Consider the following 142,811-nt stretch of genomic DNA (forward strand, 5'->3'; position numbering starts at 1 on the left):
GTTGCTGTGGGGGAACCAGTCGCAATCTCTCCGGGTACTCATTGACTCTGGGGCCGATGAGAGCTTTATGGACGCTACCCTGGACATTAGAGCACTGGACGGGCGCTCTATAGGCCAGGTCACCCACAATTACCACCCATCAATCTACATGTATCAGGGAACCACAGCATGACGATCCAGCAACTGCTCTTTAAGTCTCCTAAGGTTCACGTGGTATTGGGATTCTCCTTGCTCCAGCGACACAATCCCTTATTCACTGGCCTGCCGGTGCTATCATGGGCTAGAGCCCGTTCTGCCACGCCTATTGCCTGAAGTTAGTGCAGCCTGCCCCGGGACATCTTCCTGGGGCCTCAGAAGTTGCCCCGGACCTCTCCACCATGCCCGTGGAGTACCAAGACCTCCGGGAGGTGTTCTGTAAGGTCCAGACCACTTCACTGCCGCCACACCAACCATATGACTACAGGATTGTTCTTCTTCCAGGCATCACTCCGCTACGGGGACAACTGTACTCTCTGTCGGGTCCAGAGACCAAGGCAATGGAGACCTACATAGAGGACTCCCTAGCTGCTGGGTTCATCCGTCCTTCTGCCGGTGCAGTGTTCTTCGTGGAGAAGGACAAATCGCTGCGCCCGTGCATCAACTACCAATGTCTCAACGACATCACGGTGAAGAATCGCTAACCGCTACCTCTCATCTCCTCGGCCTTCGAGCCGCTCCAGGGGGCCACTGTGTTATCCAAGCTGGGCCTACGGAACACCTACCACTTGGTGCGGATACGGAAAGGGGACGAGTGGAAGACTGCCTTCAACACAGCCAGCTGCTACTACGAGAACCTGGTCATGCCCTTTGGCCTTACCAACGGCACTGCTGTGTTCCAGGCTCTGGTTAATGATGTTCTCCGTGACATGTTGAACCGGTTCGTCTTCATCTACCTCGATGACACCCTCGTCTTCTCCCGCTCCACCCAAGAACATGCACTCCGACAGATTCTCCAATGCCTTCTGAAGAACCAGCTTTTTGTAAAAGCAGAGAAGTGCAAATTCCATCACTCCACCAACCGTTTTCTGGGTTACATCATCACTCCAGGGAGTGTACAGATGGATCCCGGGAAGGTAAGAGTGGTGGTGGATTGGCCCAAGCCTACGTCCAGAGTATAACTGCAGCGTTTCCTGGGTTTCGCCAACTTTTATCACTGCTTTATCTGGGGCTACAGCACACTGGCTTTTCCCTTGTCTGCACATACCTCTCCCAAGGTTCCGTTCATGTGGTCCCCAGCTGCTGACTGGGCGTTCCGGGATCTCAAACACCGCTTCACCACAGCTCTCATCTTGGTTCATCCTGACCCGTCCCGCCAGTTTGTAGTGGAGACCGATGCTTCGGGAGTCAGAGTGGGGGCTGTTCTGTCCCAGCGGTCTGCCCTGGACCTCAAGTTGCATCCCTGCACCTTCTTCTCCCACCGCCTCAACGCCACGGAGAGGAAATACGATGTGGGGAATCGTGAGCTTCTTGCGGTGAAGATGGCATTGGAGAAGTGGAGGAACTGGCTGGAGGGGGCAGAACATCCATTCATTGTGTGGACCGACCACAAGAACCTGGAATATCTCTGCACCACTAAGCGCCTCAATTCCAGGCAGGCTAGGTGGAACCTACTGTTCATCCGGTTCAACTTCTCCCTCTGGCGATGGCACTCAGCTGGGGAATAGGGAACCATGTTCGCGAGGCGCAACGTTCCCAGCCAAACTGGGGGGGGGGGGGGGTCCAGATAACCAGATGTCCGTGCCTGACGTGGGCCCACTCCTCTAGGCTAGCCTGCCACCCGGGCTGACGTTTCTGACGTCTCTGCATTTGTTGCCGCTTGCACGGCCTGTGCACAGAACAAGACTCCTCAGCAAGCTCGGCTGGATTCTTCCAACCTCTGCCTGTCCTTCACCATCCCTGGACTTTGTCACCGCCACCTTGACCGTTGTGGATCGGTTTTCCACTTCATTCCTCTTCCCAAGTTACCCTCTGCCAAAGTGATGGCCCAGCCCATGGTGCAGCACGTCTTCCGGATCCATGGACTGCCAGCCGACATGGTCTCCGACCGGGGTCCTTAGTTCTAGTCCCGGTTCTGGAAGGCGTTCTGCACCCTCATTGGGTCGTTGGCTAGCCTGTCCTCCGGGTTCCACCACCAATCCAATGGCCAGTCGGAGCGAGCCAACCAGGACCTTGAGACTACTCAATGTCTGCCATGACCCCCCAGGGGGCAAATCTGTGGTGGCTCTATAGCTAATTATCTGCCCTTCCGGGTGGAATCCCTCAAACTCTTCCCCTGTTTTACCGGCCCATTTCCCATCTCCAAAATCATTAGCCCCTCTGCTGTTCATCTTCTGTTGCCCCATACCCTTCATATACTTCCCACCTTTCATGTGTCCAGAGTTAAACTCATGTCCCACAGCCCTTTGTCTCCTGTTGGTTCAACCTTGGGGCAAGGGGGTTCCAGTACCTTGTTGACTGGGAGGGTTATGGCCCGGAGGAGATGTGCTGGGTCCCCACCAGAGACATTCTGGACCCAGGCCTCATTGCAGATTTCCAACACCGGCACCCCGGTCAACCAGGTATGCACCCAGGTAGGATGCCAGGTGGCGCCCCTAGGAGGGGTGGTACTGTCACACCCTGATCTGTTTCACCTGTCTTTGTGCTTGTCTCCACCCCCCTCCAGGTGTTGCCCATCTTCCCCGTTATCCCCTGTGTAATTATACCTGTGTTCTCTGTTTATCTGTTGCCAGTTCGTTTAGTGAAACCTTCCAGCGTTTGTCCCCATGCTCCTGTCTGTTTGTTGCTCCTGTTTCCTAGTCCTTCCCGGTTTTGACCCTTCTGCCTGCCCTGACCCCGAGACCGCCTGCCATTCTGGACCCTTTGCACCCTCTCTGGATTACTGCCCTCTGCCTGCCTTTGACCTGTCGCTTGCCTGCCCCTGTATTCAAAATAAACTTTTGTTTCTTTGACACTGTCTGCATCTGGGTCATACCTGAAACGTGATAATTGGACATGATTTGGAAAGGCACACACCTGTCTACATAAGGTCCCACAGTTGACAGTGCATGTCCGAGCAAAAACCAAGCAATGAGATTGAAGGAATTGTCTATGGAGCTCCGATACAGGATTGTGTTGAGGCACAGGTCTTGGGAATATTGAGTTTGGGTGGTGGACCATTCTTGATACACACGGGAATCTGTTGAGTGTGAAAAACCCAGCAGCTTGCAGTTCTTGACACAAAGCGGTGCACCTGGCACCTACTACCATACCCCGTTCAAAGACACTTAAATATTTTGTCTTGCCGATTCACCTTCTGAGTGGTACATGTACACAATCCATGTCTCAATAGTCTTAAGGCTTAAAAATATATTTTTTTTCCCTGTCTCCTTCCCTTTATCTACACTGATTGAAATGGATTTAACAAGTGACATCAATAAGGGATCACCTGGATTGACCTTGTTAGTCTGTCATGGAAAGAGCGGGTGATGTTAATGTTTTGTACACTCAGTGTACCAGTCAAAAGTTTGGACTCACCTACTCATTCAAGGGTTTTTCTTTATTTTTTACTATTTACTACATTGTAGAATAATAGTGAAGACATCAAAACTATGAAATAACATATATGGAATCATGTAGTAACCAAAAAAAGTGTTAAACAAACTAAATATATTTTAGATTCTTCAAAGTAGCCACCCTTTGCCTTGTCTTTGCACACTCTTGGCATTGTCTCAACCAGCTTCATGAGGAATTATTTTCTGCAGTGGGAACCACACATGCGTTCACCTACTCAGCGTCTCACAAAGACATGTCAGTTGGAACCAAACATTTCAAATTTGGACTCATCAGACGAAAGGACAGATTTCCATCAGTCTAATGTCCATTGCTTGTGTTTTTTGGCCCAAGCAATCTCTTATTATTATTGGTGTCCTTTAGTAGTGGTTTCTTTGCAGCAATTCGACCATGAAAGCCTGATTCACGCAGTCTCCTCTGAACAGTTTATGTTGAGATGTGTCTGTTACTTGAACTCTGTGAAGCATTTATTTTTGCTGCAATCTGAGGCTGGTAACTCTAATGAACTTATCCTCTGCAGCAGAGGTAACTCTGGGTCTTCCTTTCCTGTGGTGGTCCTCATGAGAGCCAGTTTCATTGTAGAGCGTAATGGTTTTTGTGACTGCACTTGAAGAAACTTTCAAAGTTCTTGAAATATTCTGTATTGACTGACCTTCTTGTCAGTAATGATGGACTGTCATTTCTCTTTGCTTATTTGAGCTGTTCTTGCCCTAATATGGACTTTGTCTTTTACCAAATAGGGCTATCTTCATATATACCAACCCTACCTTGTCACAACACAACTGATTGGCTCAAATGCATTAAGAAGAAAATAAATTCCACAAATTTACTTTTAACAAGGCACACCTGTTAACTGAAATGCATTCCAGGTGACTACCTCAGGAAGCTGGTTATTGGGGTCAAAGGCATTTTGTAACACGGCATCTACGGCCCCCAAGGGCCAAATCTGTGGTGGCGCCGTCTCTCCATTTTGCATACATCTACCTCTGTGCCAGATTTGACTATCTCAAAATAGTCCTTCTGAATTGTACAACTGTGTTAGCACCGGAGCAGCACCGGAGCAGCACCGGAGCAGCACTGGAGCAGCACCGAGCAGCACCGGAGCAGCAGCGGAGCAGCACAGGAGCCATCACGTCATCAAGAATCATGACAGAAATTGGATGAATATAAAATATGAATATCTGCAGTGTGAGTGATGGAGAAAAAAAATTGGCCTCGAAGACGAAAAGTGTAATTTTAGGACTTTTCTAAATGGACTTCTCTATGGGGCCATCTATGAGAAATGTATTTTTGGGTATGACTTTAGCTAAACTGCAATAACGAAATTGTCCTATGAGCACATTGAAAAGTGTACTTCTAGAACGGAACCCTGGGGTCCTAGCTACAGCCCCCAAGGGCGAAATCTGTGGTGGCTCCATAATGAAACCTTTCCAAGGTATATAAATGTGCCTCTCTGACAAACTTTTACTTTTATATAAAAATAGTCCTTCTGAATTGTAAAACCGTTTTACCGTTGGGGGCCATTTTGTAAAATGTCTGCCATGACCCCCCCAGGGGGCAAATCTGTGGTGGCTCTATAGCTAATTATTTTCAGGGTACATGAACCTACCTCCGGACCAAATGTAGGTGCTGTTATATCAAAACAGTCCTTCTGAATTGTAAAAGTGATACGTTTTTTATTGATGGATAGCCAGGGGCACGCTCCAACACTCAAACATAATTTACAAAAAATGTATTTGTGTTTCTCTTGATAAGTGTGTGAATTGGACCATTTTCCTGTCAAAATGTAACAAGCACTTTTGGGTGTCAGAGAAAATGAATGGAGTAAAAAGTACATCATTTTATTTAGGAATGTAGTGAAGTAAAAGTAAAAGTTGCCACAAATATAAATAGTAAAGTACAGATACCAAAAAAAAACTACTTAAGTAGTACTTTAAAGTATTTTTACACCACTGTATAACTCCGGTAAAGAAATATTCTGCCAGGTGCATAGTCTGTGATTATAGAGTAAAGACCCTAGAAGGACTGTCGATCTATAAACTTTAAAATTTTACTTTACAGTCAAACTGTCTTCTGCCTGAAACACTCAACAACATAGCACACCACCTCCCCCCTGTGGTACAGGACTGGAAATAGTGTGATAGAGAAAAAGTGTACTGCTTTTTATCACAGCAATAACTTGACTCTCCTCCGTAGCATCAATGGGAGTGTTGTTGTTGTTGTTTTACAACATTTACATTATTATGTACTAAGAATAAAAATACAAATGTGTTATAATAACTCTCTGTGTATATGTTTATGAATGTGGAAAATATACACGAAACTGTCTTCAACAAATTAGTGGTATAAATGTGTCTTAGATTACTTTGAAACTAAGAACAAACAATATGATTTGTATGTAATCAGGGGCGGACTGGGACCAGAAAACTGCACTGGCATTGCTAACACACCGGCCCATTTTTCCCTTCCCTTGAGGCCCCCACACCGGCCCATTTTTTCCCCCCTCAAGGCTCCAAAACCGGGCCATTTTTTTCTGGAGGCCCCCATTGCTAACCAGATAATTCAAATTTTGGACAGGCCCACTGGGCTAAAAATGGACCAGCCCACCAAAATGCCAGATAGCCAGTCCGCCCCGCCGCGGATGTAAATATATAATGCCGCATACTCTTCCTCCTATTGGCTTAAACCATGCATCATACCATCATTGCTGTGGAAAAAATAAACCATGCAAGCAAGCATAGCAAACAAGCCACGAGCTAACTCGGGTTACGGGAAGTCCCTGAAATACCAATCGGTGCCATCCTCCCGTTGTAGAGAAGTGGTGATTGGGTTAGAAAGGATTTGGGCGTTACACGTCGCCGTTAAATTCACAATTTACTTTTCATTATGAGTATTCAACGGTAAAACATAGCGACACATCACTCTCAGGGAACCGGACTGGATTTGCAACACATGGCTTCTTCACACCATCAAAACGACTTGTCCACCGGTTTCCACCCGCAGTTCAAATCTTTCGCAACAGAGGCGATCCACGTTGGGCAAGAACCGGAGCAATGGAAATCTATGGCCGTAGTGCCACCTATTTCTCTGTCCACCACGTTCAAGCAGTATAGACCTGGAGATCATGCTGTAAGTTGCCTGATGCAATAACCTTTATGTCTATTATCGAAGGCTGTTAGTTCCGTATGGGGTGTCTTTATACCAATCCGGTATACTGAACCGGTCCCGTTCAACGAATTTTCAGGGAAAATGTTGATGTTAATATTATTATGTATGAAAGTATGGTTGCTAGTCTTTCCCTGCCTAGCACATACGTTACCCATTTTATTACACAGTCAGAACGTTGTCTGCGCAACCTCTGACAGTGATGGGAAATTAGATTTTTTTGTGACGAATATCGAAAAGTGAAAGTGAACAATTTATTAGATTTTACCGAATCATTAATGACCAGGTGATCATCAGTACCAGCATCTGTTTATCCATAGAAGCTGTGGCAAATGTGTGCTCTCTACATGTATCTTCTCATCAGGGTTTTGAGTACAGTCGGAGTGGAAACCCGACCAGAAACTGCCTGGAGAAAGCTGTTGCTGCTCTGGATGGAGCAAAACACTGTATGTGTTCATGTTAGACACCATTACCTCGTGAATTTGTATCTAATCAAATTGAACAAGTTAGAGAATGTATAGTCTAAAAGGTCGAAAATAGACTTAACTAGCCTCGTGACGATAATGTGTTCTTTGAACTATCGTTAACTGAATTTCCTGTGTAGGTCTTGCTCTTGCCTCTGGGCTGGCTGCGACTATGACCATCTCTCACATGCTGAAAGCTGGAGATGGCATTGTCTGCATGAACGATGTGTATGGAGGTAAGACATGGCCAACAGTGTCTAGAACTGTCTAGATAACCACCGGAATGGTAGACAACGTTGTGGGTGAAAGACCACACACATCTAAGTTTTTATATTTGATGCATATGACCATGAAGCAGTAATATATTATGATTTTTCTCTCCAGGTACCAATCGTTATTTCCGAAAGATTGCTGCAGAAGTTGGCTTGGTTGTGTCCTTTGCTGATTGCACCAAAATCGAGTTGCTCCAGGCTGCTCTTAAGCCAAACACAAAAGTGAGTGGAATTCTAAGTCTACTTAATGACCTTATTTCACTATTTATTTTTTACCTAAATCAACCCAGGTTTCAGGTTTCTTATTTGTACAAGAATAGACGTCATCCAGCATCAGCGCTATTTTTTCCCCCCCCTTTTGTTCTTTATGTTAAGTGCTCCATCCTGAGCTTTGTCGTTAGTCATCGGACTCCATTTGAGAATTCAATAAGAGGCGCTTCACTCTCCCTGTGACTTGTCTCTCCAGTCCCTACATGACTATAGTTTATGACCTACATGTTATAGCTGAGAGTTTTTGGTTGGGAGCCAAACTATGAAACCCAAACACCTGTTGAACTTCTATTTAAACAAAAATGCTCTTTTATTTTCTCTTTATGTAGTTGGTATGGATCGAGACCCCCACCAACCCCACCATGAAAGTGGTGGATATCCAGGCCTGTGCAGATGTAGTCCACCAACACAACACTGATACCGTGGTGGTTGTGGACAACACTTTCATGTCAGCCTACTTCCAGGTTTGTTTTAAACAGTACCAGTCAAAAGTTGACACACTTACTCATTCCAGGGTTTTTCTTTATTTTGTACTATTTTTCTACATTGTATGACATTTTCTACAAAGTATGAAATAATACATGGAATCATGTAGTAACCAAAAAGGTGTTAAACAAAAATACGTTTTAGGTTCTTCAAAGTAGCCACCCTTTGCCTTGATGACAGCTTTGCACACTCTTTGAGGTATTCTCCTGGAATGCATTTCAGTTAAAAGGTGTGCCTTGTTAATTTGTGGAATTTATTTCCTTGATGCGTTTGAGCCAATCAGTTGTGTTGTGACAAGGTAGGGGTGGTAAGACTATATTATGGCAAGAACAGCTCAAATAAGCAATGAGAAACAATAGTCCATCATTACTTTAAGACACGAAGGTCAGTCAATCTGGAAAATTTCAAGAACTTTAAGTGTCTTCAAGTGCGGTCGCAAAAACCATCAAGCGCTATGATGAAGATGGAGCTCATGACGGCCGCCACAAGATTTGCAGCCCAAATAAATGCTTCCGAGTTCAAGTAACAGACACGTCTCAACATCAACTGTTCAGAGGAGACTGCGTGAAGCAGGCCTTCAGGGTGGAATTGTTGCAAATAAACCTCTACTAAAGGACATGAGACTTGCTTGAATCAAGAAACTCGAGCAATAGACAAACTGGTGTAATTCTGTCTAAATTTTTTATATTTGGTTTCCATGTCTTTTGTGAGACTGAGTAGTTGAGCGGATGATCTCCGCATGTGTGGTTCCCACTGTGAAGCATGGAGGTGGTGGTGTGGGGGTGCTTTGCTGGTGACACTGTCAGTTATTTATTTAGAATTCAACGCACACTAAACCAGCATGGCTACCACAGCATTCTGCAGCAAAACACCATCCCATCTGGTTTGTGCTTAGTGGGACTCATTTGTTTTACAACAGGACAATGACCCAACACACCTCCAGGCTGTGTAAGGGCTAATTGACCAAGAAGGAGAGTGATGGAGTTCTACATCAGATGACCTGGCCTCCACCCAATTAAGATGGTTTGGGATGAGTTGGACTGCAGAGTGAAGCAGCCAACAAGTGCTCAGCACATGTGGAAACTCCTTCAAGACTGTTGGAAAAGCATTACAGGTGAAGCTGGTTGAGAGAATGCCAAGAGTGTGCAAAGATGTCATCAAGGCAAAGGGTAGCTACTTTGAAGAATATAAAATATATTTTGACTTGTTTAACTTTTTTTTGGGGGGGGGGTTACTACATGATTCCATATGTGTGATTTAATAGTTTGTTACAATGTAGAAAATAGTAAAAATAAATAAAAACCCTTTAATGAGTGGATGTTTTCCAAACCTTTGACAGGTACTGTATTATGTTTGTTATGCATTGCTACATTCAGCCCAGTGGCCGTTGGAGATTAATTAAGCTTAATGATTTGAAGTGGATGTTCAGTCATTTCACGCTCTCTTAAGTTTCCTAACACACCCAGTCATTTCCTCTCCTCATAGACCGGCTCAAACCGAGTCATTGATTAACCCAAATGTACTCTGCTTGTCTCCTGCTCTTTAGCGCCCCTTGGCCCTCGGCGCGGACATATGCATGTATTCAGCTACTAAGTACATGAATGGTAGGTACACCGTTTGTACATTGATGTTGACTGAAGAGACTTCCCATTGGGTTTGATCAAATCTGAGTTTAAATATTTGATTGACAGGTCACAGTGACGTTGTAATGGGCCTGGTGTCTGTGAACCGTGAGGACCTGTATGACCGACTGAGGTTTCTACAGAATGGTGAGAGATGAATGAATAGCAACTGGCAAAAAGCCATGTATGTTTAGGTGATAAACCGTCACATTTTTACCCTACTATGATTTGAAGCACTCATCGACGCAGTTGCTCAACTCTTGTGACCTACTTTCGCTCATCAAACATCCGCACATGCTCGTGATGCCAGGGCTTTCCAATTCTAAACCGCCGATAAAGAAAGCTTTGTGTAGCACTCTTGTTGGTTGTTTGTCTGAGGGGCTGATTGGTAGGTTTTGTAAGACTTTGTTCTTCCTTATTGTGCCTTAATCCTGATCCTAAAGCCCTCGGAGCGGTACCGTCCCCCTTTGACTGCTACCTGTGTAACCGCGGCCTGAAAACCCTGCACCTGCGCATGAGGCAGCACTTCAAGAACGCCCTGGCAGTGGCCAAGTTCCTGGAGGCCGACCCCAGGGTGGACCGTGTCATCTTCCCAGGTGACGGGGGGTGGGGTCTCTGGATATCAAACTAGTATTTCTGTATGTTGTATAAAACACATGTAACATTTTGTCATGACCTGCTTTCTGGATGATATAAAAAAATATCAATGTAGTCACTCTGGTAATTCCCTGGGCCAGTATAAACACAGTTCATGCATCTCCAGTTACCGTCATATTCTCTGATTGAAATGGACCGAACCTTGGTCATTGAATCTAACAGTTGACCGATTGGTTTTCCTCTTATTCCCTCTCCACTCTACAGGCTTGCCCTCCCACCCCCAGCACGAGCTGATGAAGAAACAGTGCACAGGCTGCCCAGGGATGATCACCTTCTACATAAAGGGAAAACTGGAGAACGCCACCATGTTCCTCAGCAACTTAAAGGTAATTACAAAATTGAGACGCTCATGTGTGATTGACACGACAATGCCAAGACGAGCTGCACTGGGCTGATATGGTTATGCATACAACGTAGTTGCTGGAAGTGACTGCAAGGATCGGCTCTATAGTATGAATCGGGCATCATTGTATTTTACTACAGTATGTGTTGATTCAATCACAGATGGACACTGCAATAACATTTTGTGCCGTTTTTTTTATTTCAAGTTATTTGCACTTGCTGAGAGCCTCGGTGGTTATGAAAGCTTGGCAGAGCATCCGTAAGTATACCCAGATATCATCAATAAACCTTAACATTAAACTGCTACAATATTACGATTCATTCACTATTCCACTAGTCTTGTTAATTACAATGTTTCAGCTGAACCAATTAATATGCTGTGGTATGAAAATGTGCAGTATTTTAATTGCTTAACTTAACAAAATGCCATAAGGGGGCAGCAGTGGTTAAGATACTTGTATTTATTTTGAACCAACTTGAATCAGACAATACATTTAACCTGTTTTAATAGTGAAGAAATGGAGACCTGCACACTGTCAAAAATAAATGGATCCAAAACGGAGGCTTGAATGCAAAATAAAGATAGATGTTTAATGGAAACATCATGGTGCCCAAAGAACATCAATGCAAGAAAGGGAATAAATAAAAGGTGAAAACAAATGTTGTGGCCTCACGCCATCAGTGTAAATTGTTGGTGCACACACCTGCTTCTTAGATTGCATCCTACCTGGCAGGCCGCTCCTACCTGGTGACGTGGAGAAGATCTGTCTGCACCACGTACACTCATTACTGGTGTCCCCCAGGGCTTGGTTCTAGTCCCTCTTCTCTCGATAAACCAAGTCACTCAGGAGACCATGTGAGGATATGACGGAGCTATCATTGCTATACGGATGACACTCAAACATTCAACCTCCAGCTGCGTACCCCCTCTAGCACCAGGGTCAGCGCACTCAAATGTTTTTTTGCCATCATTGTTAGCCTGCCACACACACCGTATACAATACATTTTATTAAAACACAAGAATGAGTGAGTTATCACAACCTGGTTCGTGGGAAGTGACAAAGAGCTCTTACAGGACCAGGGCACGAATAATATAATATTCAATTATTTTGCCATCTTACATATTAAACTGTATGTGAATAACTCCCCACAGGTTAAGCCCAGTCCAAGCTCTTCTCTGTCCTGACACCCCAATAGTGGAACCAGCTCTCCCCCCCCCCCAAGCTAGGACAGCAGAGTCCTTATCCATCTTCTGAAAACATCAAACCCTACCTCTTCAAAAAGTATCTTAAATAATCCCCCTTCTAGCCCTCTCTACTGATGATAGCTACGATAGATGAATAATGTACTTTTTATGCCTGTGTAATGTGGTTGTCCCACCTGGCACTCTTAAGATGAATTCACTAAGTCGCTCTGGATAAGAGTGTCTCCTAAATGATGTAAATGTATTTGGCATTCAAGCCTCAGTTTTGTATCTATACCCTTTGACAGTGTGCGGGTCTCCTTCCAGTATTCTTATTTTGACTCCTATGCACCTGGAACAGACACTTTTCAGTAGTAAGGACCTTTTTAAAAGAGCGCCGACGGCCTCTGATCATACCTGTTCAATAGTCATGATAAAATGTCTAAGTGCTTTCAAGATACTCTGAGGCACAACATTACACACACCCCTGCATAACTTGGCCTTTAATCAGAAATGCACTTTTTTTTTTTGCTTGAATAGTGAGTTATTACCCTCTTCGTTCCCTCTCTCAGGGCGATAATGACCCATGCGTCTGTTCCTGAGAGTGATAGGGCGGCCCTTGGGATCAGTGACACAATGGTCCGTCTGTCTGTGGGGCTGGAGGACGAGCAGGACATCATCGAGGACCTGGAACAAGCCCTGAACGCCGCTGTAAGTACACTACACTCCCTAAAAACAGGTCTCAATTCAGCTAGCCTAACACCATAAACCACAGATGTCTGCCCAGCGCGAAGTACAGTATCTATGCCAAGTCCAGACAAATGGGTCCTGGTCAAGAAGTGATAATTATCCCTGGAATATTTTTGCCCCCCCACATCTGTAGCAGATCTACTGAATATCCTGACCACACACACAGTTGTTTCCATCTGTTGATTTATTCCCTCCTTATTTTGAGCAGCATCCAAAGAAGTAATATCTTCAGGACGTCCCATGACCAGAGGTGGTCTGTCGTCAGCGGGACGGAGCGACGCTTTAGCACAACGCACACAAACAATGATGAAATCATCATCAGGGAACAACCTGCTCTTTAAACACGACTCCTTAATTATTTAATTGATTCTTTGGATGCTGTTTTTATCAGGAGGACTTTAATCCATTTGGCTGCTTTTGCATTATTTTAATGTTATCTTTTGTTTGGAGGGTGTTGACAGGGCATTGTGAATTAGGTTCTTATTCAATCTAAACTGGTATCCGGGACACTAGAGTAAGGCAAAACATTTGAGTTACTTTCTGCTTCATTTAGTTAACTTGAGAACTAATGAACTATAAGGTCTTGCTCTGGAAATGTCTGGATATCAGTTTTGATTAAATATAACTGTCTGGCTCTATCAAATGTATGCCTAGTAAAGGGAGCGTGGGGAAGTTTGTCTTAAAGTTGGCCAGTGAAGGAGTGCCAGCTTGTCCTTGCCGAGCAGTTTTATATTTTTAATGGAATGACAAACTAGTGCTGTGGTAGGATTATTCTTTGAGCTATGTGGTGTTGCTGATCTCGACTCAGTTCACTAACGGGCTTGTCACTGTTTTGATCAGAGAACATCTGGGTTTTCTGAGGAGAACCTGTTGGAGCTCTCATCTGACGGTGTAATCACATACTGCATCTGCCTGCTACTCAATGAATGTGCTTTGTTTGGGAAAGACCTTGTTTGATCATGTGACCATTACCAAACTCAATAAAATCAGTTTGCAGTACATTAACCTGTGACTTTCACTTCCTGAAACATACTGTAGAATGTGGCCTAGCCGGCAACTTTGTCTTTTAATATAAACAACCTTGTTTTGGCAGCTACGCAACATCCGGGTCTAGCGTTAGCCACTAGCAGGACCAGGGTTGGTTACAACAAAAACCCACAGTAGGGTAGCTCACAACAAAAACCCACAGTTAGGTAGCTCTCCAGGACTGGTTACAACAAAACCCCACAGTAAGGTAGCTCTCCAGGTTTGGTTACAACAAAAACCCACAGTAAGGTAGCTCTCCAGGACTGGTTACAACAAAACCCCACAGTAAGGTAGCTCTCCAGGACTGGTTACAACAAAACCCCACAGTAAGGTAGCTCTCCAGGGTTGGTTACAACAAAAACCCACAGTAGGGTAGCTCACAACAAAAACCCACAGTAAGGTAGCTCTCCAGGACTGGTTACAACAAAACCCCACAGTAAGGTAGCTCTCCAGGACTGGTTACAACAAAACCCCACAGTAAGGTAGCTCTCCAGGACTGGTTACAACAAAAACCCACAGTAAGGTAGCTCTCCAGGACTGGTTACAACAAAAACCCACAGTAAGGTAGCTCTCCAGGACCCGGGTTGGTTACAACAAAAACCCACAGCAAACTAGCTCTCCAGGACTGGTTACAACAAAAACCCACAGTAAGGTAGCTCTCCAGGACTGGTTACAACAAAAACCCACAGTAAGGTAGCTCTCCAGGACTGGTTACAACAAAAACCCACAGTAAGGTAGCTCTCCAGGACCAGGGTTGGTTACAACAAAAACCCACAGTAAGGTAGCTCTCCAGGACCAGGGTTGGAGAGCCCTGCTCTAGTGCCACCTGTAAACTTACTCAGACTCAACACAAGGATAATCTTTTAGCCATAGTGTACTTACAGTGCCTTGCGAAAGTATTCGGCCCCCTTGAACTTTGCGACCTTTTGCCACATTTCAGGCTTAAAACAAAGATATAAAACTATTTTTTTTGTGAAGAATCAACAAGTGGGACACAATCATGAAGTGGAACGACATTTATTGGATATTTCAAACTTTTTTAACAAATCAAAAACTGAAAAATTGGGCGTGTAAGATTATTCAGCCCCCTTAAGTTAATACTTTGTAGCGCCACATTTTGCTGCGATTACAGCTGTAAGTCGCTTGGGGTATGTCTATCAGTTTTGCACATTGAGAGACTGAATTTTTTCCCATTCCTCCTTGCAAAACAGCTCGAGCTCAGTGAGGTTGGATGGAGAGCATTTGTGAACAGCAGTTTTCAGTTCTTTCCACAGATTCTCGATTGGATTCAGGTCTGGACTTTTGCTTGGCCATTCTAACACCTGGATATGTTTATTTTTTGACCATTTCATTGTAGATTTTGCTTTATGTTTTGGATCACTGTCTTGTTGGAAGACAAATCTCCGTCCCAGTCTCAGGTCTTTTGCAGACTCCATCAGGTTCTCTTCCAGAATGGTCCTGTATTTGGCTCCATCCATCTTCCCATCAATTTTAACCATCTTCCCTGTCCCTGCTGAAGAAAAGCAGGCCCAAACCATGATGCTGCCACCACCATGTTTGACAGTGGGGATGGTGTGTTCAGCTGTGTTGCTTTTACGCCAAACATAACGTTTTGCATTGTTGCCAAAAAGTTCAATTTTGGTTTCATCTGACCTGAGCACCTTCTTCCACATGTTTGGTGTGTCTCCCAGGTGGCTTGTGGCAAACTTTAAACAACACTTTTTATGGATATCTTTAAGAAATGGCTTTCTTCTTGCCACTCTTCCATAAAGGCCAGATTTGTGCAATATACGACTGATTGTTGTCCTATGGACAGAGTCTCCCACCTCAGCTGTAGATCTCTGCAGTTCATCCAGAGTGATCATGGGCCTCTTGGCTGCATCTCTGATCAGTCTTCTCCTTGTATGAGCTGAAAGTTTAGAGGGACGGCCAGGTCTTGGTAGATTTGCAGTGGTCTAATACTCCTTCCATTTCAATATTATCGCTTGCACAGTGCTCCTTGGGAGGTTTAAAGCTTGGGAAATCTTTTTGTATCCAAATCCGGCTTTAAACTTCTTCACAACAGTATCTCGGACCTGCCTGGTGTGTTCCTTGTTCTTCATGATGCTCTCTGCGCTTTTAACGGACCTCTGAGACTATCACAGTGCAGGTGCATTTATACGGAGACTTGATTACACACAGGTGGATTGTATTTATCATCATTAGTCATTTAGGTCAACATTGGATCATTCAGAGATCCTCACTGAACTTCTGGAGAGAGTTTGCTGCACTGAAAGTAAAGGGGCTGAATAATTTTGCACGCCCAATTTTTCAGTTTTTGATTTGTTAAAAAAGTTTGAAATATCCAATAAATGTCGTTCCACTTCATGATTGTGTCCCACTTGTTGATTCTTCACAAAAAAAATAGTTTTATATCTTTATGTTTGAAGCCTGAAATGTGGCAAAAGGTCGCAAAGTTCAAGGGGGCCGAATACTTTCGCATGGCACTGTATGTCACCTGATTTGTACATTTCTCAATACTACTGCATATGATTTTACAATTAAAGACCCTTGTAAAATCTGTATTCAAACATGGATTTGATACACATATCCCTCAAGCTTCTACAGTAGGGCTGTTTGATGCAACCCCCCCCTCCCCCTCCCTAGGTTTGGAGCACTTCCAAATACACACTGCTATCTGTCACATATTGACAGTGGTTCCCTGGCTCACTATTTGGTGAAACGCACTAATGGGTTTAAGGTTCAAAATGCCTGCCAGGGTGGATATCTTTCAGATCAAGACTGTCACACTGCTGTATGGTCTAAGTGTAGAAGTTGAGCTGTTAAGAAACAACGCTTTGACACCCTCTTTTTCAGATGTGCTCCACAATTCGAATTGTGACTTGTTTGAGTGGTGGCGGTAATGTCCTTTGGCACAATGCTGCCCACCACTGTCACTCCCCCAAGTCTGTTCCTTTGCTGCAGCAGATGAGACTATAGGTAAAAATCAAAGCACCCTCAATGTGTGCATGAATACATGTGCATATTTTTTGGGTCCTTGTCAGATCTTGTCCATGTGTTAGTACATTTTCTCTATATTCGAAGCCTAACAGCAGTTGGTACTTCTTACAGTGATCGCCAACCTTTGAGTCAAAAAGCAAGCCAAGATCTACATTTTTTTTTTTTTAACATGACTTAAATGTAACAATATAAACAGTTCTGTAGGAATGTTTGTGCAGTAGCCTAATACATTCACACCATTGGCTATATGCCTGGCATGCCAATATTGTTCTCAGACCGTATATTTCAAAACAAGCTTTGATAAAATAGGTCAGTTGGTGTAGCACTTGAGGCACAGCTGAGCATACATTTTAATAATTAGTCTTTATTTTACTGGCCTGATAATAACTGCATCTGATGGTCATGGTGCTTTCAAGACAAAAGTGAACTCCAAAAGAAACTGTCAAATGACGTCTGATCTTCAGGTCGGAAAGTTGGAGCTCTAGAAAGATGCCCGAGTTACGAACTTTGAATTCTGAGGTGGATGATCGTTCAAAACTATTTTTTTCCCAGTCAGATCTCGTTTTGTTTTTTTTAGCTCCCAGTTGTCTAGAACGCACTGAAGTCTGAGATCTCAGTTTTGAACACAGCATTAGTCTCAGTGGAGGGAGAGAGCAGCCTCTTTCTTTCCTCCAGAGGGGACACCTCTTTAACTAAAGTCGCACCGCTTCCACATCTGCCTCATGCACAAATGTTGTTCCTATGACCAGAGATTGAAATATTCCATGATATTAAAAAAAACAAGATGCTAATAAATAAAATGCAGGGCTATCGATACACTTGGCTATTCATTCATTGCAGCTGCAGCATGAGTGAAAGTAGGGAGAAGCGCATTGTTTAATAGTGTTGAATAAAAACTTATTTAAAAAAACAGCACTCTTGCTGGTCATGGTTTTATAATAGTGTTAAATAAACTTATTTACAAAAACAGCACTCTTGCTGGTCATGGTTTTATAATAGTGTTAAATAAACTTATTTACAAAAACAGCACTCTTGCTGGTCATGGTTTTATAATAGTGTTTTATAATAGTGTTGAATAAAAACTTATTTACAAAAACAGCACTCTTGCTGGTCATGGTTTTATAATAGTGTTAAATAAACTTATTTACAAAAACAGCACTCTTGCTGGTCATGGTTTTATAATAGTGTTTTATAATAGTGTTGAATAAAAACTTATTTACAAAAACAGCACTCTTGCTGGTCATGGTTTTATAATAGTGTTTTATAATAGTGTTGAATAAAAACTTATTTACAAAAACAGCACTCTTGCTGGTCATGGTTTTATAATAGTGTTAAATAAACTTATTTACAAAAACAGCACTCTTGCTGGTCATGGTTTTATAATAGTGTTAAATAAACTAAATTTACAAAAACAGCACTCTTGCTGGTCATGGTTTTATAATAGTGTTTTATAATAGTGTTGAATAAAAACTTATTTACAAAAACAGCACTCTTGCTGGTCATGGGTTTATAAAAGTTATGAAATCTCACGTACACTAGTATCAAAGTTTGCTGTGGCCAGTGTTGTGGAAACTATAGACAGCGCAATACGGGGAAAAGGGAGTGCAAGCCTTTATCGTTGGAGTAAATGATTAACAGGCCCTGTTGTCATCTTAGTTCACGTTGATAACTTCCTCATACTGTAAGGACAGACAAAAACAAAATGTGCAACAGTCTTGTGATACAAGATTCTGCTTTTAGTTTAGAGAGAATAATCACCAGTAGGATTCCTTACATACACTGGTATAAAAATCAGGAAGACCATACAGCACCTTTGCTTTTGAGTCACTTGTATTGGATGCTTAGATCATTAGCTGCCTCACTACATGGGCTGACCTCTCAATAATTAACATCCAGATTCACTACACTGGTCTCTTATTTTGTCTCCGGCTAGTGGTGAATCAATGGTAAATCCCCAAAATTAAAAGACCACAGCATGGGATACAAGCATGTACTGTATTGTCCTGTTAATATTCATTACAGCTCACATCATTCAATTCACACCATTCAATCCCAGACATTCCAAATTGGCATTCTCAGTATGCAGGCACAAACATCAAACAGCAGTCAGAAGGACAGTGTGATTCCTCACAAAACCCAGACATTTCCCCCCCCCCCACAAAATGTAATCCATTGGAAGAAGTATTACTGGGATATTTCTGACATTTTGTCTTTATTCCTTTAACACACCATAATGTTGAATCTGTAGATGCTACAAAGCAACAATTAGTGTCATATGAAGCTGTAACGCTTTGCTCTGGGGTCCTACTAATAACCCCAAACAGGTACCCACAATGATCACGTTAACAATGGCTTGGTCGATTGTGTTGGTTCTCCTCTACACGCTAGGAGGCATTTGATAATGCATTAGACTCATAATACAGGTCCCTCAAGCGTCTATTAGCTCAAGCAATAGCTCTAGCGATGCAAAAGGAGCTAGGCTATCATCCTGTGCTAACACATGGACTATTTCCTACCCAGAGCAATAGCTCAAAGGTCTAAAAAAAAACAGGTGTTAGGTGTTATGTCCGATAGAGCGGTGATTATTATGCAATGATAGATGAGAATCATTGCTATCGATACATATATTGTTGAACATAATATACTCTGCGGGCATATCAAAGTTCCAGACTGGGGTGTCTGCTACTTTTAGCGTTATGATCCAAATTTGTAAGCATTACCAACAGAGTGAAAGTGAAAATGGATTCCTGCTGGTGATTTTCAGGATGTGCAATGATACAAGTAAAAGGAGGGCTGTGATTGGCTACAATGCCTACTACGTCAATTGCTCTGGATAAAAACGGGCCATAACTTAAACTAGCAGAGATCCCACTCTTGAACTTTGATATGCATGTAGACTAAAGTATGTTCAACAATATATTGATAAATAGGCCAAATCAAAAAAATCTATTTTCAATATTCAATTTGTCAATATTCATCAATTAATGTAAAAAATGTCTTATTGAAATTAAAATACTACTCATATTACAGAGCAAGAGGTAGAGCTTCATATGACACCAATCTTTACTTTCGCATCTACAGATGAAACATCCTGGAGCTTTAAAAGGAGGCCTAGGTGAGGTCCAAAATGACATACATATGCCAACTTTGATTCATTATTTCTCAAATTATGCTTTTAGATACAAAATGTCAAATATATGACAATCCTTCCTCCAAAGGACTATTCCATAGATTACATTTCGTGAAAACCCCCCAAAAGCATGTTTTGTTTGTTGGTCTGGTTCCGTGAGGAATCACTCATTAGTATTACATGTCAAACAACTTTTGAAGAGGGGGTCCTCTGTAGTCGATAGTGATCCTGACCCTCCGATTGACATAGTGGCAGGTACAGTACAGTTGACTGAAGCCATATGTATGTAGCTGCAGAAACGTTACAGAAAGTAGAATCTAAAAAAGGTCCATTTATAAGACATGGCATGCAGACCTTGACAAGGGTTTAGCGGGTTTTCATCCAGGAGGAAAGTGGCTAGTGCTGCTCCCATTTCCCCTTTGACAAATGAAAGCAGTTCCTATACAGGGAGGAAATGGTGGGAGAGGGAAGAACGTGGCGTTAATCCATTTCCCACGAGAAGGCTGTTCAAGGCCCCATAACTGGATCACAAGTGTTTTGGTCCTCGTTCGAGCATGTCTCGAGTTGCTACAATTTCTTTGAACCAGCACAAGAGTATCATACAAAGATACATACACACACACCCCCCCTCATCGAATATTAAAAGTAGAAATTACCAACAAATTTGTACACTGACAATGTGCAAATCAAGGCACTATTGACTTTACATTGAGCAAACTGTTTGGGTCTTCTCATAAGGAGACCGTGGAATGGAAATGTGCAATTGCCTGCAGTTTTTCCTCATGAAAACTAAGTATTTAAAAAAGAAAACATTTGTCCATAGAGTCCATGCGGCCGCGCAAACTTGATTTAATTTGTCTCTTAAAAAACTACAACAATATATTAAGTGTAGAAAAAGTGCTTGGTGACACATCCTGTTATTACCAGGCATAAGTCACAAGTATATAAACACACATCCATGATCCGTGTCCATGGCAACAGCGACAATAACAGACTCCATACTGTATCCTCAAGACCGAGGGGGGCCCACCATAGATATCCAGTTCCTTATCGAGTTCTATTCTGTCTCCTGTCTGTGTCAAGCTGGGTCACTATAGGGGATGTCGGGGTCTGAGAAGCATCTGAGGGCCTTGCTGGTGGCCTGGAGACTTTGTGGTGTGGAGCTAGAGAGGGAGGAGATGGAGGAGGAGGTGGGAGAGGGGAACAGGCCTTTGTCTGGACTGATGTACAGGGACTGGGTGCCGTCTTTGCGTCGGGCGGGCTGTTTCTGCCTCTTGAGCAGGCTGAAGCCATGGCTGGCAGGAGGGGTTGAGGGCCGCAGCGGGGGGCTGCGTGTGGATGCCCGGCGACAGCTTTACCGTGCCGAGGATGATAGGGCGATGGTGTTGTGGCCGGGAGGTGGAGCCAGAGGAGACTAGGTTGCAGAGAGAGGAATGCCCCCTGGGGCCTTAGGTCTCTGGGCAAGGTCAACTTGGCCTAATTCAGCAGGAGAGAACGAGGATGAGAAAGTAAGTGTTAAGAGGGGAAAAAACAGCATCATCCACTCAGAGTTCGAGAGTAACAGCCATCCTGAAAGGGCTCAATATCACCACAAATAAACACCATGTTAGTTCGGTCAATATCTCTGCGTGCCACACAGACACTCATGCAAACACACAAAACGTTGCTTGTGAAACTGGGAGACCTCCGCCACCCTCTTTAAATGCACCACCAGTTTCTCCACAGCTTGTCTAGACCTACATCAGAGACAACATGGACAGACGGGGCCGGGTAGGCCGATGAGAAACACGTGTGTGAATAGGTAGGAAAGGGGGGGGGAGACAGTACCTTTAATACTGACCTTCAGGCTCAGAGTTGTGGCAGCGCTCGTCCAGCAGGCTCTCAGAGCTCACCGACGCCTCAGAATCCAGGTTCTCCTGGTCTGAACCAGGCTGCTCCAGCTCTGGCAGTCTGTAGGCTAGTTCCTCCCTGGAAAATAGGGGGGAGGGAGAGAGAACAGAGGGGTCACAAAAGTAACCAAGGGTTGGTGGATATCCGCAACCCAAAACTATATCAAATCAGATATAACCACTGTATATAAATACAACCAGTGTATAAATCACAGTATTAAAATGTGCTTAATTCAGTAGTGAATCTAGGCGTGACTCAGAGGCTCTGCTCGGTTCTTACTTCTCCTGTTTGATGGACTTGATGCGCGCCATCAGGTTCTTCTCAGCCTCCGTATCGGAGTCCAGCGGAACATCGTTCCCTGGGACCACAGTCAGGTCAGAGCACTCTTTCTCATGCACCTGGGAGAGAACACACAGTTATTCAGGACACCTCAACGATTGGGCTATCGCAATGGCAAGTCTACACCATACCGGTTAAGAGGATGAATGAATGAATGAATGAATGAGAATGGTGGTGGTGTGGGGGTTAGGGGGGGGGGGGGGGGGGGCTGTGTTATGTAATCATGCATAGTGTTGCATAAGGTACCAGGGAACCATGATACCCTAAGGCAGGCAGGAGGTTGTGTCACGATCAGTAGGGAGCAACAGGCACTATGTTATTCAACCACACAACATGTAGGAAAACGGTATCGGATGGGAAGGGTTTGATGCACTATTGAACGCAGCTTGAGACTGCAAATCTAAGAAGAAGTCATGTCAAATGATACAAGGTTATTTTACACTAGGAGAAAAAAGTATATCATCAAGACAGACAAGTCATTCCCATGTCAAGCATTCCCCATTTCCCTGAGTTCCAATGCTTGGTACTGGTGAACAGGAAGAATCCACAAACCATCCCTCTAAAACCGTGGTTGTGCTGTGTGGAATCATGTATGTTCCACAAAGCACAAGTGAGTTATGATCAAGAGTTAAATGTCACTAAATACTAGTCAACCATACAAAAGTCAAACCATACACAAAATCCTATGTAGAAAAGACCAACAACACCAACCCAACACCATCACCCTGAAGAACCTTCCCATCACAGACGCTGGGGACTGAAACAAATATGCAGTATCACAGGGGTCTAACAAGTTCCCGGAGAGCTACTAAGAGCAGGTAAGGTACGCAGGAATTTGCTACAGCGCAGCACTAACAACTCTACTGATTCTGGTCTTTACTTGGGTCCACCATTCGTTGACTTAGTTGTGTTAACGCTGGGCTGGAACAAAAGCCTGCATGCCCTGTAGTTCTCCGAAACCATAGTTGGGTGACCACTGCAATATTGTATACTACCAGTTAGTATGAAAAGGAGGGGAAGGGGGGGGCATCGACTACTACACGTCATGCACAGACGGGTGGACATGGCAAACTGCATCTAGCTACCAGGAGAACTGGAGCTAAGTGGATACGTACCACCACTCCTTTGTACGGAGCAGAAAACCTGAGGGGCAAATGCCAGTGCAGCTGAAGGGAGAACCACAAAACAATGAGCAGTAACCCATGGTGGACATGGGACAATAGAGAGTAGAACACTGCCCAACAGTACATCAAGTTCGTGACTATGGTTGGTTTGCCTAGTGAGTCTACGGGTCAATCCATTTCAACTCAGGAAGTAAACCGAAATTGAGAAAAACAAATTGAAATGTCAGTTAACTTCCTGAATTGACATGAGATTGAGCCCAACCCTGGGTATTGTTCAGACAGACCAAGGCATGTAGCATTGTGCGTACCGTGTTCTGCCTCTTGAGTTTGAGCTGGTTGACGGCCAGAGCCTCGGCATACTCCAGCTGTTCAATCTCTTCCATCTTCTCGTTGTAGCTTCGGATCTGCTCGTTGATCAGCATCTCCACACACCTGGGACACAGACATGACATGTTAGTCATCCAATTCTATTGTGTTAAAGGCACTGCATTGTACTTCATAGAGTGAGTGTCCTACCTAGTTGCCTGAACAAAATAATCGCTTGATAACAGCAAAGACTAGGGTTGAGATCAATCAAATTCATTCTAAAATGGACCATTTATCTTATTGTATTTCTTTCCCCCTTTTTTTTTATTTCACCTTTATTTAACTAGGTAGGCTAGTTGAGAACCAGGTAGGCTAGTTCATTTACAACTGCAACCTGGCCAAGATAAAGCAAAGCAGTGCGACACAAACAACAGAGTTACACATGGAATAAACAAACAGTCAATAATACAATAGAAAAAGTCTATATACAGTGTGTGCAAATGAGGTAGGATAAGGGAGGTACGGCAATTAATAGGCCATAGTGGCAAAATAATTACAATATAGCAATTAAACACTGTAGTGATAGATGTGCAGAAGATGAATGTGCAAGTAGAGATACTGGGGTGCAAAGGAGCAAAAATAAATAACAGGATGGGGATGAGGTAGTTGGGCGGGCGATTTACAGATGGGCTTTGTACAGTTACAGTGATCTTTGAGCTGCTCTGACAGCTGGTGCTTAAAGCTAGTGAGGGAGATATGAGTCTCCAGCTTCAGTTATTTTTGCAGTTTGTTCCAGTCATTGGCAGCAGAGAATTGGAAGGAAAGGCGGCTGAAGGAGGAAGTGGCTTTGGGGATGACCAGTGAAATATACCTGCTGGAGCGTGTGCTACGGGTGGGTGCTGCTATGGTGACCAGTGAGCTGAGATAAGGCGGAGCTTTACCCATCAAAGACTTATAGATGACCTGGAGCCAGTGGGTTTGGCAACGAATATGAAGCGAGGGCCAGCCAATGAGAACATACAGGGCACAGTGGTGGGTAGTATTTGGGGCTTTGGTGACAAAACGGATGGCACTGTGATAGACTGAATCCAATTTGCTGAGTAGTGTTGGAGGCTATTTTGTAAATGACATCAGAGTCAAGGATCGGTAGGATAGTCAGTTTTACGAGGGTACGTTTGGCAGCATGAGTGAAGGATGCTTTGTTGCGAAATAGGAAGCCAATTCTAGATTACATTTTGGATTGGAGATGCTTAACGTGGCATTTTAAATGATTTAAACATGTGTTCCAGATATATAAAGTAACAGTGGTTCCGGTCTATGCAGTGATCAGAGAGAGACTTACGTGGTGGTCTTGGCCACGTCCCTCATGCTCATGAGCGGGTCGGCGCTGTCTGGACAGCGGAGGATGCAGGGGGCAAACACGATGGCCAGGGAGTTGGGAGACATGCGGTTGTGAGACTCCTCCTTAGACACTCTGGGAGAGGAAATAAACGTTACTCATGTTTGAGGGGAAAAATGTGTCCTTTCAAATTGTATTCGTCCAGCATGGTGTTTTTTGTCATGAATCCTTTATTCAACCAATCGAGAGCCCCGGCCATGAGTATCGCACCTGACTAGATGGAAGACGAGCCTTTCCAAGGTGTTGAAGCATGCGGTGGGGAGTTGTTCCAACACTTTGTAGATGGCATGTAGCTGTTCTTGCTTTTCAGGATGTTCTGGAGGAGAAAAGTACCAACATTTTGGATCAACAACAAATGTAACGCAATGACACTCGACAATATTACACCACATTTCAACATGCAGTAGAATAGCTCAGTAGAATATACAAAGGAGAGCATAACCCACATGGGCTAATATAGGGGCTGAAGAAGAAAAGAGTAGCCATCTCTCTCAATCCTGGAGAAGAGCCATGGTCTTTAGCAGGGCAGAGTTTTGTCTAAACCTAGCGTTATAACAGGACTCACCTACGGCCCGAAGGAAGTCATTGTAATGAATGAAGGTCATGAGGGGGTCAGGCAGCTCCCTCAGCCACTGTTTGACCAGCCCCGTCACTGTGTGGATGGGGTAGTCCTCCAGGCACACAGCGTGGGGGTCTGCCACACAACATCAACCATTACACAAGTCATGGAATGGGAACATGAAGAGGCATTCTTACGTCATACATAAGATCTTTAGGCATTATGAAATAAAACAAACACGCTGGTGCTTACATGTTAAGTACGTCTTACGTAGAACCCTTCAAGTGTTAGCCTTCAATATCTTTGTAGCTCTCTTGAAAGCGCTGCTATACTGTTTATGCTATGGCTGGTCCTTACCAGTCTCCATTAGCTGGTGGAGCTCCTTCATGCGGTTGGCAGAGCCAGACTTGCGGTAGATCCCCTCCGTGTACAGGCCGTTCATCTCCACGTGCTCCAGCATTATCTCCAGCACCATGGGAACAGTGTTCTTGTCGCTGGTCAGGTGACAGACTCGCACCCCAAAGTGCAGGCCTCCAGACTCCTCATCACTCTGCATACAGACGTCAACCGTCAGTGGCAGGTTAGTCACATAGGAGTAACATAGGGACCAATCCTGACTTGACATCAGCCAACCTAAGTCATGGTCCAAGAATGAGGTTAAAAAGTTTACCTTTTTGACACAAAACGTGGAGCAGTCTGTGACAATTTTGCAGAGGCACTTCTTGTGGCACACCATCTTGCAATCTGGAGGAATACAAATATTATCTTAGCATTTGAGTTCACGGTGGGGCTCAGAAGAATGTAAAAACTATTCTCAACATTCACATCAATCATTTGGAGTGTCGTACTTAAATATTTTCAGAATATTTGTGTGTGTGTGGTACTCACAGCTACACATGCAGGCTTTCTCCATGCCCCAGATATAGGAGCTGCACTGGTCACAGGACTGCATGATGTTAACCTGGTACGTGCTGAACACATGGTCCAAAGGGTTCTCCATCTAAACCATAACCACAGGACCATTGATATAAATCTTTAGAGAGTCATTTCTTTGAATACATACCTACCTGAATAGGTAGCCGCCAAAAATAATGGAAACACTTGAGTAAATTAGCAGTTGCTTCCACACAGGTGTGGTTCCTGAGTTAATTAAGCAATTAACATCACGCTTAGGGTCATGTATAAAAATTCTGGGCAGGCCATTGTTTTGGCTACCATGGCAATGCCCCTATAGGATGACAATGCCCCCATCCACGGGGCCCGAATGGTCCCTGAATGGTTTGATGAGCATGAAAACAATGTAAACCATATGCCATGGCCATCTCAGTCACCAGATCTCCACCCAATTGAACACTTACGGGAGATTCTGAAGCGGTGCCTGAGACAGCGTTTTCCCGTCAACAAAACACCACATTTTAGATGGAAGAAGGGTGTCGCATCCCTCCAATAGAGTTCCAGACACTTGTAGAATCTATGCCAAGGTGCATTGAAGGTGTTCTGGCTCGTGGTGCCCTAACGCCCTATTGAGACACTATGTTGGTGTTTCCTTTATTTTGGCAGTTACCTGTTTCATGCCATATTGAGAACAGAGTGGAAAGAATTTAGGGCTGATCCTTTGTACTTACACTCTTGTATTTTTTGCGCCTCTTCTTCCGAGTTTTATCAGGCTGAAATACAGACAAACACATCAATACCCAATTTATTTAACCCATATATCTATCAATGCTGTGTTTATCATACAGTGAGGCACTGGTTTTACAAAAGCCTTAAATGGTTGTGATTTGGTTTTTCTATTTGAGCAAAAGAACACAGCATTAGCCATAGCAAAATGCAGGAAATTAGCTTTAAAACTGCAAAATGTTCTCTCCGCTCCATGGCAAAATGTGAAAAATTGCAGGAAATTGCCTTAAAAATGCCTACACCGTCAAGATGGTGGCCTTTAAAATGTTTAGCCGCGCTGATGGGTAGATTGCCACGCCCCCTATCACACCCACCACCTAAGTCAAGCCTCTTTTTGACACAGAAAAAAACATTGATAATAGCCCTATGACAAAATAAGCAAGTTCACCTTAGCTGGTTCTGCCTCCTCCTTCTTGATCTCTCCCCGTATGAAGCCGTCCAGGACAGACTGAAAGAGGTTGACCACCAGCTGCACCTCACCCTTCTGCTTGTCTCCGGCCAGGCTGATCACCTTGTTCTGGTAGCCACGCATCAGACCGTTGTAGCCAATGTGGGGTTTCTGTCCACCACAGGAGAGAAAGAGAGAGAGTCAGAAATGCATAAAGCATCACCCATTCATAATCCATAGTGTGTGAGTGTGTGTGTCCACATACTGGGAGAGAGTACATTCCCTTGATGGTCTCTCTGAACTGCATGGTGGCTGTGACGAAGATGTGCTCGGTTGCCGACAACTGCTTCCCCCTGGAGCGGAAGTCATTCACCTACCGAGAGATTAAACACGTGGTCAATTGAAAATATTGCGGAGCATACAATAAGTGTATTTTAGCTCTATGCATCTGGAAACTACACAAGGTGTGTCACGGAGAACAACCCTCATAACAGTTAGGCTTTAGCTGTATGAAGAAGCAGAAAAGCAGTCCGACCTGATTCCCCAGGAACTCATCCAGATGTCGGAGCTCGTTGGCGTTGGTAATCTCCCGGTCCAGTGAGGCGTTCCACTGCTCTGAGACCCGTGTGGCCCGGCTGATCTTGATGGTGGGGTTCCGGCTCACCGCCCGACCTCCACTAGCTGGGTCTGGGTGGGAGCGGGATGTGTGAGAGAGGTGGTGTTGTGTGGAAGAGAGAGAGAGAGCAGTGTTGTCAATATGTACAAATACCATAATACATTATTTGAAAACAAACAGTGCTTGGAATAAAGATATCTAACTTTGCTGTAGAATCTGACAGCCATCAAAGCTCTAAAACTAGGAAGTACAACAAGCTGTAAAATGTAGATTGATGGGACCTGGGCGCATTTAATATATAGTGAACAAAAATATAAATGCAACATGTAAGAATTTCAACAATTTCACTGAGTTACAGTGCCTTGCAAAAGTATTCATCCCCCTTGGCGTTTTTCCTATTTTGTTGCATTACAAACTGCAATTTAAATAGATTTTGATTTCATGTAATGGACATACAAAATAGTCCAAATTGGTGAAGTGAAATTTTTAAAAAAAAATAGTTTGTTAAAAAAAAGAAAAAAAAAAAGGGAAAAGTGGTGCGTGCATATGTATTCATCCCTTTGCTATGAAGTCCCTAAATAAGATCTGCTGTAACCAATTACCTTCAGAAGTCACATTAGTTAAATACAGTCCACCTGTGTGCAATCTAAGTGTCATATGATTGATTAATATATGTGTGTGTGTGTGTGTGTGTGTGTGTACGCACACCTGTTCTGAAAGACCCAGAGTCTACAACACCACTAAGCGGCACCATGAAGACCAAGGAACTCTCCAAACTGGTCAGGGACAAAGTTGTGGAGAAGTAGTGATCAGGGTTGGGTTATAAAACAAAAGTTCTGAAACTTTGAACATCCCATGGAGTACCATTAAATCCATTATTATTAAGCACCACAACAAACCTGCCAAGAGAGGGCCACCCACCAAAACTCGCAGACCAGGCTAGGAGGGCATTAATCAGAGAGGCAACAAAGAGAACCCTGCAGGAGCTGCAAAGCTCCACAGCGGAGATTGGAGTATCTGTCCATAGGACCACGAAGCCGTACACTCCACAGAGCTGGACGGAACCCATCCAACTTGAAGGAGCTGGAGCAGTTTTGCCTTGAAGAATAGCCAAAAATTCCATGTGCCAAACTTATAGAGACATACCCCAAGAGACTTGCAGCTGTAATTGCTGCAAAAGGTGGCTCTACAAAGTATTGACTTTGGGGGGGGGGGTGAATAGTTATGCACGCTCAAGTTCTGTTTTTTTTGTCTTATTCATTGTTTGTTTCACAAAAAAAAAAGTATTTTGCATCTTCAAAGTAGTAGGTATGTTGTGTAAATCAAATGATACAAACCCCCCCAAAAAAATTTAATTCCATTTTACTTCCAGGTTGTAAGGCAACAAAATAGGAAAAATGCCAAGAGGGGTGAATATTTTGCAAGCCACTGTACAGTTCATATAAGGAAAATCAGTCAATAAATTCATTAGGTCCTAATCTATGGATTTCACATGACTGAGCAGGGGCACAACCATGGGTGGGGGCCTGGGAGGGCATATGCCCACCTACTGGGGAGCCAGGCCCAGCCAATCAGAATACGTTTTTTACCCACAAAAGGGTTTTTATTACAGACAGAAATACTCTTCAGTTTCATCAGCTTTCCGGGTGGCTGGTCTCAGACAATTACGCAGGTGTATGAGCCGGATGTGTAGGTCCAGGGCTGATGTGGTTATACGTAGTCTCCGGTTGTGAGGCCAGTTGGAAGTACTGCCAAATTCTCTAAAACTATATTGGAGGCGGGCTATGTTAGATAAAGGAACATTCAGTTCTCTGACAACAGCTCTGGTGGACATTCCTACAGACAGCATGTCAATTGCGCACTCGCTAAAAACTTGGAGACATCTGTGGCAGTGTGTTGTGTGACAAAACTTCACATTTTAGAGTGACCTTTTGTCCCCAGCACAAGGAGCAGCTATGTAATGATCATGCTGTTTAATCAGCTTCTTGATATGCCACATCTGTCAGGTGGATGGATTATCTTGGCAAAGGAGAAATGCCCACAAACAAGGAGGTAAACAAATTTGGCCTCAACATTTGAGAAGTAATATATGTGTGTATGGAACATTTCTGGTATCTTTTATTTTAGCTCATGAAACATGGGACCAATACTTTACATGTTGCGTTTATATTTTTGTTCAATTTATTTTGTTTTGTCCATGAAATTAAAGCTTTTAACTTCATTCCAAATTAGTTTTTTTTTACGGGGTTCTTCATATCACTGTAGATATAACATCCCTTTTTACCCCTCTTAAACGGCAAACTCATGCACTGCCATAGCATGAGGCTCGAGCCAAATTCATGAAAGGTCCAAACTATCTTGTTTTGATAAGAGCTTAATCCTACTTGCCTCATTATTTACCCTGAAAGCAAACACCTGGATTTTCTCTCTGGGTCCCATGTTCAGGAAGTGGCTGACCCTGTATCACCCCTACCTACGTCACTGCACTTTTCCAGCACCTTCACATGATTAAAACCACTGACAATTCCAGACCAGATCAGCACAAATAATGTGAGCCTTATTGTATAACCTATTGTAGAACTAGGACAGAGTTTTTCCTGGTCAGGTCACATATTTGGTGTCCCTCAAGGCTGCGACCAGGTGCCTCTTACCTTCTCCTCGTTCGATCAGGGCCTGGGCCATGGTCAGTTCTACATCGTCAGGGGTCTGAGGCTCCTTATGGGGACGTTTCTTCAGGATCTTCCTCAGGAACCCTGTGGGTCTACAGCACAATCAAACTGTAACCGCACTCAGTCAACGTAAATGCACTGTAAGTCTAACATGGGTTATTAACGTGTATTATGGTTTTTAATGGGGTTGACTAATTATTGGCGCAAGACTGCACTAAAGTAAATAGGCACAGGTGAGTAATGTGTCTAATCCTAATAACATGTATAACAATTACAAGAGTACCTGTTGTTCAGACATAGATCACATCTGCCACCATGCATGAGAATTGGATAGAACATGCTTTGTTTTAGTGAACAGATGTGTGAGATGTGAATGCTGAATCTTTATGAAGTGTGAATATCAAGAGGCAGACCTGTGAGGGTTTATGTATTCAAGACTACAGTACTACATTTTCTCATCGTTACAGTCCAGCACCACATATTTTCAGAGTTTACAACTCCGCTCACTGAGAACCATGGTAACAATCCAAAGCTAAATCAAAACAAAGCGCAATATTCGATCTTCCAATCCGATAACTTTGTCATGGCACAGCACATTCAAAAAAAGTTAATTAATGAAAGAGTAAATGAAGTTAAGGAATTTATCCCATCCAATAATCTGTCTCTATAGCTATATATGGGAAACTCTTGTTTGTGCAGCAAGCCACATGGAGCTGGACAGTTTGATTACACAAGAAAGAGTGTTTTCCCATGGGCCATCTGACTCAGACTGCCTGGGTGGACAAAATCGTCTGCTGAAGTGTTTTCCTCCACTGTTACTATATTAGCCTCTTTCCATCACCATCACACAAGCATTGGGGTTATCCGGAAGACCCTTAGGACATAAGTATGCGATTTGACATCCAAAACCCAAGGCATCAAACCATAATATTGGCCAAGTATGGTTCTAATCTACACCACTAGTTCCCAAACCATTTTATGCTGTGACCTGCCAAAAGCTCTTATGACTCATCAAATAAACAAAACCAATATTTCTAGGTCCAACCCAGTCTCTTTTCACAACCCAAAAGCCATGAATCAAGGCAGGACTATTCTGTTCCCCATCCTGCTGTACAATATCTCCCATTAGTTTCCCTGAAGCAGCGTACTTCTCTGGGGTGGAAGGATGAGTATGGACAGTGTCCTGGTGGCCTGATGTGTCATGGGTCCTCCTCTTCATGCTGCCCTTTGACCCATCCTCTGTAGGAGACTGGCGATACAGGGAGAAAAAATAAGAACAGTGTGAGGAATCAAACTACACAATTCCATTCCCATTGAGCAGGTGTTCAAAAGCACAGTTTGAGAAGATAAGGCCTTGTTAGAAACTCAATGGTGATAGATCATTTGTTTCAGATGTGATAGGAAAGAGATAACATTTCCAGCAATCAAGAATGGCCCCAACCAAATAGCAACCAATAAACTTCCATGAGAACCCCACCTACACAACTTCCAGAAACACCCAATCTTGGCGACAATTACCTTAAAAGTTCACCACTTCTCATAATTGATACACAAATTATGGATGACGTTCTCATTTTATTACCTGAAAAATACACCCATGTTTATTCCCATCAGCACATTGACCTTTTTTTGTGGTGGATTTGGGGAAAGCCAAATTATTGAGTCCACAAATAATCTAGGACCACTTGTTATTTAAGTAACAAATTAATCATTCAATTGAAAAATGAGAGTTGCGTTAGTAATCCACAGGAAAGTCATTGCCTAATAACACACTTACAGTAAGAGCCTGGCAAAAAGGTAGCTACGTTACAACTACTTCTTTTTTTGCTGCCATGGACATGACATTTGATAAAAGAAGATTAACTGCTGGGTGAAATAGCCCATTATGACACACATGGCTTGCCGAAACAGCAAAATCATGACGGTCGACCAGAAAGGTTTTCATTGTGGAGTTGACCAACCCTGAAGTGTATACACTCCGAAGCCTCTTTATTATGTTCTGTGTTACATCTAAGGAAGTGTATGATGATGGGGTTAAACACTATGGCAGAAAAGGTCAGAAAATGGAGTCCAGAGATAAAGAGCCAAAGGTGTGCGAGGAGGCACCAGGTTTGCTTTGGCTGGCAGGGCTCAGTTTCTCTGAGATGGCAAGCTGTGCTCTGGCTTTGTGATTATACCTTATCCATGGACTTTGAGTGCAAGGGCCTGCTTGGGCCCACAGGGGACAAAGGGAAGCAGGTCCAATAGTCCACTTCTGCACTTTTCTTAAAAGGCGAGCGTCTACGAGCTAGCCGACGTTTGTGTTTGGCACGTTTACGGTAACGTGATCTGACCTAGCCAGAAAAGCACAACGACACTTTGAGCTTCCATTCAGATGCCTTGCAGGAAGGATGTGATTGGCTAGCTTCAGCCTGTTCAGATCTGATGTGCTGCCCTCATATTTGATGAAAAAAAACAGTTAATAAGAAAAGGCAAGGCACATAACATGGTGGGTATAATACTAGAGCAACAAGCATGTTACCTCTCTGTTTGACGTAGCACCAGCCGATCCAGGGGACATAGCATCAAAAGATGACGAGTTTCCAACACTCCTGGAAATAAAGTAAGTACGATACAGAGATGAGGGAAATTCATGCTCATAACTGGGGGAATCATCAGTCCTTCCTCATGTTGCAAAAACAATGACATCCTGAAGCAAGTATAGTGTAGATATCAGAAGGATATGAAATGTCGTACTGTGAATATTTTTTTATCCTGTCCTTGCTGTGGGCCTCAGGAGGACTGGTACTCTCTGGTTGTTGTACATCAATCTTCCCCTCCTTCCATTTCTCTGCCTTCTCCTTCATAGCGTCTTGTTGGCTGTACCGAGTCAGGTTGCCTGGACCCAGGACCTCATGGCCGTTCCTGTTAGCCATTGGCTCAGGGGGGTTCAGGGGTAAGGTGCTGGGGCGTATAGGAGCAGGGGTGGTGGCTTTTGCTTCCTTCTTCCCCTTGTCGTCCTTCTTCCAGGCTACAAAGGTGTACTGGTCCATCTCCTTGCTATCCGTCCGGCCTTTTGGCTTTTCCTCAGCTCGGCTGGCTGCCTCCTGATCTATGACCTTAGGGGATGGCTCCTCCTTGGTGGCTGCCGAGGCGACCCGCTTACTCTCTCTCTGGCTGTGCTCCAGGCCCCGCTGGCGCCGAAGCTCCCTCTTCTCCTGGCTCCTGGAGGCTGTGACCTTGTGGAGGGGGGGAGGACGTAGCTTCTTCTGCCCCGACTGGGGGTCTGCGGAGGGGGTAGCCTCCGCAGCCGCCTGAGCCCCCTTGTGTCTCTCTGGTGAGTGGGGGGCAGCTGCCTCTGTGGTCCCCTCCTCCTCGGGCTCCTCGGAGTGGGCTTGCTCCTGTTCCTCCACAGCCTGGCTCTCCTCCTCCAGCTGGGGCCCAGCCTCAGCCTGTATACTGATGCCCTTATCAGGCTGGGAGACTGCAGAAGCATTCCCCTTTTCCACCTTCTCAGAAGGTGAACTAGCTGCAGCTTCTCCATCTTCCACTTCCTCCCTCTGCTCCTCCTTGTCCTGGACAGGCACTTTGTCCCAATGCCGGTTCTCATCTAGAGTCCTTTCAGCTACCACCTGTGCCTCTAGTTCCTCCTGTGTCTCAGGTTCCTCATTGACGCTTTCTGCCTGCCTCAGCCTTGCCTCTTCATTCTCCCTCGCCCTCCTCTCCGCGGACTCCCACTCTGCCTCTTTCTTTCTCCTGAACGCCTCTTCCTCTGCATCCATTTCCAGTTGGGTTGCCTCCTCTGCCTCTCTCACTAGCCTAGCTGCAGCTTCCTCCCTCCTGGCCTCCTCTTCCTCATCCTCCTTTTTCCTCCTGTCCTCCCGTATTGAATGGCACCTGTAAAGTCCAACATGATTCAGAGGTTGTTCAACATCCATATCACAATGTTAGGCATCTCTTACAATTTTCTAAGTATTTATAACAAATAACTGTGGGGATTCTGGCAACACCAGTACCGGAATTCATGAGATGTTGTTAATAATAACTTAGTCGCTGTTTACCAGTATCTCGAGGCATTTCAAACGTTATAAATACTACATGAAGTATTTCAGTGGTGTGGCCTGGTGCTGTACCTCCTCCGTGCTGAGTGTCCTCTGGCCAGAGCCTGTATCTTCTTGATGCTGGTCCGCCTGCGGAGGTACTGTGATCTCTGTCTAGAGCCCCTCCAAACGGCCTGAATCAGCGTGGCCGCCTGACGCCGTCTCTCCTTGTGTTGCCTACGCCATGCACGCTGGAAGGGACGAACAGGGGCAAGAACACATTATTAGCCTGTCTGCAGAAATATGATCGTCTCATATAGGAAGGTTATTGGACAATTTATATGTATTTCTTGGTAAGAAATAGACACAGAAAATGATAGTATTCAAGGCATTCCATACAGGGAAAAGTAATATCTTTGAACTGACATCAGTGCCTTTTCTGTACAGACAGTGTTATGGTGGAACACATAAAGGAAGGGTTATCACACAGCTTACCTGGATCAAGATGGCCGCCTGTCTCATCTCCAAGAAGTACCTCCTCTCCAGGCGCGCCCTGAACCAGAGCTGCAGGAAGATGATCTTACGCATCACGTCCTTGTGCAGCGTGTCCTGCAGCTGCTGACGCTCTAGTTCCTTCAGGTAAACCTGAGGATCACAATTGAAGAGATACAAGAGACACATAAGTGGAAAACTCTTATTATATATCTCTTTGGGGAACATAGGCCACCTGTTCCTTTTCCTTATGCTAATAGTTTAGAAAGTAACACCACGATAGCCTATATCTTTAACTTATCATAGGAAAGTGAGGTTTCTGAGTAAAAAGAGTGAAGGAGCACTTGTCTAACCTTGGTTTTGCCTATCTGGTAGGTGGTGTGGTCTAGATTCATCCTCTGGAACAAGGCTGAGATGTCCTCTGGCTTGGAGGGTGTGGCGTTTTTGGGCAGCAGCACTCGGAATTGCTCGATGAATTCCTATTTATGGAAGGTACTTAGTTCATTGACCAACACAATCACAGATTTTCATGAAATAGACAAACTACTTATTTGAAATTCATAACAGACACACCAAAAAAAATTGGGGTCCACCACATGACTTTGACCGCACATTTTTTTTCATAACACATTCTTGTCCAGTACACGATTTTCTTCATAATGAATTCCAATTTGTTGTTAGGGTCTTGGAATTATAGGTTACGGTAATTGGCCACGCCAATGTACACGATCAGACATAACCATTGGAGGGGAGAGGGCAGGATTAGCGCATATCAGACAACTTTCCGTCATGAATTTCTACTTCACAATAATTTATGATAGTGGGTTACATTAAGACAGACAATGCCCAATAAATATTTTCCCTCTTATACTGAACAAAAATAAACACATATGTAACAATTTCAACGATTTTACTGAGTTACAGTTCATAAGGAAATCAGTCAATTGAAATAAATTAAGCCCTAATTTATGGATTTCACATGACTGGGAATAGTAATCTGCATCAGTTGGTCACAGACACCTTAAAAAAATACCAGTCAGTATCTGGTGTAACCATTTATTTACCTCATGCAGCATGACATTTCTCAGAGTTGATCAGGCTGTTGATTGTGGCCTGTGGAATGTTGCCCCACTCTTCAATGGCTGTGCGAAGACGCTGAATTTTGGTGGGAACTGGAACACTGTCGTACATGTCGATCCAGAACATAGCAAATTTGCTTAAGGGGTGACATGTCTGGTGAGTATGCAGGCCATGGAAGAACTGGGACATTTTCAGCTTCCAGGAATTGTGTACAGATCCTTGCGACATGGGACCGTGCATTATCATGCTGAAACATGAGGTGATGGCAGCGGATGAATGGCATGAAAATAGGCATCTGGATCTTGTCACGGTATCTCTGTGCATTCAAATTGCCATCAGTCAAATGCCATTGTCTGCTTTCTGTAGCTTTGCCTGACCATACCATGCCACCATGGGGCACTCTGTTCACACACCGCCATACACTGTCTGCCATCTGCCCGGTACAGTTGAAACCAAGATTCATCCATGAAGAGCACACTTCTCCAGCATGCCAATGGCTATTGAAGGTGAGAATACCAAACTGTAGTCAGGTCAAGACCCTGGTGAGTAAGACAAGCAAGCAGGTGAGCTTTCCTGAGACGGTTTCTGACAGTTTGTGCAGAAATTCTTCAGTTGTGCAAACCCACAATTTATCAGCTGTCAGGGTGGCTGGTCTCAGACGATCATGGAAGTGAAGAAGCCAGATGTGGAGGATCTGGGCTGGCATGGTTACACATGGTCTGCAGTTGTGAGGCCGGTTGGACATACTGCCAAATTATCTAAAACAATGTTGGAGGCGGCTTATGGTAGAGAAATTAACATTCAATTATGTAGCAACAGCTCTGGTCGACATTCCTGCAGTCCGCATGCCAATTGCACGTTCCCTCAAAACCTGGGACATCTGTGTTATTGTGTTGTGTGACAAACTGCACATTTTAGAGTAGTCTTTTATTGTTCCCAACACAAGGTGCACCTGTGTAATGATCATGCTATTTAATCAGCTTCTTGATGCAAGACACCTGTCAGGTGGATGGATAATCTTTGCAAGGGAGAAATGCTCACTAACACAGATGTAAACAAATATGTGTCCAAAATGTGAAAGAAATAAGCTTTTTGTGAGTATGGGACATGTTGCATTTACACTTTTGTTCAGTATATATGTCAGAGTTACACAGTTAGCTATTGGTAAATAATCAACAACAGATTGCTTCCTTCCCGGTGTCTGCTGGCTATCTGAGTCAGTGAACAGGTGCAGCGTACCTGGAAGGTGTACTTGGCTCCATAGCCAGACCTTCGGATGCGAACAGTCTCCAGCATGCCTGTGTAGCGCAGCTGCTGCAGCACCAGGGTCTCATTCAGACACATCTCCTTCTGTACACACACACACACACACACACACACACAGAGAACGTCGTTAGAGGAACCAACGCAATCATTTTCCTCATCTTGGTTGTAAGTAGTAGCCTAGTGGGGCGGCAGGATAGCCTAGTGGTTAGAGCGTTGGACTAGTAACCGAAAGGTTGCAAGTTCAAAACCCCGAGCTGACAAGGTACAAATCTGTCAGTTAACCCACTGTTCCTAGGCCGTCATTGAAAATAAGAATTTGTTCTTAACTGACTTGCCTAGTTAAATAAAGGTAAAAAAATAAAATAATAAAAGTTATTTACTTATGCATACCCATGTACGAATAACATAATGTATAATAACTGATACCAATAATGTATTGATGCTCATGTGTTATATGACTCCTAATGGAACTGTACCATGTTTTACTATAACTGCTTTTAGTGTCACAAAACTATGAGTTGTCCACAACGTGGTTTTTAAAATCTGTATTTTGTATTGTCAACTACCGTATCATTGTGGATGGACACTTATAAAAAAACAAAACGCCGACTCTGGTAAAACATGTTTTTAGTGAAGTGACTTTACCTTCTCAGAGTTGGAGCGAATACACCGGACGAAGAAGGGCTCTGCTCTGCCCAGATTCTCCAGCAGCTTTGTCAGAGAGGTCTGTCAATGTAAAAGAGGTTTCATGTCAATTAAGACTTACCTCAACAAATAAACATGCCCCGTGTTCTGCATCTGCATTGTATGAAGTGAGACTATGTATTTTTAGGTGCATGTATGTTAGTGGCTGCCTGGCTGCAGTATTTGCTGGTGAGATCAGCTGACCTGGAACTGAGCGCTGATGCTGGGGGTCTTCTTCTTCTTGTTGAGGTGATGCAGAGACTTGGTGGAGCGGTCGTGGATGGTCCGACCGACGATGAACTTCAGGGAGCGAGAGTCCAGCAGGCTCTAAGGAACAGCATCAACACCACAGAGTTCTAAACGTCTGCAGATAGCACAACAGTCTCATTGATACTCGGAGTTAAATGAAATATTTTGAAGGAACAAGACCCTCACTGGCCAGTTCACTACTTTTTAAGTAAATACCTGCAGTCAACTTGTGCAATATGTTAGGAGATAAAGCAGATTGGGTTCTTCATTAAATCGGTCAGGTTAGTTTACAATATTAAGCTTACTGTAGTTTCCAAGAACAGTTGAGCCAGTCACGTAGCTTATGCCTGCCCATATCATAAGCCCACCATGGGGCACTCTGTTCACAACGTTGAGATCAACAATCCACTCATCCACACAATGCCATACACATGGTCTGTAGTTGTGAGGCCGGTTGGATGTACTGCCAAATTCTCTGAAACAACGTTGAGGTGGCTAATGGTAGAGAAATTAACATTAAATTCTCTGGCAACAGTTGACACAAAACTGCACATTTTAGAGTGGCCTTTTATTGTCCCTAGCACAAGGTGCACCTGTGTAATGACCATGTCTTGATATGCCACACCTGTCAGGTGGATGGATTATCTTGGCAAATGAGAAATACGCACTATAAGGGATGTAAAAAAAATTGAGAAAATTTGAGAGAAATATGTTTTTTGTGCATATGGAAAATGTCTGATATTTTATTTCAGCTCATGAAACATGGGACCAACACTTTACATGTTGTGTTTACATGTTGTTCAGTGTACATTAGTGAAATGTAGCAGATACATTTCCTAATGTTTTGCTTAAAGCTAATCTTGCATTTTACCAGAGAAAAGTAGGATGGCTACACCGAGTCAGAGCGCTGTCTGTTGATAGATTGCCCGTTTTGCACTTCTCCACTCGGATGAGAATTCACACAAGCACAAAATCAGTCTGATGCCAAGCAGAAATTACAATAATAAGCATTTTAGATCTGTTCACAAAACGCAGCAAGCTATTCCTTATGCGTTTTATATTTTCCTGCGTAAAAAAAACTATGAATTCTGCAGTAACGCGATCCCTAAGTTACCTTGCTTGTTATCCAAGTAAGTGGTTTAATTAATAAGGTGAAGGGGCATCATATTGTGTTAGCTTTCTGCCGTGCTTGAGTCAAAGCCCTTTGGGTGAGTTCTGTACAGATGCCACTGCCATCTTTTGATATCCTTGCGTTTTTTTGTCCTCCGTTCTTGACCCGTCTGCTCCTCCCCCATCTTCTCAGAGCACAGCAGGCAGGCCCATTGCCCTAGCGACTCCAGACTCCACACAGACACAGCGTGTACACATGCTGCTCCAGAGCCAGAGTATCGTTTTCCTTCTGACAAGCATGTCAAAACTTTGTTCATTTGCACAATGCAGCTCATTCACTTGTATTATGTCCAAACTCAACAAAAATTAAATTTTTTAGCTCCTACCTATATATGTATAATTTTATGAGCTGGATTGCCTGTCTTTGCAATTAGTTTATTCTCATTTGCGCTTGTTAACATATCTAGCTAGCAGCCTCCATGGAAATTCACTATTACTTGTGCAAATTTTGTTAGCATTCTGGCAATAGACGGACAAGTCTGGATAGCACCTAACCTTAGCGCGAAAAACACACATCCAGTCAGTGGCAGTCCTGTGGGTGAAAACAGCTTGTTGATGAGGTCGAAGGGGAATGGCACGAATCGTGCACCCTAACAGGCGGGCCACAAATAGTCAAATAACGGTGCAGTACAACAGTGGTGTGCAGAACGGCATCTCGGAACGTACAACTCGTTGATCCTTGTCACGGATGGGCTATTGCAGCAGATTCTCGGATTGTATATTATATTTATTTTTCAAATGACATTAATATAGGCGTGCACATAGCTGCCGTATGTATGGTGTATGAAGTTTACCTTGGGTATAATCTGTTTCTGCTTCGCGTTCTTGTTTTTCCTGTGGGGAAAGGATAGGTTAGTGAGAGTGGCTCAGCTCAGAGACGTCGCTGAAAAGGTCTACGGGTGAGCATGGGGGCGAGCCGTGTTAGTATGGTGAGTCATGCTCAGTCAGTGAGGCGTGAGGGCTGGCACCTGGAGTATGGGTGGGATGACAAGGGCTGATGGAGGGAGGTTGCGGGATGGAGGAAGGGGGAACCTGGCCAACCAAAATCAGCCAGCCCGGCCAAGACCCATACGACCTATAGGATTACGAGACGTGTTCCCCCAGCTATCTTGTTTTCATCACTACATATAGAGCATTATATAAGCCTTCGGTTTATAGTGGAACTGTTGCCATGTCCCAACTACACTGCTTGACAGTGTGTTATTTGTGAGGTCAACACTCAACTTTTGCTTTGTTTGACTGTGTTGAAAATACTTGCATAGACTATACCCAACAACTATAGTTTTATATAAGAAACAATAATTTGTAACAAACTTTTACGTTATTTTTGACTTCACAGTCATACACAGTTTCATCTAGAAGCCAAAGCATTCAGGTGAGTAATGTCCTTGTTCATGCAGCAGCTGATATTCAAGCCATCAGTGCATCCTCAGCTTTTATCAAGGCCTCTGCATTTCCATTAAAACCCATATGGGCAAAAGCTTTGTTGCACTACAACATCAGCCTCATGCTAATCAACATCACATTGGGACCCAGTCTATCTGGGCCTTGCATTTCACTATCACGAGCAGCCTTGTGTTGTTGGGCATCGTTCTGCAAATAATTAGGATTCCTGTGAGGAGGTCTTTGTTCGTAGGTGCATTTTTCATGAGGTGTGGTCTCAAACAGCTAATTACCTAGCCTGTCTGTCTGTCACGGGTTGAGAGCTTTAACAACCATGTGAGGTGAAGACATTTTTTTGTAGTCAAATCAGGTGTGCTAGTGCTGGAACAAAATGTGCAACTAAGGGGATGCCTCAAGAGGACTAAGGTTGAACACTGTTCGAGCTGGGTTGGACTTGCTAGGCCAAGCTGGGCTGGACTGAGCTGGAAGGGGCCAGGGCTACAGACTCACTGAAGGAGGTGTCGAGGGAACCGCAGGCGACCCCAGGACTGCAGCAGCTTGCGAGGGTCCTCACCATCCAGCTGCAAGTCCTTAATGGAGCTGATTATCTGGGCATGCATGTCCCTGATTCAACCCAGCAAGGGCCACAGTGGGTGAAGAGGACGGTGGGGAGGAGACGGGATAAGGGGGGGGGGGTTGGGCACGGGGCATAAGGGGAGGGCAGGGGATGTAGGAACACCGCTGTTAGGACACCTCAAACGACAGAAAACCCCCCACCACCAAAGAACCCACTTCCAAAGAGAAACACACACACAACCGTTAGAGGTCTGAAGTCGGGAGAGCAAGTAAAACTTCTGGTTAACATGTGGGACAATGCCACTTCAGTTCAGACCACCCAGCCATTGCTGCAGTAGAAAGTGAGAGGTTGTGCACGGTGTGGATGTTCGCACACGCCATACTCCTGTAAGTAAGTATTGTGAGCATGCATTCCTGAATCAAAGCTTCAGTGGTTGACATCTTTTCTCCATGCTGGTGTTACACTGCTGGCGACTGGGATTGGTTTTATACTGGTGGTAAACTGGGGTGGACTGGTGTTGTTAAGATGGCTGTTCCTCTGGATCCATGCATTACTGTACTTACCACTCTGATCAATAAACCAAGGGAGGTCAGGCAGGAAGGGACGGGCCCATAAGGTACCATAGAAAAAACGCCCCCTAGACATGACGTCGTCAGAATTTTCAGGTCTGAAGGGACCAGATAGGGGGAAGCAGTATGGTGGAAACTCCCCCAAGCTAATCGAAAGCCTAGGTGGAGCTATACCCATCTTACCTATACTCTTTGCAAACACACAAGGGGTAGGGCCCTAAGGAAGGAGCTAGGGGTGGTTTAAACACAACTGCTCAGTTCCTCTCAGAGAATGCTCATATTAGAACAGGGGCTTTTGGTCCATTTAGAAACTACAATGATGCATTTCACTTTCTCCATCGGCAATTGTTTATTACATTTCCGACCTCATCACTAGTACTCCAGGACCTGAGATGTATAGCACTTGCCCTGACCTGTATCATTAACTAAACTTTACTACTACTACTGTTTATTAGTGTGCACACGTTCTTAAATGCTATACTAACCATATGTTAGTGTGCCCAGCCTTTCCAGTTGTTTCCTCCCAGTAAAATCAGTAGATTATCAGAGCAGGGCAGCACTAAGACCTTCCTGTGTTCTACATTAACAATAATAAACTAGGATGTTGAGACAGATTACCGTGGTCGAGAGATGAAGAGCGAAAGAAAGGGAGACAGTAACAAGCGCAATGTGGTGGAAAATAGAGAGCTAGAACGGGGGGAAGAGAATACAAACAAGATGCTGATGATTATAAGGGAAAAGGTTTGCAGTGTTTGATGTTTATATTAAGTATTTTTCTGTTGTCTGACTCTGCATGTTTCATATTAGGACTTCCCTTTCCAAACTAAAGAAACCTATGCCTGCTGCAAACCTTCATGACGTAGAGTCTCTCGTGTATCTCTGACATGATGAATATGAGCAAACTCAGAGCGGGAATGAGCCAGAGGCTAACTGCCCGTAAAAACAATACTGTCCCTTCCTCCTGCTTGACCTCCCTCCATCCTTCTTCCTGCTCTCCTCCAGTCCACTTACTTCTTACTCTCATAGCTAGCAAAGATGTCTTCAAAGGCCTCTAGTGGGCGCTCGTCAGAGTGATCAAAGTAGAAATCGAGCATAGAAGCCCGTCTGTGGAGGGGAGAGAACAGCACACGGCGTCACCCAGGGGCAGGGGAGAAAACGCAGGGGCCAGGATGACATGAAGGAGGATTCATTCCACCATAGAGATATTATTGCATGGATTTGATTCTATGGATTTGACAGAGCTTGCGTCATACAAGCGACCAGGAAGCACACATGGGAGCCAACTGTTTCATTCAGTTCCATTTACCGGGGGACTAGTGGGAGTTCTATTTGGCTCCCAGTACAGATACACTTCCTGAACAATCTTATGATTTATAATCATGATAACACTGTCTGATCCTGCTTCATGTAATCCTAGGCGCTGGGACACCAGATCCCACAGTACAGGTGCTCACCCTTTCATTTGTCATCTTTGTGACAAATGGATTTCTTAAAAATACTTTTACAAATAAAATGGAGATTGATGACCAAATCACAACGTGTTCTCTGTGAGAGAGGCCCCCCAATCAGGGACTAGTAAGGGGCTTGTTATTGTAAGGCAAACTGATTGAAGTTATTCTGGTTCATCCTAAATACAAATCTTTTGTCTGTATAGTATAGATTCAGTGAGATGACTTGGTCTTGGATCAAGGTAGTCGGGTTTGTGCATTTAAAGTGGATTTCTGATGGAAAACTGAGGCATTGCCCGTGGGCTTTAACGCCAAAGGCACTCTGGTAGATTGTAATCACTGTGAACACCTGCCGTTGTGCCTCAGGGGAGAGAGAGAGAGAGACCCATCTGTCAATCACGACATCACACCCAAAACAGTAGAGGAAGATGGCCCATTTCACAACGCTACCAGAGTATATCTCAATTTCCACATTAACATACTATCTAGTACGCATGGCGAGGGCCAGCCATTTTTTGTGACCATGTGACCTAACAGGAAAAACACACGAGGGCCCTATGCATGGGCAATACATCACTTCTTTCTAAGTGGTACAGAAATGTGGATACTGGGACAAATGTTTCCCTTCTTCCCTGTGTGTCCCTCTCCGTCAGAGGTCTGTGCCTTACCGGTACATCCTTTCTACAGGCGTGTTGGACCTCTGCAGCTCCCCCAAAGGAGTCCTGGAAGTGGGGCGCTGCACACCTGTTAAACACAAACCAACATCAGACACACATATAGGTTCTAAAAAGACGAAAAGACTGCACCACATGACTCCTGCCTGTCAGAAATCAGAATAATCCAGTTGAGTCCTTCCAGGGGCCATTTCCCTGCTTTGTTTTTCCTTGATTCAATTTAATACCATTAATCCCTATAAAAATACCCTCTTACGTCAATGGGCCACTTTTCTCATCTAGTCAACACAAAACTTCTGGCGGATAATGACTGAAGCTTGCAGGGAAAAACCTGACATTTCAAAAGCCTCATGTTTCCCCCCCCCCAAGCCCTGCTAAACTAATTAAGCTAACACAAGTAAGCCTACTGCAATTATTGGTTACTGTGCATGTTACAGTTCAGGTAGTACAGTTCTAACTCTGAGACATGGCTGTAGACTCCTATAGTGTCTAAAGCATGTGTACACCTATACAATCAGCCGCCCATTGTACCACTGCTCCCAGCTGTACACGCACTGTACCACTGCTCCCAGCTGTACACGCACTGTACCACTGCTCCCAGCTGTACACGCACTGTACACGCACTGTACTACTGCTCCCAGCTGTACACGCACTGTACTACTGCTCCCAGCTGTACCCGTACCTGCGGTCTTGGCAGCCCAGCGACGTCCAGCCTCGTTGAAGGCAGCCATCCCCCTGATGGTGGCTCGCAGGATGCCCCAGCGGAACATGGCCACAGGGTCCATCCCGATCAGCTGACGCACGTAGGCCCGGTCACTGCTGCGCAGTAGAGCCACAATGTCTGGACGCATGTGGTCCGTATTCTTCTCCCGGAAGTCCTGCCAGGAGAGTCACAAGGAGACGGTTAAGGATGTTGAGGCCATTTTAGAGTCGCCGCTAAGATTATTAACGCACTGAACAATAATTAGATGTCAGTAACAATGAACAGTTACACAAATGCAAGAAGCCTCGCCCAACCCCCTAGACATTACATGATAGTAAACACGGAGTCTGACTATGTTGGTGGGTGGTTGTCCATCCCTACCTTGATCTGGTATTTGACTTTCCCAGCAAAGTGGTGGATGACAAAGGCAGGCTCCATCACAGGCGTGGGCACAAAGTACTTATTCTCCTGGTGCTGCTGCTTAAACTTGGCCAGCAGGGTCTTATCAGTGGCATGGGGGAAGCTGAAGAGCAGGAGAGAAAATGGAGGGCGTGAGAGAAGGGGGGATACGTATACCGTTTGAACCTGCATCTCATCTAAAATGTCATTTATTGCCGCTTACAGGCAACGATGTAGCAAAGCAAATCTTTAGGCTGCAGTCACTTCTGGCACATGAAGATCAACACATTTTTGGCAGCGTGAAGTCCTTACTTGCTCTCCTCATCCAGTAGGTACAGGAGACCAGTGGGCTTCTTGCTGATGAGGTGGATGCAGCCCACGTTGTCAGTGTAGTCTATGTTGTGCCAGGTGATGCCCTCCGCCTGGTACTCCTCCTGTAACGGACCAATAACACGGTCAGAGCTAAAGACATAGGATCAGCTCTGTTATACTGTCCTTATGGCACCATAGGGCCAACTCACCTGCTCAAGTTTGAAGATGTGCTGGTTGAAGTAATACTGAAGCTGCTCGTTTGCATAGTTGATACAGAACTGCTCAAAGCTGTTGGTCTCAAAGTCCTCAAAGCCAAATATGTCCAGGACCCCTATTGACAAACACTGGAACAGAACAAATACATACAGTAGGTCAGTTCGAAATGTAGGTAAGATGGCCTAATAATGTCACCAATATCATACTAGAGCTCTGGTTAGTTGATTCTTTTTTTTTGTTATTTGCGTAAAAATATACTTTTTTCTAGTTATTTCTGGAGAACTACCGACATGTCTGGCCTTGACAATGACGAAACATGGAGAGGGGAACTCTAAGCTGCATTCCTAGGTCTGTGCTGTGTGTGTGTGTGTGTTCTCTTACCGGGACAGATTCCTCCATGTCTTTCTTGTTGAGCAGTGCATGATTGATGCGCAGGACAATCCAGTTGAACAGTGCACTGTACAGAGACTTGGCCATGGAGTCTCTCGCAGTGATGGCCTGAGAGACAGAATGGGAGAGAGACAGAGAGAAGGGTGAATGGGAGTAGACCGACGCACAATGATCCCAAGGAAGAAATCCAGCAAGATAATGATAGGCCCTGAATATCAGTCTATGGTTGCCTACCTCACTGTGGCTGTAGGGCAGAATCAGCTTGTCATTGACTGTCACCGTTTTCCTCTTAGTTAGTGCCTCGACCAGCAACTCCTCTTCCACCTGGGAGGTCACACAGAGAGATGACATTACACTCACAATTCTCAAAGCTTGCGACATTACTAGGGACCAAAAATACATACATTTAGTGGAGAGGAGGCTTCCTGTATAATCATTGGGGAGAACCAGGCTTCGTCAGTGGACAATAATAGAACACATTCACTGTTTGGGGATGAAACGGATAACCAGCCACATGTTCAGATTTTTACAAAGCTCTAAACTCAACTACATTTGTCTCAGTGGACCACTAAGACAAATGTAGTTGGGCCCATTTGAACTGTCTCCCTATAGCAGGGATAAGTTTGTCATTTTAGATCATAATAAATTAACATGGGGCCTGATCCTAGATCACAGCACTCCTACACAGACGCTTAGCTTATTTTTTTAATTTTTTTTTGCTGAATCAGTGTTCCCACACATACTGCATCCCTCCAGGACCCAGAGTAAAGACTACTCGCTCATTGATGTGTAGACAGGAGCAGCAGAGCCATTGTTACCTTGAGCAGGTCTGAGAGGGTAGCAAGGACTTCCGGTGGTCCCACGTCCAGTCCCTCGTCTCGGCCTGTAGACGTCTTCCTGTACGTCACGTTGCCCAGGTACAAGATGGCCGACAGCACAGAGAAGATCCTGCAGCAGACAGACGTGTCATTATCATAGAACCACAATGAATAGAACAGGCCTTCCTTCTACAGTATTTCTATTTTTCTGCCATATTGGATGCACATTACTGCCAACTACTGGAACAACTGCATCAGAGGAAAGGGTTGTCTGGCTACGTTTGGGCAGGAGATTCAAGTGGATCCAAGTAACGCCAACCGACTACAGCATACGCAAATCTATATGACCCATTCGCATTAGACAGCCAATTAATGGATCAAATGGGGTGTGGTGCCCTTGAAGTAGTGGAGATTGACTGCCCATTGGCATGTTCACTCACTGTTTCTTAGTGGCAGACAGGAAGCCCACCATCTCCATGGCCTGCTGCAGCCTCTCAAAATCATGACGCAGGTCTTCTTCATCTTCGATCTTAAAGTTTTCCTGCACAGAGACAGGAGAATGGGGAGAGCAGTTCATTAACATGCAGCGCACATATGGGCAAGAAACTAGGAGAACAGAGCATATGCAGGCCATTCACTGCATAACAATGACACCGCATACCAGGTTTACTACCACTGAATCAGATGGGGAATGTTACCTTGAGCTAGTTCAAGTACAGGGAAAGAGATTATTAAGACATGCGGAACCCAGGAATAGAATGAGAATCAGGGTACAAAGGATTATACAGTTTAACTCGGAAGTTTACATACACCTTGGCCAAATACATTTAAAAATCCGTTTTTCACAATTCCTGACATTTAATCTGAGTACACATTCCCTGACTTAGGTCAGTTAGGATCACCACTTTATTTTAAGAATGTGAAATGTCAGAATAGAGAATTATTTATTTCAGCTTATTTCTTTCATCACATTCCCAGTAGGTCAGAAGTTTACATACACTCAATTAGTATTTGGTAGCATTGCCTTTACATTGTTTAACCTGAGTCAAACGTTTTGGGTAGCCTTCCACAAGCTTCCCACAATAAGTTGGGTGAATTTTGGCCCATTCCTCCTGGCAGAGCTGGTAAAACCGAGTCAGGTTTGTAGGCCTTGCTCGCACACGCTTTTTCATGTTCTATAGGATTGAGGTCAGGGCTTTGTGATGGCCACTCCAATACCTTGACTTTGTTGTCCTTAAGCCATTTGCCACAACTTCGGAAGTATTCTTGGGGTCATTGTCCATTTGGAAGACCAATTTGCAACCAAAATGTAACATCCTGACTGATGTGGATATGTTGAAGCAACATCAAGACAATTTCCGTCCTCATGATGCCATCTATTTTGTGAAGTGCACCAGTCCCTCCTGCAGCAAAGCACCCCCACAACATGATGCTGCCACACCCGTGCTTCACAGTTGGGATGGAGTACGATCTTTGTCCCCATGTGCAGTTGCAAACCGTAGTCTGGCTTTTTTATGGTAGTTTTGGAGCAATGGCTTCTTCCTTGCTGAGCTGCCTTTCATGTTATGTCAATATAGGACTCGTTTTACTGTGGATAGGTACTTTTGTACCTGTTTCCTCCAGCATCTTCACAAGGTCCTTTGCTGTTCTTCTGGGATTGATTTGCACTTTTTGCACCAAAGTACGTTAATCTCTAGGAGACAGAACGCTTCTCCTTCCTGAGCGGTATGACGGCTGCGTGGTCCCATGGTGTTTATACTTGCGTACTATTGTTTGTACAGATGAGTGTGGTACCTTCAGGCATTTGGAAATTGCACCCAAGGATGAACCAGACTTGTGGAGGTCTACAATTTTTTTTCTGAGGTCTTGGCTGATTTCTTTTGATTTTCCCATGATGTCAAGCAAAGAGGCACTGAGTTTGAAGGTAGGCCTCGGAAGCTTCTAAAGCCATGACATTTCAGAGCTGTTTAATGGCACTTAGTATAAGTAACCTTCTGACCCACTGGAATTGTGATACAGTGTATTATAAGTTAAATAATCTGTGAGTAAACAATTGTTGGAAAAATGGCTCGTGTCATGCAGAGTAGATGTCCTAACCGACTTGTCAAAACTATAGTTTGTTAACAAGAAATTTGTAGAGTGGTTGAAAAACAAGTTTTAATGCCTCCAACCTAATTGTATGTAAACTTCTGAATGTAGTTAAGGGACGATAATAAAAGGAACTGTACAGAAGAGAACACCGCAGAAAATCAGATCAGTACCTAGGGAACTAACTAATGGGGATGTGGCTCTAGATTTAGTAGTGGTGTATACAGTAACTGGATATATACTGCTTGAGGTAGAGAAATACATGTACTGTGCTAAGAAAAACATTACTAGTGTAGTGTAACTACGTAAAACCAGTGTGTGTGTGTGTCATTGCTGAGGGGAGGATGGCTCATAATAATGTCTGGAACGGAGTGAATGGAATGGCATCAAACACATGGAAACCATGTGTTTGATGTTGATAACTTTCCACTCCAGCCATTACCACTTGCCCGTCCTCCCAAATGAAGGTACCACCAACCTGTGTGTGTGTGTGTGTGTGTGTGTGTGTGTGTGGTACCTGCTTGAGGTAGAGGTAATCTTCAGGCTGCAGGAGTTTGAACTCCCTGCGCTCCTCCTCGGACGCTCCCACCAGTAGATAGTAAAACACATGGTAGTTCCTACAGGAACACAAAACCATGTTTAGTGCGTTCAGTAAAATTTGTTTTGCGTGTGGATACAGTGTGGTTTTCGGCTTTATATTTTGTTATTTGGTGAAGGTGATATATTTTAAGGTGGCAATAAATAAATCATTCAATTAATTTTAAAAACATGCTTCTTATATTGAGAAATAAATAGCTTTTTATTAGTACACATACACATATTTAGCAGATGTCACTGTGGGTGTAGCGAAACACTTGTGTTCCTAGCAATCAGAAGTCAACACTGCGGTAGTATTAGTTTCCACCACCCAACATTTACTCTGTGTCTATAAGGTGCAAGCCTAGTAATGAGCGGGAATGCTGCTATCAGTTGTTCCAGTCTTGCCATCAGGTGGCCGGTCAGCTTGCATTGTTGTAAAACCACACGGACATAATGAGTTTCCATGTTTACTACTGAGTCTCGCTGACATCACACACACAGGCAGACGTGATCAAAACAGAAGCTCATTTCAACAGACGTGTTGGCATATGAGTAACATGAGTAGTGCATGATACTATAATACTACAACTCCTGTAACTACAACTCAGACACATCTAGTGAGAACAAGGGTAAACATTCTGTTTATAGGCTATACCAACCCCAACCAAAGCATTTGTAGTAGAAATAGTAGCACTTTTTAGTTTACCTTTATTTAACTAGGCAAGTCAGTTAAGATCAAATTCTTATTTTCAATGACGGCCTAGGAACAGTGGGCTAACTGCCTGTTCAGGGGGCAGAACGACAGATTTGTACCTTGTCAGCTCGGGGATCCGAACTTGCAACCTTTCGGTTACTAGTCCAACGCTCTAACCACTAGGCTACGCTGCCGCCCTACTACGGTGCTAGTCACGGGTAAATAAATTATACATTTCATTTTTATTCCTCAAAAAAATAGAGTCAGTTCACACATTGATGCAACTCTTTGGCACATATTCTGTCTGGGTAAAAAGTTAGCTCTGTGTCTAGGCCCGAAAGTCACCCTTGGACATGGCATGTTAACTGAATATGAAAAAGGCACCCAGGGGATCGTCCCTCTGTTTGTACAGAGGGCCTCCACAGGTCAATAGGGGTCAAAGATCATGACCCCTGCTGTTGCCCTTTACCTCTCATTCTTTTCTCTGGAGACCAGGCGAGACTTCTCCAGGAGATACTTCTCCACGATTGCCCTGAGAATGAGAGAGAGAGGAGAGGGGCGAGGTGAAAGGGGAGAGGGGAGAGAGAATGAAAACATCAATCAAGTCACACTGGAGTTAGTCTGGTCCTTTCACTTGGCTCTGTGTCTCGTGTTCGTGTGTACGTGCGTGCACGGGCGAGTTCATGTGTAAGGGTCGTAAAAGCGGGATGGTAGTGACTGAGGAGGAGGGGAAGCAAAGGCAGATGGTCAGTGGAACAATAAAGACTTGAACAAAGAGTCCAGATATGGACAGCCTTAGCAGGGTGCATAGTGGCATGGTCATGTTAACGTGCATCAAAATAGCCACTACGAGCAAGAGTTTGAAACGGCTCTAATTAAATTTCAGGCATATGGAAAACATTAAGCTAATCTTCCTGTTTATTGACAAACTAAAAATAGAGTGTCAGGGCAATGGCTGAGTGGTGTGTGTATATTAACCCCTTACATTCGTGGAAATTGACCTACATGGATAGGGCCAAAATGAAATGTTTCTAGCAGAATAACTATAAAAAGCATACATACCATGGTATAAATTGAAAGGGAAACACTTGATGGGGAAAATGATCAGACCAAAAGTTCACCTGACAAGACTGAATCTAAAATATTACACTTGATTTTGTGCATTTTTACATATCCTGTACTTTTCACAGCATTTGTCAGTATAACATAAGAGTAGTCATTGAAATTGAGGTAGGTGGTACAAGATAATAAAAAACTAGGGTTTGAGTGAGGTCTAACTAGTGTCTCCAAGTGGCCACACACCTCTCCAAGCTGGGCACAGTTCCTAAGTCATTTCAGTACACTTATGATTCAAGGAGAGAGCCTTCAACTATAAGGTGCTTTTAGCTCTTCTAACTTTGCCGTTGAGGAAGTGAAGCAAGCACAGTTTTGTTTGGAACACAGCCCTGCGTCCCCACCGGCACACAATTACTGTCGTTGTTTACGCAATCCAAAAAACATTTCATTATAAATCTCAATCTGGGTCCGGTGGGCATCATGGCTAGCTAGCTAAGTTATAAAATACGATCTTATAGTGTTATGCTTTCAAAAAGGCACTTCAGACCGATTGTACATTTTGGTCCGCACAGAATGGAGTCGTGAGTGCATTCACGTGCGTGTTCCACGGATACTTTTCTGCACAATACAAACAAACACAGGCTCATTGTGTTCAGGACAACCCAGGGTATAATGCATGTCATCCTCGCAACTGTGGAGCAAACAGTGATCATCAAGGTTGATACTGTAAATGACATGAGTTTTCAAAACATGGAAATGAGAAGTACACATTTGGACTTCTAGGTGTGTGGTTTTGCTTGTACGACGTCAAGCGGTATTCATTATAATGCTCAACGTCTCATCTTTCGGAACAGACTCCTCTCGACGTAGAGAATTTCCCCACACTCGGATAACAAATGAGGAAAAGTAGCGCAATTAGCAGGCCTTTTCGTCATTTGTGGCATCTTCCTGTTACGCGTGCGGTGCTCAAGTTTATAACGTCCGTTAGTCAAAACCCATACAGCGCTTTGGAGCGGAAAACCTGAGCTCTGACGTGTATAGCATGTTATCGTACAGCCACTGTGTTCCAATGTAGGCACTTCTCAAAGACAATCTGGCATTTTCAACTGTTTACAGGATGACAGGTGCTGTGAGTGGCAAGGGTTAACACTAGTAGCTCAGGCAGGCAGAATGCCCAGTGCTGGGCATGGAAACTTCACTAACTGGCCCGCTGACTCTTTATAGAGCTGATCTAATAGAAAGCAATGCCAGGCCAGAATGTGTACTAATGCATTACCACAACCAAGCTAAGGGGCTACTGCCTATGATACATTATCTTCAGAGGCCCTTGTGAAGAACGACTTACAGGAGCAATTAGGGTTAAGTGCCATGCTCAAGGGCACAGATTTTTCACCTAGACGGACCAGGATTCGAACCGGTTACTGGCCCAACACTCTTAAATCACTACGCTACAGTACATGCGTTCCTCTGCTGCTCCATTCACTGCTGCTCAGCAAGCCATTGTTCAGCAGAACGTCAGCAACTGTTTAGCTGTAATCAATGGCGTCGGACTGACAGACCGAGACCCTCAACTACAAGCATAACAAGCTCAACCAGTACTACTACAGCTCAGCCACTGAAGTCTCAATGGCAACATTTCAGCCATCTATATTCAATTACTTGGACCCCTCTCAAGCTAAGCAATTCAATAAAAGCAATGTGTCCCTGTTTTAGGTTGCCTGACAACTCAAACTAAATTATTCCGCTGCTCTATGTTCGCTACATACTTCAGTTTGACACTGCCATCGTTGAAGTCGTTTGTGGTGCTGCAGGATTGTTTTGAGAATACAGATTATTTATGTTCAAAAGATTAATCCACCCAGGACTCCTCCATCTACATTGAGGAATATAGATGGTCAGTCACAGGCTTCATTAGGAAATGTATTGATGTTTTACCCACAACAACAATCCGGACATGCCACAACCAAAAACCCTAGATAAACAGAGATATCCATACAATGGTGAGAGCTCGTACTGCAGCATTCAATGTCAGCAAAATGAACCCTGATGACTTGGTGGCGCGCGACATGTACAAGGAAAGCAGGTATGAGCTTCGCAAATCCATTAGGGACACAAAGACCATACAGACTCTTGAATTGATGTTCGAGAACTCAGACCCGCTTCACATATGGCAAGGACTACAAGGGCAAATCCAGCCGTGCGGTGCCCACCGAAGCCTCCCTCTCAGAAGCACTTAACACTTTCTATGCTCACTCCCTGCTCCAGACGACCAGGTGCTTTTGCTCTCAGAGGCCGACGTGAGGAAAACTCAAGACTTGAATGCTCACATAGCCGATGGCCCAGGTGGCATCCCTGGCCAAAAAAAAGTGACATGCCCAAATGACTATCACCCCTCAGTGTGTGCTGACCAGCTGGCGGGCATCTTCTCAGACATTTTGAACCTGTCCCAGGAGGCTATAGTCCAACTGCTTCAAGACCACCACCATTGTCCCAGTGCCCAAGAAAGAAAATAAAAAAATGTGACATGCTCAAATGACTGTCACCCCGTCGCACTCACCTCGGTCATTATGGAGTGCTTCAAAAGGCTGGTCATGGCACACAAGGCACACTGGACCCAATAATTTGCCTACAGATTCACAGAAAATGCCATTTCTATCACTATTCACACAGCCATAACACAATAACTCCTGTGTGAGAATGCTTTTTATTGACTACAGTTCAGCATTCAACATTATTGTTACCTCCAAGCACGACACCAAGCTCAGAACCCTGGGTCTGGACACCACCCTCTGCAACTGGATCCTGGACTTCCTGACGGGTAGACCACAGGCCGAGAGGATTCGCAACACCTCCTCCACACTTTCTTAACACAGGGGCCCCCCAAGGGTGTATCCTCAGTCTTCTGCTGTACAATGTACACCAACGACTGCGTGACATTTCACGAAATTTGGCATGCCGCCCCCGGGTCCTCTCCAAATACTACCGCCGTGCCATGACCATTTGCATCATTGCCTCGTACGGGATTTGCTTGGTCCACGAATGCAAGGCCCAGTACATCACTGGCACGCAGCATCAAGGACCCCCATACACAAGCTGTTCTCTCCCTTATCGGCAGGCTGACTGTATAGGAGCAGGAGGTCTGAAACCGTCTCAGGGCCTGTTGGTTTCTACAAGCCATCAGACTGCTGAACACTTGAACTGACCATTGGTCTCAAGGGCCAATCAGAATGGTTAGAATGTGTTCCTGTTCTGAAAATCGTTGGGAGACTCCGACGCATTGCGGAGAAGAAACGAACGTCTATGGGCATGGTGTAGCGTTTGTAATATCTTCACTGAAACGTTTGGAAGCAGCGCCTCTGTTAGAGAGGAAATGACAGAGCAGAGCAGTGTGTGACGCAGGCGGTAACCAGAGAGACTGCAGGCAGAGAGAGGAAGGAGGCTCTGCTTTAACTTGGGCCAGCAGGCTTCAAACAGAAACAACCTAAGACAACTAATACACTTCTCACTAGCCTTGTATGGTATGATGGAAGTAACAGCCGCTGTCTGCTGTCACGGAGGTTTCTGCTAGTCACATTACAGTTCTACTGAATTTCAACGGTAACTGCCTTGTGGCTGCCTTTGAGTGCCGGTGTGTGAGTGTGCTGATGAGGATGTTGTTTGTGTTGAAGGGGCAGAGTACGGTGTGGGTGTGTGTGTTATAAAGTTTTACAAACATACTCAGGAACATCCACACAGGAGGAATGTAGTGTGTGTTTACAGGGTTACTCAGACAGACAGAGGATTGACTGTGTCATCACAACACAGTGTGGGCCAACCGTCAGTACTCACCCTCTCACCACCCCGCTCTCCAAGTAGTTGACCTGGATGAACTTCCCAAAACGGCTGGAGTTGTTGTTGTGGGCCGTCTTGGCATTCCCAAACGCCTGGTAGAAAGAGACCGAGAGAGAGGTCGAGATGGTTACTTTCACTGTGTGGACCATAAAATGAGTCTAGTTAAGAAATAGGAATAACTACACTTATGCTAATACTGGGGCTATTAGAAGCTGCCAATGTTACCAACAACAGTCTGCTCAGAATGACAACACACGGGCCTCAGAGTCCAGTAGTCAACACTAAATGAAAACAGCAGCTGAGAGACGGGGGGGATGACGACTCCTCACTTTCCCTCCCTTCACCCTCCTTTCTTCTCTCTTGCAGAAGTCCAGGGGATGACACTAGGCCAGTGAGACTGCTGAGGGTATGGGGGGACTTAGGTCTAGAAGCCTCCCCCCAGCCAGGGACACAAACCCAGCCCTGCCACCAGTCTGAATGGGGAGCCCTGTTTGCGCACACAGGCAACAAAAGGCAGCCACAGGGGAAGTTGAGTCAGTGCATTTTAAATAGGAGCCACATTGTACAGGGAGCAGTCTGAATTTGATACAGTGGTGGTTGAATAGATTTAGAGGGGAGGGGGTCCTCAAAGAGGGGGTAAGATTCCTTACAGTGAACCGTTGACCCATTTCCACTGTTCCAATAGAGTGGCTGCCTGGGTATTATGCAGTCTTTACCTATTGCTCAATTTATGAGCAGAAATACACTCACTATATCAACTTGAGCTCCAGGATGAGTGCTGCTGGAAGAATAATAAACTACATTTTTTTGAGGGCACAGAAAATAGTTGGAACTTTAGGAAAATAACTAAAACTTGAAGCAAATAGAGTGTAGAAGCAGGAGTTGACAGTGGGGAGACGAAAAGTCTGTCTGAAATGTCATCATCCATGGCCAGGATTATGTGGTTTAACATGAACCTGTTGGACTCCTCTTTCCCAGGAGACTGTATCCTCATGCTAGTGTGTGTCAATGTATGGTTGTGTGTGTTACTGAGGGGGCGATCACATTGACACAGGGCCAGGTTAATTAAGGCACTGTCAGCTGGCATTGACCACCCATCCGTCTGAATGGTGCCTAGTGTTGTCAAACGGTTGTCCCAGGGTGAAGGCTAGCAGACCCTGGGAACGCTTCCCTGTGCTCAGTCTCTCTGCCATGGAGGGAATGCTAAAATGTGTCACAGCACCATTCACATTCAAACAGCCCTCTATGCAGCCTTTGTGATTGGTTGAGAGGCACATCAGTTAAGAGGAAGTGGCTCAACGGCTTGGCTACCCAAGCAGAGCGAAATAAAAGGCTGACCCCCCCCCTTTTTGTTAAATGGAGAAAGAGGGGGTTAAGAGAAAGCAGATGGAGAGAGAGCAAGGGGATTGGGGGAACAGAGCGAGGAAAAGCAAAGGTAGAAGATCGAAAGAGGAAGAGAAAGGAGGGGGAGATGATTTTAAGATTCCACAGTGTTAAGCGAGAGTGTACACACACATTTAATATACGACGCCTGACTGTCTTGACTGGCTCCTTTTTCTAGCGTTCCCTGGCAGCCGGCCCCCCTGTATATTTCCACTACAGAAGCCCAAGGCTCAGTTCCCCATTCAGTCCCTTAGCGGGCCACCTCAGACTTACCACTTCTCCTTACTAATCACAGCCTTACACGCTAATCGTCATTGTACGGACAGGCATCTCAGAAGAAAGATCCTTGGTTTAAATGACTGATATTTGTTTCCCAGTATCACCGCCAGGCTCTGACCTCACAACCACTTGGCTACATGCACAATAGATTCCTAAGCTGCTTATTACGACGAACATTTCCACATTCATAGGAAATGCATTGACACTAAGAGTCAGGCTCTATCTGCATAACCTGAGGCTGATATGTGATAGCACCAATACCACAACAACCAAAATGGTACTTACGAGAATAATGACAAAACACTAAATTATATATAAATAAAATAAATAAATAAATAAATAAATAAATAAATAAACCACACACACACACACACACACACACACAGTGCCTTGGGAAAGTATTCAGACCCATCGACTTTTTCCACATTATGTGAGACATTCTAAAATGGACTAAATAAAACATCTCAGCCATCTACACACAACACCCCATAATGATAGTGAAAACAGGTTTGATTATTTTTAATAAATTAGCAAAAATTAATTAACAAATATCCATATTTACATAAGTATTGACACCCTTTGCGATGAGACTCAAAATTGAGCTCAAGTGCATCCTGTTTCCATTGCTCATCCTTGAGATGTTTCTACAACGTTTCCACCCGAGGTAAATTCAATTGATTGGACACGGTTTGGAAAGGCACACACCTGTCTATATAAGGTCCCACAGATGTGCATGTCAGAGCAAAAACCAAGCCATGAGGTTAAACAAATTGGCTGTAGAGCTCTGAGACAGGATTGTGTCGAGGTACAGATCTGAAGAATGGTAGCAAAAACAATCTAAGCAGCATTGAAGGTCCCCAAGAACACAGTGGCATTCTTAAATGAAAGAAGTTTGGAAACACCAAGACACTTCCTAGAGCTGGCTGCCCGGCCAAACCGAGCAGTCGGGGGAGAAGGGCCTTGGTCAGGGAGGTGACCAAGAATCAGATGCTCACTCTGACAGAGCAAGATGGGAGAACCTTCCAGAAGGACAACCATCTCATCAGCACTCCACCAATCAGGCCTTTATGGTAGATTGGCCAGACGGAAGCCACTCCTCATTAAAATGCACATGACACACCCTCACTTGGAGTTTGCCAAAAGGCACCTAAAGGACTCAGACCATGAGAAACAAGATTTTCTGGTCTGATGAAACCAAGATGGAACTCTTTCCGGAATGTCAAGCGTCATGTCTGGAGGAAACCTGGCACCATGGGTGGCAGCATCATGCTGTGGGGATGTTTATCAGCGGCATGGACTGGGAGACTATTCAGGATCGCGGGAAAGATGAATGGAGAAAAGTACAGAGATCTTTGATGAAGTCCTGAGCACTCTGGAGCAGGTTCTCAGACTGGGACGAAGGTTCCCCATCCAACAGGAAAACGACCCTGAGCACACAGCCAAGACAACGTAGGAGTCGCTTCGGGACCAGTCTCTGAAAGTCCTTGAGTGGGCCAGCCAGAGCCCGGAATTCAACTTGATCGAACATCCCTGGAAAAACCTGAAAATAGCTGTGCAGCAACACTCCCCAGTCAACCTGACAGAGCTTGGGAGGATCTGCAGAGAAGAACGGGAGAAACTCCCCAAATACAGGTGTGCCAAGCTTCTAGCATCATACCCAAGAATACGAGAGGCTGTAATTTCTGCCAAAGGTGCTTCAACAAAGTACTGCGTAAAGGGTCTGAATACTTATGTAAATGTGATATTTCAGTATTACATTTTAATAAATTTGCAAAACTATTTAAAAAAAAAAAGTAATAACAAGTTTTTGTTTTGTCATTATAGGGTACTGTGTGTAGATTGTTATGCCCCCCTCATCAATTTCATCCATTTTAGAAAAGGCTGTAACTTAGCAAAAATGTGGGGAAAAAGTCAAGGGGTCAGAATGCCTGCATGCTGGCTCCCCACACACTCAACCAGTCCAAAGTTGACACACCTACTCATTCAAGGGTTTTTCTTTATTTTTTACTATGTTCTACATTGTAGAATAATAGTGAAGACATCAACATTATGAAATACATATGGAATCATGTAGTAACCAAATAAGTGTTAAATCAAAAGATTGTATATTTGAGGTTCTTCAAAGTAGCCACCCTTTGCCTTGATGACACCTTTGCACACACTTGGCATTCTCTCAACCAGCTTCATGAGGTAGTCACCTGGAAAGCCTTTCAATTAACAGGTGTGCCTTGTTAAATGGTCTTTTACCAAATAGGGCAAACTCCACATTATGGCAAGAACAGCTCAAATAAGCATTACTTTAAGACATGAAGATCAGTCAATCTAGAGAATTTAAAGAACTTTGAAAGTTTCCTCAAGTTCAGTTCAACTCTGCTGCAGACGATAAATTCATTACTCGCCAGCCTCAGAAAATGCAGCCCAAATAAATGCTTCAGAGTTCAAGTAACACACGCATCAGAGACTGCGTGAATCAGGCCTTCATGGTCGAATTGCTGCAACACCAATAAGAGAGACTTGCTTGGGCCAAGAAACACGAGCAATGAAACACGAGCAGTCCTTTGGTCTGATGAGTCCAAATTTGAGATTTTTGGTCCCAACCACCGTGTATTTGAGAGACTCAAGAGTAGATGAACAGATTATCTCCGCATGTGTGGTTCCCACTGTGAAACAGAGGTGGTAGTGTGATGGTGCTTTGCTGGTGCCATGGTCTGATTTATTTAAAATTCAAGGCACACTTAACCAGCATGGCTACCACAGCATTCTGCAGCGATACACCATCCCATCTGGTTTGTGCTTAGTGGGAGTATCATTTTGGTTTTTCAACAGGACAATGACCCAACACACCTCCAGGCTGTGTTAGGGCTATTTGACCAAGAAGGAGAGTGGTGAGTGCTGCATCAGATGACCTGGCCTCCACAAATCACCCGACCTCAACCCAATTGAGATGGTTTGGGAGGACCGCAGAGTGAAGGAAAAGCATTCCAGGTGGAGCTGGTTGAGACAATGCCAAGACTGTGCAACGCTGTCATCAAGGCAAAGTGTGGCTACTTTGAAGAATCTCAAAATATATTTTGAAATGTTTAACACTTTTGGTTACTAAATGATTCCATATGCGATATATCATAATGCTGATATCTTCACTATTATTCCACAATGTAGAAAACAGTAAAAATAAAAACCCTTGAATGAGTAGATGTGTCCAACTGGTAGTGTGTGTGCGCACACACACGGCAAAGCAATGCCCCACCCCAGGCCAAAAGGGATTTTCCAAGGGCGGGAAAAACCAAGCATGGAAGCGAGCGCACTCTTAACTACCAGGACCAGCACACACCACTCACAGCATGAAACCAAAATCACAAAACATAATTGAAAAACAAAATATTAAATAATCCCTTCCCCACCCTCACCCCTGATTGGAGGACCTCAAACGTTTATACTGTACATCATTTTTCCAACACTCATCAATTCCACCCTTCAGACAGTCACAGATCAACCCATCTTTCCCAATAAATCCTAATTCTACAATTTCCTCTCGCACTGCATTCCCCCATTGCGCCCAAATTGCCCCAAAAATAAACATTTTACCAAAAACCACAATATTTCCTACTGACTGGTCCTTTAAGTCCCCCATCAATACAGTTTGCAGATCCAACCGCACCCGGATATTATGGCATGACCACAATTCTTGGACCTGACTCCAAAAACAAGCCACCGGTGGACAGCACCAAAATATTAGGTTTCCGCGTGGCAGTCTGCACCGGTCTGACAGTTGAATACCCCATATACTGAGCATTCTTTCAAAGCGAGAATTGTTGTTTTGTATATCAATTCATAAAGCCGATGCCATGATTTTGGGACATTAAAAATCTGTTCAACTATTTGTAATTTTATGTGGCATAGTTGCCAACCCTCATGACCGTATGTGAAACTAATACATTTTACGATTTATTAAAAAAGTGATTATGACATTTTTTTATTTGTGGCAGACAAACAAATTAATTCATTTTTGTCTGTGGGACATTGATGCTAGTTAAATATAACTCTGCAACTTATCTTGTAGGTTTGGCCGTGCTACAGGTCATCTCTATGGCTAACCAGACAAAGGTATCCAGGCACAGGTCAACTGAGCATCCAATCATTCATTTTGTTATGCGACTGTATGTGTAGTGTTAGGCAGTGTTAGTGCTTAGAGAACATTGATGGGGATTCAGTACTGAAAGTGGCATGTGATAAGGGTCTCCCTGTGTGAATCACATCGAATTAGAATGATCATTTCTAACTGTGTGAATCACTATACATTGTGGGATATCATTGCACTGTAAAACTGTGCAGAAATCAATGCTGGAAAAGAACCCACCCTATCTCAGATAAACACGTTAACAGACCTTAGTAATCTTACAGACAAGCTGCACTCATTTGCCTTGAGTAGAAAATAAACAAAAAAAAGGGGTTGAATGCCAGGTCAGTGGAAATAAGAAAGAGATTTGATTGGAGAGGTCTCCGGTTAAATTGCTTCAATATGCATCTTCTCTACTGCAGTCAGAGGATGACTAGCCACATATTAGTACAGGACCCAGTGTACTGGAGCCAGGCAGGGCTGCAGGGAGTCTCGCTCCAATGCCATGGTTCACCAGACTGGTCCCATTTCCAGGAGCCACACCCAGGGCACCATATCAAGAAAGTCTGTGGTCAATGCCATGAATACTGTACAACTGGCCTGTTACTTGAGAACCTGTGCTGGTAACTTGGAAAATAAGACAGCCATTTATGTTCCTAACCGGAGAAGAGTCAACTAGTATGGTGTGCAAGAATACAAATATGACCTACAATATGAGCAAACAATCACACCCCTTGAGAGCTAGGCTAATTTGACGTAGCTGAGCTCACAGTAGATGAATGACAAATTGCTACGTAGCTGCTGATGAATGGCCAAAACAAAAGAACTGGTCTTACAGGAGCTGAGGCCATTGTGTGTCATGCCAGGGAGCCAGAGTCCCACACCACCAACCCACTGTAGTGCCACCGGGCATCCAGCCTAACCAAATATAGCCAAGGAAGAGTGAAAACGCAGGCAGGCTGGGAGATAAACAATAGGCACCCAGAATGGCCGCGACTCCTCTATACTTCCTGAGCAACAATGCGGCGTCTGTCGACACGCCTAGTGGGCCGATTGGCCAATGGCGAGGGGAGGCTCCTGCAGCTAGCTCTTCCTGTAGCATAAAACTGCTGCTTCCTGTTAGAGTCTGCAGTTTTAGCCCACTAATAAGAGGTTCCTGTCTCTGGGCTTGGAGACTGTGTGTGGCATGGGGTGGGTATGGTTGGTTAGACTGGCTCAGAGTCTGGTAGAACTTAAAACCTGGCTTAACTCTGGGCGTTCTGCTAGGCCGGCCCATCAGCCAATCAAATCAATGAACCAACTAATTTGTATTATCCAAAAAGAGGTCACATTTGAGTCCTACCAGCACTTGGCTGGTGGCTGTTGTTGAATTCCCACCCTGACATCAACATTGCATTTTAAAAGCCTGTAATATTTAATGAAGTAACCTTTAATATAGACATGGAAAATTCAATACATCAGATTTTGTAAATGAATAAAGACTTGCCAAAGTACCAACATTCAGACTTTTGTCCATCTGTGCACCCTTTGACTTCTAGGAAGATTTTCTCCCACTTAACCCAAACATGTCTCCAAGTTTTCACCATCATTGTAAAGCCCTAGTTATTTTGTTTCTATGACAGTCAGTTATGAAGATATTGTTGTTCTGTTTAATAAAATGTAACACGTAAAGTGTTGGTCCCATGTTTCATGAGCTGAAATAACATTTCCCAGAAATATTCCAGGCACAAAAAAGTAGTTTCTCAACAAAAAAAATAGCACAAATTTGAATACATCCCTGTTAGTGAGCATTTCTCCTTTATCAAGATAATCCATCCACCTGACAGGTGTGGCATATCAAGCTGATTAAACAGCTTGATCATTACACATGTGTACCTTGTGCTGGGGAAAATAAGACGATAAAATAAGACAATGCCACAGATGTCTCAAGTTTTTAGGGAGCGTGCAAATGGCATGCTGACTGCAGGATTGTCCACCATAGCTGTTGCTAGAGAATTGAATGTTAATTTCTCTACCATAAGTCGCCTCTCCAATGTTTTAGAAAATGTGGCAGTACGTCCATCCTGCCTCACAACCGCAGACCACGTATATGGTGTCGTGTGGGTGAGTTTTGCTGATGTAAATGTTGTAAACAAAGTACCCTATTGTGGCTGTGGGGTTATGGCATGTGCAGGTATAAGCTACGGACAACAAACACCGTTCCATTTTTTAAATGGCAATTTGAATGCACAGAAAAATTGTGACAAGATCATGAGGCCCATTGTCATGCCATTCATCCACCGCCATCAACAATGTTTCAGCATGATAAAACACTGCCCCATGTCACAAGGATCTGTAAAAAAATTCCCGGAAGCTGAAAATGTCCCAGTTCTTCCATGGCCTGCATACTCCCTAGACATGTCACCCATTGATCTGAATGAATGAATGAATGAATGAATGAATGTGTAGCCAACAAATGCTTATCTGTATTCCAAGTCATGTGAAATCAATAGATTAGGGCCAAATTAATTTATTTTTCGATTGACTGATTTCCTTATATAAACTAATTCAGGAAAATCTTTGAAATTGTTACATGTTGCTTTTAAATTAATTAATGTGATTAGTGACTCATTTCATTAATGATTACACAAAAACAAGCTTATATCTGAAATGTCAACAGAGCACTAAGCGTACCGCAAGCTTTATTTTATTAAAAGCCTTTCCCTTTTAATTTAGCTTGTGTCATGACAATTTTTGCTTTATAACTGTCGCAGATGACCACCACATGTAAAATTCTCAAAAGTTACTGCGAGAAAGTGGCAGTGATCTTAACAGAGCTCGATGCTTATTATGGGATGTGTTATGTTAGGGAACCTGAGATTTTGGATATAATGTTAATGCTATGTTAGAGAAAGATCCCGCTGAACGATTCAGAACATGAATAATCATATGTGTCTTGGTAAAAAGCCTTATAACGTAAGTGACATTTCCTCACAAAAGCACATTTTCCGACACCCTATAAACCAAACATTCGCTAGCTAGCTAACCAACAACCATAATGTATTTGAAAGAAAAAATGTGCTCATTGTGCAAATGTTTGTTTTTAATAAACATTGAGACAAAATATAGTTTACATGTTGTCAACAATAAGCCAACTCAGTTGGTTTGCCCCATAGTTGCGCACGTGTCAGTTTTGTTGCTAAGTTCATTAAGTTGAACTTCTGCGCCTTATGACCGAATGCTAAAATTAGGTCTAAATCAAAAGTTATTCTAACCAAAAAGGGACTCATTTCATGGAACGGCATATACACTAAGCCATAGAAATGTTTTTATGCAAAAACTTCTCACAGAGAGTAAAGATAAAGAAATGGGCGACAGTCTGGCTGGCTAAGGCTAGGTCTCAGACTGGAGGCTGAGGGGAGGAGCGGTGGTGGGTAGATGGCTAGCTTCCTGAGCCCAGGGCAGAATTCACACAGTGCTATTTGAGCCACAATGATGTCATACAGTGTGACCAGCCCTGAGCAAAACCTGCAGTAATACAAACTCTCCTGCAGAGGGATAGGAACTTTTGCTGCACGTGACAAAAAACAATAAGTGTGCTCTTGCATGTTATATTACAAGATTAACTGAGTTGATCTGAAAGTCTAAGCTAATAATACAGGCGTGGCATGAGAACACTGTCAGCACACAGTATACTGTTTAGACTTGACTTGCAGATCTAGAGATGGTGTGTACTGATAATCACCCAGTGGTTATTCGCAGTAAAACAAACCTTCAAATCTACCTCAGTGTCAAAAGTATGCAAGCCAAAATTACCTCAAGAGTTAAACGTTCTACTGCAATTGTTTATGTTCAAGTCTTAGCCCTGCAGTGAGAATACGACACATGAATAAAAGAACAGGAGCAGTGACATCTTCCTGTATCAGGCTCTCTGTAAAAGGGACCAGTCTAAAACAGCTCTTCAAAGCACATGAGAGAACACACAGGTGAACCAGAGGTACCTGTATAACCAGTTGTGTGAACAAATCAAGTTTTAGAGCAGGCTTTCAGTTTGTGCACATTGGACTGAGGCAAGAGACTGCAAGGCCCTACAGAGGTGATAGGTAGTGCGTACTGGGCTGTACGCACTACCTATCACCCAGGACCTGTCAGAGGAAGGCCCTAAAAATTGTCAAAGAAGCCAGCCACCAATGTCAGTCTGTTGCCGCACAGAAAGAGGTATCAGAGTGCCAAGTTTGGGACCAAAAAGTCCCTGAACAGCGGCTACCCCAAAGCCATAAGATTGCTGAACAGTTCATGAAACAGCTACCCGGACCTTTTGCTTTAAACCTACATGTACATGGTACTTCAAATCAATCACCTAACCGAAATGTAGATATTACCTAAATTACCCCAACTACCTTCTACTCCAGTACAGGGGTCCCCAAACCTTTTCACTCAAGGCCCCCCTTCCCACATTAGAGAACAGCCACCCCCACACGCCTATATTTCTATACGCACAAGCACTGTTCATGAGAAACTATTCACACCCCTCTTGTTGGTGGAGAGAATTTTGCAGCTAATTTTCTATAAAATGTTTCCATGTTTAGTGTGTATACATACAGGAGTGACAAAGAAAAATCTACATCTACAGGCAAATCATTTTTTGCCTCCGGCTGTTGGCAGTAGGTGCACTCGATTCAACTGCCCTGCGCCAGGTAGGCCATTTTGAACCATTTCATTTGTTTGGAAGGTACAAACGCTGCCTCCCAGGAGGGCCCAGAGAGCAAATCAAGTGCACTATAGGCCTACCGCTGGCCAATCAGATGGCTCAGATGACCGTGTCTGCAGTAATGTGGCAGGCATAAAAGAAAGCTACATCAAAGTTGATACTGTGAGATTTCAAAATGGTAAAACCATGACTAGAGAGAGACTGTCAACAAATACAAAAAAAGAGATGCTGATTTATGATTGAGTTCACTTTGAATTCAACACTTTTATAAGCCATAAAATGTGCCTTCTTCCCATTTCCACTTAGTGCTACAACATGCACTGCAGCAGTAACGAATTAATAGGAAAGTACATCTATATGCTTGCGTTGTTGTTAGCGGCTTGGGTCTTTCTTAATAGCAAGGAATATTTCACTTTCTCTGTTCATAGGAGTAACACGAATTTGTGCATGAGGCAGAAATAATGCGGTGCGACTTGAGTTTGGCCATCAACTGGAAGGCCGTGTCCCTTTTTTGGTCAGAGTCAGTGTAGGAAAGCGAAGGGATGTTGAGAGGCAGACCACTGCTGCCCTCTCCCTCTGCGGAGACTGTTCCTGCAATAAAAAGCTAATTATTTAAAATGTATGCTCCCTAAGCTGTGCTTCACAAGTAATATAACAGATCTATTACCGGTGTGATCATATAGCCAACCTCAAATTTTGAAAAATATAATTTAAAAAAAATGTCCCGAACAATGCATTGGCAGGGAAATTCAAGCAAAGCCAATCTGCGGTGATAATGTATTTGGCCAATAGCTCACTGCACAAACCTAATTGCTAAAAAATAAAAACACATTTCCCTTTACTGTGGCAATTGTGATCAAGTCAATGCAATATTTGCCCGTTTCAATGCAACATACCAAAACAAACTGCAAGAGATTTTGTTGTAGGCAGAACGCATAGGAGTAGGATTTTATTGCATTGACACACTACTCTATACAGACCGGTGCAGCAAAAACAGTCAGAGTTACAGTAGGATTACATGCAAATAGACCATTGCCATATATGGATGTGCCATTTACTTTGAACTGGACTGTGTTTAAAGCATGAGCGGTCATGAGTAGATGTGCTTGTTTGGAGATCAAAGCAAGAGCTGCATGTAGCCACGTGTACACATAGTTCATATCCTTTGCTAGTTAGTGAGTTATTAGCCCAGTTATAGAGGATTGCTTCCTGCAAGAGCACAAAACATGTACATTTCTAGACATCTTTGAAAAGCTAAGTAGCCAGTAGGCAGAGGGTAGCATAATTTGTCTGATTCTCTGTAATAAGGGTATGGAAATAATATATGTTTTATTGTAAAGGGTTCTTGCATCACACAACAACCTTTTCATTCACCTCCTTGTCTGAAGGACAAGTAGATAAACAGGTTAATGTCAAGCCCTGCATGTTTTTCTTCAAAAGTCTCATGGAATGTAGGCCTACATTGAACACCACACATTGGCTGCTACTGTAGACTGAATGATGGAAATAGAACTACTATGTTAAAATCTTATGGGATGCATTTTCTCCATTGTTTTTGATGGCAGCCAATCAGGTAGGCCTACATTATGATCAAATAACCACATTAGCCTACATATCCACTTAAAACTAACTTAGAGGGTACAGCGTCAGTGTTCACAGAAAACACACGCTGGCAGTTGGCCAGAATTTTCACAACGTTCAAGTTTACGCTCAGCAGACCTGAAATCTTCTCAGTGCCGGAGAAAATTAGAGGGAGTATTGTTTCACGGTAAAGTCTAAAGATGTATTCGGCTTAACTGACAAATCCACTTTTTTTTTAAAGTTCAGATACTCATAGGCCGTTACGTAATCGAGCAAATCCAATTTTATTTGTCACATGCGTCATACCAAACAGGTGTAGACTAACCGTGAAATGCTTACGGGACCTTCCCAACCATGCAGAAAGAAAAAAAAGAGAAAAGGTTGATTTTCTTTTTCAAAGAACAAAAGGAATAAATACACAATGAGTAACGCTAAATTGGCTATATACACAGGGTACCAGTACGGAGTCGATGTGCTGGGGGACGAGGTAGTTGAGGTAGATATGTACATATAGGGAGGGATAAAGTGACTGGGCAACGGGAAAGCGGTAAATGATTGAGTTGTGTTTAAGAGGTAAATGTTGAATGCTGTCTAAAAGCTAAGCTAGTCCACAAAGCACACTGTAATTTAAAGAGTCACGCTACACGCCAATGATCTCACCTCATCAAAATGCGACAAAAGCTGAAGAGATTCCGCACAGCTTCAGAGCCCAGACAGAGAGGAAACAGTTTACCTTTTACCCAGTCTAACTTTGACTGCCTCCAAGAAAAAGGAGCCAATGCAACCAAATGCCAAAATGTAAAGATTGAAAGAAATCTCATATTTAAGTCATTAGTTGGAATTGTTGGAAGAGGAAACGGTAAGACTTGTCTGAAAAACAGGAACACAGAACTTCTAAGAAGATATTACTTCCTCTGTAAAATTCAATTTCATGTCAGCCATCATGTGGGCTTGTTGCAGAAAGTTTGCTATGCCTTCTAAAAAACCTTGCAGAGCCTTCTGCAAGAGCAAGAGGAAACGGTGTGTGTGTAGGTGCTTGCACAGGTCTGTGCGCTTTACCGAAGGGCTGGTAAGGCTGTTACGGCGGAGCCAGGATGGAGCATCTGGTCCTGGCTGAGTCCTGCAGGAATTGGGTCTCGATTGTTTCACGGGCCAGTCTAAGTCTGCCCGTCAGACCACAGGCCTGGGGAAGCAGCAGGGCTGTATGGAGCAGAGAGAGAACCAGCCTCATCCAGCCTGCCAAAGCGACAAGGACTGCTGATTGAGGGGGGGAAAAAATCTTCAGTTCTCTCCAACCAAAGCCTTGGGACCATCTATTCATCTTGCTGCTGCCTTAGAACATTGCGCAGTGACTAGTCTCTCCTGTAAAAGGGTCATGAGGCATTGCAGAGAGCTGAAAGTTTGACGGATAGTGTGCCAGATACTGTATTCTATTCTGCAGTGCAGTAAATTGACCAGACCAGTTGACATTCACACAGAAATGCTGCCATTCTAGTGTGAAACCAGAATGAACACTGTTAGAATTCAAAGGGGTCTGAGAATTTAATACCGATAAGTTACAATGCTGCATTTACTTCCAATAAACTGCATTCCTCCTGAGGCCTTTGACAGTTTATGACCTATTTTTAGCCACATTACTGAGGAATAAAACAGAAGTATGTGAGAGGGATTTGATACCATATTAGAGCTGGGGCCCATTAGTTAAACACCAAAGCAGCACTTGCTCCACACTCGTTTACAATCAATGACCAGTGTGTGTGATATCTGGGTTAGACATTTGGCAATTCTGCTGAGTTGTGTGTCTCTGATCTAACCCAGAACCCTATACCAACTGAGCCACACAGGACCATTGATCTGAGCGTGTGTTAAACGCAGGGAGTTCTGCTAGCTGGTATGCGGGGCTTCCGGGGGGCGCAGTGCTAGAGGCGGCACTACAGACCCTGGTTTGATTCCAGGCTGTATCACAACCGGACGTGATTGGGAGTCCCATAGGGCGGCTCACAATTGGCCCAGTGTCGTCTGGTTTAGGGTTTGGCCGTCATTGTAAATAAGAATTCTTAACTTAACTGACTTGCATAGTTAAATAAAAATGTGTGTTGGGATGTCCAGGCGGACTCAGATGTGACATGATGCCTGGGGCCCAGAGAAGAGCATGCCTGTCCTCCTGTGACTGACTCAGTCCGATTACCACCTCTAACAGGAAGTGCTTCATAACGTCACATGACCAAGGGCCCAGAGTTCACTGACAACACATTATTCACATGGAACCCAAACCGGCTGCGCTCGTGCGCCATTGTGCATACATTTATTTTGTCCCCCCACAACAAGCGCAATCACGACACGCAGGTTAAAATAGAAAAACAAACTGAACCAATTACATTAATTTGGGGACAGGTCGAAATGTATTAAACATGTACAGCAATTTAGCTAGCTAGCTTGCCCTTGCTAGCTAATTTGTCCTATTTAGCTAGCTTGCTGTTGCTATCTAATTTGTCCTGGGATATAAAACATTGAGTTGTTATTTTACCTGAAATGCACAAGGTCCTCTACTCCGACAATTAATCCACACATAAAACGGTTAACCGAATCGTTTCTAGTCATCTCTCCTCCTTCCAGGCTTCTTCTTCATTGAACTTATATGGTGATTGGCATCTAAACTTTCATAGTATTACCACGACGACCGACAACACAGTTCATCTTTCAATCACCCACGTGGGTATAACCAATGAGGAGATGGCAAGTGGGTACCTGCTTCTATAAACCAATGAGGAGATGGGAGAGGCAGGACTTGCAGCGCGATCTTCGTCACAAATAGAACCGACTTATATTTTAGCCCTTGGCAACGCAGACACTCATTGGTACGCGCGAGCAGTGTGGGTGCAATGATTGTATAATACATATCTACATTTATTTTGCAACGCTCGCGCACACGACACGAGCAGTATAGTCAGCCTGTCAGGCCACAGGTCAAATAGGCTACATCCCGCAGTGTTAAGATCATTACTACAATCCTATTTGTAAAAGGGTCATGATGAGACCTGATCCAAAACACTGATGATGCACAGGCACACACAATTTGCTCTATGCGGCTAGTTGTTCCCTTGTTGCAACTTGTATTACAGTAGGCCTAAACTTGATTGATTCAAATGTTCCAATTATAGGTAATGAATGGTAGCCATTGTTCTGCAATAACGTGTGTGATCCAATTAGAATGTACAATTTCATTTTGCTCTAGACTACAAGCTGGAACATTATAATGAACCACATGGGAGCTCTAGAGTAATCAGAGATATTCTAAAGCTTGTGTCTAGAAAGTATTTCCATGAGCTTTCCTTTATTTTGCACAGCTGTTCAACATAACTGACGATGACTCCTAGTCGTCACTCTATTCTCACATAACATTTATATATATTAACCTTTTTTTTTTTACCTTTATTTAACTAGGCAAGTCAGTTAAGAACAAATTCTTATTTTCAATGACGGCCTAGGAACAGTGGGTTAACTGCCTGTTCAGGGGCAGAACGACAGATCGGTTACGAGTCCAACGCTCTAACCATTAGGCTACCCTGCCGCCCCAATATGGATATGGAACAGAGGGGGTATATCACAAAGCAGGATCATTGAGCAAAAACATTCAGATATAGCAGCTTGTCATCTGCCAGAAAGCCAAAGTTGAATGCGTAAACACCATATCATTTAAGTAAATCTTTCTTCAGGACCCAGAAAATTTGGAGTTGTTTGAGAATATTTACAAACATTTTCTAAAGGGTTAAACTGATGCCTGGGACAATATCTCCACATCTTCTTTCATTTCTTCCTTTTGCACACATCTACATCAGCCTCAGATCCTCTTTCAGGTCACATGACGGACGACTAACAGATCTCCAACTCCTGGCTCAAGGAAAACACATTTGACAAGGGAAGCATCTCAAAAGTCCTCTGGAAAAACTAGGTTTGATGCTCGTCATGCTTCGTGCATTATGCATGTGGACAGAGTGCAGGCTCATGCATCTTCTATGCATCATGACAAGAATAGTCACCTGTGAAGAGGAATCCTCTGCCTTGGGAATGAGATCTCAGCTAAAAAAAATTCACAATGGGTTTAATTCCTTGCTAACCTTGACTGAGACTGAACAAATAATGGGGAATGAGTGTTCACATACACCAATTGACAGAGAGTCAGAAACACACATCCTTAACCCCATTGCAACCACACAGACATCCTGCTAGACGAGGTATGATATTAGGTATGAGCTCCAACTTCATTGCACATTAGTGATCAGATAAAAAAAATGTTTTAAAGATACCGTTACAGATCACAATATTTTGGGGGGACGATACATCAATATTATTTTTTACTTGCTAGGTAGTGCTAGTGCTAGTCGGCTGTACATGCACCAAAACTCTTAGCCATCTTTTTAAATAGCGAGCCAACATGTTTTCAGCCCTTTCATTTCCATGACGTATCAAAACAAAAATGTTCTAATGCTATCTTGTTGCTCTGCAGCAGACATAGCCTATAGTGAGCAACATTTTTGGAACATCAAATAAAAAAATTATATCGAACCGCAATACATTTCGAATGGTGAGAATTGCAGTACAAATGTGGCAACTAAGTATCAAGATATCATCGTATCGTGAGGTCCCTGGCAATTCCCAGCCCTATTGCACATGCGTACAAAAAGTCTTACCTCCAGCACAGGCCCAGCACCCAAGATGGTCCTCTCCACTCCACTGGCATAGCCCTTCTGGCTGAGGGCAGTCAGACAGTGGATGAGGAAGTTGGTGCTCTGCGTCTTTCCTGAGCCGCTCTCCCCAGAGATAACGATGCACTGGTTTACCCGCTTTCTTAGCATGGCGTAGTAGGCCACGTCCGCGATGGCAAAGATGTGTGGCTCCAGTTTCCCCAGCTGATGGTTCTCGTACATCTTGACGTACTTGGGGTTGTAGATGGGTAGGAACTTGAAGGGGTTGATGGCAATGAGGATAGACCCGGCATAGGTGTAGATCTTTTTCTTGTGGAAGCGGTTGCGCAGGTTATCCAGGATGCTGCTCTCATTGAGCACTGGGAGGTTGCACAGGTCATCAAAGTCCTCCTGGCGCGGGGGGAGGAAGCCTCTGGCCGCCAACCTCTGTGCCTCCTGCTCCTTGCAGAGGACGGGAAGGTGGACGTAGTGGATGGTGCCGTCGCGGTTCCTCTCCTGGAGAACGAAGTAGAAGCCCTCGCTCTGGGGGTGCTGCTCCTGGGCTTTGCGAGGCCACAGCAGGACCCTCTGGACGGGGAGGTCCCCCGACTCCAGCACCCACTCCTCCCCGCCGCACTCCTTCACCTCGGCCAGCACGTAGAGGCGTTGCGGGTCCACACCCAGGGCCGAGGCTGCGTCCTGGATGACAGAGGCAGCCGTGGCATCCTTGGGCACCTTGAGGGAACAGCAAGGTGGGCAGTCCGCTGAGAGCCGTGGGTAAACCTGCAGGCTGTAGGCCCGCCCATCTTTGCTAGCTGCTCCACCTTCGCCATCATTGACACTCATTCTGGGGCAGGTGTAGTCGCCTCAGCATGCCGTCCACACTGCCTTCTGTTCTCTCACCACCCAGCACCTGGGGAGCACAGGAAGACAATTGTTTTTAGAGACAGTTTTACATTGAAGCTCATATGGTGAAAGAAAACAAGCTGACAAAGCAACAAGAGCTGTGGTGCAAACGGTTAGCCACATCTACGCTAAAAGTACAAACGACCCTATGTGGGATAAAGTCTTCAATTAAGAAAATAGTTCAATTTAGGCTAAATGAAAGACATTGAGCTATTCCAGATTGTGGAAGTTTCCTATTGCAGCCTCGCAAAAGGCCTAAACAGTTTGCCACAATGGCATTATGTTGGTTTTAAACGAAAGACTCACAGCCAACAGGGAAAGCTTGGATTTGAGCATTTTGAGTGTGTATAAACTCCAAACGTCTGTGTCTCTTGGACTAAGCAGTTGGAGTGGACATGTGACTTGCATCACAGCATATAGGCAGGCAATTGAAAACTGGTTCTGAATGATTATTTATTTTTCAAATATGTGGATTTGAAAGATCCGTCAACTATTTGAATCAAGCAATTTACACTACCATCAAGGGAATTCTAAATCCTTCCCTCCACTTAATGGTTGAGTAATATCAGTAGAATAACTAAATTCAGAGCTAAGATTATTGTATGGAACAATATTCAAAAGTTTGAGAAAGATAATTAGAAAAATACACCTTGAGTAAAAATGGATTTATTAGTTCCTTTAAAATGTTGATAATAGATGAAAATGCAATGCATTTAAGGTTCTTTGTTCAAGTAAACATCTATATTTATTTTAAGGTTATGTCATTAGATGCTGACTAAATATAGGCTATACCAAGGGGTAGGGGCCAGTACAACCAAACTGTTGACTGACATTCAAGTTTTAGTTTTGTGCCACTGTCCATCTGACACACTAATGTTCTGGTTTTCTGCTTCTAGAACCCAGTCTCAAATCTCCCTGACCATAAAGTTGGCCTACATTTGATTTCCCCAATGGAATGTCCCGATTTTCCACTAGTGAGGATTTCTGTTGGCTTTGGGTTCATTGGACACAGATCAGACACCCATGCATGGCCTAAATGTGAGAAGTTAATGGGATGATAATAATAATAATAATAATGACTCATGTTTCAACATCCCTACAGTAGCTGTCACATGAAAGGCCTACTCTAAAAATAGCACCACCACAGAAACTTTACTGTTAGCAGCAAAGGTCAAATGATATTGTCACCTCAGCATCTGCCTCCAAATTAGGGCTGACCCAATTAGTCAACAGGCCGATTGTTTGGTCATTAACCTCGCTGCGCACGGAACCCGGTAACGGGATGAAATTCGAGAACATACGGTGATCGCTACATAAATAGTCATATTAAACATTCATGAAAATACAAGTGTCTCACGTGTTTCGAAAGCCTAGAATCTTGCTAATCCAACTGCGTTGTCAGATTTTTTTTTTTTTAAAGATTTACTGCGAAAGAATACGATGCAATTACCTGAGGATAGAGCCCCATAAACAACTATTTCAACCAGCACAGGCGTAACAAAATCACAAACTGCAATAAAATAAATTGTTTACCTTTGACAATCTTCCTCTGTTTGCAATCTCAATGCTCATTGTTACACAATGAATGGTCTTTTGTTTGATAAAATCCACTTTTATAGCCTAACACGAAACATTTTGTGAACCGCTTGTGTTGTGAATTCCGTCTCATTCCATTTGACGACACATTCGAGGTAAATACACACAGTAAAACGTGACTTTTCCAGTCATGTTTGGTTTCATTGCAATCAACTGTTTTGTTTGTAACACAACCAAACCTGATGGGTCATTTCGCGGGACATATTGACTGAAAGAAACCGATTTGAAGACAACAAGTAATGACATCATTGTGCACCAATGATTTGCCCGCTGTTTCGTTGATTGACTGTATTTTAACCCAATGACCACTCATCGTCTTGAAATCTAGCTGGGTAGATAGCCAATGAGCTGAGGTAAACGGCAATATGTAATGTTTGTGTTGGAAGACCAACCCATGTAGTAAACTCCAGCGTAAAGAGGTTCATTCGCAATAACGATTCATACCGGAAGGAGCAACGCATGTTGCACACAGCATTGTTTTGGTAAAGCGCATATTCAGCTGTTTATATACAGTGCCTTGCGAAAGTATTCGGCCCCCTTGAACTTTGTGACCTTTTGCCACATTTCAGGCTTCAAACATAAAGATATAAAACTGTATTTTTTGGTGAAGAATCAACAACAGGTGGGACACAATCATGAAGTGGAACGACATTTATTGGATATTTCAAACTTTTTTAACCTGTTAGATCTCTAGGGGCGCTATTTCGTTTTTGGATAAAAAACGTTCCCGTTTTAAGCGCGATATTTTGTCACGAAAAGATGCTCGACTATGCATATTCTTGACAGTTTTGGAAAGAAAACACTCTTTCAGAATCAGCAAAGATTTTGTCTGTAAGTGCCCCAGAACTCATTCTACAGGCGAAACCAAGATGATGCATCAACCAGGAATTAGCAGAATTTCTGAAGCTCTGTTTTCCATTGTCTCCTTATATGGCTGTGATTGCGCAAGGAATGAGCCTACACTTTCTGTCGTTCGCCCAAGGTCTTAGCAGCATTGTGACGTATTTGTAGGCATATCATTGGAAGATTGACCATGAGAGACTACATTTTCCAAGTGTCCGCCTGGTGTCCTGCGTGGAATTCGGTGCGCAATTGCCAGCTGCTCGTACTTTTCCATTTGATATAGGGGAGAAACCATGTGTCCAAGAACGATGTATCAATGAAGAGATATGTGAAAAACACCTTGATGATTGATTCTAAACAACGTTTGCCATGTTTTCAGTCGATATTATGGAGTTAATTTGGAAAAAAGTTTGCGGTTTGAGGACTGAATTTTCAGATTTTTTTTGGTAGCCAAATGTGATGTATAAAACGGAGCTATTTCTAATACACAAAGAATCTTTTTGGAAAAACTGAGCATCTGCTATCTAACTGAGAGTATCCTCATTGAAAACATCAGAAGTTCTTCAAAGGTAAATGATTTTATTTGAAGGCTTTTATGTTTTTGTTGAAATGTTGCGTGCTGGATGCTAACGCTAATGCTAACGCTAAATGCTAACGCTAGCTAGCTACTTTTACACAAATGATTGTTTTCCTATGGTTGAGAAGCATATTTTGAAAATCTGAGATGACAGTGTTTACAAAAGGCTAAGCTTGAGAGATGGCATATTTATTTCATTTCATTTGCGATTTTCATGAATAGTTAACGTTGTGTTATGCTAATGAGCTTGCTGATAGATTTACACAATCCTGGATACAGGGGTTTTTTCATAGCTAAACGTGACGCAGAAAACGGAGCGATTTGTCCTAAACAAATAATCTTTCAGGAAAAACTGAACATTTGCTATCTGAGAGTCTCCTCATTGAAAACATCTGAAGTTCTTCAAAGGTAAATGATTTTATTTGAATGCTTTTCTGTTTTTTTGTGTAAATGTTGCCAGCTGAATGCTAATGCTAAATGCTACGTTAGCCATCAATACTGTTACACAAATGCTTGTTTTGCAATGGTTGAGAAGCATATTTTGAAAATCTGAGATGACAGTGTTGTTAACAAAAGGCTAAGCTTGAGAGCTAGCATATTTATTTCATTTCATTTGCGATTTTCATGAATAGTTAACGTTGCGTTATGGTAATGAGCTTGAGTCTCCGTATAAATGCACCTGCACTGTGATAGTCTCAGAGGTCCGTTAAAAGCGCAGAGAGCATCATGAAGAACAAGGAACACACCAGGCAGGTCCGAGATACTGTTGTGAAGAAGTTTAAAGCCGGATTTGGATACAAAAAGATTTCCCAAGCTTTAAACATCCCAAGGAGCACTGTGCAAGCGATAATATTGAAATGGAAGGAGTATCAGACCACTGCAAATCTACCAAGACCTGGCCGTCCCTCTAAACTTTCAGCTCATACAAGGAGAAGACTGATCAGAGATGCAGCCAAGAGGCCCATGATCACTCTGGATGAACTGCAGAGATCTACAGCTGAGGTGGGAGACTCTGTCCATAGGACAACAATCAGTTGTATATTGCACAAATCTGGCCTTTATGGAAGAGTGGCAAGAAGAAAGCCATTTCTTAAAGATATCAATAAAAAGTGTAGTTTACAGTTTGCCACAAGCCACCTGGGAGACACACCAAACATGTGGAAGAAGGTGCTCTGGTCAGATGAAACCAAAATTGAACTTTTTGGCAACAATGCAAAACGTTATGTTTGGCGTAAAAGCAACACAGCTGAACACACCATCCCCACTGTCAAACATGGTGGTGGCAGCATCATGGTTTGGGCCTGCTTTTCTTCAGCAGGGACAGGGAAGATGGTTAAAATTGATGGGTAGATGGATGGAGCCAAATACAGGACAATTCTGGAAGAAAACCTGAATGAGTCTGCAAAAGACCCGAGACTGGGACGGAGATTTGTCTTCCAACAAGACAATGATCCAAAACATTAAAAGCAAAATCTACAATGGAATGGTTCAAAAATAAACATATCCAGGTGTTAGAATGGCAAAGTCAAAGTCCAGACCTGAATCCAATCGAGAATCTGTGGAAAGAACTGAAAACAGCTGTTCACAAATGCTCTCCATCCAACCTCACTGAGCTCGAACTGTTTTGCAAGGAGGAATGGGAAAAAAATTCAGTCTCTCGATGTGCAAAACTGATAGACATACCCCAAGCGACTTACAGCTGTAATCGCAGCAAAAGGTGACGCTACAAAGTATTAACTTAAGGGGGCTGAATAATTTTGCACGCCCAATTTTTCAGTTTTTGATTTGTTAAAAAAGTTTGAAATATCCAATAAATGTCGTTCCACTTCATGATTGTGTCCCACTTGTTGTTGATTCTTCACAAAAAAATACAGTTTTATATCTTTATGTTTGAAGCCTGAAATGTGGCAAAAGGTCGCAAAGTTCAAGGGGGCCGAATACTTTCGCAAGGCACTGTATCAATCAGTATGGCGACTAAGTCAGGAAAATGTCAATCTAGATGTACACACAATTTAAGAAGAAATTGATCGAGGATGATTCATTTAGCGATTCACAAATGGAGGAATATTTTTTGAACGGAGGGAGACATCGTTTTGGACTGTTAAGTTCTTCTCTTGTTAATGCCGTTGTTTGAAATTAATAATATAAAATATTATTTGTGAAATGAAATAGCCTATTTGAGGCTGTTGAGGGGAGGGCAGGCCCACAATGGCCAAAGTGAAATGGAGACAGATACAGCTGGTCTGTCATAATATAAATGAGACAGTAGCTCTAGCAGGTCTATAATAATATATTCAACCTTATGTTCCCCGTACTCATATCTGTTTATTATACCTGTTGATACAGGGCTCATGTGTGAAACTATTCTAACTGAACATTTTCTTTCACAGTGACACTGACTCCGAATGGAAGCCCCCAGTGCCACGGTGTCCATCCCCCACTGAAACTGGTTCATCCAGCTCCTGCCACAAGTGGTGTTCATCTGCCCAAATGTATTTCTGCAGGCATGGATGTGCTATGGCACCTGGCATCAGCAGCATAATATTGTGTAGAGGACTGAGGGTCTTCCAAATATTGAAAGTGTTATTTTGTAAATGTGTATATATTTTTTTTCAGGTTTTTTCTCCATTCTTGGGGGGTGTGTGTTAGAATACCATTTTGGTATTTTGTATATAGTTATTCCATTCAAAATGTATAACTTCACCAATTTGGCCACTTGGGTACATTTGGGCTACTTGTGTGGGACACCTGGGTGACTTCATGATAAATGTCATGTAGCACACTCATTTTGGAAGTTATTCTGAAACTTTGCACAAGTACTGTTGCCCTCATGTTTTTCACTGAAATTGTCCCCATCATCCTATCTGAATGTTTGTTTTATCTTGTTCATTTTAAAGATACAACAAGAAAAAAAAATGTCTTTCATTGTATTATCTAAACAGGATCTATTGTGTTACATTCTCCCACATTTACACAAACTTTAGTGTTTTCTTTCAAATGGTACCAAGAATATGCATATCCTTGGTTCTGTGCCTGAGCTCCAGACAGTTAGATTTGGGTATGTCTTCAGGCAGAAATTGAAAAAAGTAGGGGGGTAGCTCTAAGAGGATTTATTAAGCGGTTGGTCATCTGAGATTGTATGTGTTACTGCTCGACTAACACACACACGATATGCGCCCATCTCAGTGAACTAATCCATTGCGGCGGCATAGACCTAAAACCAATTTATGCTTGATCCCAAAATGTGGTCAGAGGGGGTGTGACGCAAAACAAGCTACATACCGCGTCACCATGCGATTCCCAAAGTTTGTAGCAATGCGGAGGGGGCTCTGTATAGCTCCGCATTGACATGATTTGTTGATGGTAGGTGGATTTAGGCGGTACATCCTGTATAAACACAAACTCACTACCTTGACAACCGCTCTGCACAGGTACGCAACCTTCACTGAGGACGGGGACAATGTCATGCTCTGATCCAATGGAAACGTCATAAAATAGGCCTACCTGTTAACTTCCTGTAAGTACTTGACTGTCTGAAATTTGCATATGAAAACCATAACTGGCACGCAGATTGGGAGAAATGGTAAGATAATAGGTTACCTTTCTCATGTGGAATGCCAATTTACCAGCAACTTCAGGAGAGTAATGGAAGAATCTGAGAAAGCCAGCAGGAGAATAGCTGGGGTCAGGTTTTTTTTCTTCTGGTTATCTATATCTCCGGCGCCCTCGAGGTATTTGTACCAATCGATTGGTCGAAATAACAAGACAACTTTTGGTCGACAGAGATGTTTTTTTTAAAGAAACGCACGCAGACACCCACTCTGTTAAACACGTCGTCTTCCCATTCATGGATGATTACATTTCCACATTGGCAGAGCTCCAGTAGTACTACATTATGAACCCTAAAAATTCAATAAGCAGAAACAGTGGAGAAGCTGTTCAGGCTGGAAACTCAGACATCAGTGATTTCCTGAGGGAAGTGACACTAACCATCTCAAGCGTTTGGCAGCATTTTATGGTCGACCACAAGACAGCCAAAGAAATTTGAAAAGTAATATGATGAGTAACACAAGCAACATAAAAACGCAATGTCGCCTAACAAAATGTACAGGAATGGTTTTAAGACTATGCTAATTGATAGGAAGTTAAAAGGCAGACATTTTGAAAAGCTTTTAGTTAATGGAGCTGTATATCTAATTGAAGAGAGTCCCTTTCACAGCCTCCTCCTACAAGCTGACAGTGGCAGACTGGAGAGACTGGCATGGAGCTGTGCTATACTAGAAAATGCCACGGTTCCTTCGCTCTTTGACCAGATGAGACTGGCTTTGTTAAGGTGATGCCAATAGCTTTTGGCTCAAGGTCAACTTGAGACACCAGATTTACACGTGGGCATTTGTTGTAAAAGGACCTATGAGCATCAACATGTGAAGTACATAGGAGCATGTCAAATTAAAGCTAACAGTCTATATTTGAGAAATGAAGGCATATACATTTTTCAACCATTTCCATCCCAAAAATTTGGAACAAGCAAAACCTTTGATTTCAAGTCAAACAGAGACAACATTACCAGAAAAGGTATGTAGGTAATAGAAAAACATAAAAACACAATGTGAAGTAAAGACTCCTGCCAACTATTATCAAAATGAATATTTAGCTTTGGAGAAATGATTTGCCTTCTGTAAGTTTAAGAAACATTGCCTTGTAATTCCGCTACCAAAAACCCACATATCTTAAAGATATTTTCTAACTGCTCTCCCTCATGAGGGAGGATAAAGTTCACTGAAGTAACAATTTAAAAAAGGTAGACCTACCAATTAGCTAGTGCTTTTACTGATAAAGTTTATGAATTATTAAGTGACTAAAACTCGTAATTCTGTTAGGAAATTGGTAACGGAATTAGCAAAGAAAATCAGTAACGGAATTAGTGCAATTGAATTGGCAAGAATGGGAACTCATAGTAGTCACAAACCACAGTTGGGTCACCTGTTACTGTCCTGTCCTCCATTCCCTTCCACTAGCATACTGTTATGTTGAGCTTATAACTTTGTCTTTCCACTATCTTGTGATCAAAGCAAGACTAAAAGTCTGGACAACCCCTCATTCTCACTACCTATCCAGTTGTCATTTCTCTCCGCTTTTACTGACACTAGGGTTGTGCGATATTACAATAGAATCGTAAATCAACGGATGGTTGACAGCCATCGTCTACGGTTAAGACGACATGTGACAGACCATAGTTTTGCCTATTTGAACTTGAATGGCACCCTGCAGTAAAAAGTGTACAACAGAGCATGGCACATGCCTAATGGCAGAGGGTAGCATAATTGGTGTTATTCCGTGTAATAATGGTATGGGAATAATAATGCATTTTATTTTGTAAAGTGGTTTCTTGCATCAAACACCACACATTGGCTGCAGTTGCTACTGTAGGCTGATTGATAACCGTTCCATTGCCATGTTAAAATGTCATGGGATGGATTTTCTCCATTGTTTTTGATGGCAGCCAATCAGGTAGGCCTACATTACAATCAAATAGCCACAGTAGCCTACTTGGCCACTTAAACCAGATACAGCCTCAGTGTTCACAGTAAATGCACACTGGAAATTGCACAGAATTTTCTTAACTTTCAGGTTGGTTCTCAGTAGACCTGAAATTTGCTCAGTGCCGAGAAAAAAAAAGGGAACACTGATCCTGGCTCGCCCTACCATACATCCTTACCCCGTCCAATTTAAATATAAAAAAAAATGGATTTGACCGAGATGCGCGCCGACACAAACACCCATCATTGTCAGATGTAAAAATAAAAAAAATATTTAAAAAATATGTATTTCACCTTTATTTAACCAGGTAGGCTAGTTGAGAACAAGTTCTCATTTGCAACTGCGACCTGGCCAAGATACAGCGTTGCAATTCGACACAGAGTTACACATGGAACAAACAAAACAATGAATACAGTAGAACAAAAGAAAACAAAAAGTCTATATACAGTGAGTGCAAATGAGGTAAGATAAGGTAGTTAAGACCATAAATAGGCCATGGTGGCGAAGTAATTACAATATAGCAATTAAACACTAGAATGGTAGATGTGCAGAAGATGAACGTGCAAGTAGAGATACTGGGGTGCAAAGGAGCAAGATGAATAAATAAATAAATAAATAAATAAATAAATACAGTATGGGGATGAGGTAGGTAGATAGATAGATAGATGGGCTGTTTACAGATGGGCTGTTTACAGATGGGCTATGTACAGGTGGAGTGATCTGTGAGCTGCTTTGACAGCTGGTGCTGTCATCCGATCAAGCGAAACAGCGCCTCTGTCTCAGTATGTGTATCTGATGCTATCTGGCCAAAGAGTATGAGCATTCTTTTGCCAGACCGCATCAGATACATGAGGCTACAAATTGTATGAAAGAGAAGCGCTGTTTCAGTACATCCGATGCTATTTTGGACTAATGTGCGAAGTTAAATCACTTCAAAAAGTAGGTTGTTTTACCATCAGATGGAAACATGACTGGTTGTGTTTATGCCACATCAAAAAAGTTACGTGAATACATTTTTACAGTTAATTACATGTTACTATAAAACCCACAATAGAAACACTAAAGCAGTCATTTGGACTGCTCATGAAATAAAACACATGTCCCACCTTCCGACAGTAGGGCTTGCGCCTCTCCTCCAGATAGGCACAGCATCTTCAACTATTTGATAATTGCTTTGAAAGTTTGCCTAATCTATACCGGAATTAATAAATTAAGTAGGTAGAATAATGGATGAGTTGATGCGAAGGGAAGCGAACAATGCATAATTGATCTATTCTAATAATTGAAATGTTATGTACTCTAAGTCTTCTCTGGCCTACTTGGAGTATACAGCAAGAGCGTGCGTAATTTACAATGGCAAGAAGACCGTGACTAAACGATGCACTCGTTAGCATTGCTACAACATCTGAATGAAAACGACTCAGATGTTGGGAAAGAAATTCATCGTGACATCTGATGAGTATTCTTAGAATTCTGAGCCTCACCCTGAACCTACACCTCCGAGAGCTAAGCACAGAAAAGCCATAAGTGTGCGCACTGAGCAGGTGCCCACGCCATCACCAAATGAAACGGTGAGAGGACAGAACCATTTGGAATAGAACAAGCCGATGAGAATTCTACGGTCTATTATTGACACAAAATGTCATCAGATCAAAATTGTATTTGTCACATGCGCCGAACACAACAGGTGTAGTAGACCTTACCGTGAAATGCTTACTTACAAGCCCTTAACCAACAATGCAGTTCATCGCTGATGGGGCAGGCCCTAAAACCTCAAGCAAGAAATAGAAATCAGAAATCGCACTAAACAGCTTTTGATATTTAGGCTGTGACACACACACTAACTGATAATTCACTTTTTGACTGGTGTCATATCAACACTTACAGTATATCCAGCTCAGAGCTCCAGCTTTGCATTTGGTTTGCTAAATGGAGAATTCTGCAAAAACAGGGCAAACTGTCCAGAAAATATTATTTAACACTAATGTCAGATCATAGCATGGGCCATCAGCCTAAAGCCAAAAGCTAGGATTTATTTCATAAAAACACACTCCTTCACCATATTGTGCCTAGCTGTTTAAAACTTCTTAGGGATATGGGGCAGTATTTTCACGTCCGGATGAAAAGCGTGCCCAAAGTAAACTGCCTGTTACTCAGGCCCAGAAGCTAGGATATGATTTGGATAGAAAACTCTAAAGATTCTAAAACTGTTAAAATAATGTCTGAGTATAACAGAACTGATTTGGTAGGCAAAACCAAGGACAAACAATCCAGGGAAAAAAAGAATTGAGGTCATAGTATTTCCCATTGGTTTTCTATTGAAAGACCTATTTAAAAAGGAACCTGGTTGCAGTTCCTATGGCTTCCACTAGATGTCAAGTCTTTAGAAATTGGTTGAGGTTTTTCTTTTGAGAAATGCTCTTTGTGTCACTCCAGATAGATTCTACTGTTTGGTGTGCGTGAACTGGAACGCGCTTCACGTTGTTTTTATCCGGTATTGAACACAGTATATTCCTTCTTAAATTTTATCGATTATTTACATTTTAGGATACCCTAGGTTGGATTTAGGAATGTTGTTTGAAATGTTTGGATCAAGTTTACAGGTAACTTATTAGATACTTTGTAGTCATGTTGGGCGAGTTGGAACCGGTGTATTTCTGAATGATGTTGAGAATGATGTTCATGTGTTTGTATGCGGGGTGCTGTCCTCAGATAAGCGCAGGGTCTGCTTTCGCCGTAAAGCCTTTTTGAAATCTGACACTGTGGCTGGATTAACATGAAGTGTTGGGGGTAGAAGCTGTGAAGCCTTTTGGACCTAGACTTTGCGCTCCAGTAACGCTTCCCGTGCGGTAGAAGAGAGAACAGTCTATGACTCGGGTGGCTGGAGTCTTTGGCAAATCTTTGGGGCCTTCCTCTGACACCGCCTTGTATAGACGTCCTAGAAGTCAGGAAGTTGGCCACAGTGATGTACTGGGCCGTACGCACTACCCTCTGTAGCGCCTTGCGGTCCAAGGCCCAGCAGTTTCCATACCAGGTGGTGATGCAACCAGTTAGGATGTTCAATGCTGCAGCTGTAGAACTTTGATGATCTGAGGACCTATGCCAAATCTCAGTCTTCTGAGGTGGAATAGGGGTTGTCGTGCACGCGTCATGACGGTCTTGGTGATAGTTTGTTGTTGATGTGGACACCAAAGAGCTTGAAGTGCACAACCTGCTCCACTAGAGCTCATTTGATGAGAATGGGGGGAGGGGGTGTTCGGCCCTCCTTTTCCTGTAGTCCACAATCATCGCCTTTGTCTTGATCACGTTAAGGGAGATGTTGTAACTGACCTCGCTATAGGCTCTCATTGTTGGTGATCAGGCCTACCACCGTTGTGTCGTCAACAAACTTAATGGTGTTGGAGTCGTTTGGCCACTTGGTCATGGGTGAACGGGGAGTACAGGAGAAGACTAAGCACACCCCCGATGGGCCCGTGTTGAGGATCAGCATGGCAGATGCGTTGTTGCCTAACCTTACCACCTGGGGGCAGCCCATCAGGAATTTAGGATCCAGTTGCATAGGGAGGTGCTTAGTCCCAGGGTTCTGAGAGTAGTGATGAGCTTTGAAGGCACTATGGTGTTGAATGCTGAGCTGTAGTTAATGAAGAGCATTCTCACATAGGTGTTCCTTTTGTCCAGGTGGGAAAGGGCAGTGTGGAGTGCAATAGAGATTGCATCATCTGTGGATCTGTTTGGGCGGTACGTGAATTGGAGTGAGTCTGAGGTTTCTGGGATGATGGGGTTGATGTGAGCCATGACCAGCCTTTCAAAGCACTTCATGGCTACAGACGTGAATGCTATATGTCGGTAGTCATTTAGGCAGGTTACCATGGTGTTCTTGGGCACAGGGACTATGGTGCTCTGCTTAAAATGTTTTGGTATTACAGACTTGGGCAGGGACTGGTTGAAAATGTCAGTGAAGACACTTGCCAGTTGGTCAGCGCAGGCTATGAGTATACGTCCTGGTAATACGTCTGGCCCTGCGGCCTTGTGAATATTGACCTGTTTAAAAATGGTCTTACGTCAGCTACGGAGATTGCGATTACACTGTTTATCAACATTTTAGGCTAAACAATCAGCCGCATTGCTTTTAAATGTTTTTTGATGCAATTAACTATGCTTGGAATATTTAATTCTTGCAGAGAAGAACAAGTTGACCAATAGAATAGGTCAACTTTTGTACTATGGGGGATAGTAGATTGGCATAGGCTAGTGCTTTCGCGGTTCGTTAGGCCTTGTTGGCTGATGAAAAGTAGGCCAAATGTGGACAGTTGTAACATCTTCAATATGCGCCTCGGAATTCAATAAGAGGGACGTGCGCAGTTGCATGCCCGATATGTCAGTCTTCATTCACTTGTAGCCTTGGCCACATCAGAGGGCCATGTGAGAGGTTCTTCGGAGCACAGCAGCCGGGAGAAGGGAATTATAATTAGCCTATTACATTCAGCCCAAGGGCACAATGGCTATTTTGGCCACAAAAGGCATTACAACCACACAAGGTGGATGCCGCAAGGAAATTTACAGCCTGGTGAGAATATTATCAACCGCTTGTCAAATTGTGAATGAGAGACTGATGACGTGTGTGCAGCTTGAGATTACATCATTAGAGTCCCATCATGCAGCCTTAGAAAGTATTAAACATATAGCCCAACATTTGTATCACAACTAAAGTTGCATAAATAACTAAATTAAGCATATAGGAGGACCAGGTTTATTTGCTAACCACTCACAAAATAGCCACATATGTGCACTTCCTTTGAAATTGTTTGGAGAACATATCCTATTTTATTAAGCTATGTTCAATTGTATTCTTCATATTAATAAAGCCACAGAATTCCAATGATATCTTGCCTGCTAAATGAACTAGTGTAGCCCACAGCTACATGGCATAGACAGATCAGGGCCTAACACATAGACAACTCCATTTTTAAAACAATGTTAAAAACAGTTTTTGGAAACATTGTAATAAATTAATAGTAAAGTTACTGAAATACAGTAATTCAACATTCTACATTACAATTGTAATAGTCAAATGTTTGTGCATTGTCTTAACATTAAAATCTCCACATTGCATAGACAGAATTAGAAACTAATATTAAAACATAATTTGTGATTAAGTTTGAGCAGAACATCACAAGATTACAACTTTAAATTGAGTTTAATTGTGCAAACTATTCATGAGATTCAAACATTAGAAGACAAAGAAGTGATCACTTTGTAGCAAAAGTTACTCATTGAAGTTCCCAATAAATCAAACTTAAAACAGTGCTTTTGATGTTGTTGCACTAGCGTGACAAGAAACCAGCCCAGTCTGTGTCAGACAGCCGAGACGCTCTTGAGCTGAAGGGCTCGAGCTCACTGATCAGACTTCACATCTCCTTCAGTGGAAGGTAATGTCTTGTACAGAAGGCCAGACAAAAAAAAAAAAAAAAAAAAACATTCCTCACTTCATGGGCTGCATACAAGTGACCTGCACTTTCTCCCCAATCACCTTCAGCACCTGGCCTACAAAAGGGGCGGTCTTCGTAGCTGACAATGACAAAACTGCCTAGATTTTCAGCAAGTGTTGACTTGGCCACAGCTTCATCTTGCTGTTCCTCCGTGATCATCTTCTCCTGATGGTGTTTTTCATTGAAGTTCACCTCCACAGTACTGAAACAGGTGTTGCAGATGCTTGGTCTGCTGCAGAAGCAAGACACTCGCTTGCCACTGTGGAGGTGACCTGGTGCAATTTCATGGTTCCTTTGACTCCAACAAGGTTGTTTGGCACAGATTCCAAATTATCATTTTGGTTGCACCATATGACTTCTCACATAACCACATTTTAGATGCAACTACTTATGCACCCATGTGAACACTTGAATTTGACATCAAGTATGCATCTTGAGTATCAAAATAAAATAAGGCTCAGATATTTCTACATTCTAATTAGTTAACGAATGATCAGATTTTTGGGGTAAAACCTGAAAGGGAGTGGAAATGTAAACTTAAAGATGTACAAGAGACTTGCTAACCTTTATTCTTAACCAAAGCGTATCTTAATGATGTCACATCCTGTCATGAGTACCATCATGTGATTTGATCAAAAATAGTGACTGTAGGTCACACCAAATGATGCTATTTTTCCTAAATTAAACTGTCTAAACTGTCTTAACCATACAGACGTATAGTGCAATAGACCCTTAAATCATACCAGAATAATCGTTTGGCAGTTTTATGACTTGAGATGTTTTATTAACATATATAGATTGCATTAGGGGGTGTCCTCGGATGGGGCCACAGCGTCTCCTGGCCCCTCCTGTCTCAGCCTCCAGTATTTATGCTGCAGTATTTTGTGTGTCGGGGGGCTAGGGTCAGTTTGTTATATCTGGAGTACTTCTCCTGTCCTATTCGGTGTCCTGTGTGAATTTAAGTGTGCCCTCTCTAATTCTCTCTTTCTCTCAGGACCTGAGCCCTAGGACCATGCCTCAGGACTACCTGACAGGATGACTCCTTGCTGTCCCCAGTCCACCTGACCGTGCTGCTGCTCCAGTTTCAACTGTTCTGCCTTATTATTATTCGACCATGCTGGTCATTTATGAACATTTGAACATCTTGCCAGCCAGAAGAGGACTGGCCACCCCACATAGCCTGGTTCCTCTCTAGGTTTCTTCCTAGGTTTTGGCCTTTCTAGGGAGTTTTTCCTAGCCACCGTGCTTCTACACCTGCATTGCTTGCTGTTTGGGGTTTTAGGCTGAGTTTCTGTACAGCACTTTGAGATATCAGCTGATGTACGAAGGGCTATATAAATACATTTGATTTGATGATTAGTCTGACAGTATTACTTTTTTGAACTTTAGAGCACCGAAAGGGACAGGGTTTTTTTCTCTCACATTCAACCATCAACTCTTTCAGGACTCAAGAGAAAGGGCATAGTTACTTAACATTGGTATAAATGGGTTGTTGATTTTGGAAAATATTTCAGTCAGACACCAAAATATTCACGGCAGGTCATTGACCCGTATGCTAGTCGGTTCTTCTGAAAGACTACATTTTCTTCATGTTTCTTTAGACCCGTCTAAAAATAAATAATGGATTTATTGTGATGGTTTAGGCTACATTAAATGGATTTATTCGAGTTCTTAAAAAGTAGATGTTTCAAAGATCTGCATCAGTGGCTTATAGGCTATGCGTGGAAGCCAGAAGATGCTAAATGTGTTTATACTAATTAACAGTCATTCAATTGCCGTGAGACCGGCAGTTATTTGCGTGACAATTTTTCATGACCGCCACAGCCCTAGTCTCGTAATTCTGTTACTGTGGATCTGCCCATATCCAAGTACATCTAAAAGGAAGAAAGCAAAGGAATATAATATAGCTATCTATAACTAATATTGATATAAAACAAATGAGCTAAAACCAAAAGCAGAAAACACATGATTATAGCCCAGGGTAACATATCATGTAACCTAACTTGGTGGCTCTACTGAGTGAACCCTGAGAAAGAGAGACAAGAAAGATGTAAATTACTGTAAGCGCATAATCATCATTTATCACTGCTGTCATCAGGCCAGAGTTAGTTTTTTTCAATGTGTAAAACACAAAAATGTCGACCTACATGCCCAAAAACGAGTCCCTCTCCCAAAAGGAGGAATTGGTTTGTTTTGTAATCAAAACATATTAAAAGCCATTGTTTCCTCTTGGTAAACATGCAAAAAGCCTGCATTACCAAATGTAGGCCTCTTCTCCACATTCACTATAAATTGCTCCCAAACAGAACAGCAACAAAGCTGTAATGAGACCATAGCCAGAGATGGGCATCAATAGTAAGACACTCTGGAATCATTCAGAAGGGAAATCGCTACAAAACAGCAGCCAGTGACTCAATTGTTGACCACAACCCCAGAAATCCAGCCTGTAAAATGCCAAGGCATGCAAAAATACTGGGACCACAAAAAACAGCATTATCATTATCCTCCATTATGAGCTGGTCTGGTTTAAATCTGTCAATTTAACTCTTTCCACTGATACCCACACCGGCTTCAAAGCAGAGAAGCAAAGCCGTGCGAGGGGTCTCAGTCGAAAAGGGTTACTGCGAATGTTTTAGCCAAACGCAGAACCTCCTGGAAGCTTGGAGGATGCCCAGAATTCCAGAGATAAAGATAATGGATTGATTGTCTGTGTGGTGGAGGCTAAGCTGCTTACTGTGAGCAGAAAATGAATTAAAACAAACAAGCTCCTTAGAAGTAGCTAATTGGTGAAGAGGGTATCCCTATCGCCTCTGAATTATCAATGGGAATAGGGTAAGTGTCAGTGGAGGGGCTGCAGAGGGGAGGACGGCGCATAATAATGGCTGGAACGGAGCAAATGGCAAACACACGGAAACCATGTATTTGATACCATTCCACCTACTCCACTCCAGCCATTACCACGAGCCAGTCCTCCCCAATTAAGGTGCTACCAACCTCCTGTGGTACGTACCTACTGAGACCAATATCCCTATTGAGCCCAAAGTTTAGACATTTCGATCATATACAGCCCTAATTTCTGTAAGAAAATTAGATCAATATTTCATTCTCTCTACTGTGATGTTATGAATTTACTTGTTTTAATAAGACGTACAAATATTTAAAATATGTGAAAAGTCCAGAAAGCTACAGAATGTACCTTTAAGCCCTTGGGTGTTCCACATTAGTCCACCTCTTAAAATGATTTAAATTATTTTTTAAATGTTAAAAAATGTAATGTAAAATTTTTTTACAAAAGTTATTTTTTAAAAACTGATCATTACTATTCATGAAAGTTGCACTCATATCCAATCAAATTTCAAATCAAATGTATTAAAACAAAAACAGGGGGGGACTTGCAAAGACCATAAGTAATTGAAAGTTATCTGAAAGCTGATTCACAAAAAGATTAAGATGGGCAAAAGAACAGACACTGGACAGAGAAACTCTGCCTAGAAGGCCAGCATCCCAGAGTCTCCTCTCTTGACGTTAAGACTGGTGTTTTGCGGGTACTATTTAATGAAGCTGCCAGTTGAGGACTTGTGAGGTGTCTGTTTCTCAAACTAGACACTAATGCAATTGTCCTCTTGCTTAGTTGCATACCAGGGCCTCCCAATCTCTATTCTGGTTTGAGTCAGTTTAAGCTGTTCTGTGAAGGGAGCTGTACACAGCGTTGTACGAGATCTTCAGTTTTGGTAATTTCTCACATGGAATAGCCTTCATTTCTCAGAACAATAATAGACTGACGAGTTTCAGAAGGTATTTGTTTCTGGCCATTTTGAGCCTGTAATCAAACCCACAAATGCTGACGCTCCAGATACTCAAACTAGTCTAAAGAAGGCCAGTTTTTGTATTGCTTCTTTAAAAACAGTTTTCAGCTGTGCTAACATGCTTGCAAAAGGGTTTTCAAATGATCAATTAGCCTTTTAAAATGATAAACTTGGATTAGCTAACACAACGTACCATTGGAACACAGGAGTGATGGTTGCTGAATATGGACCCCTGTACACCTATGTAGATATTCCATACATTTTTTATTATTATTATTATTATTTTTTTTAAATCAGCCATTTCCAGCTACAATAGTCATTTACAATATCAAATGTCTACACTATTTCTGATCAATTTGATGTTAGTTTAATGGACAAAAAAAAAAAATCGTAAACAAGGACATTTAAGTGACCCAAACTTTTGAACGGTAGTACACAGTTTACATTTGTTTTACGCTTATTTGATGATAATTATTTAATTCCAATCTCTATTTGTCAGGTCTGAAATGGAGAGAAAATCAAGAGGGATAGAGACCAGTTGCTTCACAAGGTATCTACTTGAAAATACATGCTTTAAGATTAATAGTTGGTAATCAGCGGTTATAAAAGTATGCCTTTTTACTTTGAACTACTAAAATACTTATTGTCAGACAGCATAGGCAGCAGCTCTAAAGAGATACGACTTGGATTGAAATAAAGTCAAATAGGCCTAAAACAAAAGTAACAATTAAATTAATTTTATTCAAGTGAATAAATGGTTAATAAGTGATAAGCAGTAATGTGCAGTCACTCATGGCACAGCATTCAACCTGCACAATGCAGCGCATTTAATGTAAAAAAATAGAATAAAAAAAATCGGAGTATTTGTTAATAATTGAACCGAAACTACCTCAAAAAGCTATACTGAGTAGGTACAAAAAATATATATATTTGGGAAATGTGTTTGAGGGTCGCCTCCACACCAAAAGTATTTTTTGCAGCTTTGAAATTGTACACTAGTTGGAATTTACACAACCGTCAATAACTTAATAAAAACATTTGATTGGCTTAGAATAAAAACGTATGGATAGAACTACATTAAAATAAAGAAAAAATGGTTTTAAAGAATCAAAAATTTAAGTGACTTAATAGGTACGCTTAACCTAGGTCTGGCCTAAATCAGATTACTCTCATTACCTTTTGTAAGGGTACTGAGAGTAAAGACAGCATTTCCTAACCATTTAAACAATGATAACTGTCTCAAGATTTCAATGAAAGTTCTTGTTAAAGCACCCTTAGAGCGATGTAAACTAGGCCAGTTTGTGTAAGACCACATATTTCCATCACTGGACATTTTGCTGTGGCTTTTCAATCCTATGCCTCCAAGGACCGTAACAAATATCACTTGTGATGTGACCAATATTTCAATGAGCTCCATTCTCAAAACTTAGAGTAGGCGAATAGCCCTAGAGTTCAGTTTTACTGAACCTTAATGACGTCACCAAGACGGACATAAAATGCACGCACACAAATGATAACTGTTTTACTGGAAGCACATAAAATATGAGAGCCAAACAAACCTTTTGTGATGGAAATTAGGAGTGTGTTTCTGGAAACACTGGTGAAACAAAATAGCAGTGCCAGCTTCAATGTGGGGCAAGGAACAGAAATCTGTAAACACTACACGTCGCATACACAGATTTTATCAACATAACTGATCCCACTTGGCACAGAGAGATAGGCAAACCACTCAAGTGGCAGCATTTCCCTGACTGCCTAGCCTGGAATGCCAACTGTGCCATGTTACTCACTCCTCCACGCCATTTAAAGCTATAAACCCCACCCAAAGTGGGGGAGCAAAGCCTGAAGTGCCATACAGTTGAGAGGATCCCACCCCATTCCACAATGAATGGGTCTTGCTATAGCTTTTATGAACAGTTGTTTTCAGGGTTTATGACCGAGATGACAGCATTAAGATTACGAGCATTTCGCTACATTAGTCAGTGAACTGCAGACGGCTGTCAGGCTTCTGCAAACACAGAGCAGCCAGTCAAAGCTGAGCAACCACTGGGTGACTGGCAGGAAGTAAATGAGCCATTACTGAGACAGACCAATGAAGGCGTTTGGTCATTAACCCCCACACAACATTATAGCTCTTTGGGGGTCAACCCACAGGAAGTGAATTCTGAGTGGCCTGGTCTCCTAGGACATGAGCTAGGAGACAATCCCTTTGAACGACGCAAGCGGGAGGGGCAGGATAAATGCTGTACAGGCTTCCCATGCTATGATGAATGTAAGGGTTATGCTAGGCTTCCCATTAGTGTGACACAGGATTAGCTAAGAGGCAACTCTCAGTCTCAGAGGAAGAGTATATCTTCCTGCAGACCACCTAATTCTCTTTGGGGGGGAAGAGGAGACGAGGACCATTGAGGCGATCAGCAGCTAGCCTGATTGGGATGAGCAGTAGAGTTGGCCCGGGGCAAAACAGATTTGTCCCCCAGGCACAAAAAGAAGGGCCTGCAGTGGAAAAATCAGCCAGAGTCCCTTTTATAGAGTGCAGATGCAACCAGTCAGTCTGAATGAAAGAGAGCCTCCCGCTGAAGCATGTGGCTGAAACAGAAACACTGCCTTTGTTTAAGGAACACCTCAGAGATTTAACTCTTCTAGCAGACGGCCAGGGCAGAGAGAAACTCAAGGGCCAGCAAAAAAGAGCGATGCAGGCAGCCCCCTCCTCCCCACCAACACCACTTGGTTCCCTAAACCTTGCCAGTCATTAACAAAACACGAGTTCAAAAATAATCTGCTTCTTTGTTCAGGGAAAAGTAAATAGGAGAATACAGGGATCCCTGACTGCATTTGATTTGTATATTCTCAAACTCTACACCCCGTTCTGCCACCTCCACTAGCACGGACATTGCCATTTTATCAAAGGAAAATGTACTCACCAAGACAGCTGGGAGTGACAACCACATCAATCTTAAGATAAATGCACTAATTGTAAGTCTTTGTAAGTAATTGTCTGCAAAATTACTCAAATGTTAAATAAACATTTGGTAAAATATTCCATATAAAAGTAAGCTGACAGACAAGGGAAATACTAACCATGAGCCAGCCAGACATCTGATGGGCTATTCTCCTCTGGAATAGCCCATCAGAACCAAATGGAAGAGTACTAACGATGGGATGCCAGTGAGTATGGTCCACAGACTGCACTGTATTGATTAGGTACTGCAGAAACATGCACAAGTGATCAATAGATAAACAAATAGCCGGCTGCCGTCACAATCTCACATCTCTTGAAGGCAGGCATAGACCTAACACTGTGTTCATACAAGGTCTTCATGGGACACGCAGAGGGCTGACTGGCATGCATGCAGCAGCAGGGAGTACGTTTGCAAAATATATAACTGGATCATGACACCGGGATGAGACTGTACATCGAACCTCTCCCTCTGTTCCTCAGGGAATTCAACACCAATTTTAGCTGGGCTCAATAAAACCCCTTTGTGTAATTTACACAGCAGGTCGGTAATCCGACAGGCCTGGCACGAGCTCCCGAGCTCTGCCCCCCCACAGCCTCACATGTGGCACTGCTCCAGTAACACAGTCCAGATGCCAAGTTACTTAGTTTCCCCTGCAAAGGGTGTCAGTGCCAGGAGAGAAGCTATGAGTGCTAGGCCAGGCCACAGCGTGTCCACACACCAGGAAGGAAAACAACATGGTCGGTCTCCTTTTCATGGCTTTAAACCAACCTTTTCTCCGTTTGAAGTAGGCTAGGGGCGGTAGGTAGCCAGTTAGTGTTGGGCCAGTAACCGAAAGGTCGCTGGTTTGAATACGAGTCAACAAGATGAAAATTCTGGTGATGCTTAAGGGCACTTCAACATAATTCACTCCAGGGGCGCCGTACTACTATGGCGGACCCTGTAAAACACGTTTTTATTGAACCTTTATTTAACTAGGCAAGTCAGCTGAGAGCAAATTCTTATTTACAATGACGGCCTAGGAACATTGGGTTAACTGCTTTGTTCAGTGGCAGAACGACAGATTTTTACCTAGTCAGCTTGGCGATTCGATCTAGCAACCTTTCGGTTACTGGCCCAACGCGCTAACCACTAGGCTACATACCGCACGTATGTGACAACATTTTTTTAGGCCGGTGTAAAATGGTACTTCATAAATGGTTTTCATCGCGGTCATGATGGCATATTTTATAGGGGCTCATGCTTACTGTGTACTAGGTAATAAGCCTACTTGTTTTTACCTTCTCCCAGTCAACCCACCAAATTCTTCCCCTCTTTTAGAGCAGAGGGTTCTAAATAACTTTAACCCATTTTGAAAGAAACCTTCCAATACATATTTGCCCATTGGAGAAGGGGTCAGAAAGTGAATTTTTGGACCAGAATGACAAATCATTCAAGAGACAGAAAGGTGCTCAAAGTTGGCCATTTTGTATACCCCACCATACCTCCCTCGCTGGAAAATATAAAACAGTTGAGAATGAATTTAAAAGCTTACAAACAGGGGTGTCAAACATTTTTTTTTAACACAGAAAACAAAAACAACAATTTCAAAGACTTTACTGGGTTACAGTTCATATTGAAATACTTAATTAGGCCCGAATCTATGGCTGTCACATGATTGGGAATACAAATATGCATCTGTTGGTCACAGAAAGCTGAAAATAATGTATGGGCGTGGATGAGAAAACCAGTAAGTATCTAGTATGACCACCATTTTCCTCATGCAGCACGACACATCTCCTTCGCATAGAGTTGATCAGGCTGTTGATTTGCGGCCTGTTGTCCCACTCCTCAACGGCTGTGCGAAGTTGCTGGATATTGTCAGGAACTGGAACACACTTTCATACACATTGATCCAGAGCATCCTAAACATGCTCAATGGGTAGGGCCTCCCGGGTGGCGCAGTGGTTAAGGGCAGAGTCCCTGCGTTCGCGCCCAGGCTCTGTCGTAACCGGCCCTCGACCGGGAGGTCCGTGGGGCGACGCACAATTGGCCTAGCGTCGCCCGGGTTAGGGAGGGCTTGGTCGGTAGGGGTGTCCTTGTCTCATCGCGCACCAGCGACTCCTGTGGCGGGCTGGGCGCTAACCAAGGTGGCCAGGTGCACGGTGTTTCCTCGGCGCATTGGTGCGGCTGGCTTCCGAATTGGATGCGCGCTGTGTTAAGAAGCAGTGCGGCTTGGTTGGGTTGTGTATCGGAGGACGCACGACTTTCAACCGTCGTCTCACCCGAGCCCCATACGGGAGTTGTACAAGATAGTAGCTACTACAACAATTGGATACCACGAAATTGGGGAGAAAAAGGGGTAAAAAAAATTAATAAAAGCACATGCTCAATGGGTGGCAATTCTGGTAAGTATGCAGGCCATGGAAGAACAGACAGCTTCCAGGAATTGAATACATATCCTTGCAAAATGGGGGAGTGCATTATGCTGAAACATGTGGTGGCAGAGGATGAATGGCACGACAATGGGCCTCAGGATCTCGTCACGTCCATAGCTTGCGCCTGTCCACACCGCAAACATGCGGCACTCTGTTCACAACATTGACATCAGCAAACCACTCGCCACCACAAAGCCCTACACGCCGTCTGCTGGTACAATTGAAACCGGGATTCATCTGTGTAGAGTACACTTCTTCAGCGTGCCAGCGGCCATCGAAGGTGAGCATTTACCCACTGAAGTCGGTTACGACACCGAACTGCAGTCATATCAAGAACCTGGTGAGGAGGATGAGCTTCCCCGAGATGGTTTCTGACAATTTGTTCAGAAATTCAGTTGTGCAAACCCACAATTTATCAGCTGTCCGGGTGGCTGGTCTCAGACGATCCTGTAAGTGAATAAGCCAGATGTGGAGGTCCTGGGCTGGCATGGTTAAACGTGGTCTGCAGTTGTGAGGCTGGTGGGATGTACTGCCAAATTCTCTAAAATGATATTGGAGGTGACTTATGGTAGAGAAATTAACATTAAGTAATGTAGTAACTGCTCTGGTCGACATTCCTGCAGTCAACATGCCAATTGCATTCCAATGCCATGCCAACTCGCTCAAAACTTGGGACATCTGTGGCATTGTGGTGTGACAAAACTGCACATTTTAGAATAGCCTTTTATTGTCCCCTGCACAAGATGCACCTGTGTAATGATCATGCTGTTTAATCAGCTTCTTGATATGTCACACCTGTCAGGTGGATTAATTACCTTCACAGTAGGTATGGTGTTCTTTGGATGCAACTCAGCATTCAAGCTGCTTACCTATTGCAGATTCAGTCTTCCCAGCCTGGTGCAGGTCTACAATTTTGTTTCTGGTGTCCTTTGACAGCTCTTTGGTCTTGGCCATAGTGGAGTTTGGAGTGTGACTGTTTGAGGTTGTGGACAGGTGTCTTTTATACTGATAACAAGTTCAAACAGGTGCCATTAATACAGGTAACAAGTGGAGGACAGAGGAGCCTCTTAAAGAAGAAGTTACAGATCTGTGAGAGCCAGAAGTCTTGCTTGTTTGTAGGTGACCAAATACTTATTTTCCACCATAATTTGCAAATAAATTCATTTTAAAAAATCCTACAATGTGATTTTCAGGATTTTTTTTTCTCATTTTGTCTGTCATAGTTGAAGTACCTAGGATGAAAATTACAGACCTCTCATCTTTTTAAGTGGGAGAACTTGCACAATTGGTGGCTGTCTAAATACTTTTTTACCCCACTGTATCCACAATTAAACCGAAGTAGCCTACCAGGCATCATTGAAAAACAGACAGAAGGGAAAGTGCCTCATCTCGGGAGTTGATAGGCTTTAAGTTATAAACAGCGCAATGCTTGACACACAACGAAGAGCTGCTGGCAAAACGCACGAAAGTGCTGTTTGAATGAATGTTTACGCGCCTGCTTCTGCCTACCACCGCTCAGTCAGATTATATGCAGGACACCCTAGATAATATCAAGTAATATCATCAACCATGTGTAGTTAACTAGTGATTATGATTGATTGTTCTTGATAAGTTTAATGCTAGCTAGCAACTTACCTCTGCTTACTGCATTCGCGTAACAGGCAGTCTCCTTGTGGAGTGCAACGAGAGAGAGGCAGCTCGTTGTTGTGTTGGACTAGTTAACAGTTAGGTTGCAAGATTGGATGCCCCGAGCTGACAAGGTGAAAATCTGTCGTTCTGCCCCTGAATGAGGCAGTTAACCCACTAGGCAGTCATTAAAAATAAGAATGTGTTCTTAACTGACTTGCCTAGTTAAATAAAAAAGGTATAAAAAAAAAATATTAAAAAATTCGGCAAATCGGCTCCCAAAAATACAGATTTCCGATTGTTATGAAAACTTGAAAAATCGGCCCTAATTAATCAGCCATTCCGATTAATCGGTCGACCTCTAGTTGACATGCACATTTCTCAAATCCTAGCATCATGCAGCCTAATATATATAATTTGGATTTCTAAGCCATTAAGGTCTGTATCATTCACAACTAAATCTATCGTATAGGACCCATTTCAAATTATCACTTTTATGCTCAGAGCCACTTCATGTGCACTCGCTCCGGAATGGGAAAAATATCCTTTCTACTTTATTCAGCTAAGTACAATTCTATTCTTCTTACTATAAAAATCATTCAATATAAAATCTTGTCAGATAAATGAACAAGCCTACAAGTCACCCACAACTGGGGTACGCGCAATGCCGTCGTGGGTAATCCAAATAAGTAAGATTCCCATATATTTATTTTTAAATACATTTCAAAAGTCCATTTATATTTCCAACAGAGCTATACATTTGGGTGATGTCCGTCCGTCCGTCCGTCCGTCCGTCCTTCCGTCCGTCCCCCCCGCCTGAGTAGCCTTGTTTCACTGCAAAAATACAATTTAATTAACCATCTAGTGTTCAACGAATTAACACAATGTCAAATACAGGTAGCCTAGTCAAATAATTAACATCCAAACCTATTAACCATTACTCTCTCGCGGGAATTCCACTAACGGTCCGTATGTAGCCAAACGTAGCTGCTGCTCATGTTGGTAGCTGTACTGATGGTGCAAAAGCCATGACAGGGAGACACAGTGGAGAGGTAACGCGAGTGCAAGCAGTTGCTCCCGACGCCACTTGGGTACACTGCAGCATCCATGAGAGGCTCTTGCTGCCAAGGGAATCCCTGACAGCTTGAAAAACGTTTTGGACACTACAGTGAAAATGGTTAACTTTATTAAAGCAAGGCCCCTGAACTTTCGTATTTTCTGCACCTTACAAAGATATGGGCAGCGACCATGTAACACTTCTACAACATACAGAAGTGTGCTGGTTATCAAGGGGCAAAGTATAAACATGTTTTAATTGAGATCTTAAAGTTCTCTTTTACTGACCATACTTTTCACTTGTCTTAACGCTTGCATGACGACTAGTTTCTCACACGACTGGCCTATCTGGGTGATGTTTTTTCTCGCCTGAATGATCTGAATCTAGGATTACAGGGACTCTCCGCAACTATATTCAATGTGCGGGACAAAATTGAGTCTATGATGAAGAAGTTGGCACTCTTCTCTGTCTGCATTAACAAGGACAACACACAGGTCTTTCCATCATTGTATGATTTTGTGTGCAAATTAACTCAAAGCTTACGGGCAATGTCAAATGTGGCATAGCGAAGCACCCGAGTGAATTGGGTGCGCAATTACGCAGGTACTTTCCAAAAATGACGACAAACAACTGGATTCGGTATACCTTTCATGCCCTGCCTCCAGTCCACTTATCAATATCTGAACAAGAGAGCCTCATCGAAATTGCAACAAGCGGTTCTGTGAAAATTGAATTTAAAAATCAGAAGCCACTGCCAGATTTCTGGATTGGGCTGCGATCACGCTGTTAAGACATGGATGCCCTTTGCAACCACGTACCTATGAGAGAGTGGATTCTCGGACCTAGCATGAACTAAATACAGGCACCGACTGTGTGGTGCGCGTTTGGCCAGTAACCGAAAGGTTGCTAGATCGAATCCCCGAGCTGACAAGGTAAAAATCTGTCATTCTGCCACTGAACAAGGCAGTTAACCCACTGTTCCTAGGCCATCATTGTAAATATTAATTCACTCTTAACCTCTCTGGGGTAGGGGGCTGTATTTTGACATCCGGATGAAAAGCGTGCCCAGAGTAAATTGCCTACTCAGGCCCAGAAGCTAGGATATGCATATAATTGGTCGATTTGGATAGAAAACTCTAAAGTTTTTAAAACTGTTAAAACGTCTGAGAGTATAACAGAACTGATATGGCAGGCAAAAACCGAGGACAAACCATCCCCGAAAAAAATTTATTATATCGCTATTTCTGACGTTCGTGGCACACCTGCCTGGTTGAAAAATGTTTTTCATGCTTTTGAATGCAGGGCGCTGTCCTCAGATAATTGCATGGTGTGCTTTCGCCGTAAAGCCTTTTTAAAATCTGACACAGCAGCTGGATTAACCTGTAGTGACGCCCAGCCCGTGAACGGGAACGTTATCATCTGACACTAATTAGCATAACGCAACGGACATAAATCTTCCTAGAAAATATTCCTATTCATGAAATTCACAAGTGAAATATTGGAACACAGCTTAGCTTTTTGTTAATCACCCTGTCATCTCAGATTTTCAAAATATGCTTTACAGCCAACGCTAGACAAGCATTTGTGTAAGTTTATCATAGCATTATGCCTTGCTAACAGCAGGCAAACTTGTCACGGAAATCAGAAAAGCAATCAAATTAAATAGTTTACCTTTGATGAACTTCGGATGTTTTCACTCACGACACTCCCAGGTAGACAGCCAAAGTTAATTTTTTCCAAAAATATTATTTTTGTAGGCGAAATAGCTCCGTTTGTTCTTCACGGTTGGCTGAGAAATCGCCCGGAAATTGCAGTCACCACAATGCCGAAAAATATTCCAAATTAGCTCCATAATATCGACAGAAACATGGCAAACGTTGTTTAGAATCCATCCTCAAGGTGTTTTTCTAATATCTATTCGATAATATATCCGTCGGGACAATTCCTTTTCTCTAAGACCGATTGGAGTAATGGCTACCTCTGCACTTTACGTGAGAATCTCTCGGAGCCACCATGTGACCACTTACACAATGTGTCCCCATACGGCTAATCTTCAACAGAAATGCGTAAAACTACGTCACAATGCTGTAGACACCGTGGGGAATACATAGAAAGCGTAAGCTCGTTGATGGTACATTCACAGCCATATAGGGAGTCATTGGAACGCAGCACTTTCAAAACCTGGGGCACTTCCGGATTGGATTTCTCTCAGGCTTTCGCCTGCAACATCAGTTCTGTTATACACAGACAATATCTTTACAGTTTGAAACGTTAGTGTTTTCTATCCAAAGCTGTCAATTATATGCATATTCTAGCATCTTCTCCTGACAAAATATCCCGTTTAAAACGGGAAAGTTTTTTTTCCAAAAATGAAAATACTGACCCCTAACAGCAAGAGGTTAACAATAAGTTAAGCTTTATTTTGATGTATGACACTTGTATTTTCATGAATGTTAAATATTTCTATAATTTGAATTTCACACACTGCAATTTCACCGGAAGTTGTCGAGATGGGACGGTAGCATCCCACCTGCCCGTGAGAAGTTAACTGACTTGCCGAGTTAAATAAAGGTTAAATAAATCAAATGTAGTGCTGAGTACCAGGCAGTTAGCAAGTTTGGTAGGCTAATAATGACCATCAGCAGCATCAGCTCTTGGAGAAGCCCAATTACGATGACTAAACAGTGAAGTGGAATTTGACTGCAGTCATGACTCGTGACCGCCGTTGTGGCGGTTATACGGTCACCTAAACAGCGCTACCCATAATTAAGCATTTCACTGTTAGTCTACACCTGTTGTTTATAATGCATGTGACAAGTAACTGTAGTGATGCATTCGAGACATCACATTTTGTTGGTTAGCAGTGAATTTGCCATATTAGTATAGATGTGTCAGGAGTCAAAACAAGGTATCAATAAGATTCAATGAGCTGAAACAAGCCACCTACGATTCCCAACATAGAAACTTCTTGTCATTGTTGCCAGTTATCGGACCGTCCAGAATCATAACACAGACTTCTGCCCCATCGTTTGGGACGTTGTCAGCTAACAAGTCTATAAACCACACGCAGCAGACCAACGAGGTTTAATCACAACTTTCAATCCAGAGGACCTGCATGCATGAGAATAGAGGAGTTCCCAGCAGAAGATGATTTTAACCAGAAGGCAGCTTGAATGGATGGGGATGACGGCGTTAAAGGGGAAATGTGCCTTCAGTCAGGCGGATGAGTCGAAACAACTCAATGCGGTCACATGAAACATTACCTTTACAATAAGGAAATCCAGAGCATTCCATGGCTCAGGACATCCTGCCTTTTGCTCTTAAAACTGCTCAGACCTGGTGGGGGTTAGGTCAGTGGGGAGCAGAATTTTGAAGAGAGAAATAAACCATAGAGCAGACTATTTACAGTTAGAGGCCTCTGGAGCTGACAACTGTTCAATCTACATCCCATCGAAACATGTCTACATTCTGTAATGCTGCATCCCTCCTGAATAAGCCCGAGCAAAGAGGGGGGGGGGGGGGGGGGGGGGGGTATTCTTCTCTCAAGACGTGGGCAAGAATAGGGGAGGCATGGAGGGAGCAGCTGTGAGCGTCAAGTGGCAGAACTCAAGAGGTGAATGGGAAGTTGTGGCAAGGAGGCAGACAGAGGGGATATTGTGCGGGAGCACTCATGTGGGCCTCTGCTCTAAAAACACATGACTCCATTGTGGCACCAGAATAGCCACTAACTTCTCCCTCCCCCCTTGCTAAAGCCCTCCCATACTCCCTCACTCCTACTCCTAGTAGACAATGCTCTGAAGACAGGAGCTTAAGGTCAAGTACTAAACCCGGACCACACCCCATCAGACTAAACCATGTGTTCAACCGGGATTGCCATAAAATAGCATGTTGATATAAGGAGCTTGTCTGTTACCAAGGAGGGCTTGTGTAATCTCTTCCTATAGGGCAGTGGAGCAGTCTTCACTGTGGCGTGCCCCTGGTGATGTTTGGGTGCCCTGTCGGGTTCCTGCACTAAAAAGGTGCGACTACAACCATTTTAGAAAGGATAACTCCTTTCTCACCTTGAAAATCCACAGATGGTCAGTAAAGTGACAAACTATGATCTAAACGGCTTCAGGCACATTGTTTTGGTAAGTCAGTTAATTTTGCTGAACTAGAATGCCATCTCAAAACCACAATGTTGCCCCGAACCATAAAATGTGGTCTAGGCCTACAGCCTAGGCCTGCTGACAGTGCCACTTCCATATGGATCCTTTTTTTAAATTGATTTTAACTGACTTGCCTAGTTAAATAAAGGTAAGAACAAATTCTTAATGACGGCCTAGGAACGAACAGTGGGTTAACTGCCTTGCTCATGGGCAGAACAGATTTTTACCTTGTCAGCTCGAGGACTCGATCTTGCAACTAGGCTACCGGCCGCCCCAAATGGCCTTAGAATGTCTTATATTAACATTCAGCAAGATAGAATCTTCCACGAAAACATAACATACATTTGGAGACATTCAGCCGTGAACAGACAGACTTGGACAAAGGTAAAAATAGATTACAAGCAAACGCAACCAGGTGAACCCGGGCAATACTAAACACTGAGTCTAGGTCTTCTGTTCTTTCCCACCCATCACTCACCATAATCGTTAAGGCATCCCTCACTACGCAGCCAGCTCGAGCTGCAGCCTGGAACATATACCGAGTTCAGTTCAGTCACACTGACTGCCGTTGCTGGACTAGCTGGCACATTCAATGGGAATCATTCGTCACTATTATTGCCTCGCCTGGCTGATTTATTTATTTTTTCAAAAATGTCCCTCCTTTGCGCCTGTCCCGTCATTAATCGTCCAGTCAAAATGGTGGGTGGGAGCTCCATTATGAACGGGTCTCTTTAGCCTCGTGTTATTTTCTCTCAGTGTTCTCTCGTACACAGTGTTTATTTACTGGGCCTTGGTCTCCAGAGGAACCTTGGAACTGTGGCACTGGAACAGGCCACTGATATTCATCATCACCATCATGAGGAGCAGCGGGGGAATTCACATCACTTCATAGACGTAACTTTTCACATCGCAACCAATTCAATTAACTTAGCCATGGACATATTATAGCAATTCTAAAGTTTATGAAGCATCAATATCAGGCTAATGTTCTAAAACAGGAAACCAAAGCGCACCCAGGACCTGTACTGCTAGTCAGAGGAAATGGAGAAAAAAGGGTGGCCTTGACCGATCGTTGCGATTCTGGAGTAGCCAGGTTTAAGGTGGATGCTAGGACTGGGTCTGGTGCAGGGGAGTGCCTGTCATGTCTCTGGGCCTGGCTCACTGACCACAAAGGATAGAGGGGGAATGCATTACTTCTCACCAGGGCAAACAACCAGTCATCCTGTCCACACCACACACACGGCCAGACAGCGCTCTTCCTGAGAGAGCTAAGCTCAGGGACCGAACCGCTAGTGGGTGGGTGTAGAGCCATGGTCCAATAGTCTCTACTTGACCTGGGATACTAATTTTACAGTATATTATTTATAATGTAGAATGGCCTAGTCTACAGGAATAGAATATTTAAAAACACTACCAGTACCCGTTTGGGTACCTCCCTCCCTGTCTGGACAAGACAACCAAGGAAAATGTCTACAGGGGCTGCCCCTAAACCTGTGATGTGGTCTTTGAAAGTGCATATTAAGATGTTGTCTAAGCCTACGCCATCTTCTGGGATAGCTCTTTGACGTGCATGATGCGACAAGTGGCTTTTAAATGCAGTCACCTGTCCATGACTCACACACTTCACACGTCACTCTGCTAGAAAATTGTTGCATTTTGTGGATGAACATTAAGCTACACTAAAACTCCAGCTAAACACCTAGTTCAGTCTTTGATCATTCATCATCATGACGTCATTATGTTTTACTTCATTATGTGCATGTTATTTTATGATGGCCTGAATGAAGGCTCAGCACAACAGCCCCAAACAAATATATCCCTTCAAATTGACAGTCTTGCTTTTTCACTTATACACTGCAATTGCATCTATTTATAAACTCGCAATAAATTCAGATTGCCCACATTGAGAGAGCAGAGTTGCCAGCAGGATTGTGGAGTGCCGTCCAAGTTCTGTCTCCAGCTTAAGCGTTTTCCATACGTTTAAAAAGTACCAAAAAAAACACGTTGTCGCCAAATCCGCACCACATAGCTTGGTTAGCTGCTCACTGCAGAATTCAAAGCGCTTTCTTCTTTCTCCCCACAAAACGACACACCCAGGAGCATTCCTGTCAATATACTGCAGGCAAGGCTCCTCTGGATTAGAGGCCCGCTCTGACCAAAATCTCAGCCAATCACAGACAGAGACACAGAGGACCTGGGCCCAACACCTGCAAGGACAACTCCATATTCTAGCCTATATTGGACAAACTTTTCAGAAATTACCAGTTCAAGGCAACCTGCTGAGCTTATAAGAACCAATGGCTTAGTGTTCAAATAAACAAAAAAAACTGCTGGTACAAACTCCTATACTGTACTTGGAATTAATGCAAATATAAATTGGGACAGATGTTCTTAAAGGAGTGCATTACTGTAATATGCCTACATAATGACAACTTGTCACCTTTTTTGAACACTAGCCTATGGACAGTGAATGAGTTACTTGGTAAGGGAACTGAAATGTTTTTATTTAACCTTTATTTAAACTAGGCAAGTCATTTAAGAACAAATTCTTATTTACAATGAAAGCCTAAAGGTAAACTACACTAACAAAGGATCACTCCTCCCTGCCCATCCCAGTATTCTTCAACAGGAGACAGGAAGAAAACAGCCTCCCTGAAAAACACAAAGACAGGCCTCTACGTGTCCACGACCTTCATGCCAAGAAATGTCCTCAGCAATATTATCACATAGTAACTTAAGGCTGATTCATTCTCATTTATCTAGTGACTTAACAGTTCCATTAGATTTAGATGTCATTTCAAAGTAAAGTCACAACTTGGCCTAGCCTATTTATTACAGAACTGTCATTTCAAGGCAGCAGCTCCTCTCCAAGTCAGGGTTCCAAACAAACTTTTTCCAGTTGATGGCACCAGCTCTTGATCTGGTCATACCGATTTTTTGACACTGTGCAACGATAATGACCTGTGTCCCATAAATGTACCTGCATTCTATACAGAACCAGGCTAATAATGACTAGCCATCTTCTAAATTAGCATGCCCTTGCAGGGCTTGACATTCAGGTACATTTGCCAGTGCCAACTGAAAGCTACTAGCCCAAATGACAAGAATACTGGCCCGGGAAAGCATAATTTAAATGCTTCTACAAAAGTATAGTGAAAGAGAGCTCTATTTCATTGTTAATACATTTGCAAACATCTCTAAAAATATGTTTTCACTTTTTCATTCTGGGGTATTGTGTAGATGGGTGACAAAATCAATTTTGAATTCAGACTAACAACAAAATGTGGAATAAGTCCACAGGTATGAATACTTTCTGAAGGCACTGTACATATGGGTAGGGGCAAAGTGACTAAGCTACAGGATAGATAATAAGCAGTAGCATCAGCATATGTGACGAGTCAGAAGAGTTAGTCCAGGGGGGGGGTGTCAATGCAGATCATCCGGCTAGGTATTTGGTTAACTATTTAGCAGTATTATGACTTGGGTGTAGAAGCTGTTCAGGGTCCTGTTGGTTCCATACTTGGAGCATCAGTTATGCTTGCCGTGCGGTAGCAGAGAGGACAGTATGACTTCGGTGGAGTCGGACAATTTTTAGGTCCTTCCTCTGACGTGTGAGGTATATACATACAATTTTTTTTTTTTTTTTTTTTATTAACTCGGCAAGTGATTTAAGAACAAATTCTTATTTACATTGACGGCCTACCCCGGCCAAACCCTAACAACCCTGGGCCAAATGTGTGCCGCCCTATGGGACTCCTAATCACGTCCGGTTGTGATACAGCCTGGAATCAAACCAGGGTCTGTAGTGACTGAGATGCAGTGCCTTAGATGACTGTGCCACTCAGGAGCCCCAAACAGAGCGCCCAATGTGGCGCACGAATCCACGACCCTGAGATTTAGAGTCTCATGTTCTACCAGTTGAGCTAGCTAGGCAAAGGATGGCAGGGAGCTCGCCGACAGTGACGTACTGGGCCGTACACACCACCTTCAACCACCAGCCAGTCAATATGTTCTCAATGGTGCATCTGTGAAACTGAAGATCTGAAGGCCCATGCAAATTATTGTTCCAGGTATCAGAGTTTAAATCAGATTCACTCACAAATAAAAAAAAACACACATTTTTGCATAGCAATATGTAACTCAGCAAAAAAACACAAAAAAGTTCACTGTCAACTGCATTTATTTTCAGCAAACTTAACATGTGTAACTATTTGTACGAACATAAGATTCAACAACTGAGACAAACTGAACGAGTTCCACAGACATGTGACTAACAGAAATTTAATAATGTGTCCCTGAACAAAGGGGGGGACAAAATCAAAAGTAACAGTCAGTATCTGGTGTGGCCACTAAATGCATTAAGTACTGCAGTGCATCTCCTCATGGACTGCACCAGGTTTGCCAGTTCTTGCTGTGAGATGTTACCCTACTCTTCCACCAAGGCACCTGCAAGTTCCCAGACATTTGAGGGGAATGGCCCTAGCCCTCACCCTCCGATCCAACAGGTCCCAGACGTGTTCAATGGGCTCGTCGCTGGCCATGGTAGAACACTGACATTCCTGTCTTGCAGGAAATCACGCACAGAACAAGCAGTATAGCATTGTCATGCTGGAGGGTCATGTCAGGATGAGCCTGCAGGAAGGGTACCACGAGGGAGGAGGATGTCTTCCCTGTAACACAGTGTTGAGATGACATTGCAGGCAGGCAAACAAGTGCAGTCCGATGATGCTGTGACACACCGCCCCAGACCATGACGGACCCTCCACCTCCAAATTGATCCAGAGTACAGGCCTCAGTGTAACGCTCATTCCTTCGACGATAAACGCGAATCCGACCATCACCCCTGGTGAGACAAACTGCGACTCGTTGAGTCATTTTTTGCCAGTCCTGTCTGGTCCAGCAACGGTGGGTTTGTGCCCATAGGTGACATTGTTGCCGGTGATGTCTGGTGAGGACCTGCCTTACAACTGGCCTACAAGCCCTCAGTCCAGCCTCTCTCGGCCTATTGTGGACAGGCTGAGCACTGATGGAGGGAATTGTACGTTCCTGGTGTAACTCGGGCAGTTGTTGTTGCCATCCTGTACCTGTCCCGCAGTTGTGATGTTCAGATGTACCGATCCTGTGCAAGTGTTGTTACACGTGGTCTGCCACTGCGAGGACGATCAGCTGTCCATCCTGTCTCGCTGTCGCGCCGTCTTAGGCGTCTCACAGTACGGACATTGTAATTTATTGCCCTGACCACATCATGCCTCCTTGCAGCATGCCTAAGGCACGTTCACGCAGATGAGCAGGGACCCTGGGCATCTTTCTTTTGGTGTTTTTCCAGAGTCAGTAGAAAGGCCTCTTTAGTGTCCTAAGTTTTCATAACTGTGACCTTAATTGCCTACCATCTGTAAGCTGTTAGTGTCTTAATGACCATTCCACAGGTGCATGTCCATTAATTATTTATGGTTCATTGAACAAGCATGGGAAACAGTGTTTAAACCATTTACAAATGAACATCTGTGAAGTTGTTTGGATTTTTACGAATGATCTTTGAAAGACAGGGTCCTGAAAAAGTGACGTTTATTTTTTGCTGAGAGAGAGAGAGAGATATATATATATTCACAATGTAATGGCAGAGTTTACAACATTTAATTGGGAAAGTTTTGGTAAAGCCTTTAGAAATGTTTTATTTAAACAGTTCATGACTGAATTGTCCATCGCAAAGATTTAAATATGACTTCAGAACAAACTTTTATACCTGGTTTGCATACCCATTGCTGTTTTAATAAATCTTGATAAAAAAATTTAAAAAGCAAATTGTAAACTAAAAAACAAATGTGACCAATGAAAACAATAGCGCTAGCGACCAATTTTAAATTGATGTCGCATCGCCATGTCAAAGGGTCTACTGGGTCGCAGTCTCGAATCCTGCAATTGTGTGAGTTGAAGTCCTTTCATCTTCTAAAATAATTTCAATGCCACCGAATAACTGCTGAGACTGTTGTATAGTATCATGCGAGGGCAGGTGGCTTTGACTACCTCTACAGGTAGACCAGGCAGCATATAAACAGACTGGGGGAGCTGGGAGACTCATTAGTGTTTCTAACAAGAACGACAGATCTAGGATCAGATTCCCAAATCATATTCTTTACCATTTGGAGGATAAAAATAAAAAAAATCTGACCATGGAAGTGCAGAGGGACTGTTCAGGGTTTGTTACAGAGAACACTGCAATGCCAGCACTGGGATACACATCCTTCTCCACACTCCAAGTCCAAACATGGATACCTATTAAACCAGAATGGTTTCAAATCTATGAAGTCACATACAAAAAGTGAATGTGTCATGCATAGGCCTACTTAATTATAAACGATGCAAAAATATAAAATGCAACAGGCAGCTATTTTACTGTGTTACAGTTCAAAAGGAAATCAGTCAATTGAAATAAATTCATTATGCCCTAGTCTATGGATTTCACATGACTGGGCAAGGGTGCAGCCATGGGTGGGCCTGTCTCCCTTGTGGGTGGGCCTATGCCCTCCCAGGCCCACCCATGGCTGCGCCACTGCCTAGTCATGTGAAATCCATAGATTAGGGCCTAATGATTGAGGCCTGTTGGACGTACTGCCAAATTCTCTAAAATGACGTTGGAGGCAGCTTATGGTAGAGAAATGAACATTGAATAGCAGCTCTGGTGGACATTCTTGCAGTCAGCATGCCAAGTGCACACTCCCTCAACTTGGGACATCTGTGGCATTGTGTTGTGTGACAGAACTGCTCATTTTAGAGTGGCCTTTTACTCTACCCAGCACAACGTGCACCTGTGTAATGAACATGCTGTTTAATCAGCTTCTTGATATGCCACACCTGTCAGGTGGATGGATTATCTTGGCAAAGGAGAAATATTCACTAACAGGGATTTAAACAAATTTGTGCACAAAATCAGAAAGAAATAAGCTTTCTGTGCACATGGAATATTTCTGGGATTTTTTATTTCAGCTCATGAAACCAACACTTTCCATGTTGTGTTTATATTTTTGTTCAGTATACTTTCTCTGACCTAATTTCGCAAAGTAGCCATGAGTCATCATTGCTTAGGGCCTGCGTGGAAAAATGAGGGTGACTTCAAGTTATTCGAGAAACTCAGAACGACACAGTCAGGAACAGGCTTGGGAGATAAGATGGCTAGAGATGGTTCCCAGACAGCTTTCATCTCTTCACTAAACGCACCCACCCATATACATCACTTTGCTTAACCACTTCTGAGAGTCATCATCTAAAAATAAGAAACACATTTCCGCACAATTAAAAACACAATAGGCCTACACCATACAGTCAATGGCTTACACTCAAGCCTCCGACATACACAGAGTACACCAAACATTAGGAACGCCATCCTAATATTGAGTTGCGTGCCCCTCCCCCTCGGAACAGCCTCAATTCGTTGGGCCATGGACTACAGGGTGTAAAAAAAAAAAGTTCCACAGGGATGCTGGCCCATGATGACTTCAATGCTTCCCACAGTTGTGCCTAGTTAACTGGATGGCCTTTGGGTGGTGGACCATTCTTGTTACACACAGGAAACTGTTGCGCATGAAAAACCCTGCAGTGTTGCAGTTCTTGACACAAACCGCTGTCCCTAGCACCTACTACCATACACTGTTCAAAGGCACTTAAATATTTTGTCTTGTCCATTCACCCTCTGAATGACACACATACACAATCAATGTCTCAATTGTCTCAAGGCTTAAATTATTATTTAACCTGTCACCTTCCCTTAATTGAAGTGGATTAAACAAGTGACATCAATAAGGGATCATAGCTGTCAGTATCATGGAAAGAGCAGGTGTTCTTAATGTTTTGTACACTCATTGTAAAGTAGCATCATTCGTTAAGGCTATAGTATGAGACTAAGAAATGTAGGGCCTAGGAAATAACCTAATTAAAAAATTGTAAACATTTAATGCAGTTGTGTAACATGCTGTGTGCTTGATAAGACATAAAACAGGGAACAACAACAGTTCCTGTATTAAAGTGCTAGACCTACAGGTTTAGTTTTGGTGAATTAATCAAACTGATGAGACTTCTCTGAAAAGAGCTTTCCATCTGCTTAGTTGCTTATGCAAAAGCAATGTTGCCTGTGCAAATAGGAAAAAGGATTGTGGATGAAGTCAACACAAGTGTGGATTTCTGTTAAGTTAGCCTATGTACTGAGTTAGCCTATGTACTGCAAATATTTTCTATCACATTAGCCTATCATCAGAGAGAATAGACTGCTTGTAAAATGAGGTATCAAAGCATTCCTTTATCAAAGTGTTGTAAATGGAGTGAATATCAAGACATATCTGGTTGATAAAGAAATTACGTTGATCATCTTTCCACCTACAGTTCCACTCAATTGCATCCGCCAGGCTGTTTAGGCCAATTAGAACTCCCGACTCCTAAAAATGGAACGTCACCCTGAGCTTTAAACCCTCCCACTTTTCCAACACCAGTAGCCTGACAACAGTAGGGCAATGGTGTATGAGCCAGGGGCCATATGGCCCTTAAGACAAACCAAAAAAAACTTTATGTGGATCCAGTGTGCTTTCTGCAGTGGATCCAGAAGAAAATTATTCAAATGAAACCCTGTCTTTCATATCTTTAACATTCCAAGGCATTTGAGTCAGCTATGAAACAAAGTCTCTATTTATTACATTGGTTTCCTGTTCCCCAATCAGGTTTACTAATCAGAGTTAGGGGTCGAAATGGTCGCTGTATCTTGTTCAGCACAGAACTCTTTCAAAGAAGTTGAAGCTGTAAGGGCCACTAAATGCAGACACATGGCAAACAGAGCAGCTTACAGAGGGAAGTGTAAATACATTATTTCATCAGAAGGAAATGACTTGCACATTACACACCCCCACTGGAATAACACCAAATAGCAAGTTCAAGAATGACAGACTTCAGCTAAACATACACCTAATTTCACTGTTGGGATCTTGCACCTTAAAAAGCACAAGAAAGACGATTGGCACTCCCCATCTCAGATTGTTCTGAAATCTTTTATGTTAGAAACAGATGAGATTAGTATTCCAGGAACATTATTTTGTTGAATTGAATTTGATCACTGATAATTCAGCTAATTGATTGCACACAAGTTGGCTATTTAAAATGTATAGGATTATTATATTAAAAATATAACCTAAAATCCAAGTTGGAGTAAACATTTTCTAACAATGAGTTAGACATGAGGAACCCAAAGAAATGGTCAAGACACCCACATCCCACCCCAACAACAAGTATATAGTATTAGTTCTCTATGTTTGACAAGTAGTATGGAGCTGGGGCTCTGAGTATTGTTTCTTCATCCTACGTAATGTATTTTCAGTGAATTTGGTGATGTTTTCCCCCCCCTGTCCAGAGAAATTAGTAATTGAAGTTGTTGGGTTTATGTCCCAGCTTACATCCTGATTTTACCAGGTTCTGACCACTAAATGGTGCTGTTCCAGGTGGGTTTTTTTTTAAAGAATCCCTCCTATTCATTGGATTTGGTCCACAAATGCAAAAAAAAAAAAAAAAAAGTGGTACCATGGTTGTCTTACTCATTAGAAAAAAAGTTTGGTCCAAATCATGTGTTGGGTACTATATTTATTTGAAATTATATGAATCTTAAAAAATGTAAATGGCCAATATGGGTGCAATCAATTACCTTAATTTCTCAGATATAATTATATTTCAACAAAATAATGTTTCCAGAATGCTTATCTTCTAACTGTTCTGAATTTGTTTCTGTAATAAGAGATGATGGGTGTCAGGGCTTGCTGAAATGACATGGAACGACCTTGTTCCTATTTGGTCTTTTTCTGTTTGTGATTAAGTTTTTCCACAGGTCATACATTAGTAATGTAGCTACAATGCTGTGGAGGATTTTGGCAGCAATGTGGTTGGGTGGAGGTGAAAGGACGTGGGACTGAATTACAGAGGAGAGAGTCCTCTAACTTTGAAGCTTGGCTACCCCACTCTTTTTTGCTCCAAGATGTGTCATAAAACGTATGTCAGCGACACTTGTATGTGTAAAGCTCAGACAATGAGCAAGAGCACTCGTTGTCACAATGCATAGAGGCAAATGGGTTTTGTTAAGTTCACTACCAACTTGTCTGGCTGCTTTTTTTGGACATTGGAATGATAATCAAAAGAGGAAGTAGACACTGAGGTAACTTGAATTATAGACATCAATGAACTGCAGTGAAATGTCTTATCACTATTGATTACTATAGCGACACTTCGTTCCCTAAAACTCCTACACCAAATGATTTGGATACGGCACAACAATTCTGTCTAGGGTCTGCTTCCCATATTTCATTGATTTGTTCATTGACAAACTTACGTTCAGAACAAGCATTGTTACTAGATAAACATACATTATCTTACCTTGTTCAGTTGTTTTTCTCATCGTCTAAGATGACTCATTTCCTTATTGTATTTCCCGCATACAACTGACGGATAATTTAAAAAGCTGCTTTTGTAGTTCCCTTGTTGATTAAATCAAGATTGGCTAACCAAATACATTCAGCTAACGTTAGCCTGTTAGCTAAGGACGTTGTCGTTCAGAATCAAGCAGTAAAATTACGCAATTAAATTAGCTAACAGTCAAAAACATAAGCAACCCGCAAAGTTATGTATCTACAAGGTGGTGTACCTGTTTGCTATTGCTATCTTACCCGAATATTAAAACCTGTCTTGTAGTAAAATACGTTGAATTGTACATCCTTTTCAAACCTACTTGCTGGTTTATCGAGCTGACTAATAACTGCTAGCCAGCTACTCTACTTCCTTTTTCTAGCAAAGTACTATTCTGCCAGCAGCACAAATGATAACGTCACTTTAGTTATGGCAATAAAAAAATATATAGATAAAAGCCCGCATTTCAACACATTCCAATATCATTAACTGATTACAAATATATATATATATATTTTTATCAGCAGACACTTTTATTGTGCCAACAAGAAATGTCGATGAGTAATTTATGAAAACAAATCCAAAATAAGGTTGACATTTTTTTAAAGACCAATAATGAAAAAATACAATGTTGACGCTGGCATGTTGAGAAAATTGGGCTGTAGAGTGAACTTTTCTACCTGTCTTAGCTAAAGGGGAGTGGAAAAATACTCATTAGGGTCTCTACTAACAAAATATGGTTTGTTGTTTAGGGGGATTGTCACACGGCCTGCTGCTGGCTTTTCACTCCACCCCATCTATATCCTCCAATGGAATACACTGTAATAGACTTTACATGGGAAAACCAAATCTACTTGTCTCAGCTAAAGTGGGGTGGGAAATTCTCAGTAGGGTCTATACTAACCAAATAGGTGTCGTTTTGGAGGGAGACCTATTTTGTACATATTCAGCAGCACTTCGTTCTCCACCCCCTCCATAAAGTAATTCCAATAACATATATTTGTTTGTTTTTTCAAAGTGTATTTCTTTAAATTTCAGCATACCAGTATTTGTGTAACCTTCAAAAAGAAATGCTGGGATAAAATACTTCAAATTCTTAATTTATTTTGTCAAAAGTAGTTGCAGTCAGAGGTGGAAGTAGTACCTAATTGTCATACTTGAGAAAAAAGTAACGATAACTTACTAGAAAATGAGTCACGTAAAAGTGGTGGTCACCCAGTAAAACACTACTTGCGTAAAAGTCTAAAACAATTGTTTTAAATATACTTAAGTATCAAAAGTAAATATAATTGCAAAAAATATTCTCATGTATCAAAAGTAAAAGTCGAAATAATTTAAAATTCCTTATATTAAGCAAACTAGACGGCACCATGTTTTATTGATTTATTTCTGGATATCCAGGGGCACACTCCAACACTTAGACATCATTTACAAACGAAGCATGACTGTTTAGAGTGTCCGAGAAATCAGAGTAAGTAGGGAACACCAGGGATGTTCTCTTAATAAGCGTGTGAATCAAATCAAATCAAATTTTATTTGTCACATACACATGGTTAGCAGATGTTAATGCGAGTGTAGCGAAATGCTTGTGCTTCTAGTTCCGACAATGCAGTAATAACCAACAAGTAATCTAGCTAACAATTCCAAAACGACTACCTTATAGACACAAGTGTAAGGGGATAAAGAATATGTACATAAAGATATATGAATGAGTGATGGTACAGAGCGGCATAGGCAAGATACAGTAGATGGTATTGAGTGCAGTATATACATATGAGATAGTATGTAAACAAAGTGGCATAGTTAGTGGCTAGTGATACATGTATTACATAAAGATGCAGTAGAAGATATAGAGTACAGTATATACGTATACATATGAGATGAATAATGTAGGGTATGTAAACATTATATTAGGTAGCATTGTTTAAAGTGGCTAGTGATATATTTTACATGATTTCCCATCAATTCCCATTATTAAAGTGGCTGGAGTTGAGTCAGTGTGTTGGCAGCAGCCACGCAATGTTAGTGGTGGCTGTTTAACAATCTGATGGCCTTTAGATAGAAGCTGTTTTCCAGTCTCTCGGTCCCAGCTTTGATGCACCTGTACTGGCCTCGCCTTCTGGATGATAGCGGGGTGAACAGGCAGTGGCTCGGGTGGTTGTTGTCCTTGATCTTTATGGCCTTCCTGTGACATCGGGTGGTGTAGGTGTCCTGGATGGCAGGTAGTTTGCCCCCGGTGATGCGTTGTGCAGACCTCACTACCCTCTGGAGAGCCTTACGGTTGTGGGCAGAGCAGTTGCCGTACCAGGCGGTGATACAGCCCGACAGGATGCTCTCGATTGTGCATCTGTAGAAGTTTGTGAGTGCTTTTGGTGACAAGCCAAATTTCTTCAGCCTCCTGAGGTTGAAAAGGCGCTGCTGCGCCTTCTTCACGATGCTGTCTGTGTGGGTGGACCAATTCAGTTTGTCTGTGATGTGTACGCCGAGGAACTTAAAACTTACTACCCTCTCCACTACTGTTTCATCGATGTGGATAGGGGGGTGTTCCCTCTGCTGTTTCCTGAAGTCCACAATCATCTCCTTAGAATTGTTACATTTTGAAGGACTGGAAAAGAGTCCAAGTATTTTGGGGTGTCAGTGAAAATATATTGACTAAAAATTGCATGACTTTCTTAAGAAATGTAATTAAGTAAAAGTTGTCAAAAATATAAATAGTAAATACTTTAGGAGATACTTTAAAGTACTACTTAAGTAGTTTTTTGGGGGTATGTTTACACCACTGTTTGCAATGCTGTGAAAAACAGTAGTATTGCAGGAGATGGCTAAAAAAAATAGCTATTCTCAGTTTAGCATGTCTTTGCAGGGGGACTCTTATTTAGAAAAGATCATTCCCGATTGTGCTTTCATCATAATATCCTGCTGCTAGGAGAACGGTTCTCTCTAGCGGGCTACGCGCGGTGGGAAAAAGTTGAGAAAAAGCTGCAAGCGATATTCCATTCAAAGCACTGTTGCACCAAAAATTAAATTGCTCAGCGCCCTCTACAGATATTAGATGAGTGATGCACTTGAGTACAGTTGTAACATCACAGACGAAAGTGGAAACCGGCTTAGTTTGATTTGTCTTTTATTTGTCTAGTAGAGATAAAATCAAATAGATGCAACTATTACAATGGTGTTTCACCTCGGTGGTGTTGGTCGTACCCCACCTATTTCTACAATTTCTCTTAAAATGTGATTTTTAACCTAATCCTTAACCCTGTAACCTCAATACCCAGAAAACAGAGGTCAAACAGGGAAATGGTTCCAATCGTTTTCCCATCATTAATTTTTCCCATAGGGAATTTTAGAAACACTGAAAATTAGGTATGCACAATATATTAGTAAGAATTGTCCGATATTGGCTAAAAATGCCAACATCAGCATCGTTCCGATGTATAGTTTAATGCCGATGTGCAAAACCGGTGTCAAAGCTGATGTGCATACCTATATAACGTAGGTAGATGACGTAGTGATGCCACAAACAATAAGGCGCAACACGTGCAACAGCATTCCTAACCTAGCCCACAATGTCTGCTGTTGTGGATCGAGCAGTCTTTTGTCTAGACAACTCAAAGGCGAAATCCATTAACACCAAGATAGTGAAATTCATTGCCCTTGACAATCTAGCTTTCTCTGTCGTAGATGATGTTGGCTTTCGCCGACTGGTCAGGCACCGGTACACACTACCAAGTAGGCACTGTTTTTCAAATGTTGTTATACAGTATTGTTGAAACTCACATCCATGAGCTACTTGCTATGGGAGTCACTGTTATTAGCTTCACAACTGACATTTGGACCAGCGATGTCAGCCACATGAGCATTATGAGTCTGACAGCACAGTGGGTCCATGAGGATTTCATACTGAGGAAAGCTGTATTCCATGCTCAATAATGTGCTGGTTCTCATACCGCTGCTGCCATTTCAATTGCATTTGAGAACATGTTTGACACATGAACACTCCTAGATCCATTCGAACAACTGACTCGAGAAATAAGCTCAACTGTGTCTGCAGCAGACGTGATACCCTCTGTCATGGCATTGAAACGCCTGCTCAACAAAAATACGAACACAGACCGTCGGCTTAACTTGGAAAGGTACTCTACTAGAGGCTGTGAACAAGTGATTCGGGAACATTCTCTCTGAGCCTCTACTGTGTTGCCACCATGCTCGATGCTAGGTACAAGGACTGCTACTTCGATGCAGACAAGAAACAGGGTTTAAGTGAAATGTTAGACACAGCTGGACAAGATGGAAACGGACACACTGACAGTGCGCACCGAGGAAGAGAAGCCACGAAAAGACAGAGCTGAAACTTCACTGCTTTACATTTATGATGATATCCTGGTTGAGACTGAACAAATGAACAACGAAACAGCACAGCAAGTAAGTGAAAGAAATTGGTTTTGATTATGTTTTACTAGTAATAGGGACATACGTAAATGCCAACAAAATAACTTTTGGTCAATGTGTGTGTGTTTCAACTATTTAACTGTGCTAGAATGCTTAAAAGGCTGCAAAAATGTTAAATATCGGTATCATTTTTTTTGGCAAGGAAAATATCAGTATTGTCCAAAACTGTCATATCGGTGCCTCCCTACTTAAAATAAGGCTTACCCTGGCGTGACATTTTGATAATCTAGAAGAAAAGAAACGCACACCTATTTAGGCGTGGTGCTGGCTAGCGGATTAGAAACCTTGAAAATTAAAGAGAGCCGTACACTCTAGGAGCGACGTTTTGATAACCATGTAAATCTCTCTCGAACAAAGTGACTTTTATCAATACATTCGGCTCCATTTACTCAGTTTCGAAAATGCTAGCATCAAAGTAGACATCATGCAAGACGACAAATCCCTGCAAGCTCCTGCACGTCATCTCTGGCTGACACCTTTGCTAACTGGTGTTGTGTCAATTTAAAACTTCCACAAGATAGTTCACAAAATTGTCCATTTAAAATGTTGCCAAGTTATTCATTACTACATTTAGCAAAAATTAGATATGTCATCCAGGTCTCTTACCATTTCCCTGATTCGTCAGTCTTGTCCAGATCATTATGGCATTTGTAATTCTTCATGATAGCCACATTAGCATTTTTTTTTTTTGGGGGGGGGGGGGGGGGGTAAATACAGGAAAACATATACTGACAATTAAAGGCCACTAAAATTGTCACACAACACAATGATACAGATGTCTCAAGTTGAGGGAGTGTGCCATTGGCATGCTGACTGCAGGAATGTCCACCAGAGCTGTTGCCAGAGAATTAAATGTTAATTTCTCTACCATAATCCGCCTCCAACGTCATTTTGGCAGTATGTCCAACCGGCCTTACAACCGTAGACCACGTGTAACCACGCCAGCCCAGGACCTCCACTTACGGCTTCTTCACATGCAGGATCGTCTAAGACCAGTCACCCAGACAGCTGTGGAGACTGAGGAGTATTTCTGTCCCAAGTGGGTGGGCCTATGCCCTCCCACCCATGGCTGCACCCCTGCCCAGTCATGTGAAATACATAGATTAGGGCAGTAAAATCTTTTGAATTGTTGCGTTTATATTTTTGTTCAGTATATTGATCAAAATCCCCTTGTCCTAGATAGATTTACAAAACACAGCCCTTGTTTTAAGTATTTCTAAAATCCCCTATGGGAAAATTTGATGGTGGAAAAACAGTTGGAAACATTTCCTTGTTTGACCTTTAGGTTTTATGGGTATTATGACTCATACTGTTGTACTCTATACACCGAGTTGCAATTCACATAATAATAAGGAATTAATTCCCCTCGACCCCACCCACAAATTGGGGGAAACAACCATTCATTCTCATTGAACCCCAGTGTAAAAGAGCCAACATGCCGAAAAGCTGTGTTGTTCAATGTACATGTAACCAGGTCAAAAATCCCAACCTACGCTTCGCAATGCTCCAATGTAGGGAAATATAGCCTGCAAGAAGAGCCCTGTGGCTTCAGGCAATTCAGCGTGCGAAATGAGGGGACCCGGTGTCCAAGAAAGCAACATGTAGCAATGTGTGTGAAAAACACTTAATTACAGGTGAAACATTTAACTTGTTTAGTATCCACCTAATTTTCAAAAGTTACTATGGGCACAGCCAAACAATGGAAGTGATGGGTTCAAATTTGCTTACGTGAGCTAGACCTACTAGTAGGCTAGTTCTGTTGTGATAATAATAATAATATAAAAATCATCCACATTAGAGGAAAGCTGATCGTTTATCATTCTAGTCCTACACCGGTCAATCAACTGATCAACGCATCCTACATGAATGTGGTAACAAAACCATTCATAAGATCCCTAACACACACTGGTACAGACCATTCAGTGCATGTTCATTGTCAGTGACAACTGCAAGTACTACTTCAATGTACAGTACATGTAGGCCTAATGAAAAAGAATATAGTAACTTGTATTTAAATGTAGTAATTCAACAACAAACGCTGTTTAGCCTGCATATCTTTTACAGCATGTCATTGCCTCATTGTTCAAGTGGTTTGCAAGTGATTTCTATTTTTCGAATGGTTGTCAAGTCCTTTGAGTCTTTTTCATTGAGCTCATCTCTCCGTCTGTCCTGTGCAACTATTTGCAATGCATCAGCGCAACAATATTATAACCTGACAAAAGTGATCACACCAGTGCACTTTCTCTCCTCAACTTTCCCCTACATGCATGTTCTATGCTGTAGGCCTGTTTTACATGTTGCAATTAGGAAGAGCAAGCCTGATCCTTTCCCCAATAGGCATTGTATAAAACAATATATCAAAATGTCCTATAACTTTTGTAGCCTATAGCTTTTCCTGGGATTTCACCAGAAGAGGAATGGCTTATGGCGGAGAGGCTTACATAGCCTGTTGCACACGGGAACAGCTGAAAGAGAGAGGCTAGTGATGTGTAGCCGAATTCTACCTGTCAGTGCCAGGCTACTCTGTATTTTTTGTCGTATTACAAATATTCTGCTAATGTCTATAGTCATATAGTCCTAAGGCCAACATTTTTGCTGACAATGAAATTAAATGTCTCTGCCATTTCTATAGACAGGATCCCTACACATAAATCCTAAAATAAAGCAATGTTTGCACAATTTTATATAGGCCTATATACAGTTAATTCAAACGAATTATGAAAACAGGATCTTCAAATAGTTTCATTAATTAAGGGCCTGTGTTTGTAGCCATGTGTGCGACGCCAGGCTATATGTTTGAGATAAATTGTTTTGTACAGTTTAAAGGAACAAAGTTTTACAATATCATGGAAATAACTCAGTTTAAGCAGGACTCTCCAACCCTGTCTCTGAACAGTTACCTGTAGGTTTTTGCTCCAACCCTAATCTAGCACACCTGATTCTAATAATTAGCTGATTGATAAAATGAATCAGGTTAGTTGCAACTAGGGTTGAAATGAGAACCTACAGGAGGGGTGGCTCTCCAGGAACAGGGCTGGAGAGCCCTGGTTTAATGAAACAAGAGAAGTTGTATTTGCAGCCAGCTTGCAGAAAATATCAACTCTGTTTATTTCTGTAGGCTATAGGTTGCTTGCATGAGATTAAATGTTTTGCTCGCTCTGATTTAACAAACAAAAAATATTGCATACACTTTTAGAAAATGTTAATCTCAATTAGACCAATCTATTGAATAAAGGTAAAATTCCTGGTTAAATAAAGGTTAAATTGGTCTTTGCATAAAGCAAACTTGTAGGCATATGCACTTTCATTAGCAAAAAATGTTTTGCCTTTGCATTTGTAGAGAAGTATGAAATTAACTAAAAAAAATACCATTCTAAAGAAAAATATGTAAATGCCTTTAATATATATACAGGGCTGTAACCAGGTTTGGCTGCTGTAGGTTCACCTCAGTTGATCTACAAACACTATACAATTGTAATGTTGTAACCCTGAAAGAGGGAAAATGTGAGAAATGATTCACACGGACATGTAGCATCAGCGAAGAAACAAACATGACGTTTTTAGGACGGTATTGGTTGCATGTTAATGTATGCCTATAGGGAAGATAAGCCATGTGGAGATGTTCATTTTGACACGTTTGTTGATAAAATTTGTAAAGATTTCCTCAGAGGAGCCCACATGGGGCCAGACCGCAAGTTTGGGAACCACTGTATCCTACTAACCTCGCTCTCGGTCTTCTCTGCATGCATTTCAGCCAGCCTCGCCACATCGGTCACAGTAGACTACTCTATGTAAAGCAGTTATGAGAACTTAGTAGGGTATTTTTGCTTCTGCTGAAGTAGGCTTCGTTTAACGTTTGCTTTTTATTTCATCCTTCGATTAATTCTAGCCAGAGCCCTTCAACATCACTGCAATATAAATCACTGCTGGCAGTTAGCCAACGCCCTAACATATATATTAGCGACTTTTTATTTATGAATTGTGCATTCATTCTCCGGGGGTCGGTTTTTGTTTGGGGGATGTCGGTAGACACCACAAGAGTCACGGGACGGTTTTATAATTGCCCTTTGTCCGGCATCTCGAAAAACACAATGTCTGCAGCGTCTCGACTGTGAGCTAGGGAAGTTCCTTTCACGCCAGGCTCTCCGAATGTGCAACCGGAGAGCGGAGTCAGACTTTGAAATAGTGAATGTGACACTAAAAAGACAAACTGGGAGGTAAATCTGGGGACGCTGGCGAACAAAGCACTGTTCATGATTCCACTAGTTCGCAATGAGGCAGCGTGATTAAAACACAATCACGCCAAAAAATACGAGTTCTGATCTGTGATCAACGGGAGCAATATTTATATTAACCCGTACAACAAATACATAAATTACCGCGCCCCCTACTTATTATCATGTCTCAGGTACGCCTACAGCCCGCGAAAGCCTAGAGGCTATGTAATGCAATAATGAATTTACTAATTTACGCCTACAGCCCGCGAAAGCCTAGAGGCTATGTAATGCAATAATGAATTTACTAATTTGTGGCATATTCTAATAATTATAACGTGTCAAAAATATCGCCATGGTGAAACTTTCAGGCATTCTTGAAAGTTAGGACAGTCTTAGGACAGTCCTTGTCCTGCAAATAAACATACTTTTTATAGTTGAAAAAAATGATTTGGCAAGCAGTCGTCTTGTGGAGTGGAGTTTCTAGTTACGTGATGACATCACATACCTTCAAAACGAAGCTATTCGGCAATCATCGTTTATTCGGAAAAACACCGTTTCCATCATCATTTGTCGCAATAAAGTTCGACCAAAGAAAACTCCACCGCTTTCGACAAAAGAAAAGTATACGATTGTGGTTGATATTTAGAAAATCTCTCCTTTAGCTGCCGTTTCCATTACACATGTCACTATATTTTTTGGGGGGCGACATTTGTTATGGCGAATTAACCTGCGTCAATGAAAACATGTTGAGTGTAATCAAGCATCCTCAGCACGCATATAGAAGTAGGCTAATTTGCCTGCCCACAAATGTATGCCTATTAAAAAAAACTGGGATGTTTGAAAGCCGAGTATTTTTATTTGTCTTAACACCAACACCACCACCACCAATGAGCAAATCCTTTAGCCTGCCTCTTGGAACCCCACAGTTCTGCTCAGCAGCGGTGCCATGAATTTTTCACTGGGGTAGCCTGGCCATTGCATAGGAGTAGCAGGCTGCATTACCGCGGGATGCTCGACGGTCAGCATTTTTCAAGCTGTGGGTAGTCAGACCTACATCTTCGCTTCGGGATGATTAGTTATTTGAAAGGGGGCGTCTTTCGAGTTTTTGGTCATTATATTCTAGGCTATAAAATCACCTTTGTCACAAGATTTACACATATATCTTAAATTGCTCAACTTCATTGTTCATTCAGCCTCTCCCCAGTTTGGACCATGGGTGTATGTGTGTGTTCAAAACAGATGTTATTTGTCACAATGCGCCGAATAAAACAGGTGTAGTAGACCTTACTGTGAAATGCGTACGTACATGCCCTTAAACCAACAATGTCGTTTTTAGAAAATATTTACTAAATATAAAAAATATATAAAAACACAATAAAATAACGATAATGAGGCTATATACATATACTGGTACCGAGTCAATGTGTGGGGTACAGGTTAGTCGAGATAATTTGTACATGTAGGTAGATGTAAAGTGCATGGATAATAAACAGAGAGTAGCAGCAGCGTAAAAATGGGGGTGGTACAAGAGCGCCAAGTCTAGGTCCAAAAGGCTCCTTTAACACCTTCTACCCCCAAGCCACAAGACTGCTGAACAATGAATCAAATGGCCATCTGGACTATTGACACCCCTCCCCCTTTTGTTTTTACACTGCTGCTACTTGCTGTTTATTATCTATGTACAGTCACTTTACCCATACCGACATGTACACATACAACTCATACAACTCATACAACTCAACTACCTCGACTAACCTGTGCCCTCGCACATTGACACTGTACTGGTATCCCCTGTATATAGCCTTGCTTCTGTTATTTTACTGTTGCTCCTTAATGTTTTGTTATTTTTCTTATTTTTAATATAGATTTAATTTTTAAATTTTTTTTACTTCAGTTTATTTTAGTAAATACTTTCTCAACACTTTTTTTTTTAAACTGCATTGTTGGTTAAGGGCTTGTAAGTAAACATTTCACTGTAAGGTGAAATACATACAAAATAATAGCAAGAACCCCCTCTGCAGTTTAGAAAATGCTGTCATAATGCTGTGCTGATAAATATTTGCAATACATGTTTAACTACACCTGTTGTATTCGGTGCACTTGAAAAAATCAAATTGATTTGATTTGGAGTCGTGCTTGGCCACGCAGTCGTGGGTGAGCAGGGAGTACAGGAGGGGACTAAGCACGCACCCCTGAGGGCTCCCGTGTTGAGGATTAGGGTGGCAGATGTGTTGTTGCCTACCCTTACCACCTGGGGGCCGCCCATCAGGAAGTCCAGGATCCAGTTGCAGAGGGATGTGCTTAGTCCCAGGGTCCTTAGCATAGTGATGAGCTTTGTGGGCACTAAGATGTTGAACGCTAAGCTGTAGTCAATGAACAGCATTCTCACATAGGTGTTCCTTTTGTCCACGTGGGAAAGGGCAGTTTGGAGTGCAATTGAGATTGCATCATCTATGGATCTGTTGGGGCGGTATGCGAATTGGAGTGGGTCTAGGGTTTCCGGGATGATGGTGTCGATGTGAGCCATGACCAGCCTTTCAAAGCACTTCATGGCGACCGACGATAGTCATTTAGGCAGGTTACCTTTGCTTTCTTGGGCAAAGGGACTATGGTGGTCTGCTTGAAACATGTAGGTATTACAGACTCTGTCAGGGAGAGATTGAAAATGTCAGTGAAGACACTTGCCAGTTGGTCCGCGCATGCTCTGAGTACACGTCATACTAATCCTTCTGGCCCCGCGTCCTTGTGAATATTTACCTGTTTAAAGGTCTTGCTCACATCAGCTACGGAGAGTGTGATCACACAGTCGCCCGGAACAGCTGGTGCCATCATGCTGTGTGTGCGGAATGGAGGCTGTCTGCACGATTTGACAGCGAATGCGAGGCGAGCTGATTAATAAGAAGAAGAAGCATGGCGGTTACTACATATCTAACTACACATCGATTTTCTATGCAAACGTTCTAAATGTCAACAAAAAAATCACTGGACAACTTAATGCAAGCATAGCTAGTGATTGAAAAGAAGGTTTTTTTTTGTGGCGATTATTTAGCAGGTGATTCATTGTACTGCCCAAACAAGAAGTCTAAGAAACTGGACATAATTGTTGGTGCGGCTGAAAGGTTTTTGGGTCCTGCAGGGATTAACAGCCGAAGCATTGCAGGGAATGCTGAATTAAGATGTTCCCGCTTCCCAGGCCCCTGAGCCTTTGTAGAGATTTGATTTGGAATGGACTGTGACTGAAGGAGTGGGATGTTATTTTTTAAATGTATATTTTTTCTTTCTATAACATCATCCCCCCAACAGTTTACTACCCGTACAGTAGGTGGCAGAATGGACATTAAAATTGTGTGAACACCATTATACTCGACATGAAGAAAGAAGATCTCTCACTTACAACTTTGTGTCTGGAGTAGTAGATGCAATTTTATTAAATGACCAACAGGTGTTGATGCAGCTCTTCCCAGACAATAATTAGTATCGGGTTAGATCTTTATAGAAGTCTGTGGGATAATAGTACTTGCCCCATATATCAACAGTAATTGACCTACAGTAGGTGTAAACTATTATGTGATTTATTTACTGAGGTAGACCACTAGCTTCAGTGCAAGTAAAACTATATCATTGGTAACTGAATGTAGCGTTGACCTTGAATGCCCTTAGTAGGTCATCAACCGATATGCATCTGTCACATAAATGCTCAATTGAGGTAGAATTTGGTCTTAACAAAAATATCTAGCATCAGATTACCCTACCTCCAAAAATATAACCATATCCTGCTGTATCTGTGGTTTAAGGGCAACTTGTCGACTCTATTTGGCATACTGCCCATACTGTATATGTTTCACATACTAAAAATATAATCCTTAGAGTTGCTACATCCATTTTATTTTAAATTAATGCTAAATACCCATTGATTTTTGAAGACTGTAACTTATAAATGCCTCATGAGCTTAGTTCAACTGTCATACCCCATCAGAACCCAAAATATAAGCTCCAATGTTTGTAAACAATGTAAATGTAAACAAACACTGTATAGCCTCAAAACATTTTTAAAACTATAATTTTGATATCATGGATGGTCTATGAACTTAAGAATCGCCATATTTCTCCAGGCCCATCCCTCAGCTTTGTACCAAAACAGAGGCAGTGAGACCGCTTGTTTCAATTAAGGACTCTAGCTTTAAAGGTCAAATAGAATGTTGAGGAAAGAAGGTAAACAATTTCATAGTTACAGTTTCCTTGTAAGCTAACCACATTGTGGTTTTAGTGGTATTTTCAGAGACTGTCTTTTCAACAGTTCTGAGTGTGTTGTTGACACTTAAAGATGCAGTTATTTTCTATTGAATTTTTTTGAGAATTTTTCTTAGGACCACAAACAGGTACTGCCTTTGTAGCATCACTTGATTGAGAAGATTTTCAGATTGACCATCTTTATGTGCTGGGTTTCACAAAGATCATACCCCGAACATGAATTCATGTTAGGACTATCTGTAATCATGGTAGCATCCACAATCATGTAGAAGTGTTCAGAAACCTATTCTTATTTACAATAATAGTGACTTCAATATGACACTACATTATTCACCATTTTGTTCCCATTGGGCACAAAATAATCTGAAACACAACCAAAAGAAACAGGAAATGCATCCAACAAATTTGGAGAGTGCTAGGAATATGGGACCAAAATACTAAACTTTGGACTACTTTAATACACTAAATACTTACAAAATACTTATGACACCTTCAAATGGGGGGACTAGATACATAAAGTTCTTTCATTTCTAAATGGTAAAACAGATATGTATGAAAATACCCTAAAATAAAAAGTGACATTCTGTACTGTCGTCTCATACAAAACATCTGATCCAAAATGCTGGAATGTAGAGCCAGCAAATGGGATGGTGTTTCTTTTTTTTTTAATCAGTAATGATATTTTTGACTACTGAGTGTGTGATGTCTTTAGCCACTTATGGTAAGTGGTTGGGGCCCACTAGGTAGACCAAGTAGGTCTTTATGGCAGGAGTATGGTCTGGCACGGCTGGGTGAAGTGATGTGTGAAACCATAGCTGTACCTCTGTAGTAGAGAAACCAAAGGGAGGGTCCCTTTACACATCTGATCAGAAGGTTCCTGTTTTCTTCATGTCATTATTCTTTTTTTGCTGAGAGGTCTTGCAGGCTCTAGTCATGCAGGCTCTAGTTTTATCTTAAATTGATTATTGTCCAGTCATGTGGTCAAGTGTTGCAAAGCTGCAGCTGGCCCAGAACAGAACGGCACGTTTTGCTCTTCATTCTAATCAGAGGGCTAATATCAGTACCATGCATGCCAGTCTCTCTTGGCTAAGAGTTGAGGAAAGACTGACTGCATCACTTCTTGTTTTTATAAGAAACAATGTGTTGGAAATTCCAAATTGTTTGCATAGTCAACATTCAGACCCGGAAGGCACAGTGATGCCGAAACATTGGTAATTTACCCAATAAATTACTGGGAGTTTATATACAGTGTGTGAGTTTATTTTTATAGCTTATTTGCCATTCATCAGCACCTCTACATAAAATAATTTTCTCTGGGTGTGTGCCAGCTCATGTTTTTAATAGTCAACATAAACACAGCACTGACACACACACTTACCCCACCAGACATGCCACCAGGGTCTTTTCACAGTCCCCAGGTTCAGAACACACTTACCCCACCAGACATGCCACCAGGGTCTTTTCACAGTCCCCAGGTTCAGAACAAAAAGGAAACGTACAGTATTATACAGAGCCATGAGTGCATGGAACTCCCATCTCGTATAGTGCAAGTGAACAGCAAACCTGGTTTAAAAAAACAAATAAAGTAACACCTCTCCCCATGTGACCTATTTGCTGTGTTTATGTATTGATATGGAAGTGTATCTGACACACACACACACACACACACACACACACACACACACACACACACACACACACACACACACACACACACACACACACACACACACACTGCATATTAATGTAATTAATGTCAATTATTTTGTCTGTGTTGTCTTTTTCGTTATGTGTCAGACCCCAGTAAGACTAGATGTTGCCATTGGAGTCGGCTTATGGAAAGCCAAAAATACAGTTGAAGTCAAGTTTACAGTGCCTTGCGAAAGTATTCGGCCCCCTTGAACTCTGCGACCTTTTGCCACATTGCAGGCTTCAAACATAAAGATATAAAACTGTATTTTTTGTGAAGAATCAACAACAAGTGGGACACAATCATGAAGTGGAACGACATTTATTGGATATTTCAAACTTTTTTAACAAATCAAAAACTGAAAAATTGGGCGTGCAAAATTATTCAGCCCCTTTACTTTCAGTGCAGCAAACTCTCTCTAGAAGTTCAGTGAGGATCTCTGAATGATCCAATGTTGACCTAAATGACTAATGATGATAAATACAATCCACCTGTGAGTAATCAAGTCTCTGTATAAATGCACCTGCACTGTGATAGTCTCAGAGGTCCGTTAAAAGCGCAGAGAGCATCATGAAGAACAAGGAACACACCAGGCAGGTCCGAGATACTGTTGTGAAGAAGTTTAAAGCCGGATTTGGATACAAAAAGATTTCACAAGCTTTAAACATCCCAAGGAGCACTGTGCAAGCGATAATATTGAAATGGAAGGAGTATCAGACCACTGCAAATCTACCAAGACCTGGCCGTCCCTCTAAACTTTCAGCTCATACAAGGAGAAGACTGATCAGAGATGCAGCCAAGAGGCCCATGATCACTCTGGATGAACTGCAGAGATCTACAGCTGAGGTGGGAGACTCTGTCCATAGGACAACAATCAGTCGTATATTGCACAAATCTGGCCTTTATGGAAGAGTGGCAAGAAGAAAGCCATTTCTTAAAGATATCCATAAAAAGTGTCGTTTAAAGTTTGCCACAAGCCACCTGGGAGACACACCAAACATGTGGAAGAAGGTGCTCTGGTCATATGAAACCAAAATTGAACTTTTTTGGCAACAATGCAAAACGTTATGTTTGGCGTAAAAGCAACACAGCTGAACACACCATCCCCACTGTCAAACATGGTGGTGGCAGCATCATGGTTTGGGCCTGCTTTTCTTCAGCAGGGACAGGGAAGATGGTTAAAATTGATGGGAAGATGGATGGAGCCAAATACAGGACCATTCTGGAAGAAAACCTGATGGAGTCTGCAAAAGACCTGAGACTGGGACGGAGATTTGTCTTCCAACAAGACAATGATCCAAAACATAAAGCAAAATCTACAATGGAATGGTTCAAAAATAAACATATCCAGGTGTTAGAATGGCCAAGTCAAAGTCCAGACCTGAATCCAATCGAGAATCTGTGGAAAGAACTGAAAACTGCTGTTCACAAATGCTCTCCATCCAACCTCACTGAGCTCGAGCTGTTTTGCAAGGAGGAATGGGAAAACATTTCAGTCTCTCGATGTGCAAAACTGATAGAGACATACCCCAAGCGACTTACAGCTGTAATCGCAGCAAAAGGTGGCGCTACAAAGTATTAACTTAAGGGGGCTGAATAATTTTGCACGCCCAATTTTTCAGTTTTTGATTTGTTAAAAAAGTTTTAAATATCCAATAAATGTCGTTCCACTTCATGATTTGTCCCACTTGTTGTTGATTCTTCACAAAAAAATAGTTTTATATCTTTATGTTTGAAGCCTGAAATGTGGCAAAATGTCGCAAAGTTCAAGGGGGCCGAATACTTTCGCAAGGCACTGTACATACACCTTAGCCAAATGCATTTAAACTAAGTTTCACAATTCCTGACATTTAATCCTAGTAAAAATTCCCGGTCTTAGGTCAGTTAGGATCACCACTTTATTTTAAGAATGTGAAATGTCAGAATAATATCAGAGAGAATTATTTATTTCAGCTTTTATTTCTTTCATCACATTCCCAGTGGGTCAGAAGTTTACATACACTGTAATAGGTGCGTGTCACGGTCGTCATATGGAGGAGACCGAGGCGCAGCTTGGTAAGCGTACATTCTTACTTTATTCAATAACGAACACTGAACAAAACAACAAAACGAACCGTGAAGCTAATATGGCTAGGGCAGACAGGCAACTAAACATAGAATAAGAACACACAAAATACCCAAGGAATATGGATACCTAAATATGGTTCCCAATCAGAGACAACGATAAACAGCTCCCTCTGATTGAGAACCAATCTAGGCAACCATAGACATATAAACCCCTAGACATACAAAAACCACCCTCGTCACACCCTGACCTAACCAAAATAATAAAGAAAACAAAGATGACTAAGGTCAGGGCGTGACAGTGCGTGCTGGTGGCAGGGAAGTCTGGCGCAGGAGAGTGAACTTGGTATAAACGGAGCAGTTGAATAAATGCTAAAAAAACCCAGTAGAAAACCAATATATACAAAAATTGTATAAAAGGGTACAAAACCTGTTGCACACCAGAACATGACTTGCACAAAATATACAACAAACAATCACCGACAAAGACATAAGGGGAAACAGAGGTTTAAATACACAACATGTAATTGATGGGATTGAAACCAGGTGTGATGGAAGACCAGACAAAACCAATGGAAAATGAAAAATGGATCAGCGATGGCTAGAAGGTTGGTGACGTCGACCGCCGAACACCGCTCGAACAAGGAGAGGGACCAACTTAGGCTGAAGTCGTGACAGTACCCCTTGATGCAAGACTCCAGCAGTGCGATATCGACCTTGGGGACGACCCGGAGGGCGAGGCACAGGGCGATCCGGATGGAGAAGATGGAACTCTCTCAGCATAGAAGGATCCAACACGTCCTCCACAGAAACCCAGCATCTCTCCTCCAGACCACATCCCTCCCAGTCCACAAGGTACTGAATGCCCCTTGCCCGACGTCTCGAATCCAGTATGAGACGAACGATGTCCAGAGGGGGCGGAGGAACCACCCGCTCCTCAGACTCCTGGAACGGGCCAGCCACGGACCTGAGGAGAGACACATGGAACAAGGTGTTAATGCGGTAATCGGGGGGAAGCTGTAACCTGTAACAAACCTCTTTCACTCTCCTCAGGACTTTAAATGGTCCCACAAACCGCGGACCCAGCTTCCAACAGGGCAGGCGGTGGGGCAGGTTTCGGGTCGAGAGCCAGACCCGGTCCCCCGGTGTGGTGACGGTCTGCACCAACTGACTTTAAGTCATCCACCGCAGGAGCCTCGGTCTGACTCTGATGCCAAGGTGCCAGAACCGGCTGATACCCCAATACACACTGGAAGGGAGAGTGGCCAGTGGAGGAGTGGCGGAGCGAGTTCTGGGCCATCTCTGCCCAGGGCACGAACGTTGCCCACTCCCCTGGCCGGTCCTGGCAATAAGACCTCAGAAACCTACCCACATCCTGGTTAACTCTCTCCACCTGCCCGTTACTCTCGGGGTGAAAACCTGAGGTAAGGCTGACCGAGACCCTCAGACGTTCCATGAACGCCTTCCAGACCCTCGACATGAACTGGGGACCCCGATCAGACACTATATCCTCAGGCACCCCGTAGTGCCGGAAGACGTGTGTAAACAGGGCCTCCGCAGTCTGTAGGGCCGTAGGGAGACCGGACAAAGGAAGGAGACAACAGGACTTAGAAAAACAATCCACAACGACCAGGATCGTGGTGTTACCCTGTGAAGGAGGAAGATTGGTCAGGAAATCTATCGACAGGTGCAACCAAGGCCGTTGTGGAACGGGTAAGGGTTGTAACTTACCTTTGGGCAGGTGCCTAGGAGCCTTACACCGGGTGCACACCAAGCAGGAGGAAACATAAACCCTCACATCATTTGCCAAAGTGGGCCACCAGTACTTCCCACTAAGACAGCGTACCGTCCGACCGATCCCAGGATGACCAGAGGAGGGTAACGTGTGGATCCAATAGATTAGCCGGTCGCGGACAGCAGATGGAACGTACAGACGCCCTGCTGGACACTGGAGGGGAGCGGGCTCTGCACATGACGCTCGCTCAATGTCCTCGTCCAGCTCCCACACTACCGGCGCCACCAGGCAAGAGGCGGGGAGTATGGGAGTGGGATCCATGGGCCGCTCCTCTGTGTCATACAGCCGGGACAATGCGTCTGCCTTCTGGGAGCCTGGTCTGTAAGAAAGGGTAAACACAAAACAGGTGAAAAACATGACCCACCTTGCCTGGCGAGGGTTCAGTCTCCTCGCCGTCCAGATGTACTCCAGATTGCGGTGGTCAGTCCAGATGAGAAAAGAGTGTCTAGCCCCCTCAAGCCAATGTCTGCATGCCTTCAAGGCCTTGACGACAGCCAATAGCTCCCGGTCCCCCACATCATAGTTTCGCTCCGCCGGGCTGAGCTTCTTCGAGAAGAAGGCACAGGGGCGGAATTTCGGTGGCGTACCCGAGCGCTGAGAGAGCACAGCTCCGATCCCAGCCTCGGACGCGTCCACCTCCACTATGAACGCCAAAGAGGGATCCGGATGGGCCAACATGGGAGCCAAGGTAAACAGAGACCTCAGTTGACTAAAAGCCCTGTCCGCCTCAGCTGACCACTGCAAGCGCACCGGGTCCCCCTTCAGCAGTGAGGTAATGGGAGCTGTAGTTGGCAAACCCTAAGAATCGCTGGACCTCCTTTACCGTGGTGGGAGTCGGCTAATTACACACAGCTTAAATGCGGTCACTCTCCATCTCCACCCGAGGTGGAAATGCGATACCCTAGGAAGGAGACAGACTGTTGCAAGAACAAGCACATCTCAGCCTTGACGTACAGGTCATGCTCCAACAGGCGACCAAGCAACTTGCGCACCAGGGACACATGCTCGGCACGAGTAGCAGAGTATATCAAAATGTCATCAATATACACCATCACACCCTGCCTGTGTAGGTCCCTGAAAATCTAATCTACAAAGGTTTGGAAGACTGATAGCGCATTCATCAACCCTTACAGCATGACATTCATCAACCCTTACAGCAAGACATTCATCAACCCTTACAGCATGACGAGGTACCCATAGTGCCCCGAGGTGGTACTAAAAGCCGTCTTCCACTTGTCTCCCTCTCGAATACGCACCAGGTTGTAAGCGCTCCTGAGATCTAGTGGGTAACTATACCTCACAGTGATCTGATTCAGACCCCGGTAGTCAATACACGGGTGCAGACCTCCCTCCTTCTTCTTCACAAAAAAATTTAACTTGAGGAGGCTGGTGAAGTGGAGGACCGAATGTACCCCTGACGCAGGGATTCGGAGACGTATGTTTCCATAGCCTCTGTCTCCGCCTGTGAGAGGGGATACACATGACTCCTGGGAAGTGCAGCGTCTACCAGGAGATCTATCGCACAATTGCCCCATCGATGAGGTGGTAATTGAGTCGCCTTCTTTTTGGAGAAGGCGAGAGCCAAATCAGCATATTCAGGGGGAATGCGAACGGTGGAGACCTGGTCTGGACTCTCCACCGTAGTAGCACCAAGAGAAATCCCTAAACACCTACCTGAGCACTCTCGCGACCACCCTGTGAGAGCCCTCTGTGGCCAAGAAACAGTGGGGTCATGACAAGCTAAACAGGGTAGGCCCGGCACCACGAGAAACACAGGAGAGTCAATTAGGAAAAAACTAATTCCCTCCCCCCTGCATCACCATGCCCAAAGGAGCAGTGACCTCCCTAATCAACCCTGACCCTAATGGTCGACCATCTAAGGTGTGAACGGGGAAAGGCACATCCATGGGAACAATGGGGATCCCTAAACTATGGGCTAACGCTCTATTAATGAAATTCCCAGCCGCGCCTGAATCGACGAGCGCATTATGCTGGGAATGCGGGGAAAACTCAGGAAAAGTGACAAAGACAAACAGTTGTGCAACAGAGGGCTCTGGGTGAGAATGGTGCTGGCTCACCTGGGGTGACGCCTGAGCACCCTGCCTGCTGCCTCGCTTCGTAGAGGTACCAACCCGGCACCGACAGGCAGTGTGACCTCTGCGGCCACAGATGGTGCACGAGCGGGAACCCCCTCCGGTCTCCCTGCGCACCGCCCCTCCCAGCTCCATGAGTGTCGTATAAAAGGGTACAAAACCCGTCACACACCAGAACATGACTCGCACAAAATATACAACAAACAATCACCGACAAAGACATAAGGGGAAACAGAAGGTAAAATACACAACATGTAATTGATGGGATTGAAACCAGGTGTGAAGGAAGACAAGACAAAACCAATGGAAAATGAAAAATGGATCAGCGATGGCTAGAAGGTTGGTGACGTCGACCGCCGAACACCGCTGAACAAGGAGAGGGACCAACTTCGGTGGAAGTCGTGACATACTAATTGAGTGTATTTGGTAGCATTGCCTTTAAATTGTTTAACTTGGGTCAAACATTTCGGGTAACCTTCCACAAGCTTCCCACAATAAGTTGGGTGAATTTTGGCCCATTCCTCCTGACAGAGCTGGTGTAACTGAGTCAGGTTTGAAGGCCTCCTTGCTCGCACAAGCTTTTTCAGTTCTGCCCACAGATTTTCTATAGGATTTAAGTCAGGGCTTTGTGATGGCCACTCCAATACTCCAATACCTTGACAATGTATTTTTTTACCTAATGAGAAGGTGATGGATGCTGGGATAAGGATCAGTACATGTGCCAGTGTAAAGGTAGTCTGACTTGTTTACGTGTTGCTGTGCGTTTTGTTGACAACCTTACTTTGATACCTGACAACTTTACGGTTTTTACTTTTTAATTACTGTTTATATTTTTTGTTTTTCCCTCAACTTTTTATTTTCATTCAACTTTTTCACTCCGGACGCTTTATCTGGACATGGTTCGTCAGGACCTCCAACAGCCGAAGCTAAGTAGTAACATTAACATGATGCCTTCTAATTGCAGTCGCTGTACTCATAATATACAGGAAACGATCGCCTTACGTCGAGGATAGCTGTGCCACAAGCCCAGCTTCAGACGCAATCATTAGGCAAGAGTAATTTCAGTGTAGGAAAGGATGAAACAGCGTCTGTGCCACCAGTAAGTACAGATAGTAACATTAGTATAAATCCCCTTGCATGGTCCCCGCAGCCGTACAACTTTCTCACGGTTTCTGGAGGGAAATGCTGTAGGAATGCTCAACCAGTGTCACTCATTCAGCCAACTGAAACTTTCAACGGTTTTCCCCATTAAGCAGCGAGTTGGAGTCAGAGGCAGAGCCTTCTCTTGTCTCTACTCCTCCCGTTACGGGTCTGAGACAACGAAGCTTCCCACCATTAGCTCTGACAAATTGAAAACTCTAGTCATTGGCGACTCCATTACCCGCAGTATTAGACTTAAAACAAATCATCCAGCCATCATACACTGTTTACCAGGGGGCAGGGCTACCGACGTTAAGGCTAATCTGAAGATGGTGCTGGCTAAAGCTAAAACTGGCGAGTGTAGAGAGTATAAAGATATTGTTATCCACGTCGGCACCAACGATGTTAGGATGAAACAGTCAGAGATCACCAAGCGCAACATAGCTTCTAGCTTCAGCGTGTAAATCAGCTAGAAAGATGTGTCGGCATCGAGTAATTGTCTCTGGCCCCCTCCCAGTTAGGGGGAGTGATGAGCTCTACAGCAAAGTCTCACAACTCAATCGCTGGTTGAAAACTGTTTTCTGCCCCTCCCAAAAGATAGAATTTGTAGATAATTGGCCCTCTTTCTGGGACTCACCCACAAACGGGACCAAGCCTGACCTGCTGAGGAGTGACGGACTCCATCCTAGCTGGAGGGGTGCTCTCATCTAATCTACCAACATAGACAGGGCTCTAACTCCTCTAGCTCCACAATGAAATAGGGTGCAGGCCAGGCAGCAGGCTGTTAACCAGCCTGCCAGCATAGTGGAGTCTGCCACTAGCACAGTCAGTGTAGTCAGCTCAGCTATCCCAATTGAGACCGTGTCTGTGCCTCGACCTAGGTTGGACAAAACTAAACATGGCAGTGTTCGCCTTAGCAATCTCACTAGGATAAAGACCTCCTCCATTCCTGTCATTATTGAAAGAGATCATGATACCTCACATCTCAAAATAGGGCTACTTAATGTTAGATCCCTTACTTCAAAGGCAATTATATTCAATGAACTAATCACTGATCATAATCTTGATGTGATTGACCTGACTGAAACATGGCTTAAACCTGATGAATTTACTGTGTTAAATGAGGCCTCACTTCCTGGCTACACTAGTGACCATATCCCCCGTGCATCCCGCAAAGGCGAAGGTGTTGCTAACATTTATGATAGCAAATTTCAATTTACAAAAAAAATATGATGTTTTCGTCTTTTGAGCTTCTAGTCATGAAATCTATGCAGCCTACTCAATCACTTTTTATAGCTACTGTTTACAGGCCTCCTGGGCCATATACAGCGTTCCTCATTGAGTTCCCTGAACTCCCATCGGACCTTGTAGTCATAGCAGATAATATTCTAATCTTTGGTGACTTTAATATTCACATGGAAAAGTCCACAGACCCACTCCAAAAGGCTTTCGGAGCCATCATCGACTCAGTGGGTTTTGTCCAACATGTCTCTGGACCCACTCACTGTCACAGTCATACTCTGGACCTAGTTTTGTCCCATGGAATAAATGTTGTGGATCTTAATGTTTTTCCTCATAATCCTGGACTATCGGACCACCATTTTATTACGTTTGCAATTGCAACAAATAATCTGCTCAGACCCCAACCAAGGAACATCAAAAGTTGTGCCATAAATTCACAGACAACACAAAGATTCCTTGATGTCCTTCCAGATTCCCTCTGTATACCCAAGGACGCCAGAGGACAAAAATCAGTTAACCGCCTAACTGAGGAACTCAATTTAACCTTGCGCAATACCCTAGATGCAGTTGCACCCCTAAAAACTAAAAACATTTCTCATAAGAAACTAGCTCCCTGGTACACAGAAAATACCCGAGCTCTGAAGCAAGCTTCCAGAAAATTGGAACGGAAATGGCGCCACACCAAACTGGAAGTCTTCCGACTAGCTTGGAAAGACCGTACCGTGCAGTATCGAAGAGCGCTTACTGCTGCCCCATCATCCTATTTTTCCAACTTAATTGAGGAAAATAAGAACAATCCGAAATTCCTTTTTGATACTGTCGCAAAGCTAACTAAAAAGCAGCATTCTCCAAGAGAGGATGGCTTTCACTACAGCAGTGCCTTCTTCTCGAAGAAGCTCAGCCCGGCGGAGCGAAACTATGATGTGGGGGACCGGGAGCTATTGGCTGTCGTGAACTTCTTTGAGGAAAATATCATGATTATTAGAAAGCAAATTACGGACTCCTCTTTATATCTGCGTATTCCTTCAAAGCTCAGCTGTCCTGAGTATGCACAACTCTGCCAGGACCTAGGATCAAGAGAGACGCAATTATGACACAATTATGAAAATAATCATGGCCTCTAAACCTTCAAGCTGCATACCGGACCCTATTCCAACTAAACTACTGAAAGAGCTGCTTCCTGTGCTTGGCCCTTCTATGTTGAACATAATAAACGTCTCTCTATCCACCGGATGGATGTGTACCAAACTCACTAAAAGTGGCAGTAATAAAGCCTCTCTTGAAAAAGCCAAACCTTGACCTAGAAAATATAAAAAACTATCGGCCTATATCTAATCTTCCATTCCTCTCAAAAATTTTAGAAAAGGCTGTTGCGCAGTAACTCACTGCCTTCCTGAAGACAAACAATGTAACCAGACGAAATGCTTCAGTCTGGTTTTAGACCCCATCATAGCACTGAGACTGCATTTGTGAAGGTGGTAAATGACCTTTTAATGGCATCAGACCGAGGCTCTGCATCTGTCCTCGTGCTCCTAGACCTTAGTGTTGCTTTTGATACCATCGATCACCACATTCTTTTGGAGAGATTGGAAACCCAAATTGGTCTACACGGACAAGTTCTGGCCTGGTTTAGATCTTATCTGTCGGAAAGATATCAGTTTGTCTCTGTGAATGGTTTGTCCTCTGACAAATCAACTGTGAATTTCGGTGTTCCTCATGGTTCCGTTTTAGGACCACTATTGTTTTCACTATATATTTTACCTCTTGGGGATGTCATTCGAAAAGATAATGTTAACTTTCACTGCTATGCGGATGACACACAGCTGTACATTTCAATGAAACATGGTGAAGCCCCAAAATTGCCATCGATAGAAGCATGTGTTTCAGACATAAGGAAGTGGATGGCTGCAAATGTTCTACTTTTAAACTCGGACAAAACAGAGATGCTTGTTCTAGGTCCCAAGAAACAAAGAGATCTTCTGTTGAATCTGACAATTAATCTTAATGGTTGTACAGTCGTCTCAAATAAAACTGTTAAGGACCTCGGCGTTACTCTGGACCCTGATCTCTCTTTTGAAGAACACATCAAGACGGTTTCAAGGACAGCTTTTTTCCGTCTACGTAACATTGCAAAAATCAGAAACTTTCTGTCCAAAAATGATGCAGAAAAATGAATCCATGCTTTTGTTCTAGGTTAGACTACTGCAATGCTCTACTTTCCGGCTACCCGGATAAAGCACTAAATAAACTTCAGTTAGTGCTAAATACGGCTGCTAGAATCCTGACTAGAACCAAAAAATGTGATCATATTACTCCAGTGCTAGCCTCCCTACACTGGCTTCCTGTCAAGGCAAGGGCTGGCTGATTTCAAGGTTTTACTGCTAACCTGCAAAGCATTACATGGGCTTGCTCCTACTTATCTCTCTGATTTGGTCCTGCCGTACATACCTACACGTACGCTACGGTCACAAGACGCAGGCCTCCTAATTGTCCCTAGAATTTCTAAGCAAACAGCTGGAGGCAGGGCTTTCTCCTATAGAGCTCAATTTTTATGGAATAGTCTGCCTACCCATGTGAGAGACGCAAACTCGGTCTCAACCCTTAAGTCTTTACTGAAGACTCATCTCTTCAGTGGGTCATATGATTGAGTGTAGTCTGGCCCAGGAGTGTGAAGGTGAACGGAAAGGCTCTGGAGCAACGAACCGCCCTTGCTGTCTCTGCCTGGCCGGTTCCCCTCTTTCCACTGGGATTCTCTGCCTCTAACCCTATTACAGGGGCTGAGTCACTGGCTTTCTAGGGCTCTTTCATACCGTCCCTAGGAGGGGTGCGTCACTTGAGTGAGTTGAGTCACTGATGTGATCTTCCTGTCTGGGTTGTCGCACCCCCTTGGGTTGTGCCGTGGCAGAGATCTTTGTGGGCTATACTCGGCCTTGTCTCAGGATGGTAAGTTGGTGGTTGAAGACATCCCTCTAGTGGTGTGGGGGCTGTGCTTTGGCAAAGTGGGTGGAGTTATATCCTTCCTGTTTGGCCCTGTCCGGGGGTGTCCTCGGATGGGGCCACAGTGTCTCCTGACCCCTCCTGTCTCAGCCTCCAGTATTTATGCTGCAGTAGTTTATGTGTCGGGGGGCTAGGGTCAGTTTGTTATATCTGGAGTACTTCTCCTGTCCTATCTGGTGTCCTGTGTGAATTTAAGTATGCTCTCTCTAAATCTCTCTTTCTCTCTTTCTTTCTCTCTCTCGGAGGACCTGAGCCCTAGGACCATGCCTCAGGACTACCTGACATGATGACTCCTTGCTGTCCCCAGTCCACCTGGCCGTGCTGCTGCTCCAGTTTCAACTGTTCTGCCTGGGATTATTATTATTTGACCATGCTGGTCATTTATGAACATTTGAACATCTTGGCCATGTTCTGTTATAATCTCCACCCGGCACAGCCAGAAGAGGACTGGCCACCCCACATAGCCTGGTTCCTCTCTAGGTTTCTTCATAGGTTTTGGCCTTTCTAGGGAGTTTTTCCTAGCCACCGTGCTTCTACACCTGCATTGCTTGATGTTTGGGGTTTTAGGCTGGGTTTCTGTACAGCACTTTGAGATATTAGCTGATGTACGAAGGGCTATATAAATAAATTTGATTTGATTTGACTTTGTTGTCCTTTAGCCATTATGTCACAACATATGCTTGGGGTCATTGTCCATTTGGAAGACCCATTTGCGACAAAGCTTTAACTTCCTGACGGATGTCTTGAGAATTTGCTTCAATATATCCACATAATTTTCCTACCTCTTGATGCCATCTATTTTGGGAAGTGCACCAGTCCCTCCTGCAGCAAAGCACCCCCACAACATGATGCTGCCACCCCCGTGCTTCACGGTTGGGATGGTGTTCTTAGGCTTGCAAGCCTCCCAATTTTTCCTCCAAACATAACGATGGTTATTATGGCCAAACAGTTCTATTTTTGTTTCATCAGACCAGAGGACATTTCTCAAAAAAGTACAATCTTTGTCCCCATGGGCAGTTGAGAACCGTAGTCTGGCTTTTTTTATGGCGGTTTTGGAGCAGTGGCTTCTTCCTTGCTGAGCGCCCTTTCAGGTTATGTCGATATAGGACTCGTTTTACTGTGGATATAGATACATTTGTGCCTGATTCCTCCAACATCTTCACAAGGTCCTTTGCTGTTGTTCTGGGATATATTTGCACTTTTCGCACCGAAGTACATTCATCTCTAGGAGACAGAAATTGTCTCATTCCTGAGCGGTATGACAGCTGCGTGGTCCAGTGGTATTTATACTTGCGTACTATTGTTTGTACAGATGAACGTGGTACCTTCAGGCGTTTAGAAATTGCTCCCAAGGATGAAACAGACTTGTGGAGGTCTACAATTTTTTTCCTGAGATCTTGGCTGATTTCTTTTGATTTTCCCATGATGTCAAGCAAAGAGGCACTGAGTTTGAAGGTAGGCCTTGAAATACAATACATCCACAGGTACACCTCCAATTGACTCAAATTATGTCAATTAGCCTATCAGAAGCTTCTAAAGCCATGACATTTTCTGGAATTATCCAAGCTGGTTAAAGGCACAGTCAACTTAGGTTATGTAAAATTCTGACCCACTGGAATTGTGATACAGTGAGTTGTAAGTCAAATAATCTGGCTGTAAACAATTGTTTGGAAAAATGACTTGTGTCATGCACAAAGTAGATGTCCTAACCGAATTGCCAAAACTATAGTTTGTTAACAAGAAATTTGTGGAGTGGTTGAAAAACGAGTTTTATTGACTCCAACCTAAGTGTATGTACCCTTCTGACTTCAACTGTAAACACTGGCCTGATGCCCTCCTAGTAGAAACAGTCTCTTGTGACACATCCTAGAAAACATCATGGTCCAACCACTTCGACATACATGTACCATGAAAACATTATGAAAGTCTCTTCCCGTAATCATCATGGGGCAACTTGAGCAATAGGATTCAAGTATTGCAGCGGTCAAAAGCAGGGCGCAAGTAGTGGATGGGAAAAGTGTTTACATCAGTGAGATTAAGTCTGACCTTTGACATGTGGAAAATTACAGGGGGGGAATATATATAATGTATATATTTAAAAAACAACATTGTGGTGACCTTATGCAAGTGTGGATTAGCCTATATCTATTTAGCAATTAACGCGTTGATTGGGTGGCATCCATCTATGAATAATCACGTTCTGAAGCATTTCACAATTGGTGTGTTTTCTTTTGGCCAGTGACGAAACACCCCCTCAGTGTCAATAATCTCTTGCTTCTCGTGTCTGTGTTGGTCGCTTTGGGTGTGGTGTCATGTGAGTAACCTTCTGAGTGTAGGGCTTCCTTCCTCATCGCTTCTATAGAGTGGAACACATCTGCACTACCAGCCCACATAGGGGGTGGCTGTCCACACACCGCATCACTACCAACAGCATCGCTGCACCAGTAAGTGACATTTGTTCTTCAAGTGTTTATTGTGTTAAAATCAAAAGGATACATTATTTGTCTTTATGTGTTAGCCTATTCATATGAAATGATACAATCAGATAATGATTGGGATGGAGAGCCAGGTGTATTGTCACATTTAATTTAACTGTAGCCGTAAATATGCAAGGTATTTGCTGTCATGTACAAGCTTTTGCTCCCATGCAACAAATTACAACACTAATTATGCATAAAAGAACATCTAGAAATGTAAAGGTTATAAAGGTGTGTTATAAATGTAATATTATATAAATATTATATATATGTAATATGGTACTTTTTATTTCACTCCACAGTGGAAAACAGTTAATACTTAGCAATTTTGGGAGAGTAGGATGTTGTTTTTCAGTCATTACTACTAACAGGGATTTGGAAATAGTTGTTTTCAAACTTTGAAAGATGTTGGCTTCACATGCAGATTTAAACCCCCTTCCTGGCCGCAGCTGGCTGCTCCTCTCAACTAACCACATGGTGGTTTAAACAGCACCACAGAGGTTTAAATGGCCCTAATGCCTGCTAGTGGAGGCAAGCAGTTTTATGATGAGAATCCATGCCAGTCAACTGACAAAATGTCATCTCACTGTCTAAACATTTGTTGTATTTGTGGGATTTTGGGGGATTTCTTTCAGCTTTTCACA

General features: G+C 43.1%; 3 protein-coding genes across 29 annotated transcripts in view; 2 read left to right on the forward strand and 1 right to left on the reverse strand.

Annotated features, from left to right (window-relative positions):
* The first annotated feature begins 6,139 nt into the window (after nt 1-6,139).
* On the forward strand, nt 6,140-13,805 carry LOC110524183 (cystathionine gamma-lyase). The gene is made up of 12 exons (XM_036977979.2): nt 6,140-6,717; nt 7,118-7,199; nt 7,358-7,453; nt 7,602-7,711; nt 8,089-8,223; nt 9,792-9,849; nt 9,937-10,014; nt 10,311-10,463; nt 10,729-10,850; nt 11,073-11,125; nt 12,623-12,761; nt 13,009-13,805. Exons 1-12 carry the CDS (start codon nt 6,541-6,543, stop codon nt 13,021-13,023), a joined length of 1,218 nt encoding a protein of 405 aa, XP_036833874.1. The 5' UTR covers nt 6,140-6,540; the 3' UTR covers nt 13,024-13,805.
* Nucleotides 13,806-18,807: 5,002 nt separating this feature from the next.
* Nucleotides 18,808-114,154, reverse strand: LOC110524184 (unconventional myosin-IXb). Of its 27 annotated transcripts, XM_090235396.1 has the most exons (44): nt 113,723-114,135; nt 109,494-109,597; nt 72,365-73,271; nt 55,621-55,715; nt 51,206-51,268; nt 49,981-50,080; nt 47,816-47,916; nt 47,376-47,505; nt 46,792-46,881; nt 46,549-46,665; nt 46,161-46,295; nt 45,952-46,073; nt 45,622-45,763; nt 45,220-45,415; nt 44,532-44,607; nt 43,427-43,519; nt 41,780-41,893; nt 40,681-40,720; nt 38,672-38,794; nt 38,429-38,509; nt 37,757-37,867; nt 35,791-35,916; nt 35,441-35,590; nt 35,039-35,196; nt 33,663-34,802; nt 33,448-33,517; nt 33,104-33,259; nt 32,075-32,175; nt 30,909-31,018; nt 28,177-28,328; nt 27,907-28,014; nt 27,642-27,812; nt 27,199-27,240; nt 26,462-26,573; nt 26,244-26,317; nt 25,931-26,123; nt 25,580-25,708; nt 25,225-25,330; nt 24,958-25,089; nt 23,618-23,741; nt 23,301-23,351; nt 22,126-22,244; nt 21,797-21,924; nt 18,808-21,432 (listed from the first exon to the last, which is right to left on the reverse strand). In XM_090235396.1, exons 3-44 carry the CDS (start codon nt 73,202-73,204, stop codon nt 21,371-21,373), a joined length of 6,483 nt encoding a protein of 2,160 aa, XP_090091522.1. In that variant the 5' UTR covers nt 73,205-73,271; nt 109,494-109,597; nt 113,723-114,135; the 3' UTR covers nt 18,808-21,370. The 27 variants fall into 27 exon arrangements, with proteins under 27 accessions (XP_090091522.1, XP_021459260.2, XP_021459262.2 ...); XM_021603585.3 differs by lacking the exon at nt 109,494-109,597 and having other exon boundaries at nt 113,723-114,154; XM_021603587.3 differs by lacking the exon at nt 109,494-109,597 and having other exon boundaries at nt 21,784-21,924; nt 113,723-114,154.
* Nucleotides 114,155-140,302: 26,148 nt separating this feature from the next.
* Nucleotides 140,303-142,811, forward strand: part of LOC110524186 (sphingosine 1-phosphate receptor 4) — a 5,450-nt gene continuing 2,941 nt past the window's right edge. Inside the window, exon 1 of the mRNA XM_021603594.3 lies at nt 140,303-142,134. The gene's annotated coding sequence lies outside the window, so the exon portion shown is untranslated. The remainder of the gene's footprint in view (nt 142,135-142,811) is intronic.

The sequence above is a fragment of the Oncorhynchus mykiss genome, chromosome 5 (assembly GCF_057628025.1).
Source record: "Oncorhynchus mykiss isolate SJ-2025 chromosome 5, ASM5762802v1, whole genome shotgun sequence".
In the NCBI taxonomy this organism is placed as follows: Eukaryota; Metazoa; Chordata; class Actinopteri; order Salmoniformes; family Salmonidae; genus Oncorhynchus; species Oncorhynchus mykiss.

What these genes read in the sequence shown, in the direction of transcription:
- LOC110524183 (XM_036977979.2), top strand. Translation starts at nt 6,541, where the DNA reads ATGGCTTCTTCACACCATCAAAACGACTTGTCCACCGGTTTCCACCCG. An exon ending in TCATGTCAGCCTACTTCCAG is followed by an intron (nt 8,224 to 9,791) that starts GTTTGTTTTAAA and finishes CCTGCTCTTTAG; the next exon opens with CGCCCCTTGGCCCTCGGCGC. An exon ending in AGCTACTAAGTACATGAATG is followed by an intron (nt 9,850 to 9,936) that starts GTAGGTACACCG and finishes TTTGATTGACAG; the next exon opens with GTCACAGTGACGTTGTAATG.
- LOC110524184 (XM_021603585.3), bottom strand. Translation starts at nt 73,204, where the DNA reads ATGAGTGTCAATGATGGCGAAGGTGGAGCAGCTAGCAAAGATGGGCGG. An exon ending in GGACACTCAGCACGGAGGAG is followed by an intron (nt 34,803 to 35,038) that starts GTACAGCACCAG and finishes TGGACTTTACAG; the next exon opens with GTGCCATTCAATACGGGAGG. An exon ending in CTCCGTACAAAGGAGTGGTG is followed by an intron (nt 22,245 to 23,300) that starts GTACGTATCCAC and finishes GTTCTCTCCCAG; the next exon opens with GTGCATGAGAAAGAGTGCTC.